At 39.5% G+C, this 144,179-nt stretch overlaps 3 protein-coding genes and 1 non-coding gene across 10 annotated transcripts; 3 read left to right on the top strand and 1 right to left on the bottom strand.

Moving 5' to 3' along the window:
* Nucleotides 1-52,124: 52,124 nt before the first annotated feature.
* Nucleotides 52,125-52,229, top strand: LOC142179650 (small nucleolar RNA R71). The gene has a single exon (XR_012708195.1). It is a non-coding gene; the product is annotated as a small nucleolar RNA R71 (small nucleolar RNA).
* A 1,964-nt stretch (nt 52,230-54,193) lies between these two features.
* LOC107774737 (MLO-like protein 3) lies at nt 54,194-73,761 on the top strand. Of its 2 annotated transcripts, none has more exons than XM_075249264.1 (15): nt 54,194-54,486; nt 54,568-54,625; nt 55,451-55,608; nt 55,711-55,827; nt 56,092-56,152; nt 57,223-57,311; nt 57,414-57,488; nt 57,816-57,904; nt 58,677-58,726; nt 59,829-59,869; nt 59,960-60,136; nt 60,806-60,841; nt 60,949-61,016; nt 73,124-73,184; nt 73,285-73,761. In XM_075249264.1, exons 1-15 carry the CDS (start codon nt 54,343-54,345, stop codon nt 73,558-73,560), a joined length of 1,500 nt encoding a protein of 499 aa, XP_075105365.1. In that variant the 5' UTR covers nt 54,194-54,342; the 3' UTR covers nt 73,561-73,761. The 2 variants fall into 2 exon arrangements, with proteins under 2 accessions (XP_075105365.1, XP_075105366.1); XM_075249265.1 differs by having other exon boundaries at nt 73,256-73,761.
* A 520-nt stretch (nt 73,762-74,281) lies between these two features.
* Nucleotides 74,282-107,553, bottom strand: LOC107764706 (E3 SUMO-protein ligase SIZ1-like). Of its 6 annotated transcripts, XR_012707410.1 has the most exons (18): nt 107,261-107,553; nt 106,995-107,088; nt 90,746-90,826; nt 90,166-90,220; nt 84,810-84,882; nt 84,404-84,560; nt 83,332-83,468; nt 82,747-82,815; nt 79,293-79,380; nt 79,135-79,210; nt 78,677-78,750; nt 78,347-78,454; nt 77,714-77,875; nt 76,876-76,980; nt 76,688-76,768; nt 75,324-76,530; nt 74,595-74,957; nt 74,282-74,509 (listed from the first exon to the last, which is right to left on the bottom strand). XR_012707410.1 is itself a non-coding variant. In XM_075249259.1 (17 exons), the coding sequence occupies exons 2-17, from the start codon at nt 107,016-107,018 to the stop codon at nt 74,791-74,793; spliced, it is 2,664 nt and encodes an 887-aa protein (XP_075105360.1). In that variant the 5' UTR covers nt 107,019-107,088; nt 107,261-107,553; the 3' UTR covers nt 74,282-74,790. The 6 variants fall into 6 exon arrangements, 5 of the variants coding, with proteins under 5 accessions (XP_075105360.1, XP_075105361.1, XP_075105364.1 ...); XM_075249259.1 differs by having other exon boundaries at nt 74,282-74,957; XM_075249260.1 differs by having other exon boundaries at nt 74,282-74,957; nt 90,178-90,220.
* Nucleotides 92,499-95,166, top strand: LOC142174725 (uncharacterized). Its single transcript, XM_075240873.1, has 3 exons — nt 92,499-94,314; nt 94,395-94,513; nt 94,606-95,166. Exons 1-3 carry the CDS (start codon nt 94,215-94,217, stop codon nt 95,023-95,025), a joined length of 639 nt encoding a protein of 212 aa, XP_075096974.1. The 5' UTR covers nt 92,499-94,214; the 3' UTR covers nt 95,026-95,166.
* Nucleotides 107,554-144,179: the final 36,626 nt, after the last annotated feature.

Genomic DNA, 144,179 nt, shown 5'->3' with positions numbered 1-144,179 from the left:
AAAAGAAAATACTAGGAAGCAAAAACCAAGTCATTCTTTGAAAGTAATTCCAAATATCTTAGTAGAAGGAAAACATAACCTTAATAGCTAGGAAAGTAATAAATATAGTCCCATAATATATGGAAATAAGTCCCAAACCAATCTTGGATAGAATCTTGAAAATCTTGGAGGAAATTTGCAAGCAACTTGGCACCAACTTGCACTCAGCATCTAGCACGACTATTTTACCATTCTTGGACATCAAGTAAGTCCTTTGTATTCTATAGAAACGTGTATTTATATAGAAATTCATGGGCTGCAAGTTTGGACACATTTTAGGTGCTAAATTGGTCCAACAGAGGCCTGATTTTGACCTTCTTCAGAGGATGTTTCTTAGGATCTAAGCCATCTCTTATTGGACATGAATTTGGGCCATAAAATAATTATAACACCTAGATAACTCATATCCTTTATCCTTAAGCTCTTCCTCCCAACTAACAACTTCTTTGATCGTTCCTGAAGTCCAATGACCTTGTTTTGCAACTTTTTAGTTTGAGATCTTGTTAAAGGCCCTCTTTGAGATTCCAAAGCTTCATCCTTGTCCTTGATTATATTTGAGGTTTGTAGGATGCTATCATTTCCCTCTTCTTGAAGAAAATTCGTCCTCGAATTTCGACCTTGCAAGAAAACGAAGACAGGCACTAGAAGATGGCATCAACTAATCTGAAAAACTGGTAAGACTAAAACAAGATAGTGACCATGTATCCACTTAACTCAATTAAGCCTAATAGGTATAAATACTCCTTTATAAAGCATATGGACATCATCATCCTAATAAAATTTATCCCTACTTAGATTTGTCCCATAAAAACATCTCTTAAGGTAGTCAAAAGATGTGCATGAAAATAAAATTATAAAAGATTGATCACACATCCATTTAAAACAAGTATCTCTACCACATTTATCAAATAAGACACTTTTATGATATAGACAAGCATCAATTACAAATCTCATGGATTCTTCTACATGTAAGCTATTCAAAGAAGCACATAAATTTACAAGAAGGTTAGAAAAACCCATAATTCCCAAAATAAAAGTTTCAATACATTCAAGCTCATGATTATAACCTTCCCAAATAATATTCTTAACATCAAAGGATTCTAAACAATTGCTCAAAGTGTCACAGAAAGACTCATAGATAAGCTCATGAAAGAGTATTTGATCACTAACGTCACAATAATCATGCATAGCCTCTTTACTAGTACCAAATACTTTTACATGCTCACAATCAACATGACTAGAAGAATGACTTCCTATCACACAACAAAACTCACATTCTAGCAATTTATCACATGAAAACGCATTTCCAAGTCTCTTCTCATAAATTTCATGCCTTTTTCCACCAAGTTCGAACATATAATCATCTATGTCATACTTAATTTCAAAAGGAAGCAAATTACTCTTGTACTTGAACTTAGATATTACAGTTAGTGACTTAATATGCATCAAAATATCATCATCCACAAATATTATAAAGTCACCAACATAACAAATAAGAGTATTGTTCATTACCTCCATAAATTCCTTAGGTGTTCTAGAAAGGCCAAGAATGTGAATAAACCAATTATACATACCATACTTGGATTTAGTTACTAATGGAACAACATCACCTTTTAGTCTTTGATGCAATGGCTCTAACTTAGCAATGTCTTTAGGGAACTCCATGTTATAAACATGTAAATAAGGATCAAAAGAGTCAAAGGATTCAACAACAAAGAAATTAACCAAGCTTTTATCTTTCACCATCCAACAAGAATAGATATCGCCAAATTCATTTTGGAATCCAATTGGATCTTTTGTCAAAATCTCTTGCACTTTATCTCCCCTTTCAAAAGGTCTGTCAACACTTGGCTGCACAAAATCACAAGAACTAAAACAAGAAAGAGTTAATGGGTTAGGAAGTTGTGAGCACGTGATTTTTTCCATATATGAATTACTCCCATAGTTTCAAAACAAAATAATTTCTTTTCATTATTTGCAACTTTATGAATTTTCGGGGCATTTTCTGTTAATTGTTTGCATTTGTCTGTGCATTTTTATTTTTGTTTAATTAATGAAAAATACAAACAACAAGGTGTTGAATGTGCATTTAGGAGTTAATTTTGCATTTTCATAATTGTTTAATAATTAAGTTGTTTTAAATAAAAAAAATCACCAAAAAATAGGTTAATTTGCATTTTTCATTCTAAATTTCAATTTGGAGTAATTTTCCTTTTAATTGTTTGGTTAATTAATTTTGATAATTATCATTTAGGCTTAATTAGTGTATTTAGGTCAATTAGGTTCTAGGAATTAATTTAGATTTTTATTATTATTTTGAAAAAAAAACAAAAAGAATTAATTTTGGAAAAAGGAAAAGATTTTGAAAAGAAAAGAGAGATCAGATTTTATATTTGGGCCGAAGTTAATTAAAATTGTCAAGCCCATATCAAACTCAGCCAAACCCACCCAAAACCCGTCCAATAAATCCCCACAACCCGGCCCAGACTACCCCTGAACCGGTCGAGATCCCTCCCATCCAAAATGACCCCGTTTAATTGAGAAATGATCCAAACCGTCGAGGTTCTCTCATCCAACGGCTGGGAAGCTGGGGGTCAATAATATAAATATGTCCAAACGCCCCTACCCACCTTAGCCTCGTCTCTCACCTCCAAATCCTAGATACCCAAAACCCTAGCTGCCTATTTTTCCCCACCGTCTCTACCGTCCGCCGCCCGCCAAAAATCGCCCCACGGCGGTGGCAAGTCTCCGATGGCCTTCAAATTTACACCACAGTAAGAGGAGGGTAATTTCAGGGAACTTGGGGGGGTAATTAAGGAAGTTTAGGATAGGGGAATCTTGGGTAACTGATTTAGAAGCCTCTAGTAGGGGTCTTCTAGGGAATTTTAGACTTTAACTTGGTTAGCAAGTCAAAAATCAGGGGCTAAATAGCAAAAACGAAAGTTAGGAGAGGTCTAAAATGCAAAACCTAGCATATATTGGCTGCCCTCGTAACTTGCCTATAAAGGCATAGTTACTTGAGGCTGAAGAAAAAAAAAAGAAAATCCAAGAGCTAAGAGACCTAAGGGAGAAACATACAGAAAAAGAAAAGCTGCTACCGTTCCATTGAGACTTGGCTCTACACTTCGAAATTTTCACTCTCTGAATCATTTTTTTTCCTTTGCCTGGACTTTGAAATGGTTTGAGGTTTAGTCAGTGAGGTCAGATCTTGGTGTTTATCGAGTTGTATATGTGTTTGAAGCTGGTGTTAGCTTGTTGAATTGCATTTTACTGGGTTTTGAACTGTGAAGTTACCGTTCCATTGGTTTTGGAACTAATTCTGTGGTTTCATCACTGAATCTGGGCAGTTTTGTTACTGCTGTCAATCTCTGCTGAAATACAAACTGCTGATCCTTCTTTAGTTACTTGTTCCTTCAATTTCAGGTACTCATCTCACCTTCCAATGTATGAAAATAGATGAATATGAAGATTGGTTCACTTGAATAGAGATTTATACTAATATAGTTGTTATTCAATGTTTTTGCACCTTCGAAATTGTTTAGCTTAGCTTAATTTTCTTATACTCCTTTCTGTTTGTTCTGAATATGGACTGCTGTAGTAATATTAGCTTGGTAGTTCACTGTGGGGGTATCAAATGTGCATGAAAGGTCTTGTTATGTAGGCCAGCTTTTGTATTCGTGTTGTTGAAAGGAGTATGTTTAAAGTTAAGCTGTCAATGTGACTATGTAGTTAAGTGTTTCAGTGGTTTATTTTATAGTTTTAATATGTGAGTAAGCTTCATGAGAATGTGTTAGATTAGGATTAGGATAAAGTTGAACTGTTTGTTTTGGAAATGAAGGTTCAGAAGACGAGTGTGTTTCATTTAGTCTCCATGACATCTCATTAATTAGTTTATCAGTGTGTATTTAGCATAAATATGAATATGAGTCTGGATCGCTTATTTGGGCCTGAGTATTCAGCAAAGTTGTTAATTTTAATTAGAATTTGGTTTTGTATATTGAATGCTCGAGGTAACTTATGGACAAAATGTCTGAATTTCGGGTCGATCACTTCAGTAACATGCTAGTTGGGCATTGCCTAATTTCCACATGAGTTCTTGAATGCTGGGAAGACTGTGAATCAAAATTATTTTTTTAATCAAAAATAGAAAGTTCAGTGGTCTGTTTGTGTGTGAATGGGGATTCGAACTCGAACTGGTTCAGCCTTTAGTCCTTAACGTTTTTGGACCATCCTATAAGCTCTGGACCACGAGTCTATATGAACGGAAAGCTTTTCTGCCTTACTAGCCATGACGGGCTGTTGGGCTTCATGCCTAGCCCATTTTATTTTTTTTTACCTTCAACTTTTGGCCTTTTCTTAAAATTAACCGTCTCTTTATTTGCACATATGATCAATTTCCCTTCAATAATTTGAGGTGAGCCATAATTAGATAACTCATAGTTTATGGCCCTCCAAGCTTTAGTTTGAATATCCTTTTAAAATGGAATTAAGGTGCGTTGCGCCGAATAAAATCTCAATTGCATGGCCCTCATTTTAATTAGCTTTAACTCAACCTTAGAATTCGAGGCATGCCATTTAGCAAATTCCATGGCCCTCACAAAGTGCAAACGTGTAGTTGCTTTAGGCGCGTATTTTAATAATCTACTTTCCTAAACTCGGGTGCACATTTATGTGACCCAAATCCAAATCTCAACGATGTTAAAATATGTCAAAAACCACGGGTGCATTTATGTGACGTGGTTTGATACGTATTTTAATAACGTTGCAATTTTCTTTAAAAAATGAATAAAAGCGGTTAAAACTAAAATTTGTACATAGGTTCATAACTGTTTAAAATCAGATAATTAAGCCGAATATAATAGTTGAGCGACCGTGCTAGAACCACGGAACTCGGGAATGCCTAACACCTTCTCCCGGGTTAATAAATTCCTTACTCGGATTTCTGGTTCGTGGTCTGTTAAACAGAGTCAAGCTTTTCCTCGATTCGGGATTCAACTGGTGACTTGGGACACCATAAATCTCCCATGTGGCGCCTCTGAATCTTTTAATAATAAATCCTGTTTCGATTGTCCTTTAATTAGAAAAACTCCTTTAAACCCTCCCGGGGTATAGGAAAAAGAAGGTGTGACAGCTCTGGCGACTCTACTGGGGATCGAACCCAGAATCTCTGGTTCAGGGTTCAGAATTTGAGCTTTGATGAATTATTATATTTGGTTTTATCTATTATCTGATTTTGTCACATGTTTGAGCCTAATGTGCTAAGTGATGCTTTTACCGCTTTGATATTATCTGAATTGTATATAAACTGTTGTGAAACCCTTCTCTTCTCATCTTCGGGGATGTGCTCGCTGGTCGAGACTCTCTATTCTGTTAATGTCACACCTTGAAATAAGAAATAGGCTCGGACAAGTTACTAAGCTGGATGGCCTTTTGGTTCCCAGTACGTAGCCCCATCCTCAGCTCGAGTTGTCTGCTCGGGTACACAGTCTAGCACAAATTCCCAGGTTTTGAACCTAGAATAACTCAGCCTCATACCGGATCCCTAGTAGGAACATTTGTTTGTATCATGTGCATTTGACTTTGGAGACTCAACACAGGGGTTGGGTCTGTCTAGGACAGGTGTACCCGAAATATAAAGACCATTATGATGCATCTTACTTGCTACTTGTGCATTCATTTGCTTTGAATTTGCATGTTGACCGGCTTATAAGGAAAATTTAGAAAAGTTAATGAGGAGGCTGAGAGGGATAAGTGCCTGTTTGGAAAAACCAATATCCCAAAACATACCGAAACTCTGCCGAAATTTTGAAAAAAAAGGGAATTTTGCGGTTTTCAAAGAAAAGAAAAAAAAAAGAAAATCTTTGTGTTTTAGAAAAGAAAAATAGTTGGTTTTATTTTGTCAAAATTGCCCGAACTACGCCAGTTTGATTCTCACAGGGTGTGGGATACGTAGGCAACCCCCATCGGGTCCAACTTTCCTTTTGCAAAAATAGCCGAAAAGAACAAAAAATTTATTTTTATTATAAATAGGTAAGGTGATGCCATTTTTGTCAAAAATAGCCGAATGACCCCAAAAGGACGTCGGAAGGCTATTTTTGCAAGAACAGCCACCTTGGGTCTTTTTTCCAATTTTTGGCCAGCTAGCGGGCACAGACTTAAAATCTTCCTCCGGAAGTGTTGAAAGGCCATATTTGCAAAAGCTGGGTTTTTTTGTTTTAGAAGTAAGAATCTGAAAAAAAAAAGTGTCTGCTTTGATTTTGAGTCAAAATAAAGTAAACCATGATTTTTGCTTAACCACCTTAATAAATGTGCAGAATGAGCACAAGTCAGAATTTGCCAATAACAATCGTGAATAAGATCCCTTTGGAGTTGCATATATGGTGGGATGATTTGGGTGAGTCAGGGTGAGACACGGTCAATCTATATTTGGGGGGACTCACTGGATTGTTGAAGATTAATCCTAGGGGAGACATTATAAAGGCATTGGTTACATTCTGGGACCCGGCCCACAACGTATTTCATTTCTTAAATTTTGAACTTACCGCAACATTGGAAGAAATAGCCGGATATTGGGGGTCCCAAAGTTCCTCTGAGACACCAGTACCTGATTGCTTCGAGGGCCGTAGCCGTACACAGGTTCCTAGATTCCTTGAAAATAAGCGGGGGGGTCCACAACCCAGACTTGGCAGCTGTTTTTTGTACTCTACAATTTATATACAACAGATACGGTCATATAGGGGGGTTCAACAAGCCAAAGAACAAAATCTGTAGCAAAGAAAACCGCCTTAAGTGGGAAGAACACAGATGTTTTGCATTTATGGTAGTCTTTTCGGGACTTTTGGTGTTTCCTAGAAAAGATGGGAATATTGACATACGAGTAGCTGGTGTTGTCAGCACTTTGCTCACTCAGGCCAACAGCACCCTCGCGCCCATGATAGTAGCCGAAATCTTCCGCGCTCTCACAGCTTGCAAAGCCGGAGGAGACTTTTTTGAGGGGTGCAACGTGTTGCTGCAGATGTGGGTGATCGAAAACCTATGTCATCATCCTCAATTTATGAGTTATGGGTCGACAGAGAAAACATACATAGAGGAATTTTCTACGAGGATTGATGGAATCAGCTTGCCAAAAAGGGTCACAGAGTGGATAGCGCGCCTCTGTTCCATCACTGTAAACCAAATAGAGTGGATATTTGGATGGTTGCCTATGGATGAGATCATATACATGCCAGCCATCGGGCCTCATTTCCTCTTGATGGGAATCAGGAGTATCCAGCCTTATGCTCCATATCGGGTTTTGAGGCAGCTGGAGAGATGCCAAATAGTTCTGAGAGATGAAGATCTTAGTGCCCAAGTAGTCGAGATCGGACCTAACGGCCAGTTTCATGAAGCAGCAGTCCACCAAATATGGAGCGAGTGTCAATACTTAATAGCAAATACTTGTGTACGTGATCGGTCCAAAGGTGAGGTTTCACCGGGGTACCTTTCTTGGTATAGAAGAGAAATTGAGTTTGGGAGGCCGGCCAAAAGACCCCACCTTCAGGAATTTGTCGAGGCGTCGCAAGAATAGTGGGCTTGGTTGGCCAAGGAGAATGAGTACAGGGCCACAATAGGAAAGCTAGAAAAACAAGTCAAAGACCTTCAATTTGAGAATAGCTTGCAAACTACGGCAGATGAAGGCGAAAAGAAAAAGCTAGCCAAAGAGAATGAGGCCCTTCGAACCCAGATTCAGAAAATGAAAATAGCGGCAGAAAACCCCGCCAGAAGTGCCAAAGATGAAAAACTTATAGGTAACTTGAGGCAGAAAGTGGGCGAATATAGTTTTGATCTGAACAAAGCAGAAAGTGAAATAGCTGGGGCTCGAAAGCAATTGGATAAAAACGCGGAGGAACGAGCACGCCTGGTTAAGCAGTTGAAAGAAGAGTACGACAATGAGGTCGCGGGATTAAAGAAAAGGGTCATCACCGCAGAAAACAAAATGATCAAGCAGGTGAAAGACTTCAAGGCTGAAAGAGAACATTGTTATATAGTATTGGCACAATTAGAAATAGACTTGCAACAACTTCAGGAGCAGAATAAAGTAGCCGAGCAGACTTTAGAGGCCAGGGCCCAACAGATTGGGCGTTTGTTGCAAGAAAAAGGCGTCATTAGAGAGAGAGTTAGAATTATCGCCGACTACATTGTTGTGAAGTGCAAAGCCTGTGAGGATATGACCTGCACCACCTTTTTTGCGGCAATGATGACATTTGTTAGACAGATAATGAGTGACTTGGACAGGCTTCAAAGGGATCTTGCATATAGGCCCGCGGCAAGACCGAATGATGTCTCGCTGGCACCAGGAGCATTAATGTATTCATGGTTTTCATTTGAGTCTGTATTTCCTTTTCCGCTAGAGTTTGTCCGTTGTTTTGAGTCTGTATTTTCTTTTGTTGAAGTATGATAGTTTATTTTGGAGTCTGTATTTCGTCTTTTCATCAGAGTCTATTAGTTTTTAGTCTGTCGGTTTTGAGTCTTGTAATCAAAGTATTTGCTTTTTATGAAAATTGAAAATCCCAAAATATTTTGTTATCTATTTTACATTTATTTTCCTAGAACTACGCTCGGTCTAATTTATGCGGGGTCATGATACATAGGCAATCTCCATAGGATTTGACCATAATCAAAAAAATATATATAAAAAAGAGAGAGGAAAAATAAGAGAAAAACAAGAAAAGAAAAGAGAGAAAAACAAGAAACCATGCGGTGGAAACCATGAGAGATCATGCAAGGAAAGGTAAGAATGAAAACAACGGAGAGAAAAGAGAAGTTGCAAACGAAAATAAGGAAAAGGCAGGATAACGCAAGCAGCCGATCAAATGCATAATAGAAACAGTTAACTGCTTAGGTGCATTCATTCCCCAAAATGTGCGGTTACTAATCTGTTAAAGCCCTAATCGCTAACAAGGTTGTTGTTGATGTATTGAGTTCAGGCAGGTGGTTAGTTGATTGGCATTCTGGCAACTCACTCCGACAACACCCGATCAAAAGACAAGCTGAACATGGCCAACCAAGAACCGGAGGCAAGTATCGTCGATCCATCAAAAGAGGTGGAAGAATTGGATGTTAATTCCAATGAAGGAAGAGATGTATAAGTTAAAGCAGCAAATGGCTGAAATGTACCAGGCCTGGGCAAAGGGGCATCCACCACCAGTTTATCCCGCCAACCCTGCTTATATCCTACCATTGGCTCAACCTCAAGAACCTCCCACTGTGAATTCGTCTCCGGCCTTTCCCCTCTACCAACAATGCTATTGCACCACTTCCCATACATCACAAGCTCCACCACACAAACAAGTCTCGCACCCTCCTCCACCAGTCACTCCTGTTTTTGTGGCACCTCCACCTGCTGCATTACACCGGTCTTCCAGTAAGCCTCTGTTCCAGACTCACAACAACAAGTATTATCCCCTTGAGCCCACCTTCAAAGTTCTGGAACTATATTCTTACACCCCTCATCTTGATTTCCCGGTAGAGACCAAGAAGCCACCCAAAAATCCCGAACATGAGGAGATGATCAGAAAGGTCAAAAGCTTAGAATAATCGTTCAGAGATATGAGGGGGTTAGGAGGTCAAGTAAGTGTGGACTATAAGGATTTATGTCTATTCTCGGATGTTCAATTACCAGCAGGATTCAAGATGCCCAAGTTTGATCTGTACGACGGGCATGGTGACCCAGTAGCACACTTAAGAGGATTTTGTAGCAAGATGAGAGGAGCAGGTGGAAGAGATGAATTACTGATGGCCTATTTCAGCCAAAGTCTGAGTGGATCATCATTGGAATGGTATACCAGACAAGATCACAACAGGTGGTACACATGGGACGATTTGGCCCAAGCCTTCGCCTGGCATTTTCAATACAATCTTGAAATTATCCCAGATCGCCTGTCATTGACAAAGATTGAGAAAAATCCTGGTGAGAGTTTCAGGGAATATGAATTCCGTTGGAGGGAGAAAGCAGCGAGGGTTGACCCTCCGATGAAAGAAAGTGAGATGGTTGATTATTTCTTGCAGGCCTTGGAGCCCACTTATTTTGGTCATTTGGTGTCAGCAGTGGGCAAGTCCTTTAATGAGGTTGTAAAAATGGGAGTCATGGTAGAAGAGGGACTCAAGTCTAATCAAATCATAAGCTACTCAGCAATTAAAGCGACCACCCAGGCCATTCAAAATGGTACTGGGGGTGTACTCGGGAAGAAGAAGAAAGAGGATATTGCAACAATTGAGTCGGGAGCTTGGGTCGAATCCAGGGGCCCTTCACATTACTACAACCAGCCTTGACCCTATCACCAAACTTACCAACACACTCCATATAGTCTACCACAACACTACCACCCACTGCTAGGTCCCCATTTTTCTGTCCATCATGCACAAACATACACTCAACCTCCCGCTCACGCGTAATGGCGTGTGCCAGCTCCACAAAGTATCTACCCAGCTCAACAAAATGCCTATCCACCCCCAAGAGCCTACCGAAATCCCCCTAGAACAGGTTTCCGGCCCAATCAGGCCACCAAGAATGAGAGGTTGCAGAAGAAGAAGACTTTCACTCCATTGGGAGAATTCTATACCAGTTTGTTTCGCAGGTTGAGACAATTGGGTATGTTGAGTCCGATTGAACCAAAATTGCCAAATCCTCCCCCGAGGAATCTTGATCACTCCGTGAGTTGCGAATATTGTTCTGGTGCCCTGGGGCACGACACAGAGAAGTGCTGGCAATTGAAAATAGTTATTCAAGAGCTCATTGATACTAATCGAATTGAGGTCCAAGCTCCGGAGACACCTAATATCAACCAGAACCCATTGCCAGCTCATCAAGAGACGAATATGATTGATATAGTGCATAAGGAAGGGGAGCCTAAGAAGCCTTCGCAAACTTTCATGATGATTTGGTCTAGTGATGTCAGGCCGTTCGAAAAGTCAACAAGTGAGAAGTCTGCGATCAAGTTGAATAGGGCAAATAGTGAACCATCTGTGGTGGTCAAGAAGGGGTCCTCAAGTGACGTTGCAGGGAAACATGAAAGAGTGAAAGTGGTTGTGCCAGGAGTGGCGAACAAGCTTGTTGTAATTGTGGAAGATTCCCGTATAGACCCTGTCATCATCAAGCCGGTAACTCAATTACCAATAGTTAATAGCACGGCGGTCCCATGGAAATATGAAAGAGTGACAGTGACTTACAAGGGAAAGAAGTTAAAGAAGAAGTATGTGAGACCCATGGTTTGACTCGATCGGGGAGATGCTTTGCCCCCGAAAAGTTGAGAAAAGCTAAAATCTCCAAAGACAACCCAGTATTGGCAAAGAAAGCTGTGACTGAGGAAGAAGCAGAGGAGTTCTTGAGAAAGATGAAAGTGCAGGATTATTCCATTGTGGAGCAGTTGAGGAAGACACCGGCTCAGATTTCATTATTGTCATTATTGATCCATTCAGACAAGCACCGTCAGGCTTTGATGAAGATCCTGAATGAGGCCTACGTTCCTGACAAAATCTCAGTAAACCACTTGGAAAAGATAGCTAACAAGATATTTGAGGTGAACAGAGTCACTTTTTCTGATGATGAGTTGCCCATGGAGGGTACCGAGCACAATAGAGCCCTCTATCTGACAGTGAAATGTGAAGATTCCGTGGTTACTCGGGTGCTGGTTGACAATGGTTCTAGCTTGAACATTTGCCCTCTCTCCACTCTGAACAAGCTGAAGGTGGATGATGAAAGAATTCACAAGAACAGTATCTGCGTTCGGGGATTTGATGGTGGAGGGAAAGATTCAGTAGGAGACATAGTGCTTGAGCTTACAATAGGGCCAGTTGAATTTACCATGGAGTTCCAGGTGCTCGATGTAGCTGTTTCTTACAATATGTTGCTAGGTCGACCCTGGATTCATGCTGAAAGCGGTCCCGTCTACTCTGCATCAAATGGTCAAGTTTGAATGGGATAGACAGGAAATCGTTGTGCACGGCGAAGATAATTAGTGTTTTCCCAGGGATGCCATTATTCCGTTCATAGAGTTCGAGGACGACAAGGGGCCATGGGTTTATCAGGTTTATGACACGGTATCGGTAGAGAAAATTCCAAACGGGAAGTGCATTCCAACCCCGAGGGTAGTTGCCGCATCAGTCATGGTAGCTACCGAAATGTTGAAAAATGGTTTTGTACCGGGCAAGGGTCTGGGTGCATCTCTGCAAGGTATCGTACAGCCGGTGTCTCTCCCCAAAAACTTAAATACGTTTGGTTTGGGGTTCAAGCCCACAAATGCGGACGTGAAAAGAGCTAGAAAGTTGAAGCAGAGGGACTGGGTCCTCCCAAAGCTCATCCCATGGATCTTTAGATCATTTGTTAGGCCTGTCACCAAGAAACGCCCAATGGCAACAATTCCCAGTTCAGTTGTTGATGTAGATAGATATTTTATTGTAAAGTTCGAGAGGTTATTCGTCAATGTGAACATGTTGGAAGCTGGAGAGGGTTCGAGTAAAGTGGATGTGCAGTTTGTTGGGCCCAGTGCAAAGATTAACAATTGGGAAGCTACTCCTCTCCCCACTAGGAAGGAGTTTTGGTAGTTTGCTTTGATTTTCTTTTAGTTTATCTGGATTATTCCAGGATTGTAATTCAGATTCTAGGTTCCGTCCGTTTGGAGGTATAAACCTTGTTATCTTTAATTTCAATGAAATGCAATTTCCCTTTTTCTTTCTTCCTGATAGTTTTATTTTTGTTTTTTTTCTTCCTTGTACAGTTTTTTTTATGCTGGCTTCAATGATATGACATGCATGAGGAATCTCCAGCCCAGTCTTAAAAGCCAATCTAATTCTGAAATAGTAATTCAAGAAATAGAGTGTGATGGTGAATCGAAATATGACGAGGATGAAGCCTTTGAAGAGATTAGTAAAGAATTAAGCCATTTTGAAGAAAAAACTAAGCCTAACCTGAGTGATACAGAAGCAATCAATTTAGTGGACCAAGATAATGTCCGGGAAACTAAAATAAGTGTCCATCTTGAACCACAACTCAGAGAGAAGATAATTAAAGCATTGTTCGAGTATAAAGATGTTTTTGCATGGTCCTATGACGACATGTCGGGTCTAAGCACTGACTTGGTGGTTCACAAATTGCCCACTGACCCAGTATTTCCCCCTGTCAAGCAGAAGCTGAGGAAATTTAAAACTGATATGAGTGTAAAGATTAAGTAAGAGGTCACCAAATAGTTCGAGGACAAAGTCATTCGGGTCACCCGGTATCCCACCTGGTTAGCCAATGTTGTGCATGTGCCTAAGAAAGATGGCAAGACCAGGGTATGTGTTGATTATCAAGATCTCAACAAGGCAAGTCCCAAGGATAACTTCCCATTGTCGAACATCCATATATTGATCGATAATTGTGCCAAACATGAGTTTGGTTCTTTTGTGGATTGTTATGCGGGCTACCACCAGATCTTAATGGATGAGGAGGACGCAGAAAAGACGGCATTCATCACACCATGGGGAACATACTGCTATTGGGTCATGCCATTTGGTTTGAAAAATGATGGGGCAACCTACATGAGGGCGATGATGACCATATTCCACAACATGATACATAGGGAGATCGAGGTTTATGTGGATGATGTGATTGTAAAGACTAGAAAGCAGTCTGACCATGTAAGAGATCTAAGAAAGTTATTCCAAAGGCTTTGCAGGCACAATCTCAAGCTCAATCCTGCAAAATGTGCGTTCGGTGTTCCGTTTGGAAAGTTGTTGGGATTCATAGTCAGTCGCTGAGGTATTGAATTAGACCCATCAAAGATCAAAGTTATCCAGTAATTGCTACCCCCAAAGAACAAGACTGAGGTGATGTATCTATTGGGGAGATTGAATTACATCAGCAGGTTTATTGCTCAGCTCACGACGACTTGTGAGCCTATCTTCAAACTGTTAAAGAAAAATGATACGGTCAAGTGGACAGATGAATGTTAGGAAGCATTTGATAAGATAAAGGGGTACTTGTCAAACCCACCTGTGTTGGTCCCGCCAGAACCAGGGAGACCTTTGATTCTGTATTTGACGGTCTTGGACAATTCAATTGGATGTGTGTTGGGACAGCATGACGTCATCGGCAGGAAGGAGCAGGCCATCTATTATCTTAGCAAGAAGTTCACATCTTACATGGTTAAGTACACTCACCTTGAGAGGACATGTTGCGCCCTGACTTGGGTAGCATAGAAGTTGAAGCACTATTTGTCATCTTACACTACTTATCTCATCTCTCATTTGGATCCGTTAAAGTATATCTTTCAGAAACCTATGCCTACAGGGAGGCTTGCAAAGTGTCAAATCTTGCTCACAGAATTTGACATCGTCTATGTGACTAGGACTGCAGTGAAATCCCAGGAATTGGCCGATCATTTGGCTGAGAACCTAGTGGATGAAGAATATGAACCTCTGAAGACTTTCTTCCCTGACGAAGAAGTCATTCATATTGATGAATTGGAACAAATTGAAAAGCCAGGATGGAAACTTTTCTTTGATGGAGCTGCTAACACGAAAGGCATTGGGATAGGAGCAGTACTTGTTTCTGGAACATGGCATCACTACCCTGTTATGGCTCAGCTTCGGTTCTACTGTACTAACAACATGGCTGAGTACGAGGCATGCATTTTGGGTTTGAGGATGGCTGTGGATATGGGTGTCCAGGAAGTCTTGGTCTTAGGTAACTGGACCTCCTGGTGCACCAGATTCAGGGAGAATGGGAAACACGAGATTTAAGACTCATATCGTACCGACAGTGCTTGCAGGATCTTTGTCAATGGTTCCAATCAATTGAGTTCAGGAATATCCCAAGGATTCACAATGAGGTCGTCGATGCTTTGGCTACTCTGGCGTCAATATTGCAACATCCCGATAAGGCTTATATGGATCCTTTGTAGATTCAAATCCATGATCAGCATGCTTACTGTAATGTGGTGGAAGAAGAGCTAGATGGGGAGCCTTGGTTTCACGATATCAAGGAATACATCAGGATGGGGGGTATCCAGTACAAGCCACAGGTGATCAAAAGAGAACAATTAGGTAGTTGGCAAGTGGTTTTTTCTTCAGCGTAGGGGTTTTGTACAAAAGGACCCCAGATCTTGGGCTGCTGAGATGCATATATGCTAGGTAGGCTACAACTATTATGACCGAAGTACATTCTGGATTCTGTGGACCGCATATGAGTGGGTATGTTTTGGCAAAGAAGATTCTTCGAGAAGGTTATTATTGGCTCACCATAGAGCAAGATTGCATCAGTTTTGTGCGCAAATGTCATCAATGCCAAGTACATGGAGATTTGATTCATTTGCCGCCATCTGAATTGCATACAATGTCCACACCATGGCCCTTTGTCGCTTGGGGCATGGATGTCATTGGGCCAATTGAGTTATCAACATCAAACGGGCACAGGTTCATTCTGGTGGCCATAGACTATTTCACTAAGTGGGTAGAGGCTAAAACATTCAAGTCTGTAACCAAGAAGGCGGTGGTTGATTTTGTGCACTCAAATATCATTTGTCGGTTTGGGATACCAAAGGCGATCATTACAGACAATAGGGCTAATCTCAATAGTCATCTGATGAAAGAGGTGTGTCAACAGTTTAAGATTACATATCGTAATTCCATCCCATATCACCCCAAGGCGAATGGATCAGTCGAGGCAGCCAACAAGAACATAAAGAAGATACTTCGGAAAATAGTAGAAGGGTCCAGACAATGGCATGAGAAGATGCCTTTTGCATTGTTAGGTTATCGCACTACTGTTCGTACTTCAGTAGGGGCAACTCCTTACTTGTTGGAATATGGCACGGAAGCAGTGATACCTGCGGAAATTGAAATTCCATCCCTTCGGATTGTTGCAAAAGCCAAAATTGACGATGATAAGTGGGTTAAAACCCGCCTGGAATAATTGAGTTTGATTGATGAGAAAAGATTAGCAGTAGTGTGTCATGGCCAGTTGTATCAACAGAGAATGGCAAGAGCATACAATAAGAAGGTGCATCTACGAAAGTTTGAAGTGAGTCAGTTAGTATTGAAATGCATTCTTCCTCATCGGGCTGAAGCCAAAGGCAAGTTCGCCCCAAACTGGCAGGGGTCGTTCATCGTAACGAGAGTGTTATCCAATGGTGCTTTGCATTTAACAGATATAGAAGGAAAATGTATAGAAATGGCCATCAATGCCGATGCGGTCAAAAGATATTATGTACGATTTCTTCGTTTAAATTGTATTTGTTCGTACTCTGCATGTTTTGAAGATTGGAATGACGAAGGCATTTTGTTCTGCTATCTAAACACTTTATCCTTTGTTGCCCCCATGATCCTTATTTATTTCCTTCATACCCCCCTTTTGGATTCAGTAGCAAAGTTCAGAAACGCAAGCGCAAAAAATAAGTAAAGGAAGAAGAAAAAAAGAGAAAGAAAAGAGAAAAAGAGAAAAAAAGGAATGAAAAGAGAAATAAAATAATGAAAAGAGGAAAAAAAGAGAGAAAAAGAAAAAAAAAAGAGAAAAGAGAAAATCACAACAACAAAGTAATTTCCATGACATGAACTACGTTCGACCTGATTCCTTTTAAGGATACGTAGGCAGCCTCACGGTTCGGTCTCATCGAAATAAAAATCCAAAGTCCCCAAGCAAGAAACTGGGGCAGAAGTTGTGGTTGTTGTAAGAAATCTGATTCTGAAAGTTGTAATTTTAACCCATTTGAATTGTTTTGAGTCTTTTATACCCTTTCTTTCTAACCCTGTCCAAAAACCCATGTTACGGTCAAAAGAAAGACCTTCTGATCACTCTTCGAGAAATGTCGAGTCAAGCAGGTAGAGGGGAATCATATCAAGGGCAACACTCTGGTCCAAGCAGGAAAAATTAAAAATGAGAGAGTCTTATTGGTGAAAACTCTCACGTAAGGCGACGGGAGCTGAGGTAAATAAAAAATAAAAGAGTCTTATTGGTGAAAACCTTCACGGGCACCTTGAGGCGAAAGTAAGTTGATAGATGAAAAAATGAGAAAGGTCTGTTGGTGGAAAACTTTTCAAGGCACCGCAGGATGAACAAGGTCAATGCTTGGGTGAAGAAATCAGGTCATGGAAATTTTGGGGCAACAAAGTATGGCAACTGAAAGTTGATTGGTTGGATAGATTGGGCCAATTAGTCCGAAATGCATGTCATGATCAATGGTGTCAGTTGTTCCACTCAGATAAGTCTCTTTTTCTTTTCCTTTTTTAGCAAGTCGTCCGGTTTTGGATTTTCTCTATCCTTAACTCTCAAGGTCATTGCATTTCATTTCTTTCGGGGTTTTGTGTCTCTAAAATGTTTCAATGTCCGTTTGTTTTAAGAAAATAAGAAGGGATTTCAAAGCTCACTACCAGCTTCAAAAATTGCAAATCACAGTGTGGCCAGAACATACCAAAGATAGCATGATGTAAAGTGGGATAAAGTGCTGGCAAAAGTTCCATCGGTGGAATGATTTAGTCATTTCATGGAAGATGCAGAGGTTAAGTTAAAGGGGTCAGAAGTGTGAAACAGCGGTTCGGGTATAGAACAGGTGGGTCATCCAAAGTAATGGGGGTTTGAAAGTCAGCCGGAAGTCAGGCGGTTATTAGCTAGTTCAGAGGAAACCAATTAAAACAAAGCACGGCAGTGGAGAAACCTTCAGCAAAGAATGCCATCAACTAACCACCACATTTTAAACTAATAAGATTTTTCTTTGATTGAAATAGGGGCAAAAAGTTCTGTTTGTTTCAGGGAAACCCTCCGTAAAGAAAGGCGAGCACCAAACAGGTTTGACGGTAAACTCTCAGGTCCCTCCTGGATAATGGGATTTAATTTGAAGTTCTCAGGACCCTCCTAAAAAATGGGACCTAGTTTAAAATTCAAAACAATCATGAGTAGTAAAATCTAGCATAAATGTACCCCAAGGAATGTAAGATGGTTTCAAAGTTTACATGTTTGAGATAGGATTCAAGTAGGAGTTTTCAGGGCCCTCCTGAATAATGGAACCTAGCTTTAAGATTTCCATTAGATAACAAGATGTACCATAAGTTCTGTTGTAGGGCAGCATAATTCGGCAGAAAAGATTTGTCACTCTTAAGATAACATTTGACGTTTGATTTTCAGGTCCCTCCTGGATAATGGGATTTAGTTTTAAGTGTTCAGGACCCTCCTAGATAATGGGATTTAGTTTTAAGTGTTCAGGACCCTCCTGGATAATGGGATTTAGTTTTAAGTGTTCAGGACCCGCCTGGATAATGGGATTTAGTTTTAAGTGTTCAGGACCCGCCTGGATAATGAGATTTAGTTTTAAGTTTTCAGGACCCTCCTGGATAATGGGATTTAATTTTTGGTTGTCAGGACCCTCCTGGATAATGGGATTTAATTTTTTGTTGTCAGGACCCTCCTGGATAATGGAATTTAATTTTTCGTTGTCAGGACTCTCCTGGATAATGGGATTTAGTTTTAAGTGTTCAGGACCCTCCTGGATAATGGGATTTAGCTTTCAAATTCATAGAGATATTTGGTAACATGATTCAATGCGCCCAGCATCAAATCGGGGCAGACCTTTTCTTTATTTGTTTATTTTGTGGAAATCAGGCGCCCACCTAGAGAACAAGGGAATACATTTTTCAATGTTTGGCAATCAGGCGCCCACCTGAAGAACAAGGGAATACATTTCTCAAGTTTGGCAATCAGGCGCCCACCTGGAGAACAAGGGAATACATTTTTCAAAGTTTGGCAATCAGGCGCCCACCTGAAGAACAAGGGAATACATTTCAAAGTTTGGTAATCAGGTGCCCACCTAAAGAACAAGGGAATACATTTTCAAGTTCAGTAATCAGGCGCCCACTTGGAGAACAAGGGAATACATTTTTCAAAGTTTGGCAATCAGGCGCCCACCTGGAGAACAAGGGAATACATTTCTCAAGTTTGGAAATCAGGCGCCCACCTGGAGAACAAGGGAATACATTTTTCAAAGTTTGGCAATCAAGTGCCCACCTGAAGAACAAGGGAATACATTTTCGAGTTCAGTAATCAAGCGCCCACCTGAAGAACAAGGGAATACATTTTTCAAAGTTTGGCAATCAGGCGCCCACCTGAAGAACAAGGGAATACATTTTTCAAAGTTTGGCAATTAGGCGCCCAACTGAAGAACAAGGGAATACATTTTTCAAGGTTTGGCAATCAGGCGCCCACCTGAAGAATATGGGAATACATTTGCCAAAGTTTGGCAATCAAGCGCTCACCTGAAGAACAAGGGAATACATTTTCAAGTTCAGTAATCAGGCGCCAACCTAGAGAACAAGGGAATACATTTAGGGGCAGCAATCAGGCGTCCACTTGGAGAAAGGGAAAACACCTCAGACTACAAATTCAAGGCGGCAACAAGGGGATCCCACCGGGAGAATACAAGTCAACAAGGCAACAGGAACCACAAAAGCAAGTTTGAAGATATAGATAGGATTTTGTAATGCATAGATCATAGTCTAGTCTAGCTTCTTTTTATTTTATGATGGTGTAATAAGGGGATTCAGTAAGCAGTAGTAGCAGCAGCAGCAACAGTGAAATCACAGCTTCATGGTAGTCCCAGCTACCAAAAGTTTCTGAACTACACTGACCTGATTCCTTTTTAGCCAAGGATATGTAGGCAACCTCGGAAGCAGGGTGCGGTTAAATCTTTCAAAAATGTTTCCCACGGAGTATTCAAACGGGCAAAAATCACTCGTATCCGCTCACTTTATCTTTGCCCGAAAACTCTGCGTGTTTCCGAGCAAAGAGGGGCAGCTGTGAGCACATAATTTTTGCCCTATATGAATTACTCCCATAGTTTCAAAACAAAATATTTTTTTTTCATTATTTGCAACTTTATGGATTTTCGGGGCATTTTCTGTTAATTGTTTGCATTTGTCTATGCATTTTTATTTTTGTTTAATTAATGAAAAATACAAAAAAAGGGTGTTGCATGTGCATTTAGGAGTTAATTTTGCATTTTCATAATTGTTTAGTAATTAAGTTGTTTTAAATAAAATAAAATTACCAAAAAATAGGTTAGTTTGCATTTTTCATTCTAAATTTCAATTTGGAGCAATTTTCATTTTAATTTTTTGGTTAATTAATTTTGATCACTATCATTTAGGCTTAATTAGTGTATTTAGGTCAATTAGGTTATATGAATTAATTTAGATTTTTATTACTATTTTGAAAAGAAAAAAAACAACAAAAAGAATTAATTTTGGAAAAAGGAAAAGATTTTGAAAAGAAAAGAGAGATCAAATTTTATATTTGGGCCGAAGTTAATTAAAATTGTCAAGCCCAAATCAAACTCAGCCAAACCCACCCAAAACTCGTCGAATAAATCCCCACAACCGGCCCAGACTACCCCTGAACCGGTCCAGATCCCTCCCATCTAAAACGACCCCGTTTAATTGAGAAATGATCCCATCCGTCAAGGTTCTCTCATCCAACGGCTGGGAAGATAGAGTTCAATAATATAAATATGTCCAAACGCCCCCCTACCCCCCTTAGCCTCGTCTCTCACCTCCAAACCCTAGAGACCCAAAACCCTAGCCGCCCAATTTTTCACCACCGTCTCCGCCGCCCGCCGAAAATCGCCCCACAGCGGCGGAAAGTCTACGATGGCCTTTAAATTTACACCACATCTTTGTCTCCTCTCCCTCTCCCCTAATACACAAATGGTTCTCTCAGAATCCTCCCCGAACGCCTCAAATCTTGAATTGAATATGAACCCTAATTCCTCTAAAACTCAAATCGTGCGAGTTATTGAAGATTGAGGCCGAAATTGATCTTATTCATGTGTTTTGACTTGAAAACACATGATTAAGACCCATTTCGTTCAAAATCTAAGTCTCAAGGAATAACTTCAAGGTTTGCCTGTCCGATTTTAGGTATTTCCAGTTTCTTTTCCTTTTCCTGCATTTCCTCTTCTTTTTAGTTCAAATTCACTTTCATCTCTTCTCCGTCCCCTCTCTTTGTTACTTTGTTATGTGTTAATTTCCATTGTTTATTCTGTTTTTTGGCATGATTAGCTTAACCACGAATTTATCCTAATTAGTTTTGATAATCGGTTCATTTTTCTTTCTGTTGTGGAATTTGACTCAGTAGAGTTAGTCTTTTGTTTTTCTTTGGTTTGATCTGTTTGTTAATTTTCAGGGTTAGATTAATTTAATCGGGTTCTTGATTTCTATTTTTTTTTTACTTAGTGGTGGTTTTATTTAATTTGTGTAATCAGGCTCACTACTTTAGGATTCAACTGGTTAAACTTTTGTGTGTTTTTCTTATTAACGTGTGATTTGAGTTTGTTTCACTATAGTGGGTTAAGACTTCTTTCTTGGGGTTTGGGGTAAGGCAGACCTGGGCATTAGAGGCCCATCCATTCAGGCCCAGGTTTGGAATCCAGCTAGGCCATTTACACCACAGTAAGAGGAGGGTAATTTCAGGGAACTTGGGGGGGTAATTAAGGAAGTTTAGGATAGGGGAATCTTGGGTAACTGATTTAGAAGCCTCTAGTAGGGGTCTTCTAGGGAATTTTAGACTTTAACTTGGTTAGCAAGTCAAAAATAGGGGCTAAATAGCAAAAAGGAAAGTTAGGAGAGGTCTAAAATGCAAAACCTAGCATATATTGGCTGCCCTAGTAACTTGCCTATAAAGGCATAGTTACTTGAGGCTGAAGAAAAAAAAAAGAAAATCCAAGAGCTAAGAGACCTAAGGGAGAAAAATACAGAAAAAGAAAAGTTGCTACCGTTCCATTGAGACTTGGCTCTACACTTCGAAATTTTCACTCTCTGAATCATTTTATTCCTTTGTCTGGACTTTGAAATGGTTTGAGGTTTAGTCAGTGAGTGCAGATCTTGGTGTTTATCGAGTTGGCTATGTGTTTAAAGGTGGTGTTAGCTTGTTGAATTGCATTTTACTGGTTTTGAACTGTGAAGTTACCGTTCCATTGGTTTTGGAACTAATTCTGTGGTTTCATCACTGAATCTGGGTTGTTTTGTTGTTGTTGTCAATCTCTGCTGAAATACAAACTGTTGATCCTTCTTTAATTACTTGTTCCTTCAATTTCAGGTACTCATCTCACCTTCCAATGTATGAAAATGGATGAATATGATGATTGGTTCACTTGGATAGAGATTTATACTAATATAGTTGTTATTCAATGTTTTTGCACCTTCGAAATTGTTTAGCTTAGCTTACTTTTCTTATACTCCTTTCTGTTTGTTCTGAATATGGACTGCTGTAGTAATATTAGCTTGGTAGTTCACTGTGGGGGTATCAAATGTGCATGAAAGGTCTTGTTATGTAGGCCAGCTTTTGTATTCGTGTTGTTGAAAGGAGTATGTTTAAAGTTAAGTTGTCAATGTGACTATGTAGTTAAGTGTTTCAGTGGTTTTTTTTATAGTTTTAATATGTGAGTAAGCTTCATGAGAATGTGTTAGATTAGGATTAGGATAAAGTTGAACTGTTTGTTTTGGAAATGAAGGTTCAGAAGACGAGTGTGTTTCATTTAGTCTCCACAACATCTCATTAATTAGTTTATCAGTGTGTGTTTAGCATAAATATGAATGCGAGTCTGGATAACTTATTTGGGCCTGAGTATTCAGCAAAGTGGTTAAGTTTAATTAGAATTTGGTTTTGTATATTGCATGCTCGAGGTAACTTATGGACAAAATGTCTGAATTTCGGGTCGATCACTTCAGTAACATGCTACCTGGGCATTGCCTAATTTCCACATGAGTTCTTGAATGCTGGGAAGACTGTGAATCAAAATTGTTTTTTTTATCAAAAATGGAAAGTTCACTGGTCTATTTGTGTGTGAATGGGGATTTGAACTCGAACTGGATCAGCCTTTAGTCCTTAACAATTTTGGACCATCCTATGGGCTCTGGACCACGAGTCCATGTGAACGGAAAACTTATCAACCTTACTAGCCATGACAGGCTATTGGGCTTCATGCCTAGCCCATTTTCTTTTTTTTTACCTTCAACTTTTGGCCTTTTCTTAAAATTAACTGTCTATTTATTTGCTCATATGATCAATTTCCCTTCAATAATTTGAGGTGAGCCATAATTAGATAACTCATAGTTTATGGCCCTCCAAGCTTTAGTTTGAATATCCTTTTAAAATGGAATTGAGGTGCACCGCGCCGAATAAAATCTCAATTGTGTAGCCCTCGTTTTAATTAGCTTTAACTCAACCTTAGAATTCGAGGCGTGCCATTTAGCAAATTCCATGGCCCTCACAAAGTGCAAGCGCGTAGTTGCTTTAGGCGCGTATTTTAATAATCTACTTTCCTAAACTCGGGTGCACATTTATGTGACCTAAATCCAAATCTCAACGATGTTAAAATATGTCAAAAACCATGGGTGCATTTATGTGACGTGGTTCGAGACGTGTTTTAATAACGTTGCAATTTTCTTTAAAAAATGAATAAAAGCGGTTAAAACTAAAATTTGCACATAGGTTCATAATTGATTAAAATCAGATAATTAAGCCGAATATAATAGTTGAGCGACCGTGCTAGAACCACGGAACTTGGGAATGCCTAACACCTTCTCCCGGGTTAACAGAATTCCTTACTCGGATTTCTGGTTCGCGGACTGTTAAACAGAGTCAAGCTTTTCCTCGATTCGGGATTCAACCGGTGACTTGGGACACCATAAATCTCCCAAGTGGCTACTCTGGTTCTTTTAACAATAAATCTCATTTCAATTGTCCTTTAATTGGAAAAACTCCTTTATACCCTCCCGGGGTGTAGGAAAAAGGAGGTGTGACAGAAGTAAAGAACATATTTTCTTACTTACACTCTCTTTCGCTTTTATCTCAAGACTAACTTTTTCCTCACCTTTAGCCTCTTTTCTCTCACTAAAGTTTTCTTCTTTTTCTTTACTCAAACCCTCCTATTTTTCTCTCTCTACCTCACATACTTTTGTTATCTCATTGCCTTTTCTCTTTTCTTTTCCCTCAAGCTCACTCTTTTTCTCACTTGACATCCCATTCTCTTCACTCAGCACAGCCTCTCCGTTTTCCTCTCTTGGTATGTTGACATGCACTCCCTTACTCCTCTCATTCTTTTCTCTCTTATATTTTTCCATATTCTCTTTAATGGTCTTTTCATCTTCACAAATTTGTGAGGGAGTCAAAGGCCCAAGAATGAGTTTCTTCCCGTTAACCTCAAAAGAGTATCTATTTTTTTCCATGTTATATGAAGCTCTTCTGTAAACATACCATGGCTTTCCCAACAAGATATGGTAATTATTCATGGAAATCACATCACACCAGATTGCATCCTCATACCTTCCAATATAGAATAGTAATAACACTCTTTTATCTACCTTTACTCCTCTCAACATATAGGGTTCAATATGCTCAACAGAATGCAAGTTATAGCCATATAAGGGTTCAATTTATCAACCATATAAGTTATAGTTGAGTTATAGCTAAACTCTCTATCAATTCTAAGGGCACAAATTGCAGACATCACTTTAGCTCTTGTTTGAAAAATAACTTTACCATTGTCTTCTTTCCATTCGGTATACTGTAAGTTCGACTTTTCAAGTTGTTGAGTCATAGCTCGCCTCCTTTCACAATAACAACCTGTTTGAAACATCTTGAACAAAGATTAGAAGAATTATGTCTCTCTCAAATTTGGCTTTTTTCTTCTAACATTCTCACTTCTCTTGCCTTTTTTCACTCAATGCAACTCTTGGTCGTTAATCCTTTATCACGACCCGGATTTTTCACCCTCGGGAGTCGTGATGGTACCTACTCATGAAAGTTAGGCAAGCCGAGAGTTACAATTTTATTACCCTTTTTACGTAGCCTTTTAACAGTTCAATATAACAGGCGATCAATAGCGGAATAACCATAATAATAAAATAAATGCGAAAGACGAAATTTGATAATATCGCTAAATACTAATACGGAAATCCAAAATACAATTCTACCCAGAATTTGGTGAATGTCACGGACTATCTACGAATACTACAAACAGCGGTCTGAATGAAAGATACAAATCTGTCTCGGAACTACATAAAACAGAATGAAAAGATAGAAGGGGACGCCAAGGTTTGCGGATGTCTGCAGGACTACCTCGAGTCTCTGCCGTTGGACTGAAGGCAGCAACCTCATTGTGGTCCAAAAGCTCCGGCATTGGGATCTGCATATAGTGTAGAGTGTAGTATCAGCACAACCAAACCCATGTGTTGGTAAGTGTCGAGCCTAACCTCGGCGAAGTAGTAATGAGGCTAGGACAAGATTACCAAATAAACATGTGCAGTTATATCATATACAGCAAGTAATAATGACAGAATCTAGTAGTTAAAGATGGGGAGGGGAAACATGCTCGGGGGAACATCATGTACAAACATAAATTCAGTAAAAAAGCATACGGAACACCAAAATTCAACTATAAGCAAGAATAAGGAAATCAATGATAAGTTCACAGCATCACCCTTCGTTCTTTTACCTCACATAATCATGGCACGGCATTATCCTTCGCGTATTATCACTCATATCATGGGACAGCATCACCCTTCGTGCTATTACATTTACAATATCGGCATGGCATCACCCTTCGTGCATTAACACTCACTCACAAATATCACGCACGGCATCACCCTTCGTACTTTTACACTCATCCTTACCCAAGCAACAATTACAAAGCAATTCGGGCAAGGGAATCAATAAAATTACAATAGAATCACGGCAAGGGAACAATAGTATTATAATAAAATCCCAGCAAGGGAAGCAATATCATAAGCAATAACATCCCGGCAAGGGAAACAATATCATAAAAAATAATATCCCAGCAAGGGAAACAATATCATAAACCTCTCAACTACTGCTTTACCCCTCGATTCTACCACCAATTCGCTGAAACACCTCAAATTACCCTTTGGACCTCCAAATCTAAATCCGGACGCGCGCCTATGTCCAAAATCAACATACAAAGCTGTTGTGATCCCCCACGGCCCATTCCAGGGCCGTTTACTCAAAAGTCCAATTTCGGTCAAATTCCCATCGTTTAAACTTCCAAAACTAGCTTCCTTCTTCCAATTTGACTCTGAATCATCCGTTAACTGAATTCAACCATGCATGCAAGTCAAAAAACATATTATGAAGCTGCTCGAGACCTCAAACTGCCGAACCGGGTGCAATTGCTCAAAACGACCAATCGGGTCGTTACATCCTCCTCCACTTAAACATATGTTCGTCCTCGAACGTGCCCGGAGTCGTTCCAAAGCCATTGAACCACTGCATAAGCTCACCATACATACACCCGGGGGTGATACCCTATCACCCAACCTAAGCAGAACTGACAATGCAACCTAACTGAAGATCCCATCTCCTCCTTAGCCCATAACCTTAGAACAGAACCCAAACCTCAACATCTGAAATTCCTCATCGGATATGAATCCCACGTCATCACATTGCATGAACCTGAACAAGATGAACCGAGCCAAAATTCCAATCCAGAAAATATTCACATGTTGCTCTACACGACTCAAATGCCCGAAGCAATAACCTATGACCATCATAGCTGCTCAAATAACATCCTGGATGTCAGAAACATACCTCACATTGAATATAACCTCATTCTGGATCCCCACATCACTGTTCATGATAAAGAAACATGTGGGACCTCATAGCCGCCCATGAAGACAACAAGTCAAGAAGCTCCCTCACCCGTCAAGGGCCATCACCCAAATCTTAGCAGAAACACCCTCATACTTCCAAACACTCCTCACCCCCAATACCATAGTACTAATCTCAGGTCTAAGAACCTCATCTCAGCCAATACAAGTAACCCAACTAACATCTCATCACGGAACCACACGGATTTTCACATTACACAATTCGGACACTAAACCAGCAATAACTCAATTATGCAGCACAAGTAAAGAAGAGCATAGTATAAGAATTATCTAACGAGTACAACACGTGTAACAACAAAAAGAATGTAGTTCTTCATCAAATCACCCCACATAGGGAAAACACAACACTTATAAACACAAAGAAAGGGTATCCCATATAACATCCGCTGCAGCGTGTAGCCCGCTCCCAAATACTCATCAAGTCAAAATGCTCGGGCTCACTGAACATATGAATACTAATACCAAGTACAATAGAGTGCACAAATAAAATTGTGGGAAAATGAATGAAAATGCTAAAGCATGAAAGAAGCAAGCACAACTAAGGTGCAATGAGCAAATCCACATCACGAGGGCTATCTCGCATGCATCGCCATAAGGCCTGAACAGAATTACAACATGCGTAGGGAATAATCATAAAGCCTCACCGCCTAACATAGTATAAAAGAGTAGCACATATCATAGGCTAGGGGCACAAATAATATCCATTCTGCCTGATAATATAATCATAATGACAATCTCAAAGGAACACACAAACTAGACCTGATACAAGATACATATTCACATTGAGCTTTCAAATAGCCTCCAATCTAAATCCTGATTATTTCCAAATAGATAATTATCCTTCCCAAAAATCCACAGCAACCTATCAATCATGCATGCTATTAATTACCTCATCCTCAATGTTCCTTCACAATCCGCAAGCAGGAAATGATCCACATACGAGGGCATCTAGCCCCAAAACCTCAGGAATACCAAAATTTCCAAACTCATACTCAACTACGCAGATCAAATAGCTGACATATCACTCACATCCCATAATCCTATCTAAGCACCCATATAAAATTCTCGGTCGCATATCAAAATTCAAACCTCGAAAACCTCAAAACCTGGTAATCTCCATGCCACTAGCCATGCACCCGCAAACTACAACTCAAGGTCCTTTCAAAAAAATGCACAATCTTCACCTATGATAGCCAACAATGCTAACACCCCATTAATTTCTGACACTTATGTAGGAGAAAAGCACAATGCACAACATATTTCCTTATGCCTATAATAGACAGTCAACTCAAGCCATTGCCAAACTATCGAGAATCCTCCAGATTCGCCCATACACAACTAAGCCATAAGGACCGCATCTCCCCAATTCAACTGAATCACACCACCCATCCATTCTAAGAGTGTTGTCATAAATACCAGTAGAGAATTCCTATTCAAAGGACCAACTACTTTCATTGCCATGCTGACCCAACACCATGGAGCTAACCCATTTCTTTGGATAACTGATATGCAATAATCCCAATCAAAGTTCCAAATACAGATGATCCTAACACGAACCACGTAGCCAGAAGCTCATATACCACTGCATTTCCTCTAAAGCACCCTGTTATGCCGCAACCCCGATACCCACGCTGGATAGACCTCATGTGAATCTGAAGTTGTTCCTCCGACTCCCCTTGATGCTGAAATGTAGATCCATTATTGACGTAGAAATACTGTAAGCCCCAACATCATCTCGTGCAAGATCTCATACCTTGGTCATACCCTAAATTCGGGAACCTACCAATACCGCGTATACACAAACATTAGGCTAAATGGATATAAATCTGACTCTACAATCTGAATGCCACTATTGGACTCCTCCACTTGGCGCAAAGCCATAGAAAACAACATCTGATGATCCGCAAAACTAACCTCCACAACTCGTACAAAACAAATCACAAGGCACTCCAATAGCACCAGCTACCCTCAATCAACATCTACCTCGCGACCCTGCCATGATCTCGATGACTAGCCAATCAATCAAACCTTCCCAAGCTCGCACTCATCAACCAGATGCCGGAAACCTCTACGCCTTCATATGAACCATTGAATAGCCTCTCATCTGTATCTTCAGTCTGGACAGCACGTTGAGATAATGCCTGAGCATCCCTGACTCCCTCGTAGCCTGTCTGTAGCATCACGAACCACTGGCGCATAGTGGACACCGTGAGCGTAATATTACACACGAGTGGATGTAAAGGACCATAAGTTATATACTTCGAGCTGAATCAATATCGCACGATAAAGAATAAAAGAAGTGGAATTTCCTAACAGTTCTATAGCCTCTCGAAGATAAGTACAGATGCCTCTGTATATATCCACAAGACTCTACTAAACCTGCTTATAACTCGTAGCACCTATGAACCTAGAGCTCTGATATCAGCATGTCACGACCCAAAATCCCTCCGAAGGAGTCGTGATGGCACATAGTCTCTAAACTAGGTAAGCCTAACATTAACTGAATTAATATTGACACTTACTAACTACAAATTAAATAACTCTGAATAAATCACAATTCCCAAAACCGGTGGTATAAGTCATAAGCCTTCTAAGAGTAGTTATACAAAATAAATACAACACTATTCTAGAACGAGAAGGAATCAATGGAATGTAAATAAAATGAAGGTGACTCCGAGGCCTGCGAACGCAGCAACAGGTTACCGTGAGTCTCCACCGCGATAACCCTCATAGCTACTATCGATCAATACCTAGATCTGTACACAAAAAAATGTACAGAAGTGTAGTATGAGCACACCACGGCGGTGCCCAGTAAGCATCAAGACTAACCTCAGTGGGGTAGTGACGAGGAACAGTCAAGACACCTACTAGTAAAATGAAATGAACAGGATATGATAATAAAATATTGAGATAAAGATAACGAGGTAATATCAACAGCGGAGAGAAATCAAATACAAACATTAAGAACAATAAAGGGAGAATACGGGTAGTAATGAACAATAACCAAGTAGATCAGATAACCAAGTAAACCAGATAACCAAGTAAATCAACACTAACATAACAAAAATAGAGACAAGTAAGAATATATTCAAAAGAATAAGGCAATGCCAAATCAATAAATCATATCATGTCTAATACACAATCCCGATCATCTCAATCCTCGGTTTCTCATATCATAATCTCAACTTCCGAACCTTCAGCACACATGGCACCTTGTGCCCCCATATTTTCCATCTTACTTTTAACAATAAAATCCACAGGCTATACAATACATAATGTCCGTACAAATGCACTCAAGATGTTCAAGAAATCTCATTTACATAATATAAGCAAATTACCATTTCTAAACTAATTAGGAAAAATCAGGAGAAAAGGATGAAATTATTTTTAGAAATCATTTGAATAAAGAAGGTACCATTTTCAATTTAAATACAACATAGAATGAATTATTACCTTTAACATGGGAGTTAATAACTTAAAACTTAGTAGAAATTCCTTTTTAAGTAAAATACAACCTCAGACGGTTTGAGGGAATATAATTGAGAAACTAATTGAATTAAAGATGTAACAATTATTGAAGTTTGAAGTGTTGAAATGTATATATATAAATACGACGAGGTATTGAAAACACTGTAGGTTCCAACACAAAGGATCACAGCAGTAAAGAAATTTAAAAAGTTAAAACACTTGGATAGATAACAACAAATAAACACAGCAAACAGAAAGTGCACGGCATCACCCTTTGTGCTTTAACTCTCAATCCTCACCATGCAATCAATAATAGAAATGTGCACGGCATCACCCTTCGTGCTTTATCACTCTTCCTCACCGTATGAATCATATAAATGTGCACAGCATTACCTTCGTGCGTTATCTCTCTCTTCCTCACCATATACATCAATATAAATGTAAATGTGCATGGCATCACCCTTCGTGCTTTATCACTCCTTCTCACCATATGAATAATATAAATGTAAATGTGTACGGCATCACCCTTCGTGCTTTATCACTCTTCCTCACCATATGAGCAATATAAATGTCAATGTGCACGACATCACCCTTCGTGCTTTATCACTCTTCCTCGCCATATGAGTAATATAAATGTAAATGTGCACGGCATCACCTTTCGTGTTTTATCACTCTTTCCTCACCCAAACAGTAGAAACAACAACATCCCGACAAGGGAATCAATAATAGAAATAATAACATCCCAGCAAGGGAATCAACAATATAAACAATAACATCCCGGTAAGGGAATCAACAATAGAAAAAATAATATCCTATCAAGGAAATCAAAAATAGAAACAATAACATCCCGATAAGGGAACCAACATTAGAAACAATAATATCCCGACAAGGGAATCAACAGGTACATAATAAGTGTCACGAAAAAACCAAGAAGCATGATAACCTCAACAAAACAACAAGACATAATAAACACGTGATAACTACACTGGTAACCACAACAATTGGATATGTAACATATTTGCACGAAGTCATAGGGTAACTCACAATCAAGAAGTATCAAAACAATAAGGAAGGCAATCACTTCAATTAAGGCAATTAAGGGTCAAGTAACACGTAAGAATTAAAGGAAAGCTAACAACATCATATGGAGCATATAGAGGCAATTTAAGCAATTAGGAAACCCAATCATAATGGGATACTTCCCACTTAGTGAACATAAGGACCTAAGAATCTTAGAGCAAATTTCCCACAAATAAGTCCGAGCACACACTCGTCACCTCGCATGCACGGACTACAATTAGCATAGAAGACTCAAATCCTAAGGGGAAGTCCCCCACATAAGGTTAGGAAAGATACTTACCTCAAAGACGACAAACCGATACTCTAAAATGCACTTCTCGGGCGAAAAGACCTCCGGACGGCTCAAATCTAACCAAATTAACTTCAAGCACAAATAAAACACAAAAGAAACTATTCCGGATCATAAAGTCTCAATCTTTAACAAAATCCAAAAATTGGTCCAAAAGTCGACCCCCAGGGCCCGCACCTCGAAACCCGACAAAAATTTTACAAAAACCGAATACCCATTCCAATATGAGCTCAACCATACAAAATTTATAAAATTCTGATACCATTTGGCCCCTCAAATCGTGATTTTTCATTTTAGGAATTTCCTTCAAAAACCAACATTTCTCCCAACCCAAAATACAAATTAAATGATGAAAAAGAAGATAAAATCATGGAATATGTTGATTCTAGGTGAAGAACACTTACCCAATAAATTTGTATGAAAAGCCCTCAAAGAATCGCTCAAAACCGAGCTCCACAAGTCAAGTTATGGTGAAAATGGTGCAACCCACGATTTGGAAATTATATTCTGTCCGCCCAGATTTTTGTGCATCGCGAACACGGAAGGACAATCGCGTTCGCGAAGAAGGGAAACTGAAGCTGCCAAGAAAAGCCATTACGAACATGAGCTATGGGACGCAAACGCGAAGAGTAAAGAACAGAGGCTTACGCAAACGCGGAGGATGTGACGCAAACGCGAAGAAGAAATAGCCACCAACCCCCTAGTTTCTAATTTTACTATATGAATGCGAGGGAGTGGATGCGAATGTGAAGAAGGAGAAAGGCAAACCTTCGCAAACACGAGGTGTTAAATGTGAACGTGAAGAAGTATTTCCAGGTGGTAAGCAACAAAGCTTCGCGAACGTGAAAGGCAGTTCGCGATCGCGAAAGAGGATATCAGAAGCAGAAAACAGCAGTTCAAAAACAAGGGAAAATGACCTGTAGCCCACCCAGAACACACCCGAGGCCCCCGGGACCCTGTCCAAACACACAAACAAGTCATATAACTTAACATGGACTCTCTAGAGGTCACAAGTCACATCAAACAATGTCGAAACAATGAATCATACCAAGAATCGAACGTAGGAACTTTCAAGCCTTCCAATTCAAAAACTCCTGCCGAAACCTATCAAATCAACCCGGAATGAAGCTAAATTTTGCAGACAAGTCCAAAAAGACATAACAGAGCTGTTCCAACTCTCGGAATCGCATTCCGACCCCGATATCACAAAAGTCAACTATGAGTCAAACCTCTCCATTTTCCAACTTCTGCCAAAACACCTCGAATTACCCTGCGGACCTCCAAATCCGAATTCGGACACTCGACTAAGTCCAAAATCAACATATGAAGTTGTTGAGACCCCCCACGACCCATTCCAGGGCCGTTTACTCAAAAGTCCAATTCCGGTCAAATTCCCACTATTTAAACTTCCAAAACTAGCTTTCTTCCAATTTGACTCTGAATCATCCGTTAACTGAATTCAACCATGCACGCAAGTCAAAAAACATATTATGAAGATGCTCCAGACCTCAAACTGCCGAACCAGACGCAATTGCTCAAAATGACCAGTCGGGTCATCATAGTACACTACCAATGATAAAAGAAACAGGTAGAAACTCATAACCACTCATCAGATCAATAATTCGTGGACCTTTCTCACCTGATAGGAGCCATTGCCTAATTCTAAGCCATCTACTGACATTATACTCGCAAATATACCTCAACCAAATCTAGTGGTACTAATTCCAGGTTCAACAATCTCATTTCACCCAGTACAAGTTGCTTGACTGATAGGCCACACCAATGGCACCTTTTGCTACATACGATGCAATCTTACACCCTCAAGCAACAACTCAAATATAACCAATAATGGTAGGAGAGCCAAATAAGAGAACTGCCAAACAAGATCGGCAGATACAGCCACTAAGGCACAATGCTATGAACCCATCACATACAAGAGAAGAAAAACACACAAAATAAGCACAAGGGATCATATCCTAACATAACTCTGTTGCATCACATAGCCTGATCCAAACATACCGATCCACACAGAACACCCATCAAGCCATAATGCTCACAATCAATAAACACATGTGTATCAACAGCCAACACGCGAAGTGCATGACCATAACCATTGAAAACGGATAGCGTAATATACCATGGACAGGAAAAGCACGACTAAGGTGCAATAAGCAACTCAACATCCTAAAAGGCATCTCGTTCGGATTTCGACATAAGGCTCAAACAGAACTGCATCTTGTGCGTAGTCTCACAACTCATTGTAGCATAGAAGAGTAACACATAGAACATATTAGAACACAAAAAAGACCATCTCTAGCCGATGGCACACCCCTCAACACTAGCTGTGCGGAGTAAACAAACTTGATCCGATGTAGAACACACATTCTCATTAGACAAGAGACATAGGGTTTAAAGAAGGAGACTATGTGTTCTTGAAAGTGTCGTCCATGAAAGGAGTCATGATATTTGGGAAGAATAAAAGATGAGTTCTAGATTTGTTAGCCCCTATAGAACCCTAAGCAAGAAGAGTAATGTGGCCTATAAGCTAGACTTGCCGGCAGAATTAGTATTTGTCCATCAGGTATTTCATGTATCGATGTTAACATAGTGTCTTCGGGACAAATCCGAAGCTATTCTTGTGGATAAGGTGGAAGTCAATAAGAACTTGACCTATAAAGAGGTGCTCATTGAAATTCTTAATAGACAAGTTCGAAAGTTGAGAACCAAAAATGTGACGTCAGTTAAAGTCTTGTGGCATAATATTGATTCGGGGGAGGGAAAGGAGAAATAGGAAGGGGGTTATAATTGTTGTAGACATGTGATTTTTGACCCTCCCCAAGATCTTTTATATATTAGCGTAAAATATTTAATTTAGGCATAATATAGATATTTTAAGTAATTTTGACTCTTTTACTCTATTTTATTACAAGAAAACAAAATCACAAAAATAGGTTCATTTATATTTTGTAGTCATTTTTAATTAAAAAAATCTTAAAAATATATACAACAATAGTATCGTATTTTTATTTTAATATGATATTTTGAAAATACCAAAAATAGATTTGTTTTAATGGTTAGTTTTATTTTAATAATTATTTGAATAGTAGGAATAATTAACAAATGGGCGCGTATTTGTAATCTCATTCGCGGCAAAAGAATAGAGCTTGGGCTCGAGCAACCCATCTTTAGGCTTATTTTTGGACCTAGCCCACAATTGTCAAGCCCATAATTCCTAGGCCCATACCCCTTAACCTAAAAACCTACCACTAACCTAGACCTATATATATGAAACAAAGCCTAAAACTAAAGGGGAGGGATAAACAAAAGATGAAAAGCTGCGCAGCTTTGGCCCCCCACCCCCAGACGTCATCTTCTTCAAATAGTCCCCCCCTCACGATCTCATCTTCCTTCCCTACCCAAACGAACCTACCTCTAAAACAACCCCTCCTAACTTCGTCGAACCAGCAAGAGGAGAAAGCAGAGGGCTAAGAACATGCAAAGTTGTGCATGAAAAACTGAAGAGCAGCGCAGTCTTCAGGTGGAAGTACCGTTTCCACAGGCAACCAAACTGACGAACCAGCCCCGTCAGCCACGCCGCCTGTCCGCCGAAAAATAGCGACGAGTCAGACCCCACCCCGGCGTGCTGCTTCTTCTCCTCCAATTGAAAACTAACGAAAAACCCTGTCCCCCTCCTTCCATGGCCTGAACTTCAACCAAAAGCAAGATCCCTAACACTGTTTGTTTCATCTTCCTAGTGTTAGATTTTGCTTCTCCATGAACGGAGTTTGCTTGAGCGATTCGAGTTCACGACGAGGCCCGTCGTTGAACGCTGTCACAGTTCCTGTAAATGTCGAGTTTTCCGATTGAGTGTCGACGGTCATTTCTGTTGATCTTTGGTCGAAGCCTGTTTGAGGGTGTCGCATCGAGTTTCTGGTCACTGGTTCATTTGCTCGTAAAGGCTTGTTGGATGCTCTTTTCTTAGGCCTTCTTTCAAAAAGTGTGTTGCAGTAAAGGTGAATTCCTCAAAACCTTAATGTTGTTTCATCTCATTATTTTAGTTTGGTGAAGGATATCGATTAATTTGGTATAGCATGTTCTGTTGGTTTGTTTTCATTTGCTATTTTAGTCTCGTTATTTGGTTAAATGCTTTAACGTGACAGCGAATAACTGTTATTTCAACGCAACCTTGAATCATATCATTAAAAGTTTCGTCGCTTATCCGGTAAAAAGGAAGAAGTTTAACTTGGGAGAAGCAGATCTTGAAATTGAAAAATGAAAGGTCAAATTCTTTCTTATGTCTATTATAGCTCGCGTTGGTTTCGCTAATTTCAGATTACTCTCATATTAGTTGATCAGTCGACTCCTTCACAAGTCCAATGCCCATTAGTGTTATAAATTGGCCTGAATCTATTTCGCGTATCTTGCTAAATAATCATGGGTTCTTCTTTATTATTAGAGACAAAGTGAATAGAAATCGTAGTCCCTTTTAGGTCGGCCTTTTAAATAATAAATGAGACGAGCCTCGCCAAATAAAACTACAAATTGTGGGGCCCTCGATAAATATTGTCCTAATTTCTTAGAATTCGGAATGGGCCATTAAGTGAATTTCACGGCCTTCCCTAAAGATAATAACGCGTTAGACACTTTAGGAGTGTTTTTAATAAATTACCTTCTTAAACTCGGGTGTGCATTGATGTGACCCAAATCCAAATCTCAACGGAGTCGAATGTGTCAACGACCACGGGTGCATTGATTGTGACGTGGTTCGAGACACATTTTCACGACGTTGCAATTCTCATAATAATAATAAAAGTGGTTCGAAATTAAAAAAAAACATAAGCAAGAACATGTTCTGAGATCAGATAAAATCAAATACAACAGTTGAGCGATCGTGCTAGAACCGCGGAACCCGGGAATGCCTAACACCTTCTCCCGGGTTAACAAAATTCCTTACTCGGATTTCTGGTTCGCAGATTGTAACAGAGTCATATTTTTCCTCGGTTCGGGATTCAACCGGTGACTTGGGACACCATTAATCTCTCAAGTGGCGACTCTGAATAATTAATAACTAAATCCCGTTCCGATTGTCCTTTAATTGGAAAAACTCTTTTACGCCCTTCCGGGGGTGTAGTGAAAAGGAGGTGTGACAGCTCTGGTGACTCTGCTGGGGATTGAACCCAGAATCTCTGGTTCAGGGTTCAGAATTCGAGCTTAGATAAATTGTTGTATTTAATTGTATCTGATTTTCCTACATGTTTTGTGCTGAATGTGCTAAATGTTACCGCTTTGATATTATCTGAACTGTATATAAATTGTGCTGACACCCTTCTCTCTTCACATCCGGGGATGTGCTTACTGGTTGAGACTCCCTATTCTGTTAGTGTCATACCTTGAAATAAGAAAGAGGCCGGACAAGTTACGAAGCCGGATGGCCTTTTGGTTCCCGGTAAGTTGCCCCCTCCTCGACTCGAGTTGTCCGCTCGGGTACATAGTCTAGAACACCGACCCAGGTTTTGAACATAAAATAACGTGACTTCATGCCGGATCCCTAGTAGGAACGCTTATTTGCATCACGTTGCATTTGACTTAGGGGACTCAACACAGGGGTTGGGTTCGTCCAGGACTAGCAACTTGAAATGAAAAGACCATCCTGATGCATTCTCTTGTGTTGTGCATTTATTTGTTCCGAACGTGCATGTTGACCGGTTTCTGAATCTCGAAAATGTTGGAAAATTGAGAAGAAGAAAAAAAAGAAAAAAAAAAGAGAGAAATAACAGTTAGGGAGTTAAAAACCCAATGCCCAAACACTGTCGAAACTCTGCCGATATTTTGAGAAAATGAAAAAGGAAAATGTTTTATTTTTAATAGTCTGTTTTACTAAAAGCAAAAGAAAAATAGAAAAAAAAGGAGTCTTTTATTTTTGGAAAGTGTTTGTTGAAAAAAAAAGTCTTTTATTCTTAGTTTGGAAAATAGGTTGTTTAATGTTTGTTGAAAAGAAAAATTGAAAATGAAAAAGAGTATTGTTTTAAAATAGTTCGGTTAATTTGCCCGAACTACGCAGGTTTGATTCTCACAGGGTGTGAGATACGTAGGCAACCCTCATCGGGTCCAACCTCCCCTTTGCAAAAATAGTCAAAAATGTCAAAAAATTTTATTTTTGTGTCATAAATAAATCGGGTGATGCCATTTTTGTCAATACCGTCGAACGTTCCCGAAAGGGACACAAGAAGGCTGACTTTGCATAAATAGCCACCTTTTGAGTCACTTTTTAGATTCTAGCCGATTGACCCACACAGCCTTAAAATCTTCGTCCCCGGGGTACTGAAAGGCCGTGTTTGCAAAACCATATCTTTTATTTTAATTTGAAAAACAAGAGAAAGAGTCATTGGTCAAGTGAATACCGTTTAGATTTTGGTCAAAATAAGCCGATCCAGTTTCAGCGGCGTCTTAAACCGTTCTTGCCGAAATAGCCCTAGAGTATCTTTCAGTTGTCAAAAGGCTATTCTCGTAAAAGAATGGACAAGTTTGTGAAGTGTAATAAAATAATCCTCTCAAATTTCATGTGAAATTGGGAAGGGCCCACGTTTGCAAAATAGTCATTTGGTTAAAATTGGCAAATAGGGAAAGGAATTTGGCCGTTGGTTTTTGAGTTCGTAATTCTTTTGATTAAAGTATGAAGTATGTTTGATTTTCAAGTCTGTAGGTCATCTTTTCGTCAAAGTCTGTTAGTAGAGTCAGTTTTTTATTATTTTAAAAAAAAAACCTTTGTAATCAAGTTTGTTTTATTATGAAAATTCCAAAAATGTTTAATTGTCGTTTACCTTTTATTTGCACGAACTACGCTCGGTCTGATTCGTGCGGGGTCACGATACATAGGCAATCCTCATCGGATTCGACCATAACCATAAGAGAAAAAGCAAAAAGAGTGAGGGAAGAAAATGAAAGAAAGAAACAAAAGAGCGAGAAAATGAGAAAGCCAAGAAAATCACTGCAACAGAAGTCAGAATAAAAAAAAGAGCTGAGAAAGGGAAAAAAACAAGAGAGGAAAGAAAAACAGATGAGCGAAAATAGAAATCAAAAGAAAGGGACAACGACAAAATAGGAGGGAATGAGAGAATAAGAACGAAAGAAAGCAAAGGCAGGAACGAAAAAAAGCAAAGAAAAAAAAAGAGAAGAGAAAGAAAAAAAGAAGAAGAGAAAAGAAAAGAGAGAAATGTTGCAATTAGAAATAGGGAAAAGGCCGGGATGACGCAAGCAGCCGAGCAAATGCATAATAGAAATTGTCAACTGCTTAGGTGCATTCATTCCCCAAATGTGCGATTACCAATGTGTTAAATGCCCTAACGCTAACATGATGGTTTCATTTTGGCATGTCACTTCAGAAAGGTGGTTGGTTTGTGGTTCTAAGGTAACGCCCCTTCCAACACAAAATATAATGGCAGAAAACAACGGAACCAAGTGGGTGGGTACCAATACCCAAAACCAGTCGGTTGAGCAGGTCGACGGGTTGGTGGAAGAGGTAAAAATGTTGAGACAGCATATGGCAGACATGTATCGGGCATGGATGACTGGGAGAGCACCACCCTCACCACCGTCTAGCTTCCTGGGCTCTGTCCTTACCCAAACCCTAAACACAATGCCAGATGATCCCCCATACTCCCCATCTCTACCCGCTTGTAACAGCTGCCCCAGACACAATGCCGATATTGTACCTGTGAATATCCTCGGGCACCGGATGACCCTCCCCAACGTTACTTCTCTCCATGGGACTCCCAAAGACAGACTCCATTTTCCAAATACCCAGCTCCACAACATGCTTATCCACCCCCACGAGCATACCAGAAACTCCCTAGGTCAGGTTTTAGGCCAAATCAAGCGTTTAGGAATGAGAAGTTGCTGAAACGAGAAAAGGCTTTCACCCCTATTGGAGAGTCATATATCAGTCTGTTCCAGAAGTTGAAGCAAGTGGGCATGCTGAGGCCGAATCAGATAAAAATGTCGAACCCTTTGAAACGTGATTTTTTTTCTCTAAAGTGTGCATATTGCTCAGATGCTCTGGGCCATGACACGGAAAAGTGTTGGAGGTTGAAGAAAGCAATTCAGGAGCTTATTAATGCAGGTAACATCATCGTACAAAATTCGGATGCACCGGACACCAGCCAAAATCCATCGTTTGCGCATAATAAGGTAGACATGGTGGGTATGATTTGTTTTGAAAAGGAATGTGAGGATTCTCTGAGAGCCTCGGAGGCCCAAAAACAACTTGTTGAGGATGATGTGATGAAAGTTTGTAAAGTTCCTAATGTTGGTAACGCAGAATTCAGTGGCTAAGATGTTGTACTTGGTAATTGGAAAGACGCTCCATTCCTAGGTCAGCCGGGGAGGAGCTTTGGTGGTCCATGTTGCTATCATTTCTGCTGTCCGGGTTATTTTCAGGGTTGTAATCCAGACATTGTCTTGTGGCTCAAACCCTTCTATCCTTTATTTTGCCTAGTTTGTTTAGTCATAGTATCCCGTCTAGTGTTGTCTAGGTTTGTTCTAGGTTTGTGTCCCCAGTTTAGTTTGTTTGTTTTGTTGTTCAAACCCTTTCATCATCTGTCTAATGCAATTTTCTGTTTTCTGTAATTTCTAGTCATTTTCATTTGGTTCTCTTTTCTTTTATATTTCTTTTCCTGATTGACTCTAGTGACATGACATGCACGCGCAATGCTCGGCCTGGTATTAAGAAGTTAATTTAGTCATGAAGTAATGAAACAATGTTGAAGATGTAGTGACATTTAAGGGAAAGAAATAAAGGCATTTTGAGATCACTTCAAGTCCGAATTGTGTGAAACTGGGGCAGATAGAACATAAAGAACCCCTATTGAAATGCATCTTGCCGCATCAATTTGAATATAAAAGCAAGTTTGCCCCAATTTGCAGGGGGCCGTTCGTGGTAATGAGAGTGAGAGTGTTGTCCAATGGTGCTTTGGATATAACAAATGTAGAAGGCGAATGTGTGGGTGCGGTCATCAAGTCTGGCACAACCAAAAGATGTTACGAATGTTTTCCTGGGTTTGTTTAATTGTGTTGTTTGTACTTGGCATGTTTTGAAGGTTGGAATGACGAAGGCATTTTGTTCTGCTATCTAAACACTTTATCCCTCGTCACCCATTTTGAGCCTTATTTATTTGTCTTTCATACCCCTCTTTCGGGATCAACGACACAATTCAGAAACGCAAGTGCGGAGGATAAGAAAGTGAAAAGAAAAGAAAGAATCAACAAGAAAGGAAAAGGAGAAGAAAAATGAAAAGAGAAAAGAAAGAGAAAAAAAAAGAAAAGAAAAGAGAAAAGCAAAAAGAAAAAAAGGGGAAAGAAAAAGAAGGAAAACGACAAAAAGAGAAAACAAAAAGAGAAAGAAAAAAAAGAAGAGAAAATCACAACAACAAAGTAATTCCTATGTCGTGAACTACGTTTGACTTGATCCCGAAAGGGTAGATAGGCAGCCTCTTTGAGGTTCAGTCATACCAAAATAAAATCTAAAAGTCCCCAAAGCAAGAAACTGGGGCAGAAATCGTGGTTATTGTAAGAAATCTGATTTCAAAAGTTGTAATTTTAACCCGTTTTGAAATAATTTTGAGCCTCTCATACCCTTTCTTTCTAGCCCCGTCCAAAGCCCACATTACGGTCCAAAGAAAGACCTTCCGATCAATCTTTGAGAAATGCCAAGTCGAGCAGGTAAAGGTAATTCATGTCTGGGGCAACGCTCTGGTTCAAGCGAGAAAAACAAAAAGATAAAAATGAGCGAGTCTTATTGGTGAAAACCTGCACAGGCACCGTAAGGCGACGGGAGTTGAGAGAAGGAATAAAATGAGAGAGTCTTATTGGTGAAAACCCTTGCGGACACCTTGAGGCGAAAGTGAGTTGAGAAATGGTTAATGGAGAAAGGTCTGTTGGTGAAAAACTGTTTCAAGGCATTGCAGGTTAAACAAGATTAAGGTTTGGGTGAAGGAATCAAGTGATGGAAATTCTGAGGCAATAAAGTACGGCAATTGAAAGCTGGTCAGTTGTACAGATTGGGCCAATTGATCCAGCAGCGTCAAATGGGCACAGGTTTATTCTGGTAGCTATAGATTATTTTACCAAATGGGTGGAAGCTAAGACGTTCAAGTCTATGGCCAAGAAAGCTGTGGTGGATTTTGTGCATTCGAACATTATTTGTCGGTTTGGGATACCGAAGGTGATTATCACAGAAAATGAGAGAGGCTTGATGGTGAAAACCCTTCGGGCATTACAAGTCGAATAAGGATGGTGAATCAGATTGAATAATTGGAGCATTGAAGCCCAGTTTCACGGTTTAGAGGTATAACAGGAGTTGAACATCAAACTTGCTCAACAGAATAGTCTACAGGTGCATGTCATGGTCATTAGAGTTGGTATCCACATCTGATAGGTTTCTACTTTGTAGTTTTCTTGTTAGGAATCACATCTTCCCTTTGTCCTTTACTCTGTTCCTTTTGTCTTGTTTACTTCCTCTTTCTGAGTCGGTTTGGTCAGAACAAGTGAGAAATGACTTCAAAATTTGCCACCAGCTTTTCAATTGTACCAAATGGGATCTGGCCAACACATCAAAATGGCATAAGTTAGGAAAGAACAACAAGCGCACTGAGTTGGTAGCAATCAACATGCTTTGGGGTCCATGAGAAATACAAAGGTTTGGTATATTTCAACTTGTGAATAGTACAACAGATAGAGGATGTTGGGTGAACGGGTAAAAGGTATTCTCTGTGATGAGATCAACAAAGGAAGTGTTTGACAAGTGATAAACGAGGTATTCCAAACAGAAATCAAAGTTGTCATGGCAAGTGGAGGAGAAATAGACCTCAAGGCCAATGCCAGTGGGTTAAGTCAGGAAAGAACAGCATGCACATTGAGTGGACGGTAATTGACGTGCTTTAGGATTCATGTGAAATACAAAGGTTTGGTACATAGCAATTCAAGAACAATGCAACAAGATGGAGGGTGATAGGTGAACGAATCAAAGGTATTTTTGGTGAAACACAAAGGTTGGTAAATGTCAGTTCATGAGCAATGCAACAGATAAAGGGAATTGTGTCTGAACGGAGAAGGGGTATTTTCTGTGATAAAGATGACAGAGAAAGTGAGTAGTACATAAGCAAGCAAGGTCCTTGAGTGAAAATCAGTTACCATGGGAAATGAAGGAGCAATCGCCCTCAAAGTCAAGGCCACAAACCAACTACCACATTTTAAACTGACAAAATTTTTCTTTGATTGAAACAGGGGTAGAAAAGTTCGTTTGTTTCGGAGAAACCCTCCGTGGAGAAAGGAAGTCACCAAACAGGTTTGATTTTTGATTTTCAGGACCCTCCTAAAAAATGAGACCTAGTTTAAAGTTTAGAAAACAGCATAATCTAGCATAAATGTATCCCAAAAGAATAAGTTGCTTTAGAAGTTTGCATGTTCGAGATAGGATTTAATTACGAGTTTTCAGGACCCTCCTGAATAATGGGACTTAATTTTAAGATTTCGATTAGATAGCAACATTTAGCGTAAAGTCTGCTGTAGGGTAGTATAATTCAGACATGAAAGTTGTCATTCTTAAAATAAGATTAGACTTTTTATTTTCAGGACCCTCCTGGATAATGGAGAGTAGTTTAAAGATCCTCTTAGATAGCAAGATTTAGTAGAAGTCACACTTGTAGAAGATATAACTTAGATTTAAAATTGTCGTTTAGTTAAGAGTTGTCAGAAGCCCGCATGGATAATAGAGGAATACATTCAATTTCAAGTTCAGTAGTCAGGAGCCCGCCTGGATAACAGAGGAATACATTCAGTTCAAGTTCAGCAGTCAGGAGCCCGCCTGGATAACAGAGGAATACATTCAGTTCAAGTTCAGCAGTCAGGAGCCCGCCTGGATAACAGAGGAATACATTCAATTTCAAGTTCAGTAGTCAGGAGCCCGCCTGAATAACAGAGGAATACATTCAATTTCAAGTTTCGGAAGTCAGGAGTCCGCCTGAAGGACAGAGACATACAATTCAAGTTTCAGCAATCAGGAGCCCGCCTGAAGAACAGAGGTGATACAATTCAAAATTTTTAGTTCTCAATCAATTTCTTTGTCTTTTTGAAGTCAGGAACCCGCCTGAAGAACAGAGGTATACAATTCAAGTTTCGAAAATCAGGAGCCCGCCTGGATAATATAGGAATACAATTCAAATTTCAGAAGTCAGGAGTCTGCCTGGAGAATAGAGACATACAATTCAAGTTTCGGAAATCAGGAGCCCGCCTGTATAACAGAGGTATTTCAAGTCAAGTTTTAGTCAAATTCTTATTAATATCAAGTAACATGTACTCGGTTTCCAAACTGGGGCAGAAAGTTTTCTTGGTTCGTTTATTTTTATGAAGTCAGGAGCCCGCCTGGATAATAGAGGAATACATTTCAATTTCAAGTTCAGCAGTTAGGAGCCCGCCTGGATAACATAGGAATACATTTCAATTTCAAGTTCAGCAGTTAGGAGCCCGCCTGGATAATAGAGGAATACATTTCAATTTCAAGTTCAGCAGTTAGGAGCCCGCCTGGATAACAGAGGAATACATTCAATTTCAAGTTCAGTAGTCAGGAGCCCGCCTGGGAAGCAGGGAATACATTCCAAGTTAGCAGTCAGGGAGCCCCGCTTGGAGAATAGGAAAATTTCTTTGTTTTGTCTATTTTATTGTAATCGGGCGCCCACCAGGAGAATAAGGGAAAACTACTCAAGTTTCTAGGGAAAACAGTTTCGAAGGAAGACAATTCGAGTTTCAGGGAAAATGGTTCAAAGTGTAAGGGAAAATAGTGTCAAGTAACAAGTGAAGACAGTTCAGGTTCAGCAATCAGGCGCCCAGCTGGAAAAAAAGGGAATTCAATTCAGAATGCAATTCAGAAGTTGATGAAGGATGTGAGCTGCTCAAGACATGGCCGAGGTCACAAGCACTACATGTCTGGTCCTGACCCAAAAGATATAGAAGAACGAGCTAGCACCTGCAGCTAACAAGTGTCAAGGTTCAAATCTAAAGTCTACATAAAGAACCATTCAAGACTCAAGATCAAGCTTCAGAAGACTTATAGATAGGAATCTTGTAACTCGTAGTCGATAGGCTTAGCTAGTCTTTTTCATCTTTTGATTTTTGATGTAATAACAGGGACCGCAGACCGGAACCTCGACGGAACGGCACCTCGACCGGATCTCCACCTCGGCATACTCCGTCATCTCACCCATTTCTGAACTACACGTGGCCTGATTCCTTTATAGCTAAGGATATGTAGGCAGCCCAGATACCAGGGCTCGGTCACACTCCATTCTCTCTTAGCTTTAGTCTCTCCAAATAAGGGTCGGGTCAAAAACCTGTCTAGTCAGTCTTTGTCTGAAAACTCTGTACGTTTCCAGTCAAAGAGGGGCAGCCGTAGACATGTGATTTTTAACCCTCCCCAAGATCTTTCATATATTAGCGTAAAATATTTAATTTAGGCATAATATAGATATTTTAAGTAATTTTAACTCTTTTACTCTATTTATTACAAGAAAACAAAATCACAAAAATAGGTTCATTAATGTTTTGTAATCATTTTTAATAAAATAAAATAAAAATAAAAAAATCTTAAAAAATATATACAACAATAGTATCGTATTTTTATTTTAATATGATATTTTGAAAATACCAAAAATAGATTTGTTTTAATGGTAAGTTTTATTTTAATAATTATTTGAATAGTAGGAATAATTAACAAATGGGCACGTATTTTTAATCTCATTCGCGGCAAAAGAATAGAGCTTGGGCTCGAGCAACCCATCTTTAGGCCTAATTTTGGACCTAGCCTACAATTGTCAAGCCCATAATTCCTAGGCCCATACCCCTTAACCTAAAAACCTACCACTAACCTAGACCTATATATATGAAACAAAGCCTAAAACTAAAGGGGAGGGATAAACAAAAGATGAAAAGCTGCGCAGCTTTGGACCCCCCACCCCCAGACGTCGTCTTCTTCAAATAGTCCCCCCTCACGATCTCATCTTCCTTCCCCACACAAATGACCCTACCTCTAAAACGACCCCTCCCGACTTCATCGAACCAGCAAGAGGAGAACGCAGAGGGCTAAGAACATGCAAAGTTGTGCATGAAAAACTGAAGAGCAGCGCAGTTTTCAGGTGGAAGTAGCGTTTCCACAGGCAACCAAACTGACGAACCAGCCACGCCGCCTGTCCGCCGGAAAACAGCGACGAGTCAGACCCCACCCCGGCGTGCTGCTTCTTCTCCTCCAATTGAAAACTAACGAAAAACCCTGTCCCCCTCCTTCCATGGCTTGAACTTCAACCAAAAACAAGATCCCTAACACTATCTGTTTCATCTTCCTAGTGTTAGATTTTGCTTCTCCATGAACGGAGTTTGCTTGAGCGATTCGAGTTCACGACGAGGCCCGTCGTTGAACGCTGTCACAGTTCTTGTGAATGTCGAGTTTTCCGATTGAGTGTAGACGGTCGTTTCTGTTGATCTTTGGTCGAAGCCTGTTTGAGGGTGTCGCGTCGAGTTTCCGGTCACTGGTTCATTTGCTCGTAAAGGCTTGTTAGATGCTCTTTTCTTAGGCCTTCTTTCAAAAAGTGTGTTGCAGTAAAGGTGCATTCCTCAAAACCTTAATGTTGTTTCATCTCATTATTTTAGTTTGGTGAAGGATATCGATTAATTTGGTATAGCATGTTCTGTTGGTTTGTTTTCATTTGCTGTTTTAGTCTCGTTATTTGGTTAAATGCTTAAACGTGACAGCGAATAACTGTTATTTCAACGCAACCTTGAATCATATTATTAAAAGTTTCGTCGCTTATCCGGTAAAAAGGAAGAAGTTTAACTTGGGAGAAGCAGATCTTGAAATTGAAAAATGAAAGGTCAAATTCTTTCTTATGTCTATTATAGCTCGCGTTGGTTTCGCTAATTTCGGATTACTCTCATATTAGTTGATCAATCGACTCCTTCACAAGTCCAATGCCCATTAGTGTTATAAATTGGCCTCAATCTATTCCGCGTATCTTGCTAAATAATCATGGGTTCTTCTTTATTATTAGAGACAAAGGGAATAGAAATCGTAGTCCCTTTTAGGTCGGCCTTTTAAATAATAAATGAGACGAGCATCGCCAAATAAAACTACAAATTACGGGGCCCTCGATAAATATTGTCCTAATTTCTTAGAATTCGGAATGGGCCGTTTAGTGAATTTCACGGCCTTCCCTAAAGATAATAACGCATTAGATACTTTAGGAGCGTTTTTAATAAATTACCTTCTTAAACTCGGGTGCGCATTGATGCGACCCAAATCCAAATCTCAACGGAATCGAATGTGTCAACGACCACGGGTGCATTAATTATGACGTGGTTCGAGACACGTTTTCACGATGTTGCAATTCTCATAATAATAATAATAAAAGCGGTTCGAAATTAAAAAAACCATAAGCAAGAACATGTTCTGAAATCAGATAAAATCAAATACAACAGTTGAGCGACCGTGCTAGAACCGCGGAACCCGGGAATGCCTAACACCTTCTCCTGGGTTAACAGAATTCCTTACTCGGATTTCTGGTTCGCAGATTGTAATAGAGTCATATTTTTCCTCGGTTCGGGATTCAACCGGTGACTTGGGACACCATTAATCTCCCAAGTGGCGACTCTAAATAATTAATAACTAAATCCCGTTCTGATTGTCCTTTAATTGGAAAAACTCCTTTACACCCTTCCGGGGGTGTAGTGAAAAAGGAGGTGTGACAATTGTTAGGACCGTAAAAATCAGGTGTCATACGAAAGCTAGCAAAGCAAACCTTGAGCGACGATAAATCATACAACAAAGGAGAAATATACCAAAAGAGACAAAAACATTTAACGTGGTTAGGTCAACTGACCTACGTCCACAACGGAGATGAGCAATCCACATAATAAAAGAGAATACAAAATATCGAGAGAACACATCACGAAGAGGCAAACACAAGTGACACACTAACACTTGTCCCGTAAAGTTCTCCCCCTAAACACTACTCTCAAGCCCATATGGCTACATTGTGGATGCTATTGAATGAGAAGGACGGATCTTCAATTTATAGAACTCCAAACCTTTTCCTACAAGAAAAGGACTAGCCAAGTATAGGAGAATTATAATTTCCTTCTACAAAAAGGAAAACCCAATTAAGGTAATTATATTGCCATTTCCTTCAACAAATAGGAAACTAAATATGGTAAGAAAATTATGGCAAACACCTAACAATTCTTCCCCCTTGGCCGGAATTTTCTGACAAAATAAATTTGATCCACTTTCTTCACATAGCCTTCAACAGGTTGCATCTCCAAATCTCCACCACAAAGTTTTTCTCAACGTGCGTAGCACACCGGTCAAATTTCTCAGAAAAAATTACGATTATCATCAAATATGTTGCGGCTAGAACTGAACCTGCCAAGATGAATCTATCTTGAACCTCGCTCTGATATCACTTGTTAGGACCGTAAAAATCATGTGTCATACGGAAGCTAGCAAAGCAAACCTTGAGCGACGATAAATCATACAACAAAGGAGAAATATACCAAAAGAGACACAAATATTTAACGTGGTTCGGTCAACTGACCTACGTCCACAACGGAGATGAGCAATCCACATAATAAAAGAGAATACAAAATATCGAAAGAACAACCTCACGAAGAGGCAAACACAAGTGACACACTAACACTTGTCCCGTAAAGTTCTCCCCCTAAACACTACTCTCAAGCCCATATGGCTACATTGTGGATGCTATTGAATGAGAAGGACGGATCTTCAATTTATAGAACTCCAAACCTTTTCCTACAAAAAAAGGACTAGCCAAGTATAGAAGAATTATAATATCCTTCTACAAAAAGGAAAACCCAATTAAGGTAATTATATTGTCATTTCCTTCAACAAATAGGAAACTAAATATGATAAGAAAATTATGGCAAATACCTAACAATAATCACAACCCCAATAAAGTGAAAGTACCAATAAAGTGAAAGTACCAATAAAGTGAAAATACCGATAACCAAACTGAACAATTAAAATAACAGTTATAGTTAATGAGCTTAAGCAAAATTGGATTGTCAAAGGTATATAACTCTTTAAAGCATATGGATGTAGAGGGAAAAGTTTATGGATTACATTGATTAAAGGACTGATGATAAAACAAGTTAGCAGCCACAATAGTCTCTATCTAGATCAAAGTGGACCAAGGCTGTTTAAGCCGTGACACATGACTATTGTTAGCTCTGTCTAAAATACCATGGTCTGCTGCCATTGTTTCTTACTCATCTAGATGATTTTGACATGTAAACTAATTTGCATATGATCCACTTTCAACCCTTCATTTAATTATGATCAGTAGCCTAGAAGAGTATAAATTGGGTATTTGCATGTGTACGTGAGATGAGAGGACTTTTGTATTTTAATTCCTGTATAATTTAGTTCGCAATATCAAACAACCGCATTACAATTTTTAAAGAAGAAATTAAGTTATTTGTATGTAATATTAGTCATGTGGAAAAAAAAATATCAGAATATATGCTTAATCGATTGTATCATGTTACTTATTCTCTTTTTTAGATTATCAACTCTTGCTTATCAATCCATTATATTAAAGAATAAATGGAACTAGATTATACATGGTCAATACTTGCGCAAGGCAGCCATATTAATACGACCGCTGCAACTTCATATATAGTCTTCAGATTAAACCAAGTAATAAAGAGCTATTAAATTGTTTGTCAATCAACTCCCTCTCCCACTAGTACTTCAGGGGCAGATGGAGTTTTTTTAGATTTCGAGTTCATTTAAATTCAGTATTTTTTAAACGGAGCATAAATTTAGCTGTAAAAATTTATTATAAATTATAATATTAAAAGCTTAAGGGTAAAAGTTTTGTAGGATCATAACATTTGTATGGTTATAAAAGTAGATAATATGAAAAGTTTAAAGTTGAATTATTTTCAAATTTAGAAATGTGTCATTTATTTTGAAACAGACTAAAAAGGAAAGTATATCATCTAAGTATAATAAAGTGCTGCTTCCATCAATTCTTTTTAACTGTCACTCAAACCACACAAAAACAAATCCAAAATATTTGTTACTTTAGAAAATTAAAATGTAATAATTCGTTTTTCCTAGTTCCATCCTTACAACTCTAAAAAGAAATAACTATGAACTATTCACTTAAATAAATAAGGATAAATTTATAAATATAATGTTATTAAATGATATATATAAAGAAATAACTATGAACTATTCACTTAAATAAATAAGGATAAATTTATAAATATAATGTTATTAAATGATTTCTTACTTGGTGTGTCAAAATCTTAAAAGAGAAATAAAATAGACGGACGGAGTATTAGATTATTTGTCAATCAATTCCCTACCCCACCAGTACCACCCACCCCTGATGGCATTCAAGCTCAAGAAGTCAACAGAACAATTACTACAAATGCCCTTATCTGGGACCATTCTATTAGTATATGATATCCGAGTCAAACATTCCGAACAAGACCTCCACTGTTGCTGCAGCTAGCTATTTTCTATACTATACCTCCATTGGTTCTGCAGCTACCTAGCTTCTATGTATCTTTACAACAAGAAAGAGCCTCAGCCAATAACCGCCAATAGCATATGAAGTCATTATTGTAGAATTCAGAATCTTCAAATTTTTTGGATCAGAAGATATATGCTAGTAGTATGTGTTCGAAATCAGAAAATCAGACAAAGTAGAGAAACATTAGTTTAATAAACAAAATAGAAAAATAATTCCTAGCCATAAGTTACTTGTGTGTCCTTAAGGAATTTTAATCCTCTTACTGTTGCCTATGGTTTTGGATTAATTTCTCCTATGATAAAACGAAATAACTATTTTGTAATACTGGCAATTGAAATTACAGAATTTCAGCGAACTCAACAGACGGAGCAAATCACACTTGACACTTTGTTTATTTAGAAAAACAATCCAACAACGTAAGAAAGAGGGGAGAAGTTTTCAGATTTTCTATGTATGAAAATTGAGGCTAAGCCTCTAAATTTATAGACAATGAAAGAGTGAGATGAAGAGGTGCAACTCAAAAGGTGCCTCTTCCGTTTCTCATTCACCCCCTTTAAAGAAAAACCCAACAATATATACCATTTGTTTCGTCGCAAAATATGACTATAGGAGGAGGAGGATCGACTTCGAGTCCTTCTCGCGTTGTAGTAGGCCGAGGATCACCTAACCCCAATTTTTTAAACACCCATAGAGGAATCAAATTGGTACTCGCCCCAAGATCACACAAAGTTCGTCCAACTACATGCTTACCAATCGAGATCTGAATACAAAATCTCCCTGGATCATTCAACTTTTGAGGTAACATGCTTTGAATTATGGAAGTGCAGTCTTCTACGAGTGCCATCGTCTCGAACTCAGCTAACATCCATTTATTTGCTACAATATTTTTGATGTATTTTGCATATTTGGGGGGGAAATCTTATTTTGTGTCTCATACAACTGACACTAGTTATATGAGGCAACTTTTTTGTCTCACAGTTTTGTAGACCCAGATTTCTGTGGACCCAGAAGTGTAAGATTGGGGTCCACAAATTTGTGAGATAAAAAGGAGTCTCATACAACTAGTGTAAGTTGTATGAGACACAAAATAAAACTTCTCCATATTTGGGAACTTCTTACAAGATATCCACCAATAAAATGTTGATTTGCACCTGGCTTAGAATATCGAGGAACTTCTTGTATGAGGCATTATCCTTCACTTTTTGCAACCTTTGTGGAAGAGAAACTTTCTACCATTACTCAATGTCACAGTACTAACATAAGACTTAGGATTCGACTCAGTGTCACTTGGAAGAGCCCCCACTGGTCGGATATTTTAGGCTCTAGCAAGTTTCCCCATTTGTCTTTCTATATTGTAGATAGCAGTAGCTTGATTCTGATTATCATCCATTATCTTCTTAAGCATCGGATTCATGGACTGATCAACCTAAGGCGGGCGGAACTATTGTTATTGAGCTTGTGGTCTATAGTGATTTTGATTCTCGTGATTTCCGCTCCATGAAAAACTCGGGTGCTTTGAGATTGTAAGTATTCCTATACTGATTTGCTTGGCCTTTGTTTGCATTACCTATAAAACATACTGACTACAGATTTGCGGGGCATATATTGTTGGTGTGGCCTTCTCCACATACTTCACAAAGTAATTACAGTTGTTGTACTGGTTGAACCTACTGTTTATTCAAAACCACAGCCATTTTGTTGAATTGATTCGCCAAAGAGGCCACTTGTGTCGATAATGTAGAAACGACATCTAACTCATGAACCCCAGCAGCCTTATGAACTGTGTATGTGTTTGCTTCTCCTTGCCAGTCCAGATTGCTCTTCGAGAACCTATTCAAGAGTGAATAGATCTCATCAAAACTCTTCTTCAACATTTGACCACCTACAGCAACATCTACCACTATTTTAGTTTCTAGATGAAGTCCTTTGATAAAAGTGTGATCTAACACCTCATTAGTTTGATTGTGGTGCAGGAAATCTCGAAACAAACCCTTGAACCTCTCCCAAGATGAATATAGGAAGTCTCCCTCCTTCTGTTTAAAGGCAAATATTTCATTTTCGATCTTTGATGTATTACCGGATGGGAAAAACCTCGCCAAGAACTTTTGAGCTAGATCATTCTATAATGTAATAGAGTTTGCTAGTCCAACTCAAGGTGACATTAATAATGTTGTGCATCACCACCTCTTGCACCGTCATTGGTTGTGGCATTTTCCGTTTTAACATGTAGTTGAATGAGTGCCTGAAGGTTATTTGCTTCCCTCGCTTCTCTCAACTTTCTGCGAAATATTCTCTCAGTTTACAGGTCAAATCTTAAAGTCTGTCTAGGCTCCTAACTCGTTGAATTCAAGCAAACTACCTGTGATCAGTCACAACCAAAAAGAAAAATTAAACTAGACTAAATAACCAATAAGAGCTAAATCTAGTAAATCAGTTAATTTCAAAGTCCTCGGCAATGGCGCCAAAAACTTGTTACTTACCAAGATGCACACGTAAGTATACGTTATCAAAAAGTAATAAAGTGATAAATAGAGTGTCAAACCCACAGAGACTCACCGTTAACTACTTACTAATTTGACTAAAATTGTTTTCTAATCAAGTCTAATAAAGGTTGAGTTTTGATTACTAACTACTGATGTTGAAATAGAAAGTGTAGTTAACACATCAGAGAATTGTTGTAAAGATTAAATTCAATAGAGATGAGCATTTCAGGGTTGTGGTTGATTTCACCAATCCTATAGAGTCCGAGTTAATTCCCCTTCAATCCAAATCGCTTATGATTGCTAATTAGCTGGATTATGTCTACTCGTACTATCCTTTTGAATCAATTCTCGCACGCTCAAGATACATTTATGTGTATATTTCTATGAAATCAACCTAACAAGAATGCATTAAGATTACAAAACTCAATTAAGCATGGTGACTAGGTATAATTCTATCCTAACCACAAATCCGCTCCCTACCCTTAAAGATAAGATTGTGCTTTCTTTAACTCTTCTCTAATCTAGAAACGCTTTTTTCGAGCATAATCTAGATAGTTTAACTGTTGCACAAATAATTAAGCAATTAAGCACAGAATTATAGAAACAAGCATAGGATGGCAATTTGTATTAAAGGAGAGGATAATAATCAAACATCAATATTCATGGCTAACCACAACCCTAGAACAAAGGGGACTTAGCTACACATAATTGTTATAATAAATTCACAAGTCTTTTGAATGATTAAAGTACTAAGAGAAGATGAATGGCAGAAAAGCTCTCTAATCCTTGCTTCAATGTGCTCCAAACGTGTGTTGTCCTTCCAAAGTGTCTTTCCTCCCCTAAAATTACGTTTTGTAACCCTTTTATACGAGTTAGGGGCGTGTAGGACTAAAAAAATCTTGTTCCGGACGAAATAGAAAAAATCCCGAAATTGTGCACCATACCGGGTGCTGAGAAATTTTCTGCTCTGCCTTTGGCGTCTGGAATGGCGCAAGGCGCCCACCTGGACGCCCAACTTTTCTCTTCCTTTCCTTGGCTGTCTTTAGAGTCCAGGTTGGTACAATGGACCGACCTGGATGCTGAAATAGTGCTTCCTCTATTCTCTTCCGATTTTAGCTCCAATTAGAGCACATATGTTCCGTTTCACTTTGAATCAACTCCAACACATATAAACATCAAAATTAAGCTCAATTAATCACGACACACATGAAAATAAACGAGATTCAAGTAAAATGTGAAGCACCGCGCATACAAATGCACATAATGTAAGCCGATTATCAACGGATAGAAAAAACCGGACGGATAGAGCATTAAATTATTTAATTGTCTATCAAATCCCTGGCCCACCAGTACGACCTACCCCTAGTAGCATTTAAGTTCTAGTCAGCAAAACAACTACTACCAGTGACCATTCTATGCATATGATATCTGAGTCAAACATCCCAAATAAAACCTCCACTGTTGCTGTAATGCTGCCGTTAGCTATCCATTTGTTGTGTATGTCTTCTACATATATATATATATACTCACACACACGCACACACCATGTACCTGTACAACAAAAAAGAGCCTCGGCCAATAACCACCAATAGCATTTGAAGTGTAGGATTCAGAACTCAAAAAGTTTAAATCTTAGATCAGCTTCTGTTTAACTTGACTGCAGAAACAGAAGTTACGAGTTATTTCTCAGTAAAATATGACTACAGGAGGAGGAGGAGGATCGACTTCGAGTCCTTCTCGCACTCTTTTAGACACTCCAACTTGGGCTGTGGCAACTGTTTGTTTCATCTTTATTTTCCTTGGCATTTTCATTGAACACTTGATTCATCTTCTTTGTCATGTAAGCAACTATATGTGTTACTCTAGAATTTATTATGTGAATTCATGATCAGTTTTTTGATCATTTGCAATTTACATGCAGTGGCTCAAAAAACATAGGAAGACCGCTTTATTTGAAGCTGTGGAGAAACTCAAATCAGGTCATCTTTTACCATTACTAACTTTGCTTGAAAGGAATAATACTCTAATTTTTTTATTTTTTTTTAATATAATAATACTCTAGTTTTCTTAACCATATCTTAGATAAATACGTATTTGATGATCATGATTTTTCTCTTCCTTTCTTTTTCCTTTTTTTGACAGAACATGTTTGATCTTCATTACTTTGCTTTGAGCACATCCATTAAGAAAATATTAAATTCTAAACAAAAATACTTAGTGTTACTAAACTAAATTGCAACGAATTCACCTTTTTAGTACTTTTATGTTGCTATTATATTATTTTTAGTTATAGCTCCTTCTTTACTATAAATAATTGGAAAATATAGAACGGAATTAAATTGGAAAAATAGCATTGTATGGCCGTTCTCAAAATAATAGCCGAAAAATATATATTTTTTATATATACATGCATTTTGTATGTCATACATATACATAAATCATATAAATTTTATACACTTTCTCGGCTACCGAATGTAATAATTTAAATTATATAAACTAACGCAAAAAAGATTTTTTGCACTAACCAAAAAATTTAACATGTAATAGCAAGTTAGTTACCATATTTATCAGGTTAACAAATTAATACTATATGCCTATCATAAAGCTTTATCTTTAATTAACTGATAAGTGATTTAATCGTATGAATATCTTTTATATTGTCAGCACATAAAAACTCATATATGTCACACTACATTTTAGTAACTATATTTTAATGTACCGACCCAGAGAAGGGTATAATTATACGCTGTTGTACCCTACAAAAAATCTGATAATTGACCATTTAATTTGTTTTGTGTATGCAGTGTTAATGCAACTAGGGTTTTTATCTCTGTTATTAGCAGTGATACAAAGGCCAATATCCAAAATATGCATACCAAATAAAATAGCAAATTCCATGCTTCCTTGTCATCAAAGGGAATTAACATCAGTTGAGAACTTAAAGGATCGCTGTGGCTCCAGAGTATGAATTAAAAAAATGATATTTTTCATTTATTTTTGGTGTAATAAAAATGTTCTCTTTGTTGGATTTTATTTTAATTTATTTGTTTCTTATTTTATCCAGGGGATGACTTCTTTTATGTCACAAAATGGAATCAATCAGCTAAATAACTTCATATTTGTGCTAGCAATGATGCAGATTGTGTACAGTGTTGTCACAATGGCTTTGGGAAGGGCCAAGGTACGTATACTATGTGACATTATTATTGTTTAGAAAATCAAATATATATTTAAATACAATTTTTTCCAAACTTTATAACGATTTATATTGTTAAAAATATGATTTATAGTATTTTATATCATTATATGAGTTTTAAATAATTCATAGTGTTTTTTAAATTTCGAAAGAAATTTAAAAAAAAACATCAAAAACACCCAAAACTATATGATAATTATTTTCTTAAACTTCTTATTTACATTTTCCTTATCTTCTTCTGATTAATAGATGAAACGTTGGAAAATTTGGGAGAAGGAGAGTCAGACTATAGAATATATGGCAGCCAATGGTATGCACCTTATTCTCGTTTTATTTATATATATAAATAAAATATGTTGAGATTTTGGGTGAAATCAAGTTTGCAAAATTGTTCAAGTTTGCTACATTAGATATTAGATAAAAAGTTTAAGGGATGGCAAATACTCAATTTTGAATAGTATATAGGCAATTTTAACCTTTCCCTGTCCAGTGATAATGGTAGTAATTAACTTGATTATATAAATATTGTAAATTATTTAATGATACAAAACTAACTTAATTATATAAATATTGTTATACGCCGATAATGAAGACTTTCTCTTCCCAAAAGAGGACCAATCTAGATGCACATATTAGTCAAACTTGTCTAAATTAGAGTTCTTTCTATTTCAAGCGTTATTATTTTTTAAGAAATTAAAAAAAAAAACATCCACCGCAATGGTGTCAAATATTTTCAAACTCTTTTAAATTATTAACCATTATGACTTTTTAATACTTTTATTTAATTTGAAAATATATAAATTTTAATTCAAAAAATAATATACGATTTAATTTACTCTGAAATAAGCGTTTGACCTATCTACTGCGCCCAAGAATATGACACAGTAATCAATAAAGTGGGAGAAGAATTATAAGATTTGAGGAGGCAACTCATGCAAGAGTACTACGTATTTTATTTCCATATGTCCAACTCTTAGTGAACAAAATTACCTCGTACTTGTGGTGGTGATAGAAGGTAGGAATTATCCCATAAAATTAAGCGATGTACACACAAATTGACCCGAACAGGCGAACACCATAATTATTATTTATTTTTTAAAAAATAAGTGGTTGAACCTCCTACTTTGACACTTTCACATAAGATGAGAAGAAAGGAGTAATTGTTTGATGTCATAGTTTTTGCTTACGTGTTGAACCGTCTTTGTCCTTAAATGTTAGAATAAAATTTCAATCTCACTTTGACTATTAACCAATTTCAGAAAGTTCAAATCAAATTTGAGAAGAGAAAGCGATTTTGATCTAATTAAAATAATACTCCATCTGATTTTGTATTATTGAATTCTAATTTTTGTATGTTTATCAAATGTAACCACCCATTAGATCCTAATCGATTCAGATTTAAAAGAGAAACCACATTTGGACGACGCCACATGAACAAGTTTACAACCACTTCTACTCATCTTTGGATTGTAAGTATAAAAATTTTCTCTTTCTTTTTAGATTTACTAATTTTGGATTTTCTCTTTTGCTATTACCAATTTAATATTAATACGATTTTGCAAATGGGACAGAAATGTTTCTTTCGACAATTCTTCCATTCAGTAGCCAAAGTTGACTATCTTACATTACGCCATGGCTTCATTTCGGTAGGTATCACTTTCTTCTTCTTCCAACACTCCTATTTCAAAATATCAAACGTTTTGATACATAGTTATATATGCAATAACATTAAACCACAAATAATATGAACCAAATATAGTAATATTCAAATGATTTGGTTGTAAGTTTGTAACCAAACAAAACCATTAACCGTATAATGCTTGCATTAGGGTAGACTGTCTACATAATACTCTTTAGGTGCGGTTCTTCCCCAGACCCTGCATAAACGCGGAATACCTTGTGCACCGAACTGTCAATTATTACTGTCTCGCTAATGCTTTTCCCTTTTATTTTTACGCGATCAAAATGTGCAGGCTCATTTATCTTCAAACAATGCCTTCAATTTTCAGAAGTACATTAAACGGTCTTTAGAAGATGATTTTAAAGTCGTTGTTGGCATCAGGTACGTACTTACTCCAAATAATTTATAATTTACTCTGATTTCTAATTCGATATAATGAAGGAATTAAACATTATTTTTAACGAGGGATCCAAGGTTTACAATAAGTAAACTTTTAGTTGAAATACCAAGTGGACCTTGAAAAAAATTTTATCTCACATATTCGACAATTATAGATAGCAATTTTGTTGTACGTTTTGTAATAATAATTGAAAAATCTCCCGATAAACTTTTTCCATCATGCTCTGGCTTAACATCTTCTGGGACCCCTAAATCGTCTGTGTCTATCTCCTGTCATGTATACTCCCAAGTTAAACTTGCAAGCACGATAGTATGTAGCTGCCGTTTTCGCCATTATTTTCGTCATCTAAGATTGAATAAGATTAAGTTAGTTTTATTAAATTCATTTTCGAATGGTTTATCAATGAAAAATGCTTGGGTATACAAAAATTTGTTGTGATTCCCCTCCTTCGTTCAACTACTAAAGAACTTGAAAATAATTGTACACTCGACTCCAAATTAATCTTTCAAATTTATTGTGCCATTTCTTAATTAATAATAGGATTGTTTGCAATAGGCTTGATCTCTATACAACTATTTATTAAGTTAATTAACGAGGTCGAGCGAGAATACTTCTCATTCAGAATATGCCTAATGCCTTCATATATAGTTGAGTTCAGTAATGAATCCTTCCATATATATACGGAATGATTTATATATATCATATTTATTAGTACCCTGACACGTACTATCCTCTTATTCTTTACTGAAACAGCCCTTTCATGTGGTTATTGGTGGTCATCTTCTTGCTTGTTGACGTCCATGGTACGTTTGTCTACTCTACATCTCTTTATTTTTGTGTTGAAATAGTATGAACATCTTGTTTAAAAACTTAAGCTACTAAACAAAGCACGTGATAGGATTTCGGGCTAAATTTATACGTTAGTCAAATCAAATTATAAGCAACTTTTGAATTATTTATGCGTTTGCTAAATATGCTCTATCATTATTCGTTGTATTATTTGCCTACGCTGTCTTATTATATTATTGTTGCTATTGTTTCTCTATTGCTCTATTTTCTACGTTTTTGAGCCGGGGGTCTTTCGAAAATAGTCTATCTACGTACATACTACCCTCCACAGACCGCACTTGTGAGATTCCACTGAGTTGTTGTTGTTGCTAAACATTCTATGTACTTATAAGCTAAGTGCTAATTATGCCCCAAAATTTTCAGCTTATAAGTATTTTTAGTTTGACCAAAATTTTTACTATTTTATCCTTATTAATATTTTCTAATTCACAAAATACCTTTCCCAAAACAAAATTCCTGACTTTCTCTTCATTCCATATTCATCGTCTCCCCTTTACAAAAATATTCTTGAATTTATAATCTTTTGTAAAAATATAAAAAAAGATATTTAAGGGTAATTTATTCATCTTAACAAGCAGAGCGGACCCATGTGTATGGGTAAGGGGTCACCGGACCCCGTAAACTTCTGCCGAAATTCTGTATATATACACGTATATATCTTGAAAAATGTTAATTTAAAGTAGTTGGCACCCTGAACACTACAAGACTTTAGGAGGCACTGGTTGAGCAGATTAATGTGTCCATATCGCATAAAAATTCTAGGTCTGCCTCTGTTAACAAGAGAACAACTTATCAGCTACCAAATATATCAATTGCTTATTATCAATTTCAGCACTTACATCCAAACACATTTGTAGGATCAGTTTTTACTTAAAAATACTTTTTAACAGTTCAAGCTTACCAGCTATATATTAACAGTTAACTAACCCAAACGGCCTCTCACGTAAACATTTAATTATTTAATTATATAATGTCACCATATAGGTATCAGTTAATTAAGCTCTCACAAATACTTTGTTTTTCTAGCTGAAACTTTATGTTTATTAATTTAAACAGGTTGGAACGTCTATCTTTGGGTATCATTTCTCCCGCTCATTGTATGAAATACATAAACCTGCTCTTAGTTATAAAAACTTCATTACTTGCAGTAATTCAAGATTTGTTAATTAATGGTTGATTACTTATAGACAGTGTTAGTGATTGGGACTAAGCTGGAGACGATTGTTGCCCAAATGGCTCTTCAACTAAAAACTCAAGAAGACAATGTCATCATAGGATCGCCAACGGTCCAACCTAATGATAATCTTTTTTGGTTTAATCAGCCTCAATTTGTGTTGACCCTTCTACATTATACCCTTTTCATTGTAAGCATTTTCTCTTTTCACTTTATCTTTATTAGCTATAAATAGGTTTTATGGATTTAACTAATTAAGATTTTAAGAGTACAAAATATTTGTGTTATGTCATCACCTATAGGTAATTACATATAAATCTATATAATAAGTATCAATTGATAATTTAGTAAAAACGATAACTTATTTCATAGGTTAAACTACAATAATAATGTGTAAAAATATTTAATTTACAGTAATATTGGTGTATGTAGCTTATATATACTAATAGTGAAAAGAACTTTAACTGTAGCAGTATATTTTAAAGTGTTATACAGTCAGATCTATGTATAACAGCATCTCTATATAACAACACTTCACTATAAAAGCCAAACTTTTTCGGAATCAATGTTCATGTTATGTTATAATATAGCGCTTCGTTATAACAGCCAAAAATATTCGGAACAAACGAGGCTATTATAGAGAGGTTTGAGTGTAACAAGAAACTTGTTTTATTTTTCAAGTTATTAATTCTATTTTACATGAATGATTACCTATAATTATCTAGTAAAAAATTATACGATTAGTGTATGAAAGTTAAATTCATAGGTTAATAAGCAAAGCATCAAATTTTCATTTTTTGTCCTAACAATTAACTCATATCTATTTTCTTTGTATTTCATGAATAATTGATTATTGTAGAATGCATTTGAGCTGGCCTTCTTTATTTGGGTGACGGTAAATCTCTCTGCCCTAATTTTGGCCAAACTAATCTCATTCAACCAACAAGTAGAGTAACTTGTGCTTAGACAACTCATTTTATTAGTTTTTGCTAAATATTTCAGTGGCAATTTGGAATAAAATCCTGTTATCACGAGCATGTGGAGATCATCGTTATCAGGGTGGTATTGGCGTAAGTCATAATTCGATTCCCCTGTCTTTATCAGAATTATTTACTCATACCCCCTCCGTTTCAATTTTTATTACGGTAGTTGATTCATCACGCCCAACTATGCTTTATAAAAAGGACAATGCGGACGTTGCAAATATAACCTGAATATTCTGCCCAGAGTCGAATCCACAGAGAATTAACCTATCAATCACAATCTTTAGAACTACTAAACTCTTGAGAACCAACTTCCCCAGACGTTTGAATCACCTTTGATGGTTTCTTTACTAACTAAGATTGCAAGTAAATAACAAGCTGTAAACTAAAATGCTAAGGTTGTAAACAATAATGAGAAAATGCTAAGGTAATGACTTCCCCTAATGATGGAATCCCTTCTGTTTATGCTTCATACAAATTTACCAACACACCTCTATCAATCATGAACGCTCATCTTACCGCAAATCTCTCCCGAGTAATCACAGTAATATACTCAATGCACTCTCCCGAGATACACTAGCTAGCTTTAATTAACACAGTTCACTTCAGATTGCACTCAAGGCTTCGTTATCCCTAAGCCCGCCTTTAAACCCGCGGTTATAGATCCCTCTTATACTTTGGGAGTAGTGTTGTTCAACAATAACCTAAATATGCACTCTCTCCCGAGTTATGCACACTAAATAGGCACAGCTAATTGAGGATCCTGTCAATTAACTACAACAAGAACATAGTTGAACAAATAAAGATTGAAACTAGCAATTTGTATTCACATAAACAAGAAGTTCATCCCCCAATAGGTTCCATCAAAACCTTAAACAGAGGATTTAGCTACTCATAACTATGGGTAAACAAACTAAGATAAGATTCATCATAAACTCGCAATAGAAATCAAAGAAAAGAAGAAAGATGTTTTGGGTGATCTCTCACAATGGTTTTTCTTCCTAAGAAACTCTAAAAATCAATACATGCCTCTCTTGGGCGAAGTCTAGTGTTTAAAATAGGGTTTTGGGCTAAAAATCCCGTGTTTTGCACTTTAGTCCCTGAACTTTCTCGCGCCTGCCGCGGTTCTGCAACCGCAGCCAAACAGCTCCTCTGAATCTCCTTCTGTCCGCGAGCAGTCTTCACCGCGGTTCTGCCGCGGTCGCGGTGGAACCGCGGCAGAATCATTTTTCTGATTCTTCAGCCTGTTTTGCGTGGTTCACTTGGGATATTTCACGGATGGCCTCTCTTTCTTCAATTTTTGACTCCAAAAGTACTCCCTAGCCTTCCCTAGTCATATATAACCTGCAAGTCATGAAAAGCACTAATAAGAGCATTTTGTTATCACTTTTATTATCAAAACTATGCAAGAAGGCGGTTATTTAGGGCCTGAATATAGTTAAATTCACCTATTATCAACACCCCACACTTAAACCTTTGCTCGTCCTCGAGCAAGCTAAACCACACTTCTAAGCCTAACCGTTGATGCATTACCCCAAGTATGTCACACCCGCTATTTTGACGGAACAACCTAAGCAATGTGCCGGTCATACCCCAGATGCAGACTCTACTGCCATGACACACTTGCGCTCACTCTAGTTACTCTAACAGAGGTGAAGACTTACTTTTCCTTCCCGAGTCACATTCCCTCACATCAAAAATCTGAGAGAAGTTCCACACGCATAAAATTCAAACACAAGGAACCGAAGATAGAAAGAATTCACTCACTCTCAGCAAAGAACATTCACATGCCACACAGACACACCATAAGCTTGCCCATAGTGTAGTACTCTACTAATCGAGCTGTTTTAGTCAAAGATCAAGAGGTCTTTATTTGGTTGTAATGTAGGCTAAGGGCCGGGTATACATTTGGATGTAGTGACTAACCTCCTTAAGCACTTTTAATACACATTTCTTTTTATCTCAATTTCCCTGCTCAGCCTAATCATTCCTCCACATTTTTATTTCACAGGTGACCCGTACTTTTCTTTAGGTGCAACTGGCTTCTTGTTTTTTTTTAAATGCCAGTGCACTATTCAAATGATTCATTCCTGATTCCCCTTTTTTTTCGCTAACTCCCTACCGCCCCACACTTTCTTTTGTATGTTCCTTAGTGATTCAAGTGCTTTTCGGAGGTATAGGTTCAAACAATCAGCTATTCAAACACAGGGATATAGGTCATTATAGGGTTATCAAAGAACGGGCTTCAAGCTCAAAAGGGTTAACTATGGCAATATAGACAGGTGGATTCACCATTATATATAGGCTTACACAAAGAAATGCCTCAATCATCTCTAAAACCAAACAGCTTCTATTTCGCTTTGCAAACACATAGGGCAAGTTCTAGGTATCGAATGCAAGCACAGAATGCAAGTAAAATCTCACACACTTAGCATGTAACTCATTCTGAATTAGTTTATCAACATATTCATACGAGCGTTCAAGCAAAGCAAGATGTGCAAAATTAAGGCATAGATTTACAAGTCCACAACTGAGCCTAGACGTCACACTCTCAAGTTCATTTTAGGTGTTTGTAGGTGTGTACATCCATGGTAGCATTCTAGCCTTTACCCATCTTAGTCCTAACTACAAAAGGAAAATCTACCTAACCCGGTTCAAGAAAAACCCTTGGAAAAGAACCGTGGCCAAAAGAAAAACCAAGGGGGGCTTACTACACTGCCTAAAAAGGAAAAAAATAAATAAAATAAAAAGAAAAAAAATATATCTTCATGGACTACTTCCCTCAAGAGTACTTGTCCAAGTTCAGATGGCCCTCTTGACCGGGGTTTGACCGCGATCGCGGTAGAACCGCAGCCTGAGCCCATCTCTGATTCTGACGGAGTCTTCTACCTTTTTTTTTTAAATATATATCCAATTTGGACCCTCAAGAGACCCGTCGACAAGTGTCCGTCGTTGGGCCAAGTCAGACTCCTCATATAAGTACAGTCAATTGTATACAACAACATCAATTTCATGCTACAACACACACAATGTCTATGTACAGTACACATATCACTAAAGCAAGTCTCCCACCCCACACTTAAAGTCATGGCATTTCCCCATGTCATATCAAGAAGGTAAAGAGCAGAAGGGTTAGAAGACGTCCCTGAGACTCAATCAGAGTCGAAGACTGTGCTGGGGTCTACATGGCAAGCTCTCCCCAAAGCACGGAACCAGGACATGAACCGGCTCTCAGACCTGGCCTGCCGCTGAGACGTGGCATCCATACGCGTGTGTAAGCCCTCCACCGAGGTGCGAAGATCGGCGACCTCTTCCTCCATAGAACGCAACATAGGATGGGTGGACTGTGATCTGGATAAGCCAGCCCCAGCATGGGGGTGCCGAGAGGGTCTGGCACTGTCATAGGATCTCCTGGATGGTGCCATAAGAACCGGGTCATCATCCTCATCATCGATCTCAATAGTGGTGCGTGCACCCCTGCCCACTCTGATGCTCGAAGCTTTGAAGGCTGCTTTAGGGGGCAACTCTCCATCAGCAGGATTTGTGGGGACATTCTTCCGCAGGCACAATTTAGTCACCAGGGAGGGAAAGTAGAATCCTTTTGACCTCAGCGGGGACTGTATGATCATTTCGTCACCAATAAGCCTTGCCGCATCAAAATCTTTCTTTGTGACGAAGCACCACGTCAAAAGGGCTCTTTGGAAGTTCACATCAGTCGTATTGCCTGAGGGCAAGAACCGGCTGCAAATGATAGTGAGCCAACACTTAGCCAAATGGGTGAACGAATTGGAGTTTAGGGTGATGTGGTCATGTATCCAGATTGGTTGCCCCCCTGCGCAGAGTACATCAGTCATAGTATCCCAAGTGACACCTGGGGCATCCTGGTAATAGTCGACGTCACCAGTAAACCGGGGCAGCCGCAATACCTGTCGAATAGTTTCCACTGAGGCATCTACCCATGTGCCTCGCACAGTCACCTCCCGCAGCATATAAGCTGGGCAGTTCGCGTAGAACTCCCGTACAAGTATCATGTTCACCGTTTCAGGTTCATCAAATAAGAACTCCATTTCCCTCCGTCGGATTTCCTCATACATCTCCTCATTTTTTGCACGGAGGGCTGCCCTGTCAATCATTATTTCAGGGATGAAGCTTTTTGAGGCCTTGGCATGAAAGTCGTCCTCTGCCACTTCGGATTCGAACCTAGAAGCATCATTAGTAGGCTGTTGGGATGTGCCTTCCGATCTCTTTTGCTTCTTACGAGCCATATGACCTGCAAAGAATACTGAAGAACCATCAAATATATCCTACATGTGCCAGCCGGATGGTTACTCAGACTTCACCACCCGATGGCACCAAATAATATCTCCCATTTACTCCATTTAGACACTATGCCAAACCCTCAACTCGTGATGTGTTCAAAGTTACAATCTCCACAATGGCCCCCACAAGCATACAACACCCCACACTTACTCCCTCAAGTGAGTCACATTAAAAATAACACCACCATTCACCAAATACAATACCACCACAACCTAGGGTAGGCACAAAATGCCTCAAAATAGCACCACAAGCCCCAAATTTCCAGCCAAAAAGGTCCCACCACCAAGCTACACCGCAAAAATTATTTCCAGGCCTCCAAAACATCTAAACAACCCCCACAATTGAAGTAGAAGAAAGACCCAACCATTTTAGCACCAAATAAATCCACAAGAAGCAAATACAACAATAAAAAAAGAGAAGAAGCAAATATTGAAAGGAAATCTACACTATTCCTACCTAGGGTTTAACTAAAATAAGTTTAGACCATATTTACACTAAGTTAGAAGAGGAAATAGAGAGAGAGAGAGAAACTTACTTGTTTGGTTGAGGGAAAATGGGTGGTGAAGGTGGAAAGTTAGGGAGGATGATAATGAAGTTTTGTGAAGATGAGAGGAGAAGAGAGAAGATAGAGAGAGGTTAGAAAGAAAGGAGTGGGGGGGGGGTTTGGTGGTTCTGGGCGGGTGGGAGAGGGTTTAGTGGTAGGTGGGGGGTATTTTGGGTAAAGGGGAAAAAAATTAAAAAAAAAAAACTTACCTGGACCCCGTCTACGTCTGCTGTGGTTCTGTCGCGGTCGCGGTAGGCCAAGTTCAGATGGCCGTCTTGACCGCGGTCGCAATGCAACCGCGATGGCCTGGGTTCAGAGAAGGGTCAAGACCGCGGTTTGACCGCGGTCGCGGTAGAACCGCGGCCTGAGCCCATCTCTGATTTTGACGCTTTTTTTTAAGAAGTGTTACACTTACAACAATTTCATGGGTTGCTTCCCATGCAGCGCCTGATTTAACGTCGCGGCACAACCCAGATGAGTCCAGTTAAGGCTCGTTCGACCTCCGTGGTTCAGTCAACTGCAGTCCAGACCCTTCCTTGGGCTCGCTCATACCCACATACAACTTCAATTTCTGACCATTGACTCTAAATGTACGAGAGTCATTCTCAGTGGCAACGTCAATCGCTCCTGACTAGAAAACTTCCACTACTCGAAACGGTCCAGACCATCGTGACTTCAGCTTACCCAGGAACAACCTTAGTCTTGAGTTGTATAGCAATACCATGTCCCCAGGTTTGAAATTTCACTCAACAATGTTCTGATCGTGTAGCCTCTTCATTCTCTCTTTGTACAGCCTTATGCTCTCAAAAGCAAGATACCTGAACTCCTCGAGCTCATGCAATTATGTGACTCTTGACGTGCCCGCAGCTTCCATTTCTAAGTTTAGTTGTTTCAGTGCCCACCACGCTTTATGCTCGAGTTCTACAGGTAGGTGACAGGCCTTCCCAAACACTAACTTGTATGGTGACATACCAATTGGTGTCTTGAAAGCTGTTCTGTAGGCCCAGAGTGCATCATCTAGCTTCCTTGCCCAATCAGTTCTTGTGGCGTTCACAGTTTTCGTTAACACACTCTTGATTTCCCTGTTGGATACCTCAACCTGTCCACTAGTCTGCCGATGGTATGGAGTATCCACCTTGTGGCGCACATCGTATTTTAAAAGTCAATTCTCGAAGGCTCTATTGCAGAAGTGAGTGCCTCCGTCGCTGATAATCGCATGTGGTGTCCCAAAGCGGGTGAATATATTCTTCTTTAGAAACCCCACCACCACTCTCGCATCATTGGTGGGCAACGCTACAGCTTCCACCCACTTGGACACATAGTCTATAGCAACAAGGATGTATTTATTGCCATAGGAGCTGACGAAGGGACCCATGAAATCAATCCCCCAGACGTCGAACACTTCTATCTCCTGAATTGGGTTCATGGGCATCTCGTGGCACCGGGAATGTGCGTTGATATTCATTACAACCCTTCACCCATGAGTGAGCATCTTTAAACACAGTCGGCCAGAAAAATCCGGCTTTTAGCACCTTTGCTGTTGTCTTGATCCCTCCAAAGTGTCCACCATAAGTCGATGCATGACAAGCCTACAAAATAGAAGATTGTTCTATCTCGTAGACGCATCTCCGGTTCATGTTATCCAGGCATATTCGAAAGAGATAGGGCTCATCCCAATAGTACAAGCGGCTTTCACGAAAAAATCGTTTCCTCTAGACCGATGAAAGGTCGTGAGGAACTATACCACTCGCCAGGTAATTGGCCAAGTCTGCATACCATGGCGCATCCTGATGAGTGGTGGCGAGCAGTTGCTCGTCCGGAAAAGTTTCCAGAATTTTCTCAACTTCAATTGCATTTTCAGCTCCCTCAAGTCGTGATAGGTGATCAGTGACCTGATTCTCAGTGCCCTTGCGGTCACATATTTCAAGATCGAACTCTTGTAGTAGCAACACCCAACGAATCAGGCGTGGCTTAGAGTCTTTCTTTTCTATTAAGTACCTGAAAACGGCATGGTCAGTGTAGACGATTACCTTTGATCCTATCAGGTAGGATTGGAACTTGTCGAATGCGAACACCACAGCTAGCATCTCCTTTTCAGTCACCGTATAGTTCAACTGGGCTCCACTCAGCGTTCTGCTGGCATAGTAGATTGGGTGCATCAATTTGTCCTTCCACTGGCCCAGCACTGCCCCCACTGCGTAGTCACTAGCGTCACATATCAATTTGCGTAGTAACAATGATGGGTGATGTGACCAGCCTCTTCTTCAACTCCTCAAACGCTACCCTGCAATCATCAGAAAATACAAACGGGTGATCTTTCTCTAATAACTTACAGAGAGGTTTGGTGATTTTGGAGAAGTCTTTTATGAACCGCCGGTAGAAACCGGCATGTCCAAGAAAACTTCGGATTGCTTTGACCAAAGTTGGTGGAGGCAGCTTTGCTATTACATCAAAAGTGTGACCTCCCTGCCAATCTATCCAGCATCTGATCGATGAAGGGAAGTGGGAAGTGGTCTTTCCGGGTGGCTAGATTCAACTTTCGATGATCCATGCAAATTCTCCAGCCTGTGACGGTTCTCGTTGAGATTAGTTCATTGTTGTCATTCTTCACAACCGTCATGCCACCCTTCTTAGGCACACATTGAACTGGGCTAACCCAGCTGCTGTCAGAGATTGGGAAAATAATTCCCGCATCTAACCACTTTATCACCTCCTTCTTCACCACTTCCTTCATATTTGGGTTCAGCCTCCTCTGATGTTCCCTGGAAGGTTTGTGCCCCTCTTCCAGCAGAATCTTATGCATGCAGTAAGCGGGGCTGATCCCCTTGATGTCTGCCATGGTCCACCCAATGGCAGTTTTGCACTCCTTCAATACCTGTAGAAGCTGTTGGACCTGCACATCTAACAAACCAGATGAGATAATAACAGGTAGAGTAGAGTCAGGTCCCATAAATTCATACCTGAGGGGGGCTGCTAATGGCTTTAGTTCCATCTTCGGTGGTTCTTCAAAGGATGGCTTAGCTGGAGGAGTCTCCCTCTTTTCTAAGTGTAGGGGCTCAAACTCTAGATTTCTTTCCCAAGACCCTCTACCTTCCAGTGCCAACACCCATTCCGCCAATTTCTCACCATTCACTTCCTCCAAATTCGTCAAACATGCAGCGAGGGGATCCTCAACCGTCAACACTTCATCATCAGACTGTACGATTACATCCACGGCATCAATAAGAGAGCAATTGGTGAACTCACTTGGTCGCCTCATAGATTTCTGCACATTGAATACAATCTCTTCGTCATTGAGCCTCATCTTAAGTTCCCCGGTCTCACAATCAATAAGAGCTCTCCCTGTGGCCAAGAATGGTCTTCCTAAGATGATAGGAATTTCTTCATCAACTTTTCAATCCAATATCACAAAATTTGCAGGGAACACGAATTTCCCCACCTGAATAAGTACATCATCAAGGATCCCAAATGGATGCTTCACAATCCTGTCAGCCAGCTGCAACAACATAGAGGTGGGTCTAGCTCTCCCAATGCCCAACCTTTTGTAAATGACCAGGGGCATAAGATTAATGTTGGCCCCTAAATCACAGAGTGCTTTCGCAAAAGCAAAGTTTCCAATAGTACATGGAATAGTAAAACTCCCTGGATCAGAGAGCTTTTCAGCAACAGGTCTAGTTACCACTGCTCTGCACGTCTGAGTAAGTGTCACCGTGGCCAAGTCTTGGAAGTCAAACTTCCGGGACATTAAATCTTTCATCATTTTTGCGTATCCAAGTATCTCCTTTAAAGCTTCAATCAATGGAATATTAACCTGAATTTGCTTGAGCATCTCAAAGAACTTTTTGTACTGCTCCTCCTTTTGATGCTTGGCCAACCTCTGTGGAAATGGAGCAGGAGGTCTTTTCTTCCCAATCTCTTGGGACTTTTCTTTCTCAGCTACTATCTCTACTATCGTCTCTTCAACTGCTTCAGCAACTTTCTCGGTCTCCTGCTGAGTATTCTTTTCTTCCTGAGCAGGCCGGATTGTCACATCTGTCAGCCTTGTGGAATCATCTAGATCAATGGGTACCTGAATGAGTGTCTCAGCCTGTATATTGTCACAAGCCCTCTCCTGCTCTACATCAAGATCCCTGCCATTACGGAGACTCACCGCCATCAGCTGCTTCGGGCCCTGATCTTTAGGATTGATTTGGGTATATGCAGGTAATGTCCCCTGAGGACGATTGTTCAGAGACATTGAAATTTGGCCCAATTGCACTTCAATGTTTTTGATTGCTGCGTCCTGTGCATCTACTCTTTCATTTATTTTTGCATTGGACCCAATCACCTGCTGCATCATTGCTTCAAGTCTTGTGAACCCATCTTCTTGCCTTCCACCATGTTGTTGCTGAGGTGGGAGATACCCTTGCTGTTGACTGTTGTACCCCTGTGACCTTGGAGAAGGTGCCATATTGTTGGGGGGGTCTCATACCTCCCATGTTTTCAGCGTTGTACTGTGGCTGAGGTGGTCTGTATGGCTACTGAGTTTGCTGACCCCAGTTCTGATTGCCCTGTCTCTGGCCTCCATAGTTTGACACATAGTTCATGTCTTCAGGGTGCTGATGATGATGATCATGTTCAGCATTCCACGGATTACCAATTGGCTGACTAATGCAAGATGTGCACAAGCCCCCATTTGTGGTATCTACAATGTGCACTTGCTGTTTCTGCCCCGATTCCTCCACCTTTTTGGTGAGTATGCTCATCTGTATCAAAAGGGTCACCACATTTTCAGCCATGGAATTTGATGGGTCAAAAGGCACTGAGTGTACCACTGGAGTGATATGTGCATTCCTCGTCGTCCACCCCGAATTTTGAGCCATTTTGTCAAGCACACTCTGACCTTCTCTCCAAGTTTTGCTCAAAAACGCCCCACCAGCTGAGGCATCTACAATGTTCTTCATGCTATCTGACAGTCCCATGTAAAACCGTTGTCCCAACATCTGATCTGGAATACCATGGTGTGGACATATAACCAACATTCCTTTAAACCGGCTCCATGTCTCATGCAGTGTCTCCATTGGTTTCTGTTTAAAGCTCACGATCTCATCAATTTGTTAAGCTGTTTTGTTTGGCGGGTGGAACTTGATGTGAATTTCTTGACTAACTCATCCCAAGTTTCTATAAAGTTTATGGGGAGTGAGTTTAGCCTGACCTAAACAGCTCCTGTCACCGAGAATGGAAATAATAACAGTCTGATTGCTTCTGGAGTTACGTTGGGTTGCCTTTGAGTTTTGCAAATCGATAGGAAGTTCTTCAAGTGCTGCTGAGGATCTTCGGCTAGTGTCCCAAAAAATAATCCCTTGTTTTGCAGCAAGTGCAGCATGTTGTTCGTGATCTGGAACGATTCAGTTCGTATCGTGGGCACAATAATGGCAGTGGCCAGATTGTCAGTTGTGGGTTGTGCCCAGTCATATAGTGCAGCCTCAGGCACAGGAGGTGCCCTATCTCTGACGTTTCCGTTGACGTTGTCTACGTCACCCATGTCAATTTCGAGGTTGTGTGTTTGATGAGGTTGTTGAAGTCTTTTGTTGGCACGGTTCAATATCTGGAATGTTTTCTCTGGGTTTGAGAGTCCTTCAAGTACTTCTCCAGACCTCGTAGAGTTTCTAGGCATATACCTGTGCAACCACGTCAACAACCGTCAAAATTTTCAATCAAATCTTTGTATTTCTATAAATGGTAATTGATAATTCCGTTAATTCCCCGGCAACGGCGCCAAAATTTGATCACGTCCAACTATGCCTTATAAAAAGGACAATGCGGACGTTGTAAATATAACCTGAGTATTCTGCCCAGAGTCGAATCCACAGAGAATTAACCTATCAATCACAATCTTTAGAACTACTAAACTCTTGAGAACCAACTTCCCCAGACGTTTGAATCACCGTTGATGGTTTCTTTACTAACTAAGATTGCAAGTAAATAACAAGCTGTAAACTAAAATGCTAAGGTTGTAAACAATAATGAGAAAATGCTAAGGTAATGACTTCCCCTAATGATGGAATCTCTTCTGTTTATGCTTCATACAAATTTACCAACACACCTCTATCAATCGTGAACGCTCAGCTTACCGCAAATCTCTCCCGAGTAATCACAGTAATATACTCAATGCACTCTCCCAAGATACACTAGCTAGCTTTAATTAACGCAATTCACCTTAGATTGCACTCAAGGTTTCGTTATCCCTAAGCCCGCATTTAAACCCGCAGTTATAGATCCCTCTTATACTTTGGGAGTAGTGTTGTTCAACAATAACCTAAATGTGCACTCTCTCCCGAGTTATGCACACTAAATAGGCACAGCTAATTGAGGATCCTGTCAATTAACTACAACAAGAACATAGTTGAACAAATAAAGATTGAAACTAGCAATTTGTATTCACATAAACAAGAAGTTCATCCCCCAATAGGTTCCATCAAAACCTTAGACAAAGGATTTAGCTACTCATAACTATGGGTAAACAAACTAAGATAAGATTCATCATAAACTAGCAATAAAAATCAAAGAAAAGAAGAAAGATGTTTTGGGTGATCTCTCACAATGGTTTTTTTTCCTAAGAAACTCTAAAAATCAATACATGCCTCTCTTGGGCGAAGTCTAGTGTTTAAAATAGGGTTTTGGGCTAAAAAAACCCGTGTTTTGCACTTTAGTCCCTAAACTTTCTCGCGCCTGCCGCGGTCGCGGTGGAACCGCGGCCAAACAGCTCCTTTGAATCTCCTTCTGTCCGCGAGCAGTCTTCACCGCGGTTCTGCCGCGGTCGCGGTGGAACCACGGCAGAATCATTTCTCTGATTCTTCAGCCTGTTTTTGCGTGGTTCACTTGGGATATTTCACAGATGGCCTCTCTTTCTTCAATTTTTGACTCCAAAAGTACTCCCTAGCCTTCCCTAGTCATATATAACCTGCAAGTCATGAAAAGCACTAATAAGAGCATTTTGTTATCACTTTTATTATCAAAACTATGCAAGAAGGCGGTTATTTAGGGCCTGAATATAGTTAAATTCACCTATTATCATTGATTAGTTACGAACTTTTAAAATTTGTGGTAAAACAAACACATCAATTTATGTGATTATAAATTATTTCATTAAAGGTAAAATGAGAAGTTTATAACTAAAATTATTTTTAAATAACAAAATATATATATATATATATATATCATTCTTTTTTAGGCAGACTGAAAAAGAAATTACGGCATATAAATTGGAACGAAAGGAGTAACATTATTGTATTCAAATATGACATCTTGTCAAAATAAAATGATTTATTGCATTGTATGGGCCGTGCAGGGTGATGGTTCAAGTACTTTGTAGCTACATTATTTTGCCTCTCTATGCCCTCGTTACTCAGGTTAGTCATCCAATAACGTTGTTTCCATCTCAGACAAATATTTATAATGATTTCTTATTTTGTACCAACAGTAATACTACATCCAATAACGTTCTTTTAGATGGGTTCACATTTCAAAAGAGCATTGTTGGAAGAACACATAATGCAAGCCATAAAGCAATGGCACGCACAAGTGAAAAATAAGAAGGAAAAGAAGAGGCTGCAGCAGCAGGAGGGGGCAGGTGCAAAGTTGTCAACAAACAACAGAGTTACCACGGATCAGTTACCAGAAATAGAATTCTCCTCACACAATAGAGTGCCAACTGTAGCTGAGTTCACTGCTCGTGAAATTCATGAGATCTCAGAAGAACCAGTACAAGTAACCATAGTCCATTAAAATCAATCAAAAATAGGTGTCGACGTCGTTAGTCGTAGTCAGTGATTGAAGGAGAAAGAGAATATAATTTTTAATTAATAGAGTACTGAAGGAAAGACTCGAAATTTTGCACTAGAGCCTAAAATTGATTATATCCTCAGCTTTTGATTATTTATTTGTTTATTTAAAAATATAAAGGTATTAATTTAACTTGTGAAAATATGATTACGTGTGTGTTCAAGAACAGTTATTTCTCAATATTTTTCAAAAAAAAAAACACACACTTGCGAAAATTAAGTATCGTTGAATGTGACATGGTTTGGCTTTATAAATTGGATAGAATCTTGGCAGATATCCTTAAATAATAATAAGCTTAATAATTACAAGAATAACTACAGTGAGGTATTTAAGTGATCAACACATACATAAATAGGACTAATCTATCCTTGAAAATAAATACAGAAGATGTACACTAAATAAGTATATTTTCACCCCCAAGGGATGTGTGGGTAGGAAGAACACAGAGCTTGTCAAGAAGCTCCTGTTTTACGTTCCAAGTAAACAAAATTCAAATCATTTTTACCATCGTACCAAAATTGGAAGGAGATCAAACCTCCTGTCCACTTGGTACACCTATGGCACAACCTGGCTGTCAAAAAATCCTCCACCCATAATAATAATAATAATAATAATAATAATAATAATAATAATAATAATAATAAAACTCAACAGGAGTAACACATTTCAAAAAATATTAGTCTATAAAATTAGTCGAACTATGTAACAGGATTTACAGGCTATTGGCCCCTTGAATGAGGCAAGAGGAGGTTCTCAATGAATAAAAAGGCTCCTCTCAATTGCTACTGTACATCCAGTGGTAATTTACCAACTGGTGATACCAAAACTTCTAAGAATTAGCTAAGCTATCCAAATGTACAATTCGTTGGTGAGTAACCTTTCAAGGTATCACCTACAAAATGGAATAGAAAAAATACGACCGGGCACTGGTCAGAGTCCAGATCACAGAATACAAATTTGGAGAGGTAAGCACTCACCAATCAAGGAAACTCTTAAGTTCCAGCATAGGAGTTAGAAGAGTACTGATGGCAGATGCATGCACATCTCCAAGTCCAAAAGATGGATTCACCGAGTCGCTGCAGAGAAGATCTTACAAACAATATATCATGTGGTAGAGTCCACATGCTCTGCAGTAGAAGCAACCATTATTCCGCCAACTGTGGAATCTGCGTCTTATTCAGTGTCGGAATCAATGCTTAGATACAATCTGGGTCTTACAGAACGACGTTGGCGAGGGAAATTAAAAGGACCATCTGATCTTTCTCTGCTGCTTGGACCATTTGGTCTTTCTTTACTGCTCTTCATTGATACTCCGTCATTCATACCAAGAAGCAATGAAGCTGCATAGAGAGTAGCATCAGTAAACAGGTTCAGATAACTTTAAATAGATGAACAAAGAAGAAGAATACTTCTGACAGCATCTAGTATCTCACACATAAACATTTTACTTCAAAAAGTAATAATAGCATGAGAATTCCATAAAACTACTTTAGGCGTGTATATGTGCCTCGTATGAGTTCTCAACACATATATGCGTCCAAACATGAGCAATCACAGTAACCGATAATTATGGTCAATACCATAGTCATGCTTGTTGCAATTATAAGTACTAGCTCGCAATGTAAAGGCACAAATACATGTGAATGTTGACATTGCTCAACTTTCTCTTTCTATCTCCAACAAAATATCCATAAACAGGGAAATACCAGCGTCAGCCACTGAGTCCAAGGAAGAGTTTTTGGTTTGCGACGGCTGCCCAGAGCTCAACCCATTCGCAGCTGCAGAATCACCACCAGCGCCAAGACTAAGTGAAATCCAATCCTCAGTATGAACGCCATTTCTCACACCTGGCCGATGCCTCGTATCAGCCTCAACTGATGCATCCGATGGTCTAGTAGGAAGAAATATCTGAAGTGAGGGATCATTACCACCAAATGATAGGGGATTATTAACTAAACCATCATTGATTTCAGCATTCAGACGGTCAACAGAAGATTCAGGAAGAAGAGAACAAGATCCAACGCCAGTATCAGCAGCTAATGAGTAGCCGTTGATAGAGCTTGGACAGTTAATAGAACCATGCTGCATATCTACTAAAGAACCTGAGACATCAGTATCTGAACCAAATAACTGAAAGCTCGGGCCCCCCCGGTTAACAGTAGGCAAAGGCCACATATCCATCCCAAATTCATCATCGTTTACATTGAACAGCCCCAGGCATGAATTCCCATCATTAACAACTGCATGGTTGTCATGGCAAGAATCTGAAATTCCTTTAGGTCGACCAGGAAAAGAGACTATAGGTGCATCAGCATGATTGTTACTATGAATAGATGTAGAAGAGATAATTGGATCGTTTTCTCCGTCAGAATCGCTTAGGACAATAACTTCAGCATCTCCTGAGGGTGCTGGGGGATTACGGCCGTTAAAACCATATCTCGGGCCAAAATTTGGGGATATGGTTTCAAGCTCAAACCCATTGTTAGAATTGTCAAAGTTAACATCCCCATCCTGATTAACACTGAGATCTTCACCTTCCTTGCCGCTACCAGTGGCACTGCTGGTCATGGCAATGATATCCTGAATCTGATTTTCAAAATTCTCTCTTACACTATTTTCGTATGGCAATGTCTGCATATCTTCAGGTTTGCTAATTTCCCACAAACCATTTCTGTTCTTCTTCAACCCAACTTTTAATCTACTGTGGCTTTCAGAGCCTCCTTCCTGTTTAACATGCTTAAGAATTCCAGGCTTGGTTTTTGGCTCTATATCCTGAGATTCTATGAGATTCCCATCAGGTAAATGCCACCGCGCTAGATCCCCAAGATTCCTCCGGTCGCATTCTGCCTTTGCACGCCAAGAACCATCAGGTTTTACTTCAATCTCAGTCACTTCTTCTCCGCAAGTTCGCAGCTACACTCGAAAAGCCAAAACAAAAAGAAACACAAACAAGAATTGAGGTTAACAGAGTTAAGATCACAAGCAACACTAGAAATACCTGGGAAGTGAATAATAAATGAGATCAACAAGGTTAAAACAATGTATGATAACAAGAAATAATTACCCATACCTGAGAAGTGATCTGATTAAAATATGGGTCTATAATCACATGCTCCAGGGAGTAGTTCTTGAGACAGATAGGGCATTGCCACTACATCATATGAACAACATTTGTTACTAAATATATCAGCAGATACAAGAGACATTTTTATCTGAATTAAGCTGATAGAAATTTTGATAAGGGTCCTAGATGCTTGCCTTCCTCGACCTTTGATTCATTTCAACAAAGACTTCAAGATCAAAGCAGCCCATATGCACACAAGGTTTGAATCTTCCGGCGACTTTCATTCTTGAACCACTCATCTGTAAATAGATGCAGACGAGAATGTCAAACAGTGCGATCCGTGTTGTGTCAAAAAAGTGGTAAACATGCAAGAAACCATCAAAGAAAATAAATCAATAAGATGAAAGCAAATTATTCAATACCTCAATTTTATAAAAAAAAAAAAAAAAAAACAAATAGGAGGAGGAGGTGGAAGTCGTGCTGAATTTTTTTTTTTCTTTTGTGATAAATGAGAAATCCCCAAGGGCCAGCTGGCGCACAGTTCGAAACTTAGTGGATGATAGGTCCAGCTCTCTACCCTTCTCCAATTAAATACCAGACTTTGCATCTACCCCTCTAATATGCTTTAAGATGCGCTATACAATTGCTCTGATCACATATGAAGGGACTTCCTGGTGTAAGCTACTGCCATTTTGCAACAGAGCTGAGTATGTCTATCTCAAACCAAACGAAAATGGAAAGAGAGAGTCGGGGGGAATAAAAATCTATCCTATAAATAAGAATTCTTTATGAGTGACGTAACCATAGCATTTTAGCAGCTACTTAGGTGAAGATAGTGAAACTCATTTGGAGAATGCTCAATTTAAGTATTAATCAGTTTCTTCTTTTGGCAAAGAGACAGAATGAATACAGAGAAGAAGAGACTAACACCACAGAGAAAGTGGAGAAGAGATCATACAATAGTTAAGCATGATAAAAACACCAAAAAGGGGCAGAAAGTAAAAGAGGAATACAACGTCGGCATTTGCTTACAGGGCATCGAAGATTGACTGGAAAAAAATCAGCAACCACTTCAAGGTCACTGTCGCTGTCAGCATTTTCAGTGGCAGTCCCACCACCAACACAACGACGAACGCGAGCAAGAGCATCATCAAATACCTCACCATCTGCCTCCTTAGGGATCAAATTGAGAACCTAGAAAGAAAACAAAATTTTATTCAGACACCATAACAGGATCATTACAACAGGACCAAGGCACATATACATGTCTATTGTTAGTCAAGCTAGATCTAGCCACCAGAAATATATTACGAACCGCAGCTAGATAAAAGTAATAATAGAAGATAGCTTTTACAAAAGATTCTCAACTACAAGTACATATACCCGAACTCCACAACCCCCAGTTGAACTTTTCTCAAGAGTCAAGTAGCCATCTGACTAGTCTTTGAGAATCTCAGAGATAACAGCAGTTACTGCTCATTATTGCAGATATAGTGCACAACTCTTAGAACACTCAAAGCAGCTAATGGCAATACGGTAAAAGAGAAAACAAGATGAGACAAAGTGATACTATACACAATAAATTTTTCCAAACTAATACTACAAGCGTCTCCGAATACTTAAAATGCAAATAAGTTACATGTGTAATTGGGGAAATTTGACTACCTGTTGGAAAGTCCGGCGATTTACAAGTCTAACCCCCAAGCAAAAGACACGAGCATCACATCCTGATAATATAATTTTGTTAATTCCATCTCTGGAGCATGGTGTGATCTGTCAAAACATCAAGACATAAACTTGAGAGAAGCATCCAGGAAACCGAAAGCCTTTCTGTATGTATATCAATAAGAAAACCAAGAAATCGCAAGTAGCAAACATGAAATACAACTACATTAACGTATAGTTATTGAGAGTTTTGCCAGCACATATATGTACAACTATTCTGCCACTCCCAAAATGTAGTAGATAGAAGAGTATGCATAAATGAGTACTCACTATTGGGCCATCATCTCGGCCATTTGCACCCAGCAATTGTGAACCAGGTCTATTTATGCACCGTACTGGAATTCCTGTCAGTTCAAATATAATTAGAGTTACTGCACTGACAAAAAACACTAACAAAATTAAAGTATGTGAATTTAGTTTTTTTATCATGTTTGTGGATATTGTAGTTTTGGAGGAAACAAACAAGAACAAAGACAGAAAATACATTCAACCTGAGAAGGGTACAAAATAAAGTCAAAAACACTGTTCCAAGTTTGCTTGCGCCTGCGAGTTCTACAACTGCATATTCTATATCAAGGCTGACCGGGCCTTTGCATTGAGAAGAAACATATCTAACACATAATATGCTGCCCGACCCAGAACGAATTACTGGAGAAAGATATACTTTCAGCACTTAATTCCATGTGGGTCAGGATTATATGATGAAGCATGACAGAATAAGAGCATACCATTGACCTGCAAATCAGCATACTGAGGCCATTGCATCCTAAATTGTACCTTGTCATTGAGAAGCACACACCAAACCTGAATTTTTTCCAAAATAAACAACATGAATACATATTAACTACTTATAAGTTATATTCAAGTCATCACTCAACCCTACAACCTGAACATCGTATTCCTGCTTTAGCAATAAGTCTCTGTCTGCTCTAGTAAGCTGAAATGTTTTCTCAATCCTTTGTATAGGACTCGTGCTGAAAATTTGTAAAATGTAACAAGTGATTAACAAATGGTTTCCATAGTTGCATCAACACAATATGTCAATTTAAAAGGCAGTATGTTCACAATAGAACAAGCAATTATAAAAGGCAAATCCAAGTTATAGAATAAAGAGGACAAAGAAGAGCCATAATAGCCATGCCTAGTTAGAAAGCACATAATAAATGCCCCTAATGAGTTTATATGTTTAAAATCATTTTTAGAAGAACACCCTCGTCGTCCCAAAAGAATGTCATTATTATTAGTTGAGCAGTCAAACAATATATCTTTGACTATGACTATCAAATATACTTCAGATTTTATAACCATAATAAGTTGTGATTTATTGTATTTTCTGCAGTTCCGTAAAAAAAGTGTCTTTTATGAAGTAAGGTGTTATATTACTGGCATCAAGAAGATGCAAAAGAGAGTTAGCTCCATTACAAAAAGTTCTATATCCAGTGCAGGGAGCTAACCAGAAAACAAAAAACTCGGTTCTCAAGCCATGGTAAGAGAGCTAATGAAATCCAGTATTATCAAAGGCGCAAAACACAAAAAAGCTCTAAGGTTTGTTGGGGCTTTGCGCTTTAGGCGCAAAGCGTAAAAAAGCTCTAAGGTCTGTTGGGGCTTTAGGCGCAAAGCGCAAATAAAGTGTGGGCTTTAACGAAGAAATGCGCAAACGGAGAAAAACTACAGATATGTATGTGTAGTCTAAGACTAATATCTATAAGCTTGAATACCAAATATATGGACAAACAAATTAAAGAAAATTTACGATAAAGTGAAATATCAATTGTTTAGTGTTGCCTTTTCCGAATTACGCTCATTGGCAAGGAAAAATATGTCTTAGAGCCTTGATGACAAAATTACAGCGCACGCTAAGCGAAGCAAAGCGCTCAACATATTTTGAGCCTCGCTTCAGGGCTTATGCGTGCCTTTGATAACACTGATGAAATCTAGAAATGGAACAACATCATTTACAGGGGAAAGATTACTCCAACTAAATAGATGTATTAGGCATATGGCTTTCAGGGAACAATTAGGGTTTGAAATTCCATCAAAACGTCTGTGGTTTCTTTTTGTCCAAATGCACCAAACTAATACATGCTGGGATCATCTGCCAGAACCTTTCGAAGTAAGATCTCAATGCAGTTTCTTACAACAATAACAACAAACCTAGTGGAATCCCACACAAGTGGGGCTTGAGGAGGGCAATGTGTACGCAGACCTTATCCTTACCTTTTGAAGGTAGAGATGTTGTTTCTGATAGACCCTCGGCTTTCAATACAGTTTCTTAAATGCAGTAAAATCTTACTCTGAAAACTAAGGAATCGAGATCCAAATTCACACCGACAATTAGATGCATTGATCCTCCTATGCCAAACATCCTGCATACTTTTTGTGATAGGAGCAGCATTCAACAAATGGATGTTTTTATGGTCTGGATTACAACTTTAACAAAGTAGACAAATGCACATCAGAAATCAGCGGACCAGACAGAAGAGAACAAGCCAAAAAAGTCATATATTCTTTTTTTGTATTATTCCTAAAGTTTAAAGGGATAATAAATTAAAAAAACTTCAATTGGTCCCGAGTTTTCAACTGCACACCTGAAGATAACGGGGTCCTATGAATACTCCTAGACTGTTCCAGAGTTGAATAATTACACCATTTTCTGCTGACATGGGATAATGTATTCTCCATTTAGGCGCGTGAAGAGAAAAAATCAGGTTAAAATTTTATTGTTTACAGCATTTTCTTTTTCAAATATATATTCCGACATTAAATAACCTTTTCTTGATCACTTCACCCGATTCTAATTAGTGTTAATTATCTATTAACACCAAAGTAAGCATTAATATTCTTATTTTTTAAATTGTTTTATACTTTTCCGTTTCCTTTAATGTTTGCTCATTTTATTCTTTTCCTTTTTCACATTCTCAGCCAGAACATCCATTGTCGGCAACACGAAAACCTTTTTAGGGGTAAAAAAACAAAGCTTGGGTGTAATATGTTTTCCGGCAACTCCTCTTCTATCTCTTTCCAGCTTCTCTTATTTTTTTCCAAAAGCTCCTCGTGAAACCCCTTAAACTTCAGACCTATAATGAAGAACCACTGAACCAGAAACCTTGGCTGGAAAAATCTTCTCCAGCAAGCCTGTCTCATTCCTTTTTATTATTCTCCAAAACACCTCACAAAATCTACCTCGAACCAGATCTGAAAATGATTCTGAGGACTTGATCAGATTATAAATCAGTTGGCCACATAGCTCCAGTAGAGAAATGGGGAGAATCCTCCTGTGAATGGCATCAGCGTCCATGTGGATGTATGTTGGTTATGACGGTGAATAAAGGTGGGTCTTTGAAGAGAAATGAGAGGAAGGTTGCTGGGGTGCCGTGAAGGTATTATGGTGGATATGGAAGTGATTTAATTGCTGGGTGCTTTACTGTGTATGGCTATCAATGGGTGTCTATGTTTAGGAGGAAGAAGGTTGAAGGTTGAAGATGGTGGCTAGTGTATTAGCGTAATGCATGAAAAAATGGGCGTTCTTGTGATAGTAAAAATCTGAAAGAAGAAGAGAAAAAGAAAAGTGAAAGTCTATTTCACAACTCAACATAAAATCTGGTTGTCTTGTAGAAAGGGGGAGAATTATTCTACTTCGAAAAGGTCTCACGGGATAATAGGACCCCGCAAAGTTTAGGTGTGTAGTTGAAAACTAGGGACAAGTTGAGAGGGGTATTTATGTATTATCCCTACTTTAAATGCTCAATATGATTTGGATGTAACTAAATGTGATTCAAACTAAAACCTATTTATACATGACGCAGATCTTATGTTGTCAAATATTATTCATATTTAACTTGACAAATACTTCGGGCTAAGGACATGGGGTAGATTCAAATGCAAAAAGAAGATCTGTATCATTTAATGATAGTATAACTTGTATATGCACAAGATACAAGACTATCATGGCCCAATGCAAAATGCATTAATCACTCAAACACCAACCCATTGCTAAATGAGATAAAGATAAGAACTTGTCCTATTATTTCCTTCTTTGGGCCTCTCTTCTACATCAGACAATAGCAGTGAGAAAATGGAATTGCACCAACCTTTTTTCCTGGAACCGAACCCCATCATATCCTTGTTTTTTAGGGAAAAGAAACACAAAAATCTCCTTTCTTAACAACCACCAAAACAGGCATTAAAAACTATGTACTGTGACTTTGTTGACACAGCTCAAGCCTCAAGAAATTAACACCATAAACAATGCATAATTTAAACTCAATAAGAAGGAATAGCAGCAGAACTATTTCTGCACAGAATAGCTTTACAAAATTAACAGGGTACAGACAACTCACCCATCTACAGGAACGCTAGTAATAGCCAACTTAGCAGGATATAAAGGGTTTCCCATCGTCACCAAAAAGCTGCATATGGATTATTCCATTAGTGAAGGTCAAAGCATTTACGATTATGTAAGAAAGAGGCAACACCTAAGTACCATATGCATAGAAAACGAAGCATCAACTCTGAAGAGTCGTATAAAACCCCAGCATCGCCTTTAAGATTTTACTCCCATACAGTGGAGATCCCCGATTAGTACCCACTTATCGACATATAGTAACAGTGATGAATTAACAAAACCAACTAAAAGCTCCAGAGTCAAGAGAAAGCCTAAATATGCAATTTGCTTAAAAGATGTCAGATCTACAACAAAGATTAAAAAAAAATCAAACGGTAAAAACTCGTTCTAACGAATAGAAAAATTTGCCATCTGTTTAAAGCTAAATTCCCCAAAAAGGAAGAAAATATAACTGAATATGCATGACTCAATGGACTATGGCCTTTAACAGAGAAGAAACAAAATGAACTTGCACCATAAAATCCTGTAATTAAGAAAATCAGACAAAGCGAAGTAAACAGAAAAAAAAGTGACCACTTACGGGTCCGCACGACTCAATCTGCACAATTCACAGTAAAAAGTTTCAGGAGGAATTGGCGGAACACCCCCCTCCATGGGCTTTTCTGGAACGACGACGCAACTCACATGTTGCCATGTGCGGCATCTTCTGTCTTCACACTGCATGCAAACTTTCGTTATACACCAAATGCAGTGTATTGAATAAAAAGAACCAAAAGCTTTAAGTACAAGGGCTGACAGCCTGAAAAAATATATTGATCTAAGTTGCTCTGACACGGCAGCTTAGGTGTGGCAACCGTTTCGACATGACACTAGTATGGATGTGGTATGGGATCTACGCCGTATCTGGTCAAACAATTTTTGAGTACTTTGATTACGATGGACGGAAAAAACCGAGACGAGATACAATTTGATTCCCGAAATCAGAAGCAAAACCAGGATAAATTTGAAGAAAGTGGCATACATTATCTAGGAAATTAATCTTTTACTTATCTACAACTTGAGAATAAAAAAGAAATCCAGACTTTACAAGCAATACATAAGTATTCCATAAAATTTCTCATAATTTAGACTGAATTATTTTTAGCCGGATCCCCACACTCGTATCCGTACTAGGATCCGTATCCCCTAATCTTAGAATTACATCTCGAAGCATCCAACCTCTAGATCCGCACCCGTATCGGACACCCGCACCCATGTCCTAGCAGCTTAGATATTGATACATCATCCCATACATGGAACACATATACCCCCAGTGCAACAGAAATAGAATGAACATATAATTTCTGCTCAAATCATGAGGCGATGAAGAAGATGAAGGTATCTCCATACTAACAAGGTGATACTCAGAGATTGACACAAAGGTCAGAAATGAAAATATCTCAATTTTGGTAGAGGCCTAAATCAGAGGAGAAAAACCTTGTACAATTTGAAGATGCTTGGCATACAAAAGCGACTAGAAATTTTCTTTGGAAGAAAATCTGAACATGAGAGGACCTTTCCTCAATCAAGGCAATCCACAATATATATTTCTACATGTACAAGTTTATTTCCATAAATAAGGCTGATGAAGAGAATCAGCACAGAAGTAAAACCTGAATCATTGTTTCAGTTTGTAATGAGCTTCCACAGGGACATCGAATCTTCATCTGGTATGTATCTTCAATTTCCTCTTTTAACTTTACGTTACTGCTGTCTGAGACAACTTGTGACTTAGATGCTAGGTCAGTTGCTCCAGACACTTGCATTTTTCTAGAAGAAGCAACAAACATCAGTATCACAAAAAGAAAAATCGCTGAGTAATGTCTACAAAGCAAAAAATCTCACTTCTGCTTTATCTAAGTTAGCAAAGGAAAAATGATTAGATTGAATGATGTCCCACTGATGCACATGAAAGTTTGAACGAAAAAGTAATTATAAGCTTATTTTTCCGAAATGCTCTGCAATAAACTCTTTTCTACTGTTACTTAACAGTAGATCAAGATCAGGACTGCTTCATACCTGTAAATTCCATCAACAAGTTTTGCAACCTCTTCCTTTCCAACACTATTTTTCTTTGCCCACATCACTGAAACTGTTCAAAATCACATAAATATGTTAGCATTAGCGGTCCAACACTACTTTTCTTTGCCCACATTACTGAAACTATTCAAAATCACATTAATATGTTAGCATTAGCAGTTCAACATGTTACAACTAGAAATATGATTTGCTGCACAAGCATAAAAGTCAACATATCCACAATAGGAGCAGGATATTAAAAGTACAGCAAGTATTTCACATAGAAATTACATGGAAATAGGAAGAACCCTCAACTTTAATTGTGCACCCAAAGGGCAACCAAGGCAAGCAAGAAGCAACAAAATTAGCATTAGTTGTTCAATAGGCTACTACACTTAGAAATATGCTTTGTTTTACAAGCATGAAAGGAAACACCGCCCATATCAAAAGCAGGATATTCAAGTATAGTAAGTGGAGTTTAACATAAAAATTAAAGAAAAGTAGGAGGAACTCTCAACCCGAATTGTGTGCCCAGGTCAAGCAAAAAGCAAGATAATCACAATCAATTTAGTATCTCAGTCTTTTCTTTTTCACGAGGGAAACCAAAACTCATCGGAGGATTTGTATCCATTGGAAAAAGTTATTTATTTGTCCCTTCTTCCCCATATGGATATATAATAGGTTTTCATTGAATGCCTCCAAGGCATATACTTGGATTTAATCGATGCTTTCTGAACCTCTATAACCTTTTCTCTTCACATTTATTGAAGTCATAAAAATTTAACTAACAAGATATCTGTGTTCACTGATGTTGTTGGAGTTTTTGTAATTGCAACGCTTTTCTCAAGGTGCGAGTTATTCATTTATTAAATGTAACCCAAAAAAACACAAAAATAGTGCTGGTTATGTACAAAAAATATTACAAGCAAAAAAAAAAAAAGCTATTTGTTACTAGTGTAAGGAACTAGCAAATCCATCAAAGTGTGCATTTTACTGAAAATCTTAAGTGAAAGAATAATATAGCACAAAACTTTCATCATTGGGCAAAAGTAAAAATTTCACATGCCAGTCAACCAAATCCTATTAGTATCAAATAAGTATGCATTGCATAGATTGTGTTTGCTCCTTAGTTATTCAGTAAGTTTTTGTATATGAGCAGCCACACTTTTGTTGTATATTTTTTGCTATGCATCTTCTTGATGCCATTTAATGAAATTATCTAAATTCATCAAAAAAAAAGTATACATTGCATATTCTTATGTTATGTATATATAACTTTTATAGCAATATGTTTTGAAAAAATAAACACATTAATATATTCATCTATACATATTAACATAAATACTTCTTTCCATATTTTTCAAAATCTTATTTTTAAAAAATTATAAAAATTAGCAAATTGTAAGATTTATGCTCTGGGCCTCGAGACTTATGCCTTGTCCCATGGCAAGAAAACGCCTCACCATGTGCCTCCATCTTGCAAAACACCGGCAACATCAATAAAACAGGTAGAGACAATATACAATCGAGCTAGAAGTATAGAGAAAACTACGTGAAAATGAGTTAGCCAGAGTTTTGCTCGACATCATGTGAGAATCTGAGTATCCAATCCAAAATAGTAAAGCAATGAATGGAGTAGTTCAAGACCTTTATAAACCCTATACTTGATGTAGAAGACATTATTGATCTCTAACAAGTAACAATATAATTACTTCGATTGCACCAAAAAGCTAATAGTAGTAAATATTTCTTCTCAAGGCTATGTTCAGCTTTAACTTTGCCTTCAAACCGCCTTTATTTTCTTTCCTTCAACAGCAACCGCAAAATACATAAACTACGAGGCAATGCAAAACATGGTGATTTTGCCTCTTCGGCTTCCATTTTACACATATAACATCTTTCCAGATGTGCATCCCCCTCTTTTACCAAATAAGATGAGTGAAATTAGCTTCATCAGATACCATCCAGCAGAAACAAGACCTTTGAAAGGGTTTTACTCCTCCAAATCAACTTCTACGGCCAGAGTGTCGGAGGATTTGAAGATTGAAGAGTATGTACAGCCCGCCCGGAGAGTCAGGTTTTTGCAGAGTAAGACCTTCCTTTTTGCAGAGTAAGACCTTCTACAGCATCCTCTAAGCAAATGCATCATTCTTTCCACTACATTCTTTACAATTTCCTTGAAGATAATCCTCGATCTCCCATCCTTCTTGTTATGAACTGTCCAATAATAGCCACAGTGTTCAGTTCAAAAATAAACAAAATTGATATTAGAGTGGTATGTCCTAACCATGCATCGCGCCAGAAATATAAAACCATCACCCGTTTTGAAATTTGTTCAACCATCAGCCGCTTCAGCATATGTTCTTCCACAAAATTCCAAATATTTCCTTATTTGCTAAACACCATGAGATATGGTTACTACATTTGTTCACTATGAACCTCCGATACCATATTTAGTTTGGACTTTTTCCTACAGTACATTTGCTTCTTAGCTACTCTCCACGGTCACTTGAAGAATAGGTTTTATCTTGAAATTTCATCTTTCTAATTCCCAATCCAACCTCCTTACTTTTTCTCACTGCTTTCAACCTTGCAAAATGGAAGTCTTCTTCTCCTTGTTTCCATTCCACGAGAAATCCATCCAACTCACGTCCAACTTCCTCTCAACATTAGCAGAAGAAGGAACAGCGACATTGTGTAGGTTGCAAGGAAATAAAAGCACTGTTTGTGAGCACCAGCCTTCCACCGAGAGAAGATCATATACAACTGAATCAAAAGCATAAGAAAGAGGGCGATTTGGCCTTTGGAGGAGGGAGAGCTCAGACATAATCTAAGTTGGCTGGTCACGGGTGCGGGTATCCGATACGGGCATGGATCCGAGTCAAATTCGGCAAAATTTAAATTTTAAGATTCCAGGGTGCGGATCCAGGTATAGATACAGGTGCAGAGATTCAGCTAAGAAAATTCAACATTATAGAAAAATGGAGCTATAAAGAGAAAAAGAAAGTCGTTCAAGGCCTTCCACCAACTTACCATCTATATCACTGCTACTGTCTACCACCCAGTGTTGTCAAAGGCGCGCTTAAGCCCTAAAGCGAGGCTCAAAGCATGTTGAGCGCTTCGCCTCGCTTTTTTTTTTATGAAGTAATTGGTTTCATTACTGGCATCAAGAAGATGCATAAATTACAAAAGAGTGTAGCAATTGTTAGCTCCTTACAAATGGTTACACTAGTACTAGGGAGCTAACAAAATTCAAAAAACTATCAGGGAATCTATAGGGGATAGATAAGCCCAGCTATACAAATACATGAGGCATCTAGCCTTGAGTTTGTGGGGAGAAGTTGATACTCCATTAAAACACCTATTGTTTCTCTCATTCCAAATGCTACAAAAAAATAGCTGCAGGTATCATCTTCCATACTTTCCTAATGGTGCTGCTATCAACTTTCCAGTAACTCCAAGACCCAAAAGCATCCCTGATATTATGTGGCATGACCCATCTAAGTCCAAAGAGTTATATAAACATACTCCATAAATCTGTTGCAACGGGGCATTGAAGAAAAAGATGGTTGTGAGTTTCTGCCTCCCTCTGGCACATGTAGCATCTATTCACAATCTGAAAATTCCTCTTGGCTAAGTTGTCTTCTGTCAGACAAGCCTCATAAAGTGCAGTCCAGTTGAAGCAGATGACTTTGGGTGGCAACTTGATTTTCCATACTAACTTTCAAGGCCAATGGTTAGTTATTACATTCTGAGTTCCTGCTAGCTTGTAGGCTGCTTTGACCAAGTACTTTCCTGCTTTGAGCGAGCGCTTCGCCTCGCTTTGCGGGCGCTTCAGTGTCACATCAAGGCTCTAAGACATACTTTTCCTTGCCAATGAGTGTAATCATGAAAAGGCGACACTAAACAATTGATATTTCAGTTTATCGTAATTTTTTTGTCCATATAATTGTTATTCATGTTTATAATTATTAGTCTTGGACTACATATACATATTTATACTTTTTCTCCATTTTTCGCCTTTTTTCATTAAAGTCCATGCTTTATTTGCGCTTTGCGCTTAAAGCCCTAATGGGCCTTAAAACATTTTTGCGCTTTTTGCCTTTGATAACACTGCTATCACCAGTCCAAACTCAAAACACAACCCCTAGAATTCTTGGTTTTCTGGAAACAACAACAACACAGTAAAATCCAACTAGTGGAGTTTGGGGAGGGTAGTGTGTACGCAGACATTACCCCTACCCCGAAGGAGTAGAGAGGTTGTTTTCGAAAGACCCTCGGCTCAAGAAAACAAAAAGACAAAAGAAGATAATATTAGTATCACCACAGAAATCATAGGAAAAATAGGAACAACATGAAATTCAGTAGAAAGATGAAAAGCAAAAGCGATAGCTCGTAAATAGGTCATGCACTGAAAAGCGAAATAGTAAGACACAACATTGCCACTAGCTATCTTAGACAAAAACCCTACCAGACTAGTCTCATAAAGGTACAAAGTAAGGCAAGACTCAACTGCCTCCTAACCTACAACCCTAATACTCGACCTCCACATCTTCCTATCAAGTGTCATGTCCTCGAAAATCTGAAACCTCGCTATATCCTCCTGATCATCTCTCCCCAATACTTCTTAGGCCGCCCTCTACCTCTTCTCGTGCCCTCCCCAACCAGTCGCTCACACCTCCTTACCGGAGCATCTGAGCTTCTCCTCTGAACATGCTCGAACCATCTGAGCCTCGCTTCCCGCATCTTGTTATCAATGAGAGTCACGTGCACCTTCTCCCGAATATCATCATTCTTAATCTTATCCTTCCTAGTGTGCTCACACATCCACCTCAACATATGGCACAAAAGTACTATAATATTAAAGGTATGCCATTTCCCATCTCTAAACCTGTTTTATTTTTAATTTTGAGAAATCAAAATCTCAATTTTTCCACCAAATTTGTCAATGGATTAGTTGACCGAATCCGGGACGTACCTGTCCCATGTCGAGACGGGTGTTGCACCAAAAATGAAGAGTACGCGCAACGTAGGGCAGTCACACAGATGAACTACAAAGACAATGTTTGATAAGGTCACCCAAAAAAATGACTGCTAAGAAAGAGGAAGATTTGGCCTTTGGAGGAGAGGGAGTTCCAGACATACTAAAGTGAATTTATTGATGCCACACACATGAACTACAAAGACAAAGTTTGACAAGGTCGCCCAAAAAATGAGTGCATATCACTAGTAGGATTTGGTAAGAAGAAAAGAAAAGAGTAAAGAATCAACATAGATAGTAAAATACACAACAACATCAATAACTACAAAAAGAAAAGGTCTAAAAATTCCCCTGAAATTTCTCCAACCAAGCTACCTGGCTGCTCACCTCGTTCATCTGAAAGAATAGCTAATATGCGATCAACAAGGTCCTACATCAAGCCAAATATGACTGTCAGTTACATACTAGTGATGCTCAATCATAAATAATTCCTAACTCAAACCTGAGCTACACTGCTATGATGAAAACAATTTTTTTATAAAGAAAGGAAAACTAAGAATCATTAGAGCAAAATAGCCAAATAGGTTAAAGCATCACTCTCAATTCTATTTAAACTGATTACAAGATTCCACAACTTAGTCCGATTCAAAAGGAATAGAAGACAACACCAAAGTCTTATTACACATTCTTGGCAACAACTGATAAGGACCTGCTGAATTCAAAGTGTGGTAGAAGCCCTAAAATGATCATGATATAAATAAATTAGAAGGAAAGGCTAAAAGACTGTTCCAGACTCATACAGAACACTATGTCATAAGTACCAAGTGCCAACATGGAAGTAATACTATTTAAGATACAGGATACGGTTTGGAATGCCAGGAAATATGAGAATGAAATAAAAAAAGAAGCAAGGTTCAGCGCATGAAACCTCAAAGAAGCAACAAAATGTTCAAACCTGCTTCTTTCCTTGCTTTGAGAGACCAAGTTGAGTAAGAACATCTTTGAGCTCCTTTACCCGAAAATGTGCCAGCTTATCCTATAAGAGACCATTGATTGTCACTTTAAAAAGGAGTGATAGGCGCATCCAATTGCCTAATACCTAATTGTACCAAAGAAGGGCATTACATGAAATAATTAACAGAACAAAATCCTACTTGATGCACAGTATTTTTTTGTTTATAACTATAACATCCCTTGATGACACAGTATTATGATTACACTACAATGAGGAGACTGTCTTGCTTGAGAAGGTGCAATCAACTATCCAAAGCCTCCATAGTCCTCACTCCTCATAGGCGGAAACAGGTTCCACCAATCAGTGTTGTAAAGACTCGCTTGAGGCGCACTTAAGCCCTGAAACTGAATTGAAGCCAAATTGTGTGCTTCGCTTGCTTAGGTAGCGCTTCAGTGTAGGTGCTAAGGTGCACAGACATACGTCTCATCACCTATGGGCCCAGTCATTAAGAGTGCAATAGCGGACACAAAATATAGTTGGTAAATTGATATATTAATAGTTTTAAAAAAATTATGAATAAGCTTTTATTGATTAGGAAAAAGTAATTATAATTTTGTTGAAAATAAACTAGCTACAAAAACCGTAAAACGGTATCTATTCATCTAAATCAGAAATTTGAAATGGTTCTTAAACTTGATCGACATGACTTCATCGTTCGGAAAATTATAGTTATTTCAATTTTTTGTCCAAATAATTATTGATTGTCTTTGTAGTTATTTTTGCCTAGCATTACATACAAATGTTTTCCTTTTTCTTCATTTGCACCTTTATCTGTTTGCTCTCTTGGTGTAAAATGTGACTGGGTGATGGCTTGGGAAAAAAAACCTTTATCTGTTATCAGTCTCGGTCGAACCAAACTCTCGAACCCGTCCAAAAGTGCACGCCTTAATTCTGCATTGCACTTAAAGCCCAACAGATTTTTTCACCTTTTGAGTACTTTGGCACCAATATACTTCTCCAGAACAGACCCATAATTAATATGATTGGGTTTTGCAGCCAGGTCTCATAGGACATTAATCTTTATCATACAAACTAACAAATACAAGAACCTTAGGAAACTGTGCGGCGTAAGCAACTTTACCGAGTACAACATCACGGGATGGGCTTGTCACTGAGCTCACATTTGCTTGCATCTATTTGTACCAGGGTTATTAAAAGTGTTCGCTTCTCACTTTAAGCGCTGAAGCAACGCGAGGCACAGGGCTAGCGCTTTTCTGCTACAAAAGCGACTCACATTTAAAAGCACACACTTTAACCGCTTAAGCGAGAAGCGAACCGATAGAAAAAGCGGAAAAAAGCGTGCTTAAGCGAGCAGAAGGCATCAGCTAGGGTTTTTTTTTAAAAATTGGCAAATAAACATACGCTCTTCAACGACTTCTTCTCCAGCGAACTCCAGCGACGACCACTGCTGCTCCAACGACTTCTTCTCCGGTTCTCGGTAAGTTTCTTCAACGACTACTTCTTCTTCTGTTCTTCTTTCAAATTTTTTCACTTTTTAAGCGTTGATTTTGTGCCCTAAACGACTTCTTCTTCTTCTGTTCTACTTTGTGCTCTGTTTTATGCTTTATGCTCTGTTTTCTGCTTTATGCTTTATTTTCTGGTTCGTGTGAATTAACTGTTATTTTTTTATTTTATTTTATTTTGGTTGTTGATTGTAGTAAATTTAATTTGATTATTCAATGGCATCAAGCCAAAAAAGAGATCCAGCTTGGGCGTATGGAGTTGCAATTGGCAATCGTAACTCATGAGTGCAATGTATCTTTTGTCAAAAAATTTATAACGGTGAAATACATCGTCACAAGAGACATCTAATCGGTGGTTTTAGAGATGTCCAAGTGTTTCGGATACTATTAAGAAAGAAATGAGAGAGTATGTCGAGAAAAAAATGAGTTAAAAAATCCACTGAGCCATGGAGCATCTATGATTAATCTTCTTGATGAAGATAGTCAAATGGATGAGGATGACCTTAAAGTCAATGATATAATGAGGCCACCTCCCTCTAAATCTCAAAGAAAGAATTCACAAGTGGAAGTGGATCATCCACCGCCGGTAGCAATGTGAAAGGTCCTCTTAATCTTTTTTTCTCACAAAACCAAATGAAAAGAGAAAGGGTGAAGCTATTGACTTAGATTCTTGTAGGAAGAGTTTAAGGGAGCGTGTTGTAAATGCTTTTGCAAGGTGGATGTATGATGCGGGGCTCCCTTTTAATTGTGTGAATTACACCGATAGTTTTGGTGAATTCATTGAGGCCGTAGGCCAATATGGCCCAGGAATGAAGTCCCCTACCTATCACGAAGTAAGAGTTCCTTGTCTAAAAAAGGAGGTGGAGAAGACAAACAAGATTGTCGAGGAGCATAAGGCGCAATGGAAAATTTATGCTTGTTCCATTATGATGGACAAATGGACTGCAAAAAATGGAAAAATGGTCATTAATGTTTTGGTGAATTCTCCGAGAGGTAGTGTGTTTCTTGAATCTTATGATGCTAGTGACTCCTCAACCAATTCCAATAAAATGTTCAACTTGTTTGGGAAGACAATATTGAAAGTTGGACCGGAAAATGTGGTTCAAGTTGTTACTGATACGCAAGTGAGAATAAAAAACCGGGTGACATGTTGAAAGGAGTTTTACCAAATATTTATTGGACTCCTTGTGCTGCACATTGTATCAACTTGATGTTTGGTGACACTTTCAAGTTAGCCCCATATTCTACAGGTGAACAAGTGGTTCTTATTTTCTATTTTAAGTTTTTAACCTTCATGTTAATTGCTTATACTTATTAACTATGAAATTTGACTTCCTATAGTTTTTGCTAAGGCGATCAAGATACATTCTTACATTAGTCAAAGGTCGTTGTTGTTGAACATGATGACGTGATACACAAAACAAAGAAAGTTGGTGAAACCGACTAAGACAAGATTCGCAATAGCTATCTTGACCTTGCATAGCTTTTACCTGCAAAAGCAAAATTTGCGAACCTTGTTTTTGTCAACCGAATGGAGTGAGAGTATCTATGCAAAGGAAGCTCTTGGGAAAGAAGTTGCGAGATTTATTATTGGTCCATATTTTTGGAATGACACTGTTCAAGCACTTAAAGTTGGTAATCCTTTGGTTATTGTACTTCGTTTGGTGGATGGGGAGAAAAAACTACCAATGGGATACATTTATGAAGCCATGGATAGGGCTAAAGAAGCTATTGAGAAGGCATTTGATCATGATAGGAGGAAATATGAGAGAGTGTTTGAAATCATTGATAAAAGGTGAGATGATGAGCTTCATCAACCTTTACATGCAGCAAGGCATATTTTGAACCCCGGATTGTTTTACACAAACAATGAGAAAAAGACTTTAGATTTAAACATTTGGAAGGGGTATCATGCATGTGTTGCGAAGTTGGTGCCAGATGAAGTGATGCAAGACAAAATAGGGCAAGAGCTTGGTGTGTATATGCAAGCCGATGGAATTCTTGGATTAGCTTCGGCCATTAGAGGCAGAACCAAACTGGCACCAGGTGAGCAACTTTTTTCAATTGTTTTACTCTTTAGAGCTTTAACTTTCAAGTTATTAACTTCTAAAATAATACTTCTACAGTTGAATGGTGGATGCAATTTGGTTATGAAGTTCCAAACTTGCAACAATTTGCTATTAGAGTTCAAAGCTTAACTTGTAGCTCATCCGGATGCGGGAGAAATTGGAGTGTTTATGAACATGTGAGAAGCTATATTACATTATTACTAAATTAAAGTTTATCTCAATTGTCCTAAGTACTCCTCTTAATTACTTTCTACATTTTATTATGCAGATTCATACTAAGAAGAGGAACAGGCTTGAGCTAAAGAAACTCAATGATCTCGTGTTCGTAAAATATAATAGAACATTGGCTCGTCGTTACAAAGCTCGCAATATCATTGATCCAATTTTATTGGATAACATTGATGAAGCAAATGAATGGTTAACCGGAGGCCCCGAAAATCATGAAGAAGAAGAAGTGTTTGAAGGAGAAGGTCTCACTTTTGGTCATGTTGCTATGGCAAGTGGAGTTGAAGAGAATGTTTATGGTTTTAGGGGAAGTACTTTAAGGAGCAAAGAAAGAATATCTACAAGTACATGTACAAGAAGAACCCTAATTAATGAAGCCTCCGATGAAGAAGAAGATGATGACCAATATAATAACTCGAACATGATGACACTTCAAGAGTTTGGAGATCTTGTTGAAGAATAGGATGTTGCTCCTTTTGTGATTTTGTTTTGCATTTGCTTAATATGTTATGACTTTTGAGGATTATTCACTATCTAGTTTTAGTATCTATTATTTGCTTCTTGATTCAAGAATTGAAACATTTGCTTAATATGTTATTTTTAATGAGTTCTTAGCCATTTATCTATGCCTATTTTATTTTTTTTATTTATGTGTTAAATTGCGCTTCACAGCAAAAAAGCTCGCGCTTCGCTTCTCGCTTCCCATATGTCTTGGCTATATAATCACTCCTCCGCGCCTCACATTGCCTATGGCAGCCTCATGTAGAGGATTCATGGTGTAGCTGCCTGCAAAGTCTCACGAGGGCATATAATCTTATAGCCGTGTGGATAATTTGCAAAGGCATAGGACCAAGGAAACACAAACCGTGCTAAACCTTACCTTACTAATCCTATTGAGGCATAAAAAACCTCACCTACTAGCATGCATGTAAAAAATAAGAACTAGAAAGTACCAAATATTCAATGATCATCACAGAGTTTATAACATACTCTATGATGATATTACAAATGAGTATACTAATATAATGGTAGAATAAAATGATGAAGGAATTAAAATGTTGTCCCTTCTTGTCCGAACTTGTAATTTCTTCAAGTTGTAATTCTTTTTCATCACAACCCCAATTCTTCAAGATGTATTCAAAAATCATGATTTCTTTTTTGAACGATTGGACTTTGTAGATGTAGTTGGGGCAGCCTTCTTTTGTTTGGCAACTCTCATTGGAGGTCGCCTAACATTTAAAAAATCGCTGACCTTGTCGTCCCAACTATTTTTCCTTGTATGTGCCTTCTTTATTTTTCCACTATGCATAGGTGATAGGTCGCCTTTTCTTGATGCCTCTGCCCGGCATTGATTTAAGATATCATCTTCCTCCCCTTCTTCATATATATCTCTACCTACCAATAGTGGATTTGGCATGTCTTGAGAAACACCCAAAGTCATCAATGTATTGCCAGCTTGTGCAGTAACCAGACTTGCCTTACTTTGTTGTGATTTGTTCCTACTCATATTCTCATCACCAGTGCTTGAAATAGCATGATTTAAAGCTTTTTTAGGATCAGAACTTACCATTGCATCCAAAAGTTGTCTTTCGTCTAACAAAATAACTGGAGCAGTGGTTACGAGCTGTTACTGCCCAACCTGTGAAATTGTTATTGTTTTGCAATCACCAGTAGGAGTCCTAGCTGTAGCGTTTGGATCATTTTGTTGCTGCTGTTCAATAGGACTTGTATGGATACCTGACGTGGCCTGTTTGGTCGATGTTGCACCTATATGAGTTGCAGCTGGCGTACCTTGCCTTGTAGATGTTCTTGCAGTAGCACTTGTTGTCACAGTTTGGAACTGCCCAGATGTTGGTGTTCCTGTTTTTGTTCGATCACCATTAGGCTTTGTGTTTGAGGTGTTGGGATTAATTTGCTGCTGTTGCACAGTAGTTGTAGGTGTTCCAGCTGCTGCATTTTGAAAAGCTGGAGATGAAGGATTTCTGGGAACGAATGCAGGAGCATTGGAGTTCAAATTGCTCGTTGGACTTGCTGCTGGCACTCGTTCAGATATTACCATCGCTAAGGAATCAAACTCCTCACCTGCACTCTCATGATTAGCCTCACGATCAGCCTCTTCTGATGAATAGCCAGCAAAACCATCTCCCCAATCCTCTTCATCATCATCCTCCCGTTGTTCTTGCCAAAGTTTAGACTTGATAGCCATCAGCCTCAAATTTCCTTGTATAGCATCATTGTTATTCCCCGTTGATAACATAAGTTGCCCAGTTTCACCTTCAACCTCTCCACAATATTCCATTGACTGAGAAGGAACCTCAAAAACAGATTTGTTTAAGGTGACCAAAGGTTGTTTGACTATGGGATTGTTCATCATCATTTCTTTTTGAACATCTTTAATGATTTGTTCAACCTGTGGATTGGAGAAATGCAATGTAGGTGCATTGGAGTTGTGTGCCTCTGCATTAGAACGTATCTGTTGTTCTGGACTGCCTGGAGATTTATGCATCCCAGATTTTGTAGCTGTCTCGCGATCACACTGTTTCATAGTCGTCGCAGTATCATCCAAAAAAGGTTCGTGCATCAGAACCTGTTGTATACTCTTCCTCTCCTTATTCACCACTTGTTCCTGGTCGTTGCTTAAGGCATCAAAAGAATTAGTAAATTCAACTCCTTGCTTTTGCGCCAGCTGCTGCACTTTTTTATTTCTTGGAGATCCTATTTTGCTGGACACCATTGTCCAGTTTTCAGCCTTTTTCCCATGAATGTTATCACTCTTTACACCTTCCTTAGAAGCGTCATTAGTTTCAGCCTGTAAACCTGCTGATTTTGTATTTGCAGCAGTAGGTTTATCAATCTTAGACACCACTCGATCAACAATTTTCTTCAACTCAGGAGCATCAGTTTTGTTTTCTAGAATTGCACCAGCTTGGCCTGCATAAAGAATCACATGTGCATTAACTGTTTGACGCTCAACTTCATCAGATTTTTGCTTATCCCCTGGTCCTTTAGTAACCCCTGCTGAAGCACGAACAGATATAGGAACTGTAACAGGATTCAATTCCGTCAATACCCTAGCACGAGCTGCAGAAACTGGAATTGTAGCAACACTAGAAACAGCTGCTATTTTCTGCCCTTGCGCTAGAGTATTTTGCCCAGTACCTGTAGTGATAAGATTAGTATTCTGAGGCTCAATCTGATCCCTTCCTTTACCAGGTTGCCCAGCCTCCAAAACCACAGATACACCAGCTGCTTCACCCTTGGAATTCATATCTCGATCATGAACAACTAGACCCTTACTTCCACCAGTTTTTTCTAATTGCACAGCATCTCGAACACCTGTAGCATCTGCTCTTTTATTCAAATCATCACACACCTGCTGCCTAGTGTTCTTATCACTTTGTGATCCTTCTATAAGTTGTTGCCCGGCTCTCTTAGCATTCAAAAACACTCTTGCATCACCCTGCAATTTTTCAACTATTTGATGCTCATTCTCAACTGTTTCATCACAAACACGAGCATCTTGAACTGCCTTTCCTTTTAAGCGTCGGCATTGATTTTCTTCATGTCCTTGATGCTTACAATGGCAACAATACGAAGGCAAATTATCATAGATAATTTCCTGGTAATCATCGACAATCTTACCAGTTTTAGCATCAAGATATTGAAGCCTAACCTTTTCAGGAAGTGTGTCCAGTACATCCACAATCACTTTAACCCTTGCTGTGCTAGGACGTGATCTTATTTGAGTTGCCTTATCAATTGCAATAGGTTTTCCCACTACTGCTGCAATAGACAGTAAAGCCTTATGTGCAAATAGTCTTGGCGACAAGTTCGGCAGCGAAATCCAAACAGCAGCCTTAGAGGTTTCTTCCTTAGGATTGTAACCAACAGTCCATGGAAAAACTCTATATTGATGCTCTTTTCCATTGTGTTGAAAGTAATTCACAGCTCTCGCTAAACAACACACATAATCTTCATATTGATCACAACGAATTAAGAGTTGTCGTTGGGCCAATGAACCTAACAAGCAATTACCTTTGATGCCAATGATTTTCGGCAGATTATTCCTTAAAACCTGCAGATTTAGTGCGTCGCTGGACAATTTAATGATCACAGCTTGGTGTAATCCTTCCTCCTTTGCAAATTCTTCACGTTCCTCCAATGAAAACTGAATCGTAGGGATTCCATGAACAATTTCAAAAGGTTTCAAAGTCGTTTTTGTGAGAGGTGCGGCAGATTATTTGTGATTCAAACTTGCTGCATATGTACGAATGTTGTTAATGTTTGAAATAACTTCATTAGAGTTTGAATTCTGCTCTCCCACAGCCAAAGGCTGGGGAGAGACGTTTGCTGCCATGGAAGGGCTCTATTACGCAACAGTTTCAACTACGTTGCAGTAGATTGCTACACTAAATCGCGGAGACAGATGCCCGGTTGAAAATCTGGAAATTCTCGGAGCTACAGTAATAGTGTAGAAAAATTTAAGATCTGTCCCAAATGGCTATGGATTTGATGATGAAACCAAATGGGGATTGTTCGCAAAGAGAAGGGGGTTCTTTTGACACCAAATTTGCGACAATCCACCGCCGGATTCCGGAATTATGGCCGATGAATAGTGTCGGAATTACTATTCACCCTTCTTCCCAGAGAGAAGCTTCCCTTGTATTGACAATTAATAATATGTTATTTGTAATGAGTTCTTAGCCATTTATCTATGCCTATTTTATTTATTTTTATTTATGTGTTAAATTGCTCTTCACATGAAAAAAAAAAGCGCTTCTCGCTTCGGTGAAGCGAGGCCTCGTTGCTTTTTTGCGCTTAACGCTTTCCAAATCACTGGTTTGTACTATTTTTTTTCTCCTTGGCCAAGAGTTTGACAGGAGGTGATTTATTAGACACAAAGCATTAGACCCCAAGTGTAGTTTTACTAAAATGCTTAACAATTTCATTGCTCCAGAAAAAACCCAAGCTACTACAACATACAGAAATAAACTAGTGATGCAGAGCTCAGAATTAACAGTCATTACCACAGAGCCTTGAAAGTAAGAAAACATGACTATTGATAAGTCAAATTGTACTTATGAATTTGATATGTTTTGGATGGCCTTTAGTTTACTTTTTTTTACTCCCTCGGTTACAATCTATGACACATTTTCCTTACTAGTCCGTTCCAAAAGAATGACACATTTCTATATTTGAAAATAATTTAATTTTAAACTTTCCCTTTTACCTATACCTTTAATGATAAGCTTTTATAACCACACAAATGGTATGACCCCACAAAGTTTTTGCCTTTTATGCTTTAAAGACCACGAATTTCAAAAAGCCTTCTTTTTTATTAAATTACGTGTCGAGACAAAATATATCAACTGAATTGAAACGGAGGGAGTGATTTATCTGACTTGAATGCTTAATACACTAACTTTTGGTATTATTTCTATAGGTATTTAAAGGTGCGTAACCAGAATAATCTAAGTCAAAACGGGAAGAAAAAGATTCAAAAAATCAATTTGAAGTTGGATCCATGCAAGGTTCGGCCCTACAACAACAACATCATTATTATACCCAGTGTAATCTCACAAAGGGGGGTCTAGGGAGGGTATTGTGTATGCAGACCTTACCCTACCTTTTGTGGAGGTAAAAAGGTTATTTCAAATAGACCATCAGCTCAAGTAAAGCACAAGCACCAAAATAACGAAAAGGAATATTGTAACATAGAAGCCATAAAAGAAGCAGTAGCACCAACAAAGAAATAGAATGATCGAAGCGTGAAAAACATTATGTAGTAATAGAAATCCAAGCATACGAAAATACGAGAACACAAACTACTACTACGGGTATGGAAAGGAAAACGATCGACTACCTACTACCCTCCTACTCTAATATTCGACCTCCGCCCCTCCTATCAAAGTTCGGCCATGCAACGAAAAAATGTTGCACATAGGGCGGAGCTACTTGCAAATTTGTGTTGCTACCAACAAATACAGCACAAATCTGTGTTGTAACGAGAAAGCGCTACGGGGAGAAATATGAAAATGAAATCTATGTTGCAGCGCAAAAGCGCAATGCTAATGGACCGATCTAGAATTTGTACTTTAGGGATATTTTGGTATTTTTGGCATTCCCCCAACCTTATAAATACATGTAATCGTCCCACAAGTTACGGATCTTAGTTTTGGAGAGAATGTTGAAGTTTTGAGCCAGGGAACTTGGGAGATAGATCACATTCTCCTAATTGGATTGTAACATTTTCTAACTCTTATTTCATGTGATTTATAATAAATCCTTTATGGAGTAATTTTTCTTGATGGGAACTTGATGATGTAATAGTTTTGACTTTAGTTTCTTGAATTAATATGTATAGTGTATATTTGACAGCGAATCTTTCGAGATTGAATCTTAATTTACTCAAGAGAGGAATTAAGCGGGAATCGTGTACCTAAATTATTGTGGTTTTCCGATAAACCCATGTATCCGTAAGAAGAATTGGTTGTGGGAGTGTGCCATTGAAGTTCGAGAAAAGCTCCATTGTTATCTAAAATCCATCGTTTACAAACATGCATATAACTGGACTCTTAATGCCTTTATTAGAATCTTTAAGTTATAGATATTCGAGAGAAAAATTAACATAATTGGTGATACAAATAGACAATTATATTCGTGAAAAGTAATCAATATTAATGTTCAAGAATAACCAATAAAGGAGCAAAATCTAAACTAATCATCGTAAGTCGAGTTCCCCACTTTATTCCATTGGTAAATCTATTCATTAGTTCAAAACTTTGGATCACTTGAAAATTGTTTAGGCCACCAAGAATACATTGATTGATGAGTTTGTTGATACTGGTGCCCAAAAGCAATTGTTTGAACATGACAACGGGTTGGTTGAAGAGGTAAGGATTGTGAGAAGGCACGGGAGAAAATATGATATATTGATATTGTATGTGATGCAATACAAGAGGTGCTATTCATAGCTACTCTATACAAAGGGGATACTACTCCTATTCCAATGTGGGACAATTACATAGCTATCTCTAACACTCCCCTCAAGCCGGAGCATATAAATCATATGTACCGAGCTTGTTACATATATAATCAATGCGAGGACTAGTGAGGGACTTGGTGAAAATATCTGCAAGTTGATCATTCGATCTCACAAACTTCGTAGTAATATCTCCTGAGAGTATCTTTTCTCTGACGAAGTGACAATCAATCTCAATGTGTTTAGTTCTCTCATGAAACACCGGATTTGATGCAATATGAAGTGCAGCTTGATTATCGCACACAAGTTCCATCCGACTGATTTCACCAAATTTCAACTCCTTGAGCAATTGTTTGGTCCAGATTAGTTCACATGTTGTCATAGCCATTGCTCGGTATTCTGCTTCTACACTAGACCGAGCAACTACATTCTGTTTCTTACTTTTCCAGGACACCAAATTTCCTCCTACTAAAACACAATATCCAGACGTAGAACGTCTATCAGAAGGTGATCCTGCCCAATCAGCATCCGAGTACCCAACGATCTGCTCATGACCTCGATCCTCAAACAGTAATCCTTTACCTGGAGCCGATTTTATATACCGGATAATGCGGACAACTGCATCCCAATGACTATCACAGGGAGAATTCATAAACTGACTTACAACACTCACAGGATAAGAAATGTCGGGCCTAGTCACTGTGAGATGATTTAATTTACCAACCAGCCGCCTATAGCTTGCAGGATTGCTAAGCGGCTCCCCCTGTCCAGGCAGAAGTTTAGAATTCGGATCCATCGGCGTGTCAACAAGTCTGCAACCTGTCATCCCTGTTTCCTCAAGAATGTCTAACACATATTTCCTTTGAGAAATAACAATACCTGAGCTAGATTGAGCAACCTCAATACCTAGAAAGCACTTCAATCTGCCTAGATCCTTAGTTTGAAAGTGCCGGAAGAGATGCTACTTCAGATTAGTAATATCATCCTCATCATTGCCCGTAATAACAATATCATCAACATAGACTACCAGATAAATACATAAACTTGAAGCAGAATGGCAATAAAACACAGAGTGATCAGCTTCACTACGAGTCATGCCAAACTCCTGGATAACCGTGCTGAACTTACCAAACCAGGCTCGAGGAGACTGCTTTAGACCATAAAGTGACCGACGCAAGCGACATACAAGGCCACGAGACTCCCCTTGAGCAATAAAACCAGGTGGTTGCTCCATATAAACCTCATCCTCAAGATCACCATGAAGAAAGGCATTCTTAATGTCCAACTGATAGAGGGGCCAATGACGAACTGCAGCCATGGATAGAAAAAGGCGAACTGATGCCACTTTAGCCACGGGAGAAAAGGTATCACTGTAATCTAGCCCAAATATTTGAGTGTATCCTTTGGCAACAAGACATGCCTTAAGTCGATCAATCTGGCCATCGGGACCAACTTTGACTGCATAAACCCAACGACAACCAACGGTAGATTTACCTTAAGGAAGAGGAACAAGCTCTCATGTACCACTTGTATGTAAAGCAGACATCTCGTCACTCATAGCCTGTCGCCATCCTGGATGAGACAATGCTTCACCTGTAGACTTAGGGATGGAAACCGAGGACAATGAAGATATAAAAGCATAATGGGGAGATGACAGACGATGATAACTCAAACCAACATAATGAGGATTAGGGTTTAGTGTGGTCCGTATACCTTTTCGAAGTGCAATCGGTGTACTAGGAGCAGGATCCGCAGTAGGAGCCGTGTCAGGTGCAGGACGAGAACCAGATGGGCCTGATGTAGGGCGCGAACGACGATGATAAGTCAAGAGTGGTGTTCCTGTGGTTGGGGAACTAGGAGGGATAACACTGGACTCCTCAAAAGTTGGTATGGGTGAAACCTCTGTGGTTGAAGGTGGAGGAGGATGACTAAACTCCTCAAAAGTCGGTATAGGTAAGACCTCAGATATGTCATGGTGGTCAGCAGAAGTGACATCAGTTGTGAAGAAAGGTTTAGACTCGAAAAATGTGACGTCAGCTGACATAAGGTACCTATGAAGATCAGGTGAATAACAACGATATCCCTTCTGAACACGAGAATAACCAAGGAAGACACACTTGAGAGCACGAGGAGCTAACTTATCTTTCCCCGGGGCTAAGTTATGAACAAAACATGTGCTCCCAAAAACCCGAGGTGGAAGAGGGTATAAGGCTGACTGGGGAAACAATATTGAATGTGGAATCTGACCCTTGATGGGAGATGAAGGCATCCTATTAATCAAATAACAAGCTGTGAGAACTGCATCGCCCCAAAAACGCAGTGAAACACGAGACTCAATTAGAAGTGTGCGAGCAGTCTCAATAAGGTGCCTATTCTTTCTTTCTGCAACCCCATTTTGCTGAGGGGTATAAGGACAAGATGTCTGATGAATAATTCCATGAGAAGACATAAACTGCTGAAACTGAGAAGATACATATTCTAAGGCATTATCACTGCGAAAAATGCGGATAGAGACACCAAATTGGTTTTTGATTTCAGCACAAAAACTCTGGAATATAGAGAATAACTCAGAACGATCTTTCATTAAGAAAAGCCAAGTACATCTTGAGTAATCATCAATAAAGCTAACAAAATAACGAAATCCCAAGGTTGAACTGACTCTACTAGGACAATATCAGAATGAACCAAGGAGAAAACAGACTCTGCATGACTCTCAACACTACGCGTAAAGGAAGCTCGGGTATGTTTCCCAAGCTGACACGACTCACAATCTAATCTAGACAAACTAGATAAACCAGGCACCATCTTTTGAAGTTTGGATAAACTCGGATGTCCTAAACGTATGTGGATTAGATCTGGAGGATCTGTAACTAGACATGTTATGGAAGGACTGAGCGAGTTAAGGTAGTAAAGACCTTCTGATTCACGACCTGTACCAATTGTCCGTCCCGTACTATGGTCCTGCATAATAAAAGAATCATCAATAAAATATATACCACAATTGAGGGCACGAGTCAAACGACTAACAGATGCAAGACTAAAAGGACAACCAGGAACATAAAGAACGGAATCTAGGTTGATAGAAGACAATGGGTTTGCTTGTCCAACTCCTTGTGCCTTAGTTTGACATCCATTGGCTAAAGTAACAGTAGGAAGAGACTGTGAATATACAATATTCGACAAAAGTGATTTATTACCAGAGATATGATCAGAAGCGCCTGAGTCCATGACCCATGGTCCAAGAGTACTAGACTGGGAAACACAAGCAAAAGAATTACCAGCAATAGGAGTGTCAGTCTAGGCAACTGAGGCTACTTGTGGAGATGTTTGCTTACTTGCTCGATACTGAAGGAGCTCATTATATTCTTCTTTAGATACAGAAAAGCCCTAGTTACCTGTAGTCTCGCTCTGAGCAACGTAGGCATTTTTGGGTGGACGGCCATTTAAGGAATAACACATTTCGCGAGTGTGTCCTAGTTTGTGACAATAAGAACACTTGGGTCTAGATCTCCCAAAACGACCGCCTCTTCGTCTATTCTCCATAGCTTGAGATGCCCGAACATCCACTGTCTGGGATGCAAGAACAGAGGAATCAAGTATTTGTGATGAAATCACTGGGTGACTTGGTGCTGCAGCAAGGCGAAGTAATCGAGAGAATAATTCATCAACTGTAGGGACAGTCGGACTCGCCAAAATCTGGTCTCGTACTGAATCAAGATCATGAGGAAGTCTAGCGAGTGTAAGAACTAGAAACATTTTCTGTCGCTGCTCTTGTTGTTTTGACACACTAGCAGAAACTGGCATCAATGTCTCAAATTCCTCCATGACTGCCTGTACCTGACCCAAGTAAGTAGACATATCTAATTCTTGCTTCTTTAAGTTTGTCATCCGTGATATCACATCATAGAAGCGAGATATATCATTAGTGTATAACGTACGAGCCTTTGCCCAAACCAAATAACATGTCTGGAATGGCCGAAACAAAGGCATCAACTTAGAATCAATAGAACGCCACAAGATGCTACATAATTGAGCATCAATTTTTGCCCAAAGCGCTATCGCCTTTTCATCTCCTTCGCTAGACTGTTTAATCAGATGATCTTGCACACCTTGACCTTTACACCACAACTCGACAGATGAAGCCCAAGCTAAGTAGTTTGAACCTCCCATTAAAGGTTCCGAGGTAATCATAACATTAGAGTTTCCAGAACTCATGCTTTTAGACCCAAAAACATCAATTCCCAAAGACATCTTGTAAATTATTACCAAATAAGAGAAATAATCAACTGTAATCCACTGAAAATAGAGTAAGGAACACTGAACCAGAATAGTAAACTACTGTAGCAGTTGGAAAGTTACTGTTGCAGCCGGAAAATATTCAAAGTGGTCAAAATGAAATAAAAACAGTAGGGGTAGGATCGGAATTACCAGAAGACCCAACTGTTCTGAAGGAACTTTTTCAAAAAATGGCCGGAAGTCAACTTTTTGAAATCACTATTCACGCCGGAAAAATAAAAATATGGTCGAAATTTGGTGTAACCTGGATGGGTAGGCTCGGAATTGCAAGGGAAACAATCTGTCCTGAAGAGTCGTCGCCAAAAAATGGCCGGAAGGTGGCCCACGCAACGTTGGAACTTCGCCGGAAAATTTTCTTTGGACAGCTACAGTACCGCCAGAGATTTTCACTGGGATTTGGTCGCCGGATAGTGACTACTCTTGTGGTAGTGTTGGATTTTGTGCACAACACTGACCGAGACAAAGCAGACGCAAAACAACTTTGAAAGTCGCCGGAAAAAAAGGGTTCCGGTGACTGATTTTACTTCCCGAAATCGCTGGAATTTATGCACAGCGATAAATCTCTCACGATAGCTCTGATACCATGTGAGAAGGCACGAGAGAAAATATGATATATTGATATTGTATGTGATGCAATACAAGAGTGTGCTATTTATAGCTACTCTATACAAAGGGGATACTACTCCTATTCCAATGTGGGACAATTACATAGCTATCTCTAACATTAATATTGGTGTTTTGCACTCGTCAACTATCATAAGTGTGACCCAAACTGCGCCATAGTCCCAATGTTAATGAATCCTTAAGCCTATCTCGTACCAATATTAAATAATTCACTTGTTTAAGAAAAACTACAAATTCTCTAAATCTCACACTTATCCTATGTGTATAACTATTATGACTAATATAAGTGCCAATTGTAAAACGAAGCAACAAATTCAATGACATACAACAAAAGAAATGCGCAAAAATATAAATTACTGTAATTACCTGGCGGAAAGTTAGAAACTAGAAATTCTCTAAATCTAACGCTTATCCAAGTACAACTTTTTTGTATTGTTACTTATCCGAGTATAACTAGTACGAGTAAAATAAGTGCCAACTGAAATAGAAAGAAAAAATTTAATTACATTCTATAAAAATTAAGTAATTACCTTGCAGCTAGTTAGCAAATCCATTTTAACACGCCTCCAGATGTTAATCAAAACGCAAATGATACTCCGATGTTGAAAATACTGAATGTGTGACCTAATAATAAAATCACCCAGAAAAAACATCAATCCAGTTTCCAATTATTACAAGAAAAATTAAATTTCTAAGAATTTACTTTCAACAAAATTCCTTGCTAAAAATCAAACGCAAAAAATGGCAATTCATTATAAATTGAAATATTGATCAAGAAAACTGGCGAAAAAATTACCGCGGTGAAGAGATTAAAGGATGATAATTGATTTCTATTAGGGTTTTTCAGCAAATAGCTGCTTCACGATGATTAAGCTTCTCTTTTTCTTCTATTTCAGAATTCAGAACTGTTTTTGGATATTAATTACGAAGCTGTAATCGGATTACTACCAAAAATTACGGACGTATAGTTGATTATCAAATCCGGTTTTTTCCATGCAAACAAATCCGGGTTTGGTTCCTCTAATCTCACGTATACCTGGCCGTATCATGCTCTTAATTTTCTTCTTTCCTTTTTTTCTTTTGTGGCTTGGGTTGTCACGTTTTTTTTTTCAGAAATAAATAGACTAAACTGACCGTAATTAATTGATTATTAAGTTTTTTTAAATAAAATCGTATATTCTTTCTTTTAAATTAATAAATAATAGGGTAAGTTTTTTGTTTTATCAAAATAAGCTAGAAAATTATCGAACTGTGCCGATAAATTTATGAATAAAAATATATGTCATATATTTAAAAAAAATATTCCTAGGGCCTTGGAATTATGGAAATAGTTATAAGCCAACGAGTAATTAATACCGTAAGTCTCAACTCCCAAACTTATTTTGTTACTCATGTTGAAAATAAATTAGTTCCGCTATTTTGAGTAGCAAGCCACAAGGTATCCTAAAGATCTTGAATAGCAAGTCACAAAGTATTCCAACGATTTTGAGTAGCACGCAATAAGAATGGATATTTTTTCGCTCGTATGATTTAAATTTCACGTGTTGAATACTTAATCTTCTAATAGACTCTAGTGTTCAGTCTCAACCTAATTAGAGTAATATTTTTTCACTTGTGTGTTTTACATTTCTCTTGTCTTTGCTTAAGTTATTTTGCGGCTGCAATAGAATTGTGCGATAGATCTTATTCTGGTCATCTTTCATGTCCCTTGATTTACCCTCTTAAACAATAAAAAATGACAAGAGAGTTTGGTCAAATCCTATACAAGTAGGCATGTTGTCGAATTTTAACTTCTACTATTAGTGATTTTTGCATAACATTTTAAAAAAATACCAAAAAAGTAATTGAATCGTATTGATACCGAAGAGAAATCGAGATGATTTTTATGGTTTCAAAAAATCTAATTTTAATTATACAATTTAGAATAATAAAAAATTGATTTGATAAAAATTTTAAAAGATAACCGACTGAACTGAACCATTAATACCCTTAAGAAACACCTTAGCGCGATTTACTTTTTTGAGTGATACTCACCCATTTTCTAATCGAAATCTTGTTGGCGTTAGTGTTAAATTCTTTTTCATATAATTCAGTATTTAATTTATATGACATTTTTTTCTTTTGAGGTATTCAGAATATGTTTTAATCTAAAAAACTCAAGTTTATTAGATTATTCATATGTTAAAGTTTGCTAAGCACTATAGTTTTTTTATTGAACTAATATTATAGCGTTCATTCGAATATCATTATATAAAATACAAAAATATATAATAGTAATATTTTTATATTTTTTAATCTTATCATAAAAAAAGTACTTGTATATGCACCAATAATTTTAAACTTGTAACGTCTAAATAACATATTTTTTTAGTAATAGCAAAATATAATTTTGATGTTCAGCTTAGACACTAGTAACAAGAAATGAAGATGTAAATATAACATTGAGTATGTAAAGTTTCTCATAAGGGTGAGGATTTTAATATCTGCGTAATCTATATCTCAAGCTTACATTTATATAATAAAAAATATGTAGATAATGAGAAGAGAGGTGATTAATGATTTTAAGTACATCATATTCTTTGTATATCTTTTATTTTAAGAAGAACGAAGGTGGCTTTTCTTTGATATTATTTTATTTTATGTTACTATATGCTTTAATGTTTCCCTTGTTTGTGTTCGTTACAACTAAGAAGCGATCATGGTTTTACTGCCTCACAATTGGAGGAATATTTAGAGGAGTTTATTTTAAAGATTAGCCAATTGGAATAATATTAGTAGTGTTTGATTAATATTGATTTTTTATTTTTTTTAATAAACTGGATATTTGTTTTAATAGAAAACAGAACTAGGAATTACAATAGGCATGATCTTGTGGATGATTTCTAGTAGATAATAATTTATGTATTGCATGCTGATTATCAATTTTTACTAGATGGCTACAGGTAGTATAGAGATAGTCTTTACATAAACATTACCACCTTTGTCTGCACATCCGGGTCATAACAAAGGGTGGAGGCCAAAACAAAAATTCTATATTATTGAAAGTAGAAAGGGATCTTACATGTTTTGCCAGCTGGTGGGCTAATCCGTTTCCTTGTCTGAAATTATGCTGGATCATCATTGTGCCCATTTGAGATAGAAACAACCTGCATGGGCAAATAATAAAGTCGTAAGTTATGCATCCTTCATTGATGAATTTAATTACCTGTGCGGCGTCCTTCTCTATCTCCAATGGTAATAAATTCCTTTCCTTTGCAATACATAGTCTTTAGTAGAGGACCATGAGTTTTGAGTGGATTGGTGCTCTTGAAATAATTTTAGAAGTGAAACTTAAGGTCTAGTCTCCATTTTGATTTCTAAAAATACCTCCTAGGCCGCCAGTAGCATCATTCCTATTGAAGGCTCCGTCAATGTTTAGTTTGTACCAATCAGGACGAGGAGGAATCAAGTAGAATTTTAATTCTATTTTTTTATCCCACTTGGATTCACGTTCCGTTAGCAATTTATACTCTATGGCTTGGTTCATGGTCCATTTTAGGGAGATGGTATTGGAGTTTTGTTATTAATATTATCATTGTTTCTATTTAACCAAATATTTCATATAATGAAAAAAAAATTGTTCCATGATAGATGTTTATTAGCTAGGTGAGGATTTTTTTCTTTCATGTAAAGTAGCCAATTGTTCTTATTTGGTTGGAAGTTACTTGTGTTAATACCTAATTGATTCCAAAAGATTTGTGCAATACAGCAGTTAATGAAGATGTGACTAATTGTTTCTGACTCTTTTCGACATATAGTGCACTGATCGTTGATATTCATACTATGTGTGCTAGATAGCTTCTATAGGGTAACCTATAATGGAAGCATAGCCTTAAAAACTATTTTATTTTATTGGAGCAATGCATGTTCCATAACCATTTATAATCTACTAGAGTGGGCAGGTTATTCTCTATAAGATCGTAGCAAGATTTTGTTGAGGAGTACCCATCTTCATTGATGTCCCATATTAGGGAGTCCTTGCTACAATCTGGGGGTATGAAGCTGGAGCTAATTTTTTGTTGGATCTCCGGTGGGATATTGAAGGAGATTTTAGTGAGGTTCCAATTATTATTGGTTCTAATGTTACTAGTTATGAGGAAATTTTCTTGTTTGGTTAGAGGACATATTGATCGGGGCCAACCCTGCACCACTACAAAGTAGCGAGAGTGGGCGAAGCAGCTTTTACCCGAGAAGGTCGGGATCTATTTCCACAGGGAGCTAGAAATGGAATTGAGTTTCTATCTAAAATGGAGATGCGTAATTGCTCTTGATTGCACTTCTAATCATAGTTGGTTTTGATATTACTTCTAAACTTATACTACTAAGATGCTAAGTTAAGCTAAGAGTAAGATACTTGAAGGGTTGTCTAAATAATTAAAAGGCACTAGGGAAGTGACTTTCTCCTAGGTGGATACTTGACGGGTTCTCGAGTTTAAGGCTAGGTTGTCATGTTTGGAATTATGATATAACCAATGCACTAAACTTCTCACCTCTATACCTCTCGGTAGTTTGAGTGATTTTGGCCTAATTGACTTTCTTAAGACCAATTGGGTATGATAATTTGTGCAAGCAATGTAGGTTCAAGTCGGGTATTACTATCTCTAGGTTTAACCCTTTAATTGGGGCTATCAATCTCTTGAATACGCCTTAATTCCTTATTGGACTAATTTTCCTAGACTCAAGTTCTCTTTCTCAAGAAGAACTCAAGTCAAATAGGCACAAATTAGTATTTGCAACCACTAATTCAACATTAAGATCATAAATTAGTCCAAATATCAAACACTCATAGACATTCAAGCCTTAAAACACAAGATCCATCAAATACTCACACTAGGGTTGAGCCACAACCCTAGCTAATGGGTCTAGCTACTCATAATAATAGAAGAAAACAAAGAAATAGATGAAGAAAAATCCATAATATTTAATTACAAGCTAAAACTTGAAGATTCAATGATAAAATTATTCTAAAATTACTTAAAATGGTAAAGGAACAATGTTCATGAGCGCATCCCAACGTTATAATACAACTAATTACCTAAAAATGGGAAAAGAAACTATTTATACTAGGCCGAATTTTTTGGACAAAAATATCCCTGCGGAGGTAGTGCGGACCGCACAAAATCGAGTGCGGACGCAATGAGGCTTCTTGGTTTAAAAGTCTGCTCTCTGAACTTGTCCACTACGGGCCGCACACAATGCACCGCAGCCGCAGTGGCTTTTGTTGCGGTGCGCATAAAAAGGACCGCGGACCGCATTGGCAATTAGCTCCAAATCTTCAACTCTCTGAACTCTTCCTTTGCGGACCGCACAATATCAAGTGCGGCCGCGGTGAGCCCATTGCAGTCTGCATGAAATGCTTTGTGGCCGCATTGCTTGAATGTCTGAAATGAGCACTTCTCTGAGCTTCCTCACTGTGGACCGCACAGAATGGAGTGCGGCCGCAGTGGACCTGTTGTACTGTGCTTGGACTTGTTCTTGGTACTTGTGCATGTTTTACTCCTTTTTGAGCTGGTTTTGATGAATTGTCACCTTGTTGACCAAAGCCTGCAAACAAGTACAACATGTAAGTCTTTGGAACTATTTTGTACATATTTTTAATCAAAACTCAAGTAAGAAGGAGTGTAAAATTCATCATAATCCCTAGTTATCAACTCCCTCAAACTTAAGTTTTTGCTTGTCCTCAAGCAAACAAAATAAGACTCACCCCTTAAGAGTAAATTCTAGAAAATTCGGCTGACCTAAAGTGACCTCATCTAGCCTCAAGTGGGACTAACAATTGCCCCCAATTCAAACGAATCATTAACAATATTCAACCTTTTAAGCACCATGGATTTAGTGCGACACAAGAGTATCAAGAGCTGACTCAATACATCAAAGAAACTCTTTCTACTACCTTGATCATTGTGGAACCCAAACTCATTCATCCTCAACTCTTCCTAAGCAAACCTCACTTTTAGGATTGTAGCACTCAGAACGAGGTTAATGGAAATACAGTCATCTCTCTCAAAGAAAAGTCAAAAATCCGGCTCTAAGTACCATATGCTTGCCCCTTATGTAAGTCACCATTAATTTAAGTTTCATTCAACTCAAGATCATATAGGACTTTTGTAGAGATAAAGTGAAGGCTTTTTGGTTCAGGGTAGGAAATGTTTGGTCTAAGTAGGTTTCATCTTCCCTTTAGCTTCTTTTACTTCATTTTGGCACATATTCTCTTGTCTTTTTAAGTCATTTAACTTCTTTCTAAGGAGTTATAGAGACACATTGTCACTCTTTCTTGTTCATTTTAAATCTTTTTCTCCTTTCTCAACTTTCCACACATTTCATCTCTTTACTCTTATTGAATCCCTTCATTCTTTTCTACATTGATTATTCTTTTTGTCTTTTTGATTTTCTTTCTTTTTCATTGCCTTTCCTTTTCTTCATTTTGTACCTTTTACCACTTTGTTGCATTCCTCGTCTCTCCCCCCAAACTTATGCTTTTGCCTTGTGCTAAGGAAAGATCGGGTGCCAAGAGAGGGTATTTTTAGAACCGGTAAAGGCTTGTATCGCGGTTTTTAAAAGAAAAAGGTCTAAGACTCAAAAGGGTTGACTAGGGGTTTTATCATTGGTAGGTTATGGAAGTGTTCAAGATATCACTCAGATCAAGGAGAGCCTATAATCACATCTCAAGTCAAATTACACTTAGGATTTCGCCTAGACAAATATTCAGGGCAAGTTCTAGACTAATGGCTCGGGACTTGGACTTGCAATTTAAATTTTCACCACACAAGCAATGGGATTGCTAAAGAAACAGAGTCGGGGGCACACAACAACCTTAGTTGAGATTTGAGCAACACAATGGTCCCGAAAAACCATTTGATGATTATCGGTCAACACAAGAGTCTCAAGGTCAACACTTTCACCATCCTATACACAATAATTGTTTTTTGACCATAGGATCAAAGGCAAATATGTTAGGCCCAAGTGAAGCTTTGCTTGAGGCACCCTTACCAGCTAAATACTAAAAGCAAAAAGAAAACAAACTCAAACCCTTAAAAAGGTTGCCATGCCATCCATCATTGGGAAGAGCCATCCGGTTCACACAAACTCCAACTTTGGAAAGAACCGTGACATTAAGAAAATCAAAGGTTTATTGCATGCAAAAACTCAAAACAAGAAGCTACTAAAATGAAATAAGAAGCTATGAAAGGGAAAATGCTAAAAGTAAAAATGAATATATATAAAAGAGGAATTAGTCGAATATACAATAGGGAGAATGAATATATACATAAGAACGTAACTTTATATACAGACCCAAAAGTAAAAAGTACGAAAAGTGCAATAAAATGATAAAGCTATATACATACCAAAGGTAAAAAAAGCATAAAAAAAAAATATTGTCATATATACAGTCATCCAAATAGGTCTACCCCCTCAAATGAAAGCTATAATTGTCCTCAATACTAACTAACCAAAATAAGCACAAACTAAGGAAGAGAGGAAAAAGAAACTCCCTATCAGCCCTCCGTCTGCATAGGGTCCTGAGTCTGGGTCCCTAGGTCCTCGGTCTGCTCGGGAACCTATGACTGGCTCCTTGTACTCTGTGTCTCCACTGGGACTGGGGCCTGGACTGAGTCATAGGCCTGTACTGGAATCTGGAGCTGGCTAGAGGATCCTCCTTGTGGGTCCTCCAACTCTATGACAGAATCGTCAGTACGGGGAATCACCCTCTTCTTCTTGGGTGGCCTCTCTGACTCCTACTCTGGCTGGGGCTGGGCTGCTGGAGCTGGGTCATGCAATAATAGATCTCGAGGCAGGTGATCCGCCTTCAATCTCTCTACCTCCACCCTTAGTTCTTTCACCGACTCTTTTGAAGCCCGAGTCTTTCTCATTTTCTTTGCCTCCATAGCAAGCTCCTTCAATGCCTTTCCATGAGAATCAACAACATCTATGAGCTTCTTCTGGTTGTCCAGAATCTTCTTCAGAGTGTCTGCCACTGACTGTGGGACCTGTGGCAGAGGAGGTGCTTACTGGGCCGCCACCGAAGTAGATAGTACAGACAGCATAAAAATGGTTGTCTGCATCCAGTTGTTGATGTTGGCGAGGGTCTGGCTCAGACAGTGGGCAGTCAAGGGATATGTAGTAGATGTGGGGATCTCTGGAGCTGTAGAAGTGGATGGTCCTAAGGCCATGTCTGCTATGGTGGAAAGAGGCTGAGTATGAGTCATTACTACTACTGGCTCTTCAGACTGGCCAGTTGAATTAGTGGCTTTGCCCTTGGGGTCATTGGGGTTGTCGGGACCCTTGGTGCTATACCAGGAGACCGGTGCCTTTACTTTCACTTTCATATCAAATCTTCGCTTCTCCACATAGAGGTCTTCAAAGTACATGGTCAGGAAGTTGGATAAGGGATAAGATATGTCATCTTCGTTCACAACCCGTGTAATTACCGAGAACATCACATTCCCAATGTTAATCAGGTACCCCGCCATGATAGATGCCACCAATATAGCCCAATAGATAGGAAGTGAGTTGTCGTGGGTGGTGGGGTCTAGCCTGCTACACACAAATATTTCCCACTATTTAGCTTCGAAAATTAGGGTCCTCCTCAGAATCCTCACTCCCGCAGTCAACTAATCTGGGTGGTACCTGGGATTGCCAAGTACTCTGCCAACCAAGGACGAGCAGCCTCACCTAATACCATTTTTTCTAAGTACAGTGCCGCATCCTCCTTCGAGAAGCCCAAATAATCATTTATTGTTTTGCCATCAAATTTTACTTTTAAGTTCCGCACTTTGGTCACTGTGATGCCATTTTTTATATGGGCAACATTCATGTAGAACTCCTTCACCAAGTGCTCATTAGCATCCTCTACATGGCCTATGAAATAATCACATCCCGCTCTTTCTCTGAACTGCCTCAACACATTGGGGTTGTGAGGAATGAGGTCCCGGGTGATGAATTTTCGCTCAGGTATTAGCTTCCGCTCGGGCCACCACTCTTTGAATTTGTGGTAGGACACTTCACTCACGAACCTATCCTGCTAGGCCTCCGGGTTTCTGGTTCTCTCTACTCCTCCTACTTGGGGCTCACCCCCTCCTATTTCTTCCCATTCTTCTTCTATGGGCCCTTCCCCGGATAGTGAAGTTGTAAGAAAGGTAGAATATTCATTGCCACTGCCTGCAGCTGAGCCCTCAGACGACTCAGAAGATATGCGCACTGATACTTGGGCAGTGGGAGAGACCGGAGGTGTATCCCTCAATTTGTTCCCCTCCGCCCAGTCAGTAACATACTCTATCATGGAGTCTGATGATGCCTCCCGGGAAGGCTCATATTCACTCCCAGATTGGTCAATGGCTCTATCAGCAGCCTTTATGAGCCTCCGTGTGTTTTTGATATTTTGCCGGGATTGCGGGGTCAATTTTATCATGCCATGTCCCCTACCCCGAGAGGACTCTCCTTTCCCTGATTGTTTATCACTTTTGCCTCGTGATTTCACCATGATCTGCAAAGAGAATACAATTAAACGTTGTTAGTATCCGCAGAGTTAGTGAAACAATTCAGAAAAATTGCAGACATTCAGAAGTTGCAGACCGCGGACCGCACGAAATGAAGTACGGCCGCAAAAAAGCTATCGCGGACCGCACAAAATGCACTGTGGTCCACACTGAGGTGGGGTTCAGACTACCCACTCTCTGAATCTATGCATCAGGGATCGTACAAAATGCATTGCAGTCCGCATTGAGGCACCGCGGACCGCACAAAATCTATTAAGACTGCGGTCCTCACGTGTCAACATTCAGAACATTTACCACCATAGTTCGCACAAAATAGCACCGCGAACCGCACAAAATCCACTGCGGTTCGCGGTGAGTACCCAACAGCAATACCAAGCTAGGGTTCAAGTGTTTTACATTTTTAGTCCAAATTTTCACCTATTATTGATTCCTTAGGTGTTGAATCAGTATTTTCACTAATTAGTCCTAATTAAAACAGGAATAAACTAACCTATGCTACAAAATTGACAGAAAAAATGGGAAGAAACAGAAGAACACTAAGAAAAATAAAAATTTAAAGAAAATGACAAAATTAAACGACTAAGGGGAAGTTAAAGTTACCAGAAGTGAGATGCAAGCTTGATTAACGAGACTTAGCAGTTGAATTCGTGCAATTAGAGTGGTGAACAGTAATTTTTTTAAAGCTCTGAGAGTAAAAAGTCGAAAAGTTCAAACTGAGGGCCTCGGGTCCTATTTATAGAAAAAGGACCTGGGGCCCATCTCGCCTACCCACCGCAGACAACACAAAATGGCACCGCGGTCCGCGGTACTCAGAAACATGAAGCACTAGGGAGATGACCATTGGGGACCGCAAGAAATGCAATGCGGCCGCAGTGGTCCACCGCGGACCACACAAAATGCATTGCGGCCGCGGTGGAAAACTTCTGAGACTCCTCACTTTTGATCAATCAACTCTGCGGTACGCATTGGATTTTTGGCCCCGCACTAAGGCCTTTGCGGCCGCACAAAATGAAATGCGGTCTGCATTGCAAACTTCAGAGAGTGATCATTTTGCAACTTGGTTCTGCACTGCATCAAACAATCTTACAACATCTCACAACCAGTCAGTACAAAAATAAATCCTACACTAAGAAGAGAATCAAAGAAAAACAAAAAGAAAGATACATGGGTTGCCTCCCAAGAAACGCCTGATTTAACGTCGCGGTACAACACAGGTTACCATTAAATCACTTTAGATGAAGAGGTGCCACCACGTGGCTGTCATCAATCTTGCCCAGGTAGTGCTTGACCCCGTGCCCATTAACTCTGAAAATCTCCCCATTTTTGTTCTTCAAGTCAAGTGCACCAAATGGAGTCACAAACACCACTTCAAAAGGTCCACTCCATTTCGACTTCAGCTTTTCCGGAAACAGACGAAACCGATAGTTGAACAAGAGAACCAAATCACCCACTTTGAACTCCTTGCCACGAGCATAATTATCATGAAGGTACTTTATCTTGTCCTTGTACAAGGACGTATTGGAGTAGGCATGTAATCGGAATCCATCAAGTTCATTAAGCTGCTCGACACAAAGATTTGCTGCCACATCTCATTCAAGATTCAGCTTCCTCAAAGCCCACATGGCCTTGTGCTCAAACTCAACTGGTAGATGGCAAGCTTTCCCAAACACCAACCGGTACGGAGACATACCAATCAGAGTCTTGTAAGTAGTCCTATAAGCCCATAGAGCATCATCTAACTTCTTTGACCAATCGATCATATTTGCATTTACCGTCTTTGACAATATACTCTTCATTTCCCTGTTTGAGACTTCAACTTGGCCATTCGCTTGAGGATTATAAGGAGTAGAAACTTTGTGATTAACACCATATTTTGCAAGTAAAGTGTCAAAAGCTCTATTGCAAAAATGAGACCACCCATCACTTATGATTGCACGAAGAGTGCCAAACCTTGTAAAAATGCTCTTCTTGAGAAACACAACAACACTCTAGGCCTCATTGTTGGGTAAAGCCACGGCTTCAACCTACTTTGAAATATAGTCAACCACCACAAGAATGTATGTGTTCCCACACGAACTAACAAACGGGCCCATAAAATCAATGCCTCCTACATCAAAAATATCAACTTCAAGGATGGTATTGAGAAGCATCTCATCTTTCTTCGAAATTCCACCCGCTCTTTGACATTCGTCACACCTCTTCACAAGTTCACTTGCATCTTTGTATAAAGTTGGCCAATAAAATCCACTACTAAGAACTTTTGAAGTCGTCCTCGCCCCTCAATGATGGCCACCATAGGGAGAGGAATGACAAGCCTCTAAGATACTCAATTTCTCCTCCTCCGGGACACACCTTCAGATCACACCATCCGTGCAAATCTTGAACAAGTACGGCTCATCCCAATAGAAATCCAAACTATACCATTTGAGCTTCTTCCTTTGGTTAGAATAGAGCTCACACGGGATTATACCAATCACAAAAAAATTAGCAACGTCCGCAAACCATGCCATACCATTCACCGACACAGAAAGGAGTTGTTCGTTGGGAAATGAATCATTGATCTCTAGGCTATCATGAGGCCTCCCCTCCTCCTCCAAGAGGTACAAATGGTCCGCTACTTGGTTTTTACTACCCTTCCGGTCCATAATCTTCAAATCAAACTCTTGAAGTAATAAGACCCATCGCATCAGTCTAGCTTTGGAATCCTTCTCGTCATCAAGTACCGGAGTGCGGCATGATTGGTATGGACTATGACCTTGGCATCCATGAGATACGACCGAAATTTCTCCATCGCGAACACAATAGCCAAAAGCTCTTTCTCAGTCACCGTGTAGTTCATTTGAGCATCATTTATTGTCTTGCTCTCATAGTACACTGGATGAAACATTTTGTTCACTCTTTGACCCAAAACCGCCCCAACCGCAACATCGCTCGCATCACACATGAGATCAAAAGGAAAGCTCCAATTAGGTGCGGTAATAATATGAGTGGTGGTCAACTTGCGCTTGAGAAGTTCAAAGGCTTGCATACATCTCTCATCGAACACGAACATGGCATATTTTTCCAATAACTTGCATAAGGGATTCACTACCTGTCACACCTCCTTTTTACGCACCCGAGAGGGTGCAAGTGAGTTTTTCCAATTAAAGGACAATCGAAACGGGATTGGTTTATTTATTTCAGAGTCGCCACTTGGGAGATTTAGGGTGTACCAAGTCACCAATTTTAATCCCGAATCGAGGAAAAGAATGACTCCATATTACAGTCTGCGTACCAGAAATCCGGACAAGGAATTCTGTTAACCCGAGAGAAGGTGTTAGGCATTCCCGAGTTCCGTGGTTCTAGCACGGTCGCTCAACTGTTATATTCGGCTTAATTATCTGATTTTTATACAAATATGAACTTATGTGCAAATTTTATCTTTTAACCGCTTTATTACTATTGTTTTTTAAAAGAAATGTGAACATCGCTTAAAATACGTCTTTGGACTGCGTCACATGAAATGCACCCACAATCCGGAACACGTTTTATTTGATGTTTTGGGATTTGGATACGGGTCGCATGAAATGCACACCCAGGCTTAAGAAAGTAGATTATTAAATACACGCCTAAAGAGACTATCGTGTTATTATTTTTTTGGGAAGGCCGCGAAATTTGCTAAGCGGCACATCCCGAATTCTAAATATTTTGATATATACATACATTTAGAGGGCCCCGCAGCTTTGTACATTTTTTGTTTGTCGAGGCTCGTCTCATTCTTATTTTTAAAAGGATATCCTATAGCAGCTACGTTTCTTGTCGCGTTTGTCTCTACTAATTGAAAACAGAGATAGTTCTAGTTAATTACATGCTTGTAGATTATTTATAGCAGGATTCAAAATGCTTTTATAGAATAAGAAAATGTGACTACGCATATGGACAGCTGATCGAACATTATGGGCCCAAATCCAGCTCATGCGGGATGGGCCAGACCTGGGCCACTGTTTATCTGATGCGGGCCTGCTTGGTCTGTTTCGACCTGGGCTCGACCTTCATGAGGTTGAGGAATGCAGACTTGTACTGTTAGCTTTTAAAGCAGTGGTCTGCCGATTACAAGGAGGCAATTTATCAAAAGGAGCTGAAATCAACTAACACAGATAATTTGATGCAGTTAAGGCTATGCCGAACACAATTAGATGAAGTCTAAGCTACAACCTACTGCATTGGGAATACTTTTATTTATCAGTATACTTATACAAACTAACATTCAACTACACTTCATCGATATCTACTAGGCATGCATGCTACTTCCAATATCTAAACAGGGATGAAAATTATTATTCGGTACATGATATTCAATATAACAGTCTATGCTTAAAATAACAATCTTCAATTCTTCTCTTTTTGCATTCGTAGTCAACTTCAACTTACATTGACAGTATTAGTCGTGTACCTGGATGTTTGCACAATAAGAAGAGGAAGAGAAAGAGTATCAGCAGCAGGCAACTAACAGCAACAACAACTTAGCCACAACACAGCAACAACAAACAGCAACAAAAAACCAATAGTCCACAAACGACCAACAGCAATTTCAAACGATGAAACCCACAGTGGTCGAGTACCAACCAATCGATCCCAGAAACAGAATAGCGAGACAGTCGAGAAAACCAGACTATTTTGATGCAATAGCAACAGAAATTCAATAGTCACACAAGCTCAGCAAATAGCCAACACAGCTTCGATAATCAGTAAGATCAAAACTCAATCTACAGCATATAGAAGCTCAGAACAGTGGTAATCCCGGCAGAAAACAAACAGGATCTCCTAATGGAATAGTAACAGCCCCAGTTAGGATAACCGACTTGATTTCTTGTGCAGTTTTTGGACAGTGTTCAGTTACAGTATTTCTGGAAAATTTCTTTCTGTTTTTTCTAGTTTTCTTCAACTCACAAAACCTCTCTCAAAACTAAAATTTCCAGCCCCTTTTAAGTTCTGAAACAGCTTATTTATAAGCCAACAACCCAGTGCAGCTAAGCTGCCTGGATTCTGCCAACTACAGTCTGCCCATACCCCTTAGTTTCCCATGCCTAAAGGCATTTTCTTGGAATCCTTAATCAGCCCCCCATGCTCTGTCTCATTACTCTAATCAAGGGTTATGGGCTTAGTTAAGTATTCATTTAATTCCCATGCCCTTGTGTTTTATTCCCCATTAATAGTATTTTAATTGGCACTTGACAGCTTTATTCAATCCTGAACACTTAGTCAGATTTCCTAGTTCGAATCCCCCCTCCCACAGCTAACAAACCAAACCTTCACAAAAATCAGCTAGTAATTGGATGTGACACTAACTTAAATCAGCCAGTTAGGTCGTTTGTTATTTAACACTGTGAAACTAACGTCAAACATGTGACGAGTCGACTTCGCGAGTTATAATGTATGCTAATTAGTCGCTAATAAACTAAACTTAAAACAAAAACAAGCTGAGTGTTTCAAGCCTTGTTCGGACAACAATGGAACTTTACAAACATAATTAGTTGACGACGTTACTCAGATCGACTATACAAGCTATCATATGTAACAATCAAACGACTAACAAACATAGACTAAACAGGGTAACAATTTATTTCAAAACTCGGGACATTTAATTATACAGTTATGGGACTTAACTAACCGACCATATCAATCAAAGCGATTAAGCATCTTATAACACTCTACTAACATTCAAGAAAAGAAATCGACCAAACAAAAGGGTCTTTGAAGACGGACAAAGAATAATCAACACAAACTAAACAAAACCATAAACATATGCATAACACCTAAACAAAACACAAGACAGGGCGATTACATCGGAAACTTACCTCAAACGAAAACAGGTTTGGTTTTTTAGGGTCCTTGAACTCAGATTTGGGATTCGACAAGTTATGCTTGTATTTGACCTGAACCAAAGCTAGTTAAGGCCTGAGGGATGTTAGGGGAGTGACCAGGGTGAATATGGGGTGGTTTTGTGTAGATCTAGGTTTGTCTCGAATCTTCAAATGAAGATTCGAGAAGGTGGGAGAGGATTCGAGGCTAGGGGGTAACAGATTTGGGTTCGAGGTGGTGAGATGCTTCAGGGGTGTGAAGGGGGTGGTCACCGGCATTCATGCCACCGGGTTCTGGTGAAAGGGAAATCAGGGCGGCTGCTAGGGTTTCGTGGGGGTTCAGTGTTTGGTGAAGAAGATGAGTGGAGGGGGGTTCGGATAGGGGGCGTGGGGTACGACATAAGGCTTATATACGATCTAGGGGTTTAGATCCTGGCCGTTGGATCAAATGAGATCTATGGCCAGGATCTATTCACTTAGGGAAGACGGTATCGTTTGGGTGTGATAGTGGGTGAGACCGGGTAAGGCTGGATCGGGTCAAGATTTGACGGGTTTAGGGGGAAGGCCTGGGTCCGTTGGATCAAAAGGGTTAGACGGCTCAGATCAACTTGCCTGAAACGGCGTCGTTGAGGTGAAATGAGCAACCTGATCAGGACCGTTTGTTTGAGTCCGATCAACGGCTCCAATAAGGACGCTGATACGACGTCGTTTGAATCAGTGTTTGGGCAGGCATGACTTGGACTGGACTTGTGTGCCGGTTTTGGGCCTACTGTTTTTAAATTTTGGCCCAATCCGAGTATCCTCATTTTCTTTTGCTTTTTCTATTTTAATTTAAACACAAAATTTTTAAATAAGACAAAGTAAATTATATACCCACAGATTAACATTTAATAAAAATCAACCAATGATAAGAAACATTTATGCATATATTTTTGATTTTTCTTTTCTTTTGGAGTAATTCCCGTGAAGCAAAAATCACGTGCTTATAGCTGCCCCTCTTTGCCCGAAGACACGAAGGGTTTTTGCGCAAAGATAAAACGGGCGATTTTTGCTCGTCCGAGTACTCCGTGTGAAGCATTTTTGAAAAAAGATTTGACCGAACCTTTGCTTCAGAGGTTTCCTACATATCCTGGGCTGAACAAGAATCAGGTCAATGTAGTTCGAGAAATTTTGGTAGCTGGGACTACCGTGTGACTATAGTGTTTGCCGCTGTTGTGTGTTGCTTACATGCTGCTGTAGGATGTTATCGCTTACCGATCTCCTTCTTACATTGTTCTAAAAGGAAAAACAAAAGCTAGGCTAGACTGTGGATCATAAGATCTCCTCTATCTTCAACTTGATCTTGTCGTCTTGCTTTCTTGCCGGCATTGCGTTTTCCTCCGATACTTTTATTTTGCGAACTTGAGGGATGGTACTGGCCTTTTGCCCTTCCGAGTACCAGTTTTCATCATTTTTCTTGGCCCGCTGGAGATATGGCCTTCTTCATTAAGCTTTTCAATGATTCCTTCGGTGGTAAAGCTTTCTTCATCAGATTTGTCCTGCTGGGCATGGTCTAATGTTCACAAGCCGCTTCTTTCAAAACGCGTCCTTTTGACTCGTGCGCCTGAGTTTGCAACCTTCTGCTTCCCGGTGCGGGGGATTTTTGTTGTTTCCTGCTGGATATTCCTGCTGTAACTTTCGGCCTTCCGGTGGGGTTACTGCTCTCAAAATCTGAAATATTAAACTTAAAACATGAAAAGTATTCCTCTCGTTATACAGGTGGACACCTATTTAAACTAAGACATGAAAATTATTCCTCTCGTTATACAGGTGGGCGCCTACTTAAACTAAGACATGAAAATTTATTCCTCTCGTTATACAGGTGGGTGCCTATTTAAACTAAGACATAAAAATTTATTCCTCTCGTTATACAGGTGGGCGCCTATTTAAACTAAGACATGAAAATTTATTCCTCTCGTTATACAGGTGGGCGCCTATTTAAACTAAGACATGAAAATTATTCCTCTCGTTATACAGGTGGGCATCTATTTAAACTAAGACATGAAAATTATTCCTCTCGTTATACAGGTGGGCGCCTATTTAAACTAAGACATGAAAATTTATTCCTCTCGTTATACAGGTGGGCGCCTATTTAAACTAAGACATGAAAATTATTCCTCTCGTTATACAGGTGGACGCCTATTTAAACTAAGACATGAAAATTATTCCTCTCGTTATACAGGTGGGCGCCTATTTAAACTAAGACATGAAAATTATTCCTCTCGTTATACAGGTGGGCGCCTATTTAAACTAAGACATGAAAATTATTCCTCTCGTTATACAAGTGGGCGCCTATTTAAACTAAGACATGAAAAATTATTCCTCTCGTTATACAGGTGGGCGCCTATTTAAACTAAGACATGAAAATTATTCCTCTCGTTATACAGGTGGGCGCCTATTTAAACTAAGACATGAAAATTATTCCTCTCGTTATACAGGTGGGCGCCTATTTAAACTAAGACATGAAAATTATTCCTCTCGTTATACAGGTGGGCGCCTATTTAAACTAAGACATGAAAATTATTCCTCTCGTTATACAGGTGGGCGCCTATTTAAACTAAGACATGAAAATTATTCCTCTCGTTATACAGGTGGGCGCCTATTTAAACTAAGACATGAAAATTATTCCTCTCGTTATACAGGTGGGCGCCTATTTAAACTAAGACATGAAAATTATTCCTCTCGTTATACAGGTGGGCGCCTATTTAAACTAAGACATGAAAATTATTCCTCTCGTTATACAGGTGGGCGCCTATTTAAACTAAGACATGAAAATTATTCCTCTCGTTATACAGGTGGGCGCCTATTTAAACTAAGACATGAAAATTTATTCCTCTCGTTATACAGGTGGGCGCCTATTTAAACTAAGACATGAAAATTATTCCTCTCGTTATACAGGTGGGCGCCTATTTAAACTAAGACATGAAAATTATTCCTCTCGTTCCTCCGAAAAAATATTTGGCCACGGCAGAAAATTTTCTGCCCCGATTTTGGTGGCCTTTCTAGTATTGCGTCCGTCTGCCATCATCAACCTTTATTTTCTGCAGCAGACAAAAGGATTTAGTTAGTTTTAATCATGGTGGGGCAACGTGACCTTTCCGATGGGGAGATGATTTTCCCTTTTCTTTTCCTTGCTCTATGCTCCAACAACTGATTGGTGGACGACGCTGCTTGCTGGGGGTGATTTTCCCTTTATCCCCCTTTCTGCTTTCTCTTTTCAGGACATGTTGTGGGAGTCTACTTTTAATCAAGATACGCCGGGGATATCTTGCACCGGAGTGATTTCCCTTTCTTGTGGCGTCTGACCACTTCGGATTTGGGTCCGCGATTTATCAACATTCTGCGGGGAAACCTTTTTGGAACTTGGTCCACAAGTCCTTCACCCGTCATTTTCTGCTCTCTTTACGTCACCTTTCTTTCTACACAATTCGTCCTTTGGTTTCACAGCCGATGCCTTTTGTCTTATTGCCTAGGCTCTCTAACCTTTTCGTATTTTGCTTTCGTACCCCTTCGGCCTCTGGTAGTAAACTTTGAAAAATCTTTTCCAAAACAAATTCTTAGAAAGAAAAATGAAAAAGATAGAAAAGGAGGAGAATCTTTCTGAACCAATACTTGGTGGAAAAAGGAAAAGAGAAGAACTTATCTGGATAACATGACTGGTCCTTGTGATCATGACGTGCACCATAGATTTCCGACCCAGTCTATTTGTATCAATCAACTTGCCAGATGACCTTACTTGCTGGGGATGAATGGGCGTCCATTTCTTTGTGAACGTGGATCCCTTTTGTTGATCTGCCTTGTCGCCTCATAGTGCCCTTCGAGGGGTTTTCACTAATGAGACTCTCTCTTTTCTCTCAGCTCCCGGCGCCTTATGGTTCCTGTGAGGGTTTTCACCGATAAGACTCTCTCATTTTATATCTCTCAATCTTTCGTCGCCTTATGGTGCCTGTGAAGGTTTTCACCGATAAGACTCTCTCATTTTATTTCTTCACCGGAGAGTTGGGGTGTTGTCAATATGACCCTCTCTTCTGGAGATTCCTTTGGACTATCAATTCATTTCTAGTTTTATGATCCTCTTCTTTGCCGGGGATCAGTGTATTATTCTCGGCTTCATTTGCCTGACCTGGCACCTCTTGGATATTGATCGGGAGGTATTTTGGACGTTGATGTTGGTTTTGGTGTGGGGCTAAAGAAAGGCTATCAAAATGAAATAAATTGATGGGTGATCTGCTACAACTTTTGGAATCAAACCTTTGTTGGAATTTTTAAAACATAACATCTGCCCCAGTTTTCTTGCTTGGGGGATTTTTATTTTTACTATGTGCGTTATGTACACTGTGCCTTCTTATGCGTATTTATGCACACTATGCATACTATGACCGAGCTGTGAGGCGCCTACGTATCTTTTTTGAGGAATCAGGTCAAACGTAGTTCCCACGGTTTGTGGTTTTTATCTTCTTCTTTTTCTTTCTTTTCTTTTCTTCTTCTTCTCTTCTTTTTTTTTTCTTCTTTTTTTTCATTTTCTCTTAAAAATTTTCTCTTCTTCTTCTTTCTCTTTTCATATCTTTTCCGTTAGTGATTCCAAAAGAGGGGTATAAAAGAATAACTTAAGAAAGAATAACTTAAGGCTCAAAAGGGGAAAACAAGGGTGAAAGTGTTTGGATAGAAGAAAGAATTGCCTCTGTCATTTCATTATCCAATAAGTACCAAGTACAAACAAACGAACCAATAATTGCCATAATCAACGAAATTACGCATAATATCTCTTGACTGCATCCGAATTGATAGCCATGTCAACACATCTTCCCTCGATATCCGTCAAACACAAAGCTCCATTGGACAATACTCTGGTCACGATATAAGGCCCTTGCCAATTTGGGGCGAACTTGCCTTTTGCCTCGACCTGGTGTGGGAGGATCTTCTTCAATACCTGCTGCCCTACTTCAAACTTCCTGGGGCGTACCTTCTTATTATATGTTCTCGCCATCCTTTTCTGATACAGCTGACCATGACACACTGCTGCCAATCTTTTCTCATCTATCAAGCTCAACTATTCCAATCGAGCTCTGACCCATTCATCATCATCAATCTCGGCTTCAGCAACAATCCGGAGGGACGGAATTTCGACCTCCGCCGGTATTACGGCCTCAGTTCCGTACACCAACAAATAAGGAGTTGTACCTATGGAAGTCCGGACGGTAGTGCGGTAACCCAACAAAGCAAAGGGTATTCTCTCGTGCCATTGTCTGGACCCTTCCACCATCTTTCGCAGTATCTTCTTGATGTTCTTATTGGCTGCTTCGACTGCTCCATTCGCCTTGGGACGATATGGGGTGGAATTGCGGTGTGTAATCTTGAATTGCCGGCATACCTCTCTCATCAGGCTGCTGTTAAGATTCGCACCGTTATCTGTGATGATCATTTTTGGGATTCCAAATCTGCAGATGATATGGGAGTGAACAAAGTCCACCACTGCCTTTTTGGTTACCGACTTGAAGGTTTTAGCCTCAACCCATTTGGTGAAGTAATCAATGGTCACTAGAATGAACCTATGACCGTTGGATGCTGCCAGCTCGATAGGTCCAATGACATCCATGCCACATGCAACAAACGGCCAGGGTGCTGACATCGTATGTAACTCTGTTGGCGGAGAACGAATCAGATCTCCATGTATCTGGCACTGATGGCATTTCCTCACGAAAGTGATACAGTCGTGTTCCATGGTGAGCCAATAATACCCTGCCCGAAGGATCTTTCTTGCCAATACATATCCGCTCATATGTGGCCCGCAAACTCCGGCGTGTACCTCTGCCATAACCGTCGTGGCTTGACCGGCATCTATGCATCTCAACAATCCCAAATCCGGGGTTCTTTTGTACAAAACTCCTGTGCTGAGGAAGAAACCATTTGACAAACACCGAAGGGCTCTTTTTTGGTCTCCAGTGGCCTGTTCCGGATATATCCCCATTCTGAGGTATTCCTTGATATCATGAAACCAGGGCTCGCCATCTGGTTCCTCTTCTACGGCGTTGCAATAAGCGTGCTGATCACGGACCTGTATGTGCAGAGGATCAACATACAGTTTGTCAGGGTGGTGCAGCATTGATGCTAAGGTGGCCAAGGCATCCACAACCTCGTTATGAACTCTCGGGATATGTTTGAACTTCACCGATCGAAATCGCTTGCTCAGATCATGCAAGCATTGTCGATATGGTATGAGCTTTAGATCCCGCGTTTCCCATTCACCCTGAATTTGATGTACCAAGAGGTCCGAGTCTCCCAAGACCAAGACGTCTTGGACATCCATGTCCGCAGCCAATCGTAGACCCAAAATGCAAGCTTCATACTCGGCCATATTGTTGGTGCAATAGAAGCGTAGTTGAGCCGTAACAGGATAATGGCGTCCTGTTTCAGAAATGAGTACTGCTCCTATTCCAACCCTTTTTGCATTCGCAGCTCCATTGAAAAAAAGCTTCCAACCCGTTTCCTCGGGTAACTCCAGCTCATTTGTATGCATTACCTCTTCGTCGGGAAAATACGTTCTTAAAGGCTCGTATTTTCCATCAACTGGATTCTCTGCCAAATGGTTGGCCAGCGCCTGGGCTTTCATGGCTGTCCTCGTCACATAGACGATATCGAACTTTGTGAGCAGAATTTGCCATTTTGCCAACCTCCCTGTGGGCATAGGTTTCTGAAAGATATACTTCAATGGGTCCAAACGAGATATAAGGTAAGTAGTATACGAGGACAGGTAGTGTTTCAACTTCTGAGCTACCCAAGTTAGGGCGCAGCATGATTTCTCGAGTTGAGTGTACTTGACTTCATATACTGTGAATTTCTTGCTAAGATAGTAGATGGCCTGCTCCTTCCTTCCTGTGTCGTCATGTTGCCCCAGTACCCAACCAAATGAATTTTCCAGGACCGTTAGATAAAGAATTAAGGGCTTCCCTGGCTTAGGCGGGACCAACACGAGTGGATTAGACAGATACCCTTTGATTTGGTCAAAAGACTCTTGACACTCTGTCGTCCAACTTACCGCAGCGTCCTTTTGCAACAGCCGAAATATGGGTTCACAAGTTGCGGTGAGTTGAGCGATGAACCTGCTGATGTAATTGAGTCTACCCAGCAAACTCATTACCTCTGTTTTGTTCCTTGGCGGTGGCAAATCTCGGATGGATTCGATTTTGGATGGGTCTAACTCAATCCCCCGTCGACTGACGATGAATCCTAACAGCTTTCCTGACGGAACCCCGAATGCGCATTTGGCCGGGTTGAGCTTGATATCATACCTTCGGAGTCTTTGTAAAAATCTCCTTAGGTCTGCTACATGATCTTCCTGATGCCAAGACTTTATGATCACATCATCTACGTACACCTCAATTTCTTTGTGTATCATATCGTGAAACACAGCAGTCATTGCTCGCATGTACGTTGCCCCGACGTTCTTCAATCCGAATGGCATTACCCGATAGCAGTAAGTTCCCCATGGCATAATAAATGCTGTCTTTTCCGCATCTTCCTCATCCATTAGGATCTGATGATAACCCGCATAGCAATCCACAAAGGATCCGATCTCGCGCCCAGCGCAATTATCGATCAAGATATGGATGTTGGGCAATGGAAAATTGTCCTTGGGACTTGCTTTGTTGAGGTTGCGGTAGTCGACGCACACCCTGATTTTCCCATCCTTCTTTGGAACTGGTACCACATTGGCCAACCACTCGGGATATCGAGTGACCCGAATGACCTTCGCCTGCAACTGCTTAATCACCTCTTCTTTGATTTTTACACTCATTTCTGTTTTAAACTTCCTTAGCTTTTGCTTGACCGGAGGGTATTCCGGGTCAGTGGGCAATTTGTGAACCACTAAATTGGTGCTTAATCCAGGCATATCGTCATATGACCATGCAAAAACATCTTTGAATTCCATGAGGGTTTTGATCAATTCTTCCCTGACACTCGGCTCAATATGGATGCTGATCTTGGTTTCTCGGACATTATCAGCGCCTCCTAGATTCACAGCCTCAGTGTCATTTAGGTTAGGTTTGGGTTTTTCTTCAAATTGGCATAGTTCTCGGTTTATCTCTTCGAAGGCCTTATCTTCGTCATATTCAAATTCATTGTCGCAAACGACTTCTTGCATCATCGAGTCGGATTCAGATTGATTTATTAGACTAGGTCGAAGATCCGTTGTGCATGCCATGTCATTAGAACCAGTAAAAAGAGAACTGTTCAGAAAGAAAAAGAACAAAAATAAAATTAAAATGGGACAAAAGAAGAGAACTTTATTAAACTTGCGGGATAAAAGGGTTCACACTTTTACAAAACAAAAGTAAAGTTTGGATTACACCCTGGAATAATCCGAACAAAACAAAACAGACAAAACATAAAACAAAGCCTACTACTAAGACTCCCCTCGGACAGGAAGAGGAGTAACTGTCCAATTGTTGGTTTTGGCCTCAGGCCCCACAAACTGTATCTCTGTTCTGCTGGAACCTTCTCCAGCTTCTACCATACTGACATCAGCGAATAGCCTCTCGAAACTCTGATTCAGGTCCCCATTCATACCAATCAATGGTCCTAGGATCTTCAGGACTGGCGACCCCTTGGCACTTGCTCTGACAAAAGACCTTGAGAGACGTGGCACCGGTTTGGGCAAAAACCAAACCCTCTTCTTCATTTTTCGCGCTTGCTTCCTATCTGTTGCGGTTGGTTTGAACCCCAATCCGAAAGTTTCCAGATTTTTAGGCAAGGTGACAGGTTGGACAATCCCCTGAAGCTCGACTCCCAGGCCCTTTCCTGGTACGAATCCATTACCCAGCATTTCCGAGACCATCATGACTGTTGCGGCAGCGATCCTAGGGTGCGGGATGATTTCTCCTTCAGAAATTTTGTTTGCCGACACTGTATCAAAGATCTGGTAGACCTAGGGACCTTTGTCATTATCGGTCTCTATGAAAGGTATAATGGCGCCACCCATGGTGCACGCCGTGTCCTCGCCGTGTAACACGACCTCTTGTCTTTCCCACTCGAACTTCACCATCTGATGTAGGGTGGAGGGCACTACTTTGGCTGCATGAATCCACGGTTGTCCTAACAGAAAGTTATAAGATACTGTGGCGTCTAGCACCTGGAACTCCATGGTGAATAGGACTGGACCGATGGTCAATTCAAGTACAACATCCCCTACAGTGGCTGTTCCGTTTCCGTCAAATCCATGGACACAGATGCTATTCTTGCGGATCTTTCTGTGGTCGATCTTTAACTGGTTCAAAGTGGATAATGGGCATATATTGGCACTTGAACCGTTATCCACCAATACCCGAGTAACTACTGAGTTTTCACATTTGACCGTTAGGTAGAGAGCTTTATTATGCTCCGTACCTTCCACCGACAGATCATCGTCTGAGAATGTTACCCTGTTCACCTCGAAAATCTTGTTTGCAATGGTTTCCAGGTGGTTTACAGAAATCTCGTGGGGCACATGAGCTTCGTTCAATATCTTCATCAGGGCCTGACGATGCTCCTCAGAATGGATCAGTAATGACAGCAGCGAGATCTGGGCCGGTGTTTTCCTCAGCTGTTCGACCACGGAGTAGTCCTGTACCTTCATCTTTCTCAGGAACTCCTCAGCCTCTTCTTCAGATACAGGTTTCTTGGTTGTAGTTGGGTTGGTTCTCCTTAACTCCACCGGAGCAAAACACCGACCTGATCGAGTCAGCCCTTGCGCTTCGCAACTAACTTCCTCCACTTGTTTTCCTTTGTACATCACTACTGCCTTCTCGTATTTCCAAGGCACAGCCTTGCTATCAATCATTGGCAGCTAGACTACGGGCTTTATGGTGACCAGTTCTCTGTATACCCCTTCAGCACAATTGCGGGTGTGGGCGGAGTCCCCAACTTGTTTGGCTCAGGTTTGCTTGTTTTGGCGGACGGGCTGTTTCCCCATAATACTACTGGCTTGTCGCCTTCTCCCTGCGACTGTACCCCCACTCCTCTACTGGTTGATCCTTCTTTCGGAGCGGCCTGGATCATCATCACTATTTGCGAGGGCTTTCTCAACTCTCCTCCCTCATATGCCAACTCGATCATATGCGTCTCGTGGTGCGCTGGCAGTGGGTTCTGATTGATGTTAGGAGCCTCCGGTGTCTGGACCTCAATTTTGTTAGTGTCAATGAGGTCTTGCATCGCCTGCTTCAGCCTCCAACATTTTTCAGTTTCATGTCCCAGCATCCCTGAGCAATATTCACAGCTTATCGTCCTGTTCACATTTTGAGGCGGGGGGTTTTGCTCCCGGGGTTCGACAGGACTTACCAAACCCAACCATCTCAATTTGTGGAATACTGTGGTATAGGACTCTCCCAGCTCAGTAAAGGCTCTATGTTTCTGTAGCCTATCATTTTTAGCTGCTTGACTCCCTCGAAAACCTGTCCCTGGAGGGTTCCTGTATGCTCTGGGCGGAGGGTAGGTATTTTGTGGTGGTGGGTAGGTACTATGTGGAGCTGGGTATGTGTTGTGGGGAGCCGGCGCACGCCATTGTGGGCGAACCAGAGGTTGGGCGTATGTCTGGGCTTGATGGACGGTGAAATGCGGTTCTTGGGGTGGATAGTAGTGATGTGGTGGGTTGTATGGGTAATTTGTCCGGTGAGGTCGGGGTTGGTTGTAATGTGGCCTGCCAGACCCGGACCAACTGCCTGTCTCGATCATGGCAACTTCTTCTCTCTTTCTTCTCAGCGCACCTCCCGTGCCATTCTGAATAGCCTGGGTCGTTGCCTTGAGTGCCGAGTAGTTCAGGATTTTGTCAGACCTCAGACCTTCTTCTATCATGACCCCTATCTTTACCACCTCGTTGAAGGATTTTCCAACCGTTGTCACCAAGTGACCAAAATAGGTTGGATCCAGTGTTTGTAAGAAATAGTCCACCATCTCTCCCTCTCTCATGGGAGGATCGACTCTAGCTGCTTGCTCTCTCCAGCGGAACCCGAACTCGCGAAAACTTTCCCCAGGTTTCTTCCCAGTTCTCAATAATGTGAGACGGTCAGGAACTATCTCGAGATTGTATTGGAAATGACCCGCGAAAGCCTGCGCCAGATCATCCCAAGTGTATCATCTACTGGAATCCTGCCTCGTATACCATTCTAGTGCAGATCCGCTCAGACTTTGGCCGAAATAAGCTATTAGCAGCTCATCCTTGCCGCCTGCCCCTCTCATTTTGCTATAGAATCCCCGCAAATGTGCCATGGGATCACCGTTCCCTTCATATAAATCAAACTTAGGCATCTTGAACCCAGCCGGGAGTTGGACGTCTGGGAAAGGGCACAGATCTTTGTATGCTACGCTGACCTGGTTGCCCAAACCGTGCAGGTTCCTGAAGGACTGCTCCAGGCTTTTGAACTTTCTCAATACCTCATCCTGTTCAGGGGCTTTAACCGGCTTTTCAATCTCTGCCGGTACCTCCAAGTGTGGATTGTAAGCATGTGGTTCGGGGGCATGGAATGTAGGCTCAGGGGGATAGTATTGTGTATTGTGAGCCTGAAACAATGGCTCACTGGTCGTTCTTTGCAAGGTGGCTGATGTGGGTCCCACAAAGGTGGGAATATTGGGTGTTGGGAGAGGTTGATGGGGTGGTGGAGCTTGGGAATCATGAGGGCTTCTTTCTTGATGATAACGGGGGTTTGGGAGGCTTGTTGAAGGGCCGGAGTGAGGGTATTCCGACATGTGCCCCAGTGGCTCAGGGCTCTTTTGTGCTTTGGCTAGGGCTAGCTGCATTGCATTCATCTCTAGTCCCATCCTTTCAATCTTTTCCATCGCTTCTTTTAACAACTGGCTCATCGGCCTTTCTTCCTCATTACTATTCTCTGAATTAGTCATGCTTGTTGCTACCGGTCCTTTGGATCTGGTTTGGTAGGAGTGTGTTGCCAGAGTTCTTTAACAACTAACTTGTCTGGATTCAAACAACAACAAACTTTGTTAGCGTTAGAGCTTAACAGATTTGATCATAACACATAGAGAATGCAATGCTCCTAGGCAGTTAACCATTTCTACATGCTTTGCTTCGAACAACATGCGGCATCCCGGCTTGCTCATTTATCCCCCTTTTTAAAGTACTTTGGGAAACCCTGTGTTTTATTTTATTTTTGTATTTTCTTTCTTTCTTTATTAAAAACGGTCGAATCTTATGGGGATTGCATATGTATCCCGCCCCCGCGCGAATCAGACCGGGCGTAGTTCTGCCTTAAAGCAAAGAAACACAAAATTCTTTTGGAATCATTAAATTTATTCTCAAAATTTTGCTATTACAAATTACTTCAAACAAAGAATAGCAATAGTACAGATTCCTATCTGATTAAAAGAAAAGAGAACAACATATGGGAAAGCGACAAAGCCAAATAAACAAGACATCGACCAAAGATTAATTTTCCAACTTAAGGGCCCGCGAGGCATCACTCGGCCTTCTTGCGGCCCTTGGTGTGAGGTCCCTCTGCAAGCTCTTCAACTCGTTCATAATCCGGTGGACGCAGCCCATGATGGAAACAAGGAGGGCCTTCCGAGGTGTTCGCTCACATGCTAAGCATTTCATGTAGATGTAATGCCCAATTTCATCAATTCTTCCTCGAATGTTGTCCCTTTCAATGATCAATTGCCTGATTTGTCGGTTTTTCAATCCTAGTGCCTGAGCATTGTCGGCAAGTCGATCCTGGAACAACTCCATTTGTCTTTCCATGCAGGCCATTGCATCGTAACAATGTCTTCTGTCGGCCTGAGCGTCTCGTGCTTGTTTGACTATCCGATCATGTAGAGTGGAGTTCGCCTCCCTTAGTATCCCGATGCTCATTTCATAATCCCTTATGACCTGTTGCAGACGCTGCTTCCGGGCCATTGTGTATTTTGCCCATCTGACCTTCATCCTTGCTATGTGAGCTTCTGATTGTTCTATTTCTTCTTGGCTTTGGACGACCTGATTTCTCAAACTTGCTATTAATCTTTCGTCAGAGCGACGCTTCTGTCGGTCAATGTTACTCTTACTGGCTTGGCGAAGGCGGGCCTTCAGGGTTTGGTTTTCTTGGGCTAGCTTGTTTCTTTCAGCCTGCTCCGAGGTGACTTGCACATTGTTCTCAAATACAAGCCTTTCAACTTGTTGCTTTAGCTTCCCGATTTCAACCCGGTAACCTTTCTCCCTTTTTAACCATCCCTATTGCTCCTGTGGATCATCTGTGAATTGTTGGACGTGGGCTCTTTTAGCAGGTCTTTGCCGAATCTGAAACCTTCTTTCGAACCAAGCATCGTACTTTGGGTCTACCTCCCCTTTAGCTAGTTCTCGCACCATGGTCTTGGGTTCCAATAATCTACATTCGTGCCACAACTTTCTAATCTTTCCTTCGGGGAATATGACTCCCGGGCTCAGTTCCAAGGCGTGCTTGCTCAGATCTTCATCAGTAGGGATTACTTGAAATCTGCCCAGCTATCGCAACACCCGATGAGGGGCATATGGTTGGATGCTGCGAAGTCCCATTAAGAGGACATGACATTCTTCAGCCGACATGTAGATCACCTCAGTATCAATCAACCAACCGAATGCCCATTCAATTTTGTCAGCTGTTGTTGACCTTAACCGTGTATACCATGCTTCGACACCTTCAGGAAATCTGGCGCCTGCCATGCGCTTCTCGAATCCGCTGATACAATTCCTCTCGGTCAATCCGTGATTCATGTATCCTACTCGGTGATGGAGGTGCTCTTGCATCCATAGCTGAAGTAACAGATTGCAACCCTGGAAAAACTTGCCTCCTTCTCGGCATATCGTCAAGGCTCGGTAGATTTCGGACAAAATCAAAGGAACAACAATACTGTCGGTTCTTTTGATTGCAACGTCGGCCATCCCTACAAGGCCTATCTCTATCTTTTTATCCTCCCGTGGACAGACCACGACTCCCAAGAATGCTGTGATGAAAGCCAAAGTACGTCTTGCTTCCCATTTGCTTCTGTTCCCGCCATGGGTTAGTCCAAGGTTTGGTTCCTCGAAGCCCTGCGGAGCCCCGTACCGCTGATACAAGAAATGGAGACCATAACATCCTCTCGATAAATCATCATGCTGTATCTTCCGACTGATGCTTAGTAGATCCAGAAACGCATGCGGAGACACTGGCCTCGGTGAAAGTAAATATTGCCCTCTTAACCTCTCATTCAATCCCGCATATCCGGCGACTTCCTCAAGTGTTGGCGAAAGTTCAAAGTCGACAAAGCGGAATACATTGCGGGTTGGGTCCCAAAATGGTATTAGAGCCTCAAGAATATCCGTCCTTGGCCTAATACCCAACAGATTGACAAAACCTCCCAACACTCTTCCCACTATCCCTTTGCTATCGGCTTCCAAGTCATTCCACCACATGTGGAGTTGTAGAGGGACCTCGCTGAGGGCAGGGAACGGTTCATTTGGCTCTGTGCTCATCCTGCACATTTATTACGGCGTTTTTTAGGCGAAAGCAAAAATCTTTATTTTGGTTCCAAACAAAAATCTTTGAAAAAACAATATATGTATATATATACATGTGTATATATATCTACATATATACTTTATTATATCTTTATTTGGTAAAATGAAAAAGGGAGTTGGACCCGATGAGGGTTGCCTACGTATCTCACATCCGGTGAGAATCAAACCGACGTAGTTCGGGTAATAAACTAACTAGTTTATTTATTTATTATTATTATTTTTTGAAAATAAAGTAAACTAAAATAAAAACTCATTCATCATTCTCAACTTGCTATTTTTCTCTTTTCTCTTTTCCTTTGTTTTTAGTAAAACAAACTATTAAAATAAATATACCCATTTTCTCTTCTATATGAACTTTGTCATTTTTTTTATTTTTTTATTTTTATTTTTATGTAAAAATTTCCCAACATTCAAAACCGATCATCATGCATGTTCGAAGCAAATAAATGCACAAGCAGTGAGCAGGATGCATCAGGATGGCCCTTTCTGTTTCAGGTTGCTATTCCTAGACGGACCCAACCCCTGTGTTGAGTCCCCTAAGTCAAAAATGCACATGATGCAAATAAGCGTTCCTACTAGGGATCCGACATGAAGTTGAGTTATTCTAGGTTCAGAACCTGGGTGTTTGTTCTAGACCTGGCTTACCCGAGCGGACAGCTCGAGCCGAGGGGGGCAGCGTACCGGGAATACAGAAGCTTCACCGGCTTAGCAACTTATCTGAACCTCGTTCTAAATTGGGATTTGACACTATACAGAAAAGAAGTCGTACGAAGTACGCCCTTCTTCATGATTTAGAAGACTCAGAAAGTATAGGGGTTTCGGCACAGTTTATATACAGTTCACGTAATATCAAAGCAGTAAAAGCAGCATTTAGCACATTAAGCACAGATCATGTAACAAAATCAAACGAAGCCAAATACAACAATTATTCCAAGCTCGAATTCTGAACCCTGAACCAGAGATTCTGGGTCCTCGTTCCCCAGCAGAGTCGCCAGAGCTGTCACACCTCCTTTTTCCGCACCCGCGAGGGTGCAAGGGAGTTTTTCCAATTAAAGGACAATCGAAACGGGATTGGTTTATTTATTTCAGAGTCGCCACTTGGGAGATTTAGGGTGTCCCAAGTCACCAATTTTAATCCCGAATCGAGGAAAAGAATGACTCCATATTACAGTCTGCGTACCAGAAATCCGGACAAGGAATTCTGTTAACCCGGGAGAAGGTGTTAGGCATTCCCGAGTTCCGTGGTTCTAGCACGGTCGCTCAACTGTTATATTCGGCTTGATTATCTGATTTTTATACAAATATGAACTTATGTGCAAATTTTATCTTTTAACCGCTTTATTACTATTGTTTTTTAAAAGAAATGTGAACATCGCTTAAAACACGTCTTTGGACTGCGTCACATGAAATGCACCCACAATCCGGAACACGTTTTATTTGATGTTTTGGGATTTGGATACGGGTCGCATGAAATGCACACCCAGGCTTAAGAAAGTAGATTATTAAACACGCGCCTAAAGAGACTATCGTGTTATTATTTTTTTGGGAAGGCCGCGAAATTTGCTAAGCGGCACATCCCAAATTCTAAATATTTTGATATATACATACATTTAGAGGGCCCCGCAGCTTTGTACATTTTTTGTTTGTCGAGGCTCGTCTCATTCTTATTTTTAAAAGGATATCCTATAGCAACTACGTTTCTTGTCGCGTTTGTCTCTACTAATTGAAAACAGAGATAGTCCTAGTTAATTACATGCTTGCAGGTTATTTATAGTAGGATTCAAAATGCTTTTATAGAATAAGAAAACGTGACTACGCACATGGACAGTTGATCGAACATTATGGGCCCAAATTCAGCTCATGCGGGATGGGCCAGACCTGGGCCACTGTTTATCTGATGTGGGCCTGCTTGGTCTGTTTCGACCTGGGCTCGACCTTCATGAGGTTGAGGAATGCAGACTTGTACTGTTAGCTTTTAAAGCAGTGGTCTGCCGATTACAAGGAGGCAATTTATCAAAAGGAGCTGAAATCAACTAACACAGATAATTTGATGCAGTTAAGGCTATGCCGAACATAATTAGATGAAGTCTAAGCTACAACCTACTGCATTGGGAATACTTTTATTTATCAATATACTTATACAAACTAACATTCAACTACACTTCATCGATATCTACTAGGCATGCATGCTACTTCCAGTATCTAAACAGGGATGAAAATTATTATTCGGTACATGATATTCAATATAACAGTCTATGCTTAAAATAACAATCTTCAATTCTTCTCTTTTTGCATTCGTACTCAACTTCAAGTTACATTGACAGTATTAGTCGTGTACCTGGATGTTTGCACAATAAGAAGAGGAAGAGAAAGAGTATCAGCAGCAGGCAACTAACAGCAACAACAACTTAGCCACAACACAGCAACAACAAACAGCAACAAAAAACCAATAGTCCACAAACGACCAATAGCAATTTCAAACGATGAAACCCACAGTGGTCGAGTACCAACCAATCGATCCCAGAAACAGAATAGCGAGACAGTCGAGAAAACCAGACTATTTTGATGCAATAGCAACAGAAATTCAATAGTCACACAAGCTCAGCAAATAGCCAACACAGCTTCGATAATCAGTAAGATCAAAACTCAATCTACAGCATATAGAAGCTCAGAACAGTGGTAATCCCGGCAGAAAACAAACAGGATCTCCTAATGGAATAGTAACAGCCCCAGTTAGGATAACCGACTTGATTTCTTGTGCAGTTTTTGGACAGTATTCAGTTACAGTATTTCTGGAAAATTTCTTTCTGTTTTTTTTCCAGTTTTCTTCAACTCACAAAACCTCTCTCAAGACTAAAATTTTTCCAGCCCCTTTTAAGTTCTGAAACGGCTTATTTATAAGCCAATAACCCAGTGCAGCTAAGCTGCCTGGATTCTGCCAACTACAGTCTGCCCATACCCCTTAGTTTCCCATGCCTAAAGGCATTTTCTTGGAATCCTTAATCAGCCCCCCATGCTCTGTCTCATTACTCTAATCAAGGGTTATGAGCTTAGTTAAGTATTCATTTAATTCTCATGCCCTTGTGTTTTATTCCCCATTAATAGTATTTTAATTGGCACTTGACAGCTTTATTCAATCCTGAACACTTAGTCAGATTTCCTAGTTCGAATCCCCCCTCCCACAGCTAACAAACCAAACCTTCACAAAAATCAGCCAGTAATTGGATGTGACACTAACTTAAATCAACCAGTTAGGTCGTTTGTTATTTAACACTGTGAAACTAACGTCAAACATGTGATGAGTCGACTTCGTGAGTTATAACGTATGCTAATTAGTCGCTAATCAACTAAACTTAAAACAAAAACAAGCTGAGTGTTTCAAGCCTTGTTCGGACAACAATGGAACTTTACAAACATAATTAGTTGACGACGTTACTCAGGTCGACTATACAAGCTATCATACGTAACAATCAAACGACTAACAAACATAGACTAAACAGGGTAACAATTTATTTCAAAACTCGGGACATTTAATTATACAGTTATGGGACTTAACTAACCGACCATATCAATCAAAGCGATTAAGCATCTTATAACACTCTACTAACATTCAAGAAAAGAAATCGACCAAACAAAAGGGTCTTTGAAGACGGACAGAGAATAATCAACACAAACTAAACAAAACCATAAACATATGCATAACACCTAAACAAAACACAAGACAGGGCGATTACATCGGAAACTTACCTCAAACGAAAACAGGTTTGGTTTTTTAGGGTCCTTGAACTCAGATTTGGGATTCGACAAGTTATGCTTGTATTTGACCGGAACCAAAGCTAGTTAAGGCCTGAGGGATGTTAGGGGAGTGACCAGGGTGAATATGGGGTGGTTTGGTGTAGATCTAGGTTTGTCTCGAATCTTCAAATGAAGATTCGAGAAGGTGGGAGAGGATTCGAGGCTAGGGGGTAACAGATTTGGGTTCGAGGTGGTGAGATGCTTCAGGGGTGTGAAGGGGGTGGTCACCGGCGTTCATGCCGCCCGGTTCTGGTGAAAGGGAAATCAGGGCGGCTGCTAGCTGCTAGGGTTTCGTGGGGGTTCAGTGTTTGGTGAAGAAGATGAGTGGAGGGGGGTTTGGATAGGGGGGCGTGGGGTACGACATAAGGCTTATATACGATCTAGGGGTTTAGATCCTGGCCGTTGGATCAAATGAGATCTATGGCCAAGATCTATTCACTTAGGGAAGACGGTGTCGTTTGGGTGTGATAGTGGGTGAGACCGGGTAAGGCTGGATCGGGTCAAGATTTGACGGGTTTAGGGGGAAGGCCTGGGTCCGTTGGATCAAAAGGGTTAGACGGCTTAGATCAACTTGCCTGAAACGGTGTCGTTGAGGTGAAATGAGCAACCTGATCAGGACCGTTTGTTTGAGTCCGATCAACGGCTCCAATAAGGACGCTGATACGGCGTCGTTTGAATCAGTGTTTGGGCAGGCCTGACTTGGACTGGACTTGTGTGCCGGTTTTGGGCCTACTGTTTTTAAATTTTGGCCCAATCCGAGTATCCTCATTTTCTTTTGCTTTTTCTATTTTAATTTAAACACAAAATTCTTAAATAAGACAAAGTAAATTATATACCCACAGATTAACATTTAATAAAAATCAACCAATGATAAGAAACATTTATGCATATATTTTTGATTTTTCTTTTCTTTTGGAGTAATTCCCGTGAAGCAAAAATCACGTGCTTACACTACCTTCGAAAAGTTTTTGATAAATCTCTGGTAGAACCTTGCATGCCCAAGAAAACTTCTACCTCCCTTGACAGAGGTAGGGGAGGGAGCCTTGAAATCACATCAATTTTTGCTTTGTCCACCTCTATACCATACTTTGAAATTTTATGCCCAAGAACTATGCCCTCTTCTACCATGAAGTGGCATTTCTCCCAATTAAGAACAAGATTGGTTTCTTCACAACGGGCCAACACTCTATCAAGATTTTTCAAACATTCCTCAAACAAATCACCCTCAATACTAAAGTCGTTCATGGACACTTCCAAGATATCTTCCACCATATCGGTAAAAATGGCCATCATACACCGCTGAAATGTAGCCGGTGTATTACACAACCCAAAAGGCATCCGAGAAAAGGCAAAGTTGCCATATGGACAAGTGAATGTGGTCTTCTCCTGATCTTTCGGAGCAATCAAGATTTGGTTATACCTAGAATATCCATCCAAGAAACAGTAGAAGGCACGCCCAGCAAGTCGATCTAACATCTGATCAAGAAAAGGCAATGGAAAGTGATCCTTGGGGGTCACTTTATTCAACTTGCGGTAGTCCATGCATACCCTTCACCCGGTGACGGTCCTGGTAGGAATCAACTCATTTTGCGAATTTGCAACCACGGTTATGCCGCCCTTCTTCGGTACACATTGCACCAACGAAGTCCAAGAGCTATCAGACATGGGGTACACAACCCCGACATCCAACTACTTGATCACCTCCTTTTTCAAAACTTCATGCATTGCCTCGTTCAACCTCTTTTGATGTTCCAAAGAGGTCTTTGCATCAGCTTCCAGAATAATCTTGTGCATACAAAATGCGGAGCTTGTCCCTCGAATATCAGCTAAGGTCCATCCAATTGCCTTCTTCCACTTTTGAAGCACCGCCAATGTGGCATCAACCTGCATGTTAGTAAGACAAGAGGAAAGAATAACTGGCAAAGTAGAACTAGGGCCTAAGAACTAATACCTGAGGTATGGAGACAACGGCTTCAACTTCAACACCAGAGGTTCCTCAATTGAAAGAGTTGTTGGTGGAGTATTCCTATTTTCAAGATCCAAAGATAGTTTCCTAGGCTCATTAGAGTAAGAGCCTATCCCATGTAAAGCATTCACACACTCCACTCGGCCTTCATCATTATTTACATCAAGATTTAACAAGATTGCCTATAGAGGGTCCTCCACATTGATTATTGCACTGGTATCATCAAGTATCACCTCCGAGACAAGGTCCAAAAAAGAGCACACCTCATAAATGTTGGGCTGCTTCATTTACTTGCACACATGAAAGATCACTTTCTCATCACCCACCCGGAAGGTGACTTCCCCTACTTCCACATCAACTAAGGCCTTCCCAGTAACAAGGAAAGGTCTTCCCAATATGATTGGAACTTCATAATCTACCTCATAATCCAATATCACAAAATCAGCTAGCAAGATAAATTTGTCCACCCGGACAAGGACATCATCAATAATACCCAATGGTCTCTTCATAGTTCTATCCGCCATTTGCAATCTCATGGAAGTCGGACTCGCTTTCCCGATACCCAAAGTCTTGAAAACTGAGTAGGTCATCAAGTTGATACTTGCCCTCAAATCACATAGAGATTTAGCAAAGTCCACACTACCAATGGTGCAAGGAATGATGAAATCACTGGGATCTTCAAGCTTCGAGGCCATTGAATGCACTATTGCACTAACTTGGTGAGTCATATTGATAGTTTCACAATCCACGGATCTTTTCTTTATCACCAGGTCCTTCATGAATTTAGCATAGCCCGGTATTTTTTCAAGATCCTCCACCAAAGACACATTAATGGATAAGCTATTCATCATGTCAATGAACTTTTTAAACTGATTCTCATTTTTCTGCTTCGCGAGCCTTTGAGGATAAGGTGGAGGTGGCCTTGGCAAAGGAGCCTTGGCTTTAGGTACAACCATTTCGGCATGTCTATTACGTGTTCCCTAGACGGGTTCACGTCATTCTGAGTCTCCACCTCAACATCTTGAATATCAATCCTTACTTCTTCATTCGCGTCCACCAAAGGAATTTCATCTTCTTGCAACTCAACTTCATCACTCAAAACTGCTTTTTGCTTGGAGGCATTCGCATCATCTCCTCTTCCACTTCTTATAGTCACCGTCATAACATGATTGTCCCCACCCTTCGGGTTAACTACCGTATTACTTGGTAGAGCCCCTTAAGGGAGAGTGTTCAAGGATTGTGAGATTTGGCCTAATTCAACCTCCAAGTTTCTGATTGATGTGGGAAGTTAACTGAGCATCAGATTCCGAATTCTTTTTATCATCTGTTCAAACATCATTTCAATTCTCCCTATTTCGTTGTTGGAAGAACTTGGACCTTGGGATGGAAATGGGGGTGGATTGTTCGGTTGTTGGTACATTGGGGGCCTTTGAAAGCCTTGTCCCCGATTTCCTTGATTGTCATTGTTCCAACCTCCCTAATTATTATTACCACCTAGTTGTTGTTGTTGTCATTCCAATTAACATGATGTTCTGATTATTGTTCTGATTACCCCAATTGGAACTTTGGTTGTTGTTCCCCCAATTATCATTGCCTTGTTGTTGTTGATTGCCCCAATTGCCTTGGGTTCTCCATTGTTGTTGGTTGGAAGAATTGCCCCTTTGGCCTTGATAATTGTTTACGTATTGCACTTATTCATTCTGCCCATCATAACCATCATCTTGGAATCCACCACAATCATTATCAAATTGATCTGAACTCCCTTAGTTCTGTTGACCTCTTTGTCTTCTTTTATTCACTAGTATGTTGACACCCTCCATAGCATTTACTTGGCGCGTATTTTGAACCTATTGTAATTGTGCCTTTGCTAGATGGTTCATTGTAGTTGTCAGCTCTGCTATAGCCTGCCCATGATCATGTAGCTTTTTATGCAAGTGAGCGACCGTGGGGTCACCTTGTGACACATTGGCTCTACTTTGTGCCCCGGTAGAAAGTTTGTTGGATCATTGCCTCAGTCATATCATTATTGGGACATTCCTTTACCA

The sequence above is a fragment of the Nicotiana tabacum genome, chromosome 3, assembly GCF_000715075.1.
Source record: "Nicotiana tabacum cultivar K326 chromosome 3, ASM71507v2, whole genome shotgun sequence".
Classification (NCBI taxonomy): domain Eukaryota; kingdom Viridiplantae; phylum Streptophyta; class Magnoliopsida; order Solanales; family Solanaceae; genus Nicotiana; species Nicotiana tabacum.
This window is presented reverse-complemented; position numbering and strand designations above follow the sequence as displayed.

Bases quoted from the DNA above. Each gene is read 5' to 3' on its own strand.
- LOC107774737 (XM_075249264.1), top strand. From the start codon at position 54,343: ATGACTACAGGAGGAGGAGGAGGATCGACTTCGAGTCCTTCTCGCACT. The intron at 57,312-57,413 runs GTAAGTATAAAA...CAAATGGGACAG, and splicing joins CTTCTACTCATCTTTGGATT to AAATGTTTCTTTCGACAATT. The intron at 60,842-60,948 runs GTAAATCTCTCT...TAAATATTTCAG, and splicing joins CCTTCTTTATTTGGGTGACG to TGGCAATTTGGAATAAAATC.
- LOC142174725 (XM_075240873.1), top strand. From the start codon at position 94,215: ATGCAAGACAAAATAGGGCAAGAGCTTGGTGTGTATATGCAAGCCGAT. The intron at 94,315-94,394 runs GTGAGCAACTTT...ATACTTCTACAG, and splicing joins CAGAACCAAACTGGCACCAG to TTGAATGGTGGATGCAATTT. The intron at 94,514-94,605 runs GTGAGAAGCTAT...TTTATTATGCAG, and splicing joins ATTGGAGTGTTTATGAACAT to ATTCATACTAAGAAGAGGAA.
- LOC107764706 (XM_075249259.1), bottom strand. From the start codon at position 107,018: ATGGATTTGCTAACTAGCTGCAAG. The intron at 77,876-78,346 runs GTAGTCAAATTT...TTTTCTTTCTAG, and splicing joins ATCGCCGGACTTTCCAACAG to GTTCTCAATTTGATCCCTAA. The intron at 76,769-76,875 runs GCAAGCATCTAG...CATATGATGTAG, and splicing joins TGAATCAAAGGTCGAGGAAG to TGGCAATGCCCTATCTGTCT.